At 36.6% G+C, this 139,389-nt stretch overlaps 2 protein-coding genes across 2 annotated transcripts in view; both read left to right on the top strand.

Annotated features, from left to right (window-relative positions):
* RAB32 (RAB32, member RAS oncogene family) overlaps positions 1-15,320 on the top strand; it is a 21,982-nt gene extending 6,662 nt beyond the window's left edge. Inside the window, exons 2-3 of the mRNA XM_071549371.1 lie at positions 11,145-11,422; positions 13,772-15,320. Coding sequence (XP_071405472.1) covers positions 11,145-11,422; positions 13,772-13,921 — 428 coding nt within the window. The 3' untranslated portion in view covers positions 13,922-15,320. The remainder of the gene's footprint in view (positions 1-11,144; positions 11,423-13,771) is intronic.
* A 9,305-nt stretch (positions 15,321-24,625) lies between these two features.
* Positions 24,626-132,074, top strand: ADGB (androglobin). Its single transcript, XM_071580896.1, has 33 exons — positions 24,626-24,702; positions 41,315-41,444; positions 42,609-42,701; positions 44,980-45,051; positions 46,298-46,486; positions 49,047-49,186; positions 50,451-50,537; positions 51,251-51,462; positions 59,875-59,969; positions 62,305-62,479; positions 63,187-63,277; positions 66,782-66,923; positions 74,291-74,336; positions 80,826-80,988; positions 83,372-83,435; positions 85,074-85,176; positions 85,985-86,126; positions 88,207-88,321; positions 89,807-89,974; positions 91,957-92,095; positions 97,407-97,538; positions 100,058-100,151; positions 101,646-101,780; positions 102,560-102,713; positions 107,354-107,541; positions 109,102-109,286; positions 114,611-114,810; positions 115,971-116,082; positions 122,422-122,510; positions 126,807-126,915; positions 128,937-129,024; positions 130,002-130,185; positions 131,815-132,074. The coding sequence occupies exons 1-33, from the start codon at positions 24,626-24,628 to the stop codon at positions 131,986-131,988; spliced, it is 4,287 nt and encodes a 1,428-aa protein (XP_071436997.1). The 3' UTR covers positions 131,989-132,074.
* Positions 132,075-139,389: the final 7,315 nt, after the last annotated feature.

Below are 139,389 nucleotides of genomic sequence, written 5' to 3'. Positions count from 1 at the left end.
CAACCTTATTTTCAAACAGATATGGTTCATGTCATAGAAAGCACTAAGCTTCTCAGCAACTCCTACAAGATCACAATAACAATAGTACTCTGATAATAGTACTGTGATACAGACAATAAAGGATGGATGGGTGCACATCAAATGGGCAGGCTACCTTAAAGGTAAAAAAATACCCAAATTCTTATGTGCAATACGAGAGTCAGAAGGGAGAATAGTATATATCACACAACCTAACTAATTTTTGTATTAGATTATAAAACAAACTAGAAAGCTTTGCAGAAGTAATTATCTTATGTGAATCATAAGCTTTTCTGAGGCAAGTAAGTATTAGCTAAATTCTCACCTTTCATGTAATACTGACTCAAGTAGTCAGAAATTAAGCTGGTTTGACAAGTCAGGCGCATTACCCTTCAGAGACAAACTGGTATATACAATGTTGAATATACACTTTTTTCTTAATGCATAGAGTTTACATGAATGTAAATCAAGCTTTATCAACTCTTCTTGCATCAGTATTGCACCACCAGAGTCTTGGTGCTTCACCTTATTTACATCTTCACTTTGCCTCTTACCAGTTTGGTTTTCTTTGTAAGCACACTGGGACAGGGTGTTACTGAAGTGCATGTCCACAAGTACAGTGAATTGGCAAGTGCTCTAAAGAGGCAGTTCTCAACTGATTACCTGTCTTATGAAATACAGGAATGAAAATAATGTTAGCTGCCTAGTTCCAGAAAAGGCTCCAGCATGCTGTAAAAAAGAAGATTCTTCTCTTCAGCCACTGAGATTAATTCTCAAGGTGTCAGAGAGACCTTCCATGAACTTCAGTGGTAACCATTGCCAGCTGCAAACAGTTCCCTCCAAATACTTGCTTCAGAAGTTCAGAGGTGTGATATGCCATGTTAGAAGGAAGTGATTTGCAGTAAGGGAATTTCTCTTTATATTTTTGCATGAAAGTATCGGAATAGCTCTTGTGAAATTCTTGCAGGTGTTCAAGCTTGCATGATGAGCAGTAAGCAGTGACTACAAAGCATAGCATGCTCCTCAAGAGGCCTTCAGTAGAATGTTTGACATTCAAAGATCTCTTCTGGCAATGGAAACACAGGAAAAGGATAAATGGGTTGATGAGATTATACTTTGAAAAATGATGGGATTTCAGGGATTTATAGAGCTTGTTTAGAAACAAAGGTCTGAACTCTGTCTAGAGAAGGCTGGCAAACTTTCAGTAGCACTGTATTCTATATTAGCAGGTAACAAACCCTAGTATTCCTTATTGTATGGATTTTAGCAGTTTTTCAAATAATAGATTAAAAAGCAGCCTCTGAATGTCCCTGCAAATGGTTTGTTCTTTAAATGCTCCCACACTAGAGTGCTGGGCGGAGCAAAATAGCAGCTATTTGATACAAAATTCCAATCACACACAATGTGCCATGACACATTAAACATTTTAGAGATTAACATTTTTTCAATCTGGTGATAAAGTTGTTCTTGAGACACACCGCCTTTAGAATTGTTCTCCTGTGTGCTGTGAAATGCTGTAGTGCCATGCAGCATCACTGTTAAGTACGCAGTGCAGCTCTGGCTGCATGACAGTGCACCAAAGGTTATGGATTAGAGAGTGGCAGGCAGGAAATAGCTCAACACTGGTAGATGACTTGTTTGGGTAAGTCTTGTTAATGCAACATAGGATGTACCAATTCATGCTGCTGCTGGCACTAATTGGACTATGTCAACTTTTTTGATATTAATGCATGGAGCATTGTTCCATACATGCTGCATTTGACAGCTAGTTAGAAATCATTTATCTTGGTTGAATTCTACTTTTCTGGGGTTGGAGATCTTATGCTGAAACAAGGACATTCTTGTACAAACATGACTAGCATACTGCTGTACATTATATGCTTGATTTTGGACAAACCCTGTTGAACTGCAAGTGCAGGGTATTGCCTCTAAACTTTTTAAAGACAAGATAGTAAGTAGCTACGGTTGGTTTGGACAATTAACTCATTACATTTGCTTAAGGCTTTAGGAAGTGATGAAAAGTTTATCAGTCTTGCTGTAAAATTCTCTGAGAGCTGTGCAAGTGTTTGAGGAAGACTTTCTTTGTGAGAGAGAATGGTATACTTTTTCTGTTAGGATGATAAATGTGTTCAGAGTGGAAATCAGGTGTCTAATGTCTGAGCACTTGCCATCTCAGTGCTCTTGCTGTTTCACCAGTAGTGAACAGGACTGTCCTATGTTAAAGTATAATGAGAGCAAACAGTGAATGGAAAGACTAGTCATTTTAAAAATTCAGGTAGCTAACAAATTATTAGGTTAGAAACTGGCTGTGTTGTGCAATGGAATTTTAAAGAAAGCTTCCTACCATTTCATAATGAAATTGTGACTTCTGTGAACATTTGTGATATGATTTAAACAATCAAAATATTGCTGCACTTGAACTGATATTCTTCAGTGACTTTGCAGTGAATACAGGGTCTCTCATATATACTGTGTATTTGTAGTATATTGCGAATGTCATGTCTGACTGAATCATTCAACAGAACTGCTTCAACTGCACCCGCAACTTTCCAATATAGATATAACCAGAAGATCAAAGATTGTCTCTGAAAGTGGGAGACAATTGAACAGGGATTAACTGACTTTTCCTCTGAAGACCATTCTGAAGTGTTTGGGAAAGGGTCAGTGTTGGGAAGATGTCCATCCAGTGATCAATTAACTTACCTACAGCACCCTTAGTAAGAAAGGACACTAGCAGTTTACTTGTAAGCACCTGAGGCAGCTTTTGCTTGTTAGAAACTGTAAGAACTGCAGCGAGTGAAACTTGACTACTGTCTAGTACAGGAAGACTTAATATTCTAGTAGTTCTCATTTTTTAACCCTGTGGAGTTTGTGGTTCTGGTGACTAACACCAAATATTTCATAGTGGTGGAAAATAAAAGTCAAGCTAGATGTACCTCTCCTCTTACAGGTTTCTAATATCTGCTAGAGTTGCTAGTGTCACAGAATCTTAGAGTGGCTTGGGTTGGATGGAGCCTTACAGTTCATCCAGTTTGAACTCTGCCTGTCATGAAACTGGACTAGGTTGCCCTGAGCCTCATTCAGCCTGGCTTTTGAACACTTCCAGGGATGGGACATCCACAACTTCTCTGGGCAACCTGTTCTGGTGCCTTACCACTCTCACAGTAAAGAATTTCTTCCTGATACCTAATCAAAACCTACTCTCAGTTTAAAACAATTCTCCCTTGTCCTGTTACTACATGCTCTTGTAAGTAATCCTCCTCTATTTTTTGTGTAGGCTCCCTTTATGTACTGGATGGCCTCAATTAGGTCCCCGTAAAGCCTTCTCTTCAAGCTGAACAATCCTGATTCTCTTAGCCTTTCTTCATAGGAGATGTGCTCCATCCCTCAAATAATCTTGGTGGCCCTTCTCTGGACTTGCTCCAACAGGTCCACATCTTTGCACTGGGGAACCCAGACCTGGATACAGTACTCCATGGGAGGTCTCACTGGGGCATAGCAAAGGGGCAGAGTCACCTCCCTTGACCTGCTGCCCACCCTGCTTTTGATGCAGCCCAGGACACAGTAGGCTTGTGGGCTGCAAGTGCACATTGCTGGCTCATTGTCCAGCCTCTCATCCACCAGCACCCCAAGTCTTTCTTGTCAGGGCTGCTCTTGATCTGTTCATCCCCCAGCCTGGATTAATACTGGCGCTTGCCCTGACCTAAGTGCAACACCTTGTGCTTGCCCTTGTTGAATTTCATGAGGTTCCTATGGCCCCACTTCTCAAGCTTGTCTGGGTTCCTCTGCATGGCATCCTGTCCTTAAGGTGTATCAACAGCATCACTCAGCTTGGTGCCATTTGCACTTTTACTGAGGGTGCTCTCAATCCCTTTGTCTGTGCCATTAAATAAATGTATTGTTCAACACCTCTGTGGTTTTAACACATGGCAACTTTGCACCAATAGCTTAGGTGGGTGAGAGGGAGGAGTGCAGAGCCATCTAGTACTCACAGTCTTGGAGTCTGCCTACTCTCTGTCTGTGGCTGCTATATATGAGAAAAAGCAGGTGGACACACTTGGACATGACCAGTAATATTGATAGTGGTTTAGTTAACTTCTTGAAGAATAACAGATCCAATCTAATTAGGTAAGACAGTTTGGGGAGATGAGGGAAGGCTGTCAGCAATGGTAACTTCCCAGTAATGTGTTTATATATCCCTCTAAAAAGAAACCTCAGTCAGCTCACACCTGCCCCTTGTAATGCTCAAATGTACATTATATGTCTGGAGAACTGAGAGATGCATCCTCTGGTATTTGTTGTATTGTGCCAAACATCCAGCTGTCATCCAAACTGTGGGCTGTTTCTGCCAGTGACTCCTAAATGACTTAGGTGAGTTTTGAAAGTGACAACGGTTCTAACTCTGAGAGGATTGGACTAAGTGCCCAGCCATTTTGAATGGTGCTTTAGCTAAAATTGATTGCACTGAATGACATTATTTCAGACTTGGAATTGTAAATAAGGAACTGCCACTCAGGTGTTCCTGGAAAAAAGAAAAGGAATTTGATTATTGTTCAATTGTACTATTTTTACTGTCTAGGTTGAATAAAAGCCCAAATGTCTCATGGTCCTGGAAATTGACTGAAACAACTAACTTGTGGAATTTGATACTGAAGCCCAAATACTGGCACTGTGCTTGCATGCTGTGTGGCCTAAAAGGTCAGAATAACTGATAGCAAGGACCTAAGAGCCATGGTTTTAGCAGTCAAATTAGTTAGTCTGGCTGTCTCTAATGACCTTTCTTGAATTTTGATATGCGAGACTATTAGAGGTCATGGTAAATAATTGATCTGATAATCTCTCACACAATGGAAAGAGAACATTCAAGTATTTCTAGACTAAAAATGGTTTATTGCAACCAGTCACTATAGCTTAATAAGCATCCTGTGTTCACTGCAGTTCATAGTAACTGCTGATAAAAAACCAGAACAAGTAAAATGCACTAGCAGGATGCCTCTTCTATGCATTTTAGTTGAACTAAATTTGGTTTACTAGATCTCCTGATTATTTTCTTTACTTACTGCAGTATTGCTGGATAGTTTGGGGGGGGGGGAAAGGGGTTTGGCTTGGTTTTATAGATCAGACTTCCTGTGTGGCAGATTCTTTCCTTCTTCCTTGAACTTAAACTGCCTTTTCAACTATTTGAGTTCTCATTTTCAGTGTTCTGAAGGACAAAATTGGTGAGAGCTGTGCAACTTAAATGGTGAAAAGTCCTCAGTTTATTATCAGACTTTTAGCAACTCTGTATTATTGGGTCCAGAAAAAAAGACTGCAAAACTTCATTGCAGTGGTCTTTCAGCTGGCAGCAAACAGCTTTGGAGCAAAACATTGACTTTTGGGGGACCACAGTCTAGACCACACATCTACAGTTTAAGGTTATTTGACGTGGAACTGCCAAACTTGTTAAAATCATATTTTGAGCTCTGGCTGCCCATTAAGCTGATTAGCCTGTTAGAGTTGACTTGAACTAATGTTACTTCAATGAAAGAAACTGTTTGTTCCCTCATTTTTCTAGTTTTCAGGGGTTTATAACCCTTGGTCATCTTTTTCTTCCTTATTAATGGCACAGCTTATGGAGGATTCCAAAACTAGTAGGCTCCCCTGAAAGAAAAAAAACCTTTGAAGAACTTTGTCCAGTTGTCCATCAGTGTTTCTGATGAGATATTTGGGGTTTAAATGCAACTACCACAATTCTGTTTTCATTTGTATGGCTTCAGAGAAGTCTTAAGCTTCAACCTTTACAGGATAGGAGAACTCTTGCTATACTGAACGTATTGACAGAGGTAAACCAAGAGTAACCTTCATAACAAAAAAGAATATCTGGGGAAGCTTCTAGATAGGCCCTTTTACTCCCTTTGAGTAAGTTCTGTTCGTTTATATAAACTACATATTAAGACTTACAGATATAGTAAGTAGTTTGGGAGAAGGGACCCTGACAAACTCAGTATTGTGCATATTCAGCAGTCATTTGTACATTTAAATTGTTTTTACTAGCCCAAATTCCTATCATGTAGGAAGAGTTAAGAGCATAAATAATGATAGGATTGGAGGGTATCTTTTGTGAACTCTAGGCCCCAGCTGCCCCAATAAGTCACACTGCTGTAGTAAACAGGATAGTATTGTTTCTCCCTTGCACTGGGAAGGATTGCTATAGGAACTCTTTAAAATGTACTTCAAGGCAAGGTTGGCATTGTTTGGATTTTACAGTGATAACTTACCTTTTGTAGTGAATTAAGGGACAAAGATAAAGCTTCAGACATGGCTATACTTTTTTCATGTAATTTTAACTTACAGTTCATCCCCATTACAATGTAAACTGGGAGTAAGAATAGGTCCCAAGTTCTGATACAGTTTTAAACTCAGCTTTGTTCCTGTAGTGCTGCTGTAGAGAACTGTATTAGTTCCTGATGCATGTCATTGTGTAAGTATTTCACTTAAAGTTGTTGCAATTACTGGAAAATGTGGTGATCATATGTGCAGAACCATTTGGATGTGAAAACTTTGTGGTTGGAGAATGCAGAACTTTGCATTGCATGCAGTCACTTCCATATCCCCAAATAAAACCTCTGATCCTTGTGACTGTCCTGTAGTTTAGCTCTTTATTTATACCCGAAGCCCTAAAACACAAAGTATATCTTCATGGTACCCATCAGGTTTATGTGACAGCACTAGACCTACCAGAATGATTAATCTTGTGATGGCCTGTCTATACTGTTGAAGTACGTGAGTAGTTTTCTTTCTGCCCTCTTCTTTCCAAGGTTATACACACTAGAGATTTTAAGGCTAGTTTGATCACTTTTAACCTTTCTCTCCTCAGGGGGTATGATCCACTTTCTTCATTGCTCAACACTGTCACCACACATGGTGAAATAACTACAGCATATATCCTGCTGGACATAGGAAGAGGCATGACAAATCTCTGAATTGTGCATGGCAAAAATTGAGACATTTATTGTCAAGAACAAAGGGAATGATGATCAGACTGGGGACTTTGGAGGATGTTCTACAGTTTCCTCTTTCTGTGTGAGTTATTTCTGCAAGCAGAAAAGCACATGCAAAATCTCTGCCTGAAAGTCCTGCTAAGTTTTCAGAAGGCTGTCTTGAATGTTCTTCATCTCCCTGCAAGAAGCTTAGCATATGCATAATGACAGGATTGTAAAGAAATTCCACTCAGTCTACATAGTATTCTCTTCCTGCCTCATGCTGTATACCTTTTACCAAACAAAACTCGTAGCTCTTGGGTAGACCATGTGTTATTGCTTCTGTCTTCTTGGTTTATCCATCCTCTCTAGGCTTCCAGACAGGATGGAAGAGCAGTTGTAAGCTAGTACTGAGGTCAGGTTTCTTGTTAGTGGATGAATTCTAGAGTTCAAAATAGCTCTTTAATAAACTGGTTTGGAGTTTGGGTTACTTTGAAAATGGCAGCACTCATATTGGGCTGTATTTGACCTATTAAAAGGCATTAATCTTTAAAAATAGAATGATACTGAGCTTGTGTGTGCTTAAGATACACCAAATCCTCCTAATGTAAAGCTTAAATCTAGTGAGATAGAAGCTTTCATACTGCTATGCACCTAAGTTGTCTACTTTTACCCAAATTAAAGTAGTGGAAAATATGTATTAATGTTCTTCTAAATCGAAAACTTGAACTATAAGAGAAAGTTTTGACTTCTATCAATCAAAGACTAATACTTAAATCATTGTTCTGGACAGCTAAAGCCCAAGGTTTCTAAAGTGGCTGCTATAGAGTACAAAGTAACGTACAGTACCATGCAGGCTTTCATTTCTAACAAAACTGCTGTCTTGCATGATGTGAAAAGCCACTGTACAAGACTAACCGTGGCATCTTCATCATTCTAGAACTACTGAGCCTTCAAGCTGGCATCAAACCCCCATTTACAGTGGCCTCTCCTGGTGAGGAGATTCAGCTGGTGTGAATCAGTAATTCTGCAGCAAAACTACCTTTCTGATACAGCGTATCTGGCAGACAATTGCAGAATGTTCAAGCTTCACATAGGCTGGGAGATCCTGGGGCATGAGGAGTCACCAGTGTCAAGGAACCACCTGCCAGGCCACCTTGGTTAGTTACCAGCCAGTGCAGCTCTCCAGCTCATTCTGTGTCAAGGCATTGGGCCAGGTGGGTGAGGAATATAGGCTATGGTAAAGTGTTGGGACTTCCCTTGGAAACGGAATGGAACAACTTACCTGCATAATGGCAAAGGCTAGGTCCCTGGTATTTCTCTAGGAAAAGCTATTTGGTGGTGGTTAGGACTTGTCAGGTTTGGTTATGAGCTATGCTTTGTAACTTAGTTTCTTTTCTTTGGAAGCTATATTTAATGCTGTGCTAGTTTGACCTCTTTTGTACACCTTAAATATACTGTTGTGTATGTTTCAGCAAGAGTTATTGCTGGAGGAGTCTAGTATGGCCACCTTCCTCTTTTTCTTTGAAGGTTTTCTGGATGAGAGGGCAGTAGGCAGGAAGGGATTCAGTCGGTAGTAATGTCCTTCACTGTGGTAACTGATTGCATCCATGTTCACCTACAGCATGCACAGCTACCTGAGAAAGGGTAACTATCTGATAACCTTTTCTGCAATTCCTAAGTAACTTATTTTTCATATGTAGTTACTGTGCTGTGTTTACACCTTGCTTGTAACAGTCTAGCACCCCTTTCTGCAACTAATCAATACCATTTAATTATCTTATGTAAATTTTCATCAAGGTTTTGGAACCTTACAGCTTTAATAAAAACTCAAAGCCCCCCAGCTTTCCGTTAGGGAGAACTAATGGGACTGTTTCCCTTGCTACTTCAGATTCATGTTCAGTCTCATTTAAATAACAGCAAGTGGTGTTCATTTCTAGATCATTTCAGGGGTGAACTGAAGAACTCTTTCTGTAGAAGACTGAGGTTGGCATAGAGCATTTCAGACTTCAACATTACACTTGTTTTGTGGGCCTGTCCTATGATGTGAAAGGATAAACTGCCTGAATTAGACACAGGACTTGACCCTTTAGCATAGTCTGAGGTGTTCCCATGTGGTGGGAATTGGTGGTTAGACTGACAGCTAAACAAATGAGGAAGCTGAGAAAGAGCTTCTCATAGCTTGTGTGGTACCCTATGCAATGATTGGCTTAATATAATTAAATTTGAGTTTAAAACTCTATTAAAAAAACAACCAAACCAAAAACAACACAAAACCCCCAAACCCCACAGTCACACAATCTAAAGGTAAAACTTCTTTAAAAGTGACACAGTTGACTGCAGAAGTAGTAAAAGCCTTCTGGCCTCTTTCCTAATGGTATTTGATTTGTGAAAATAGTAGTCACATGGTACAACAATTTGTAGTAAGGTTTTACTAAAAATGCCTTTTAGGCGTAAGAGTCCAGCCTGGAAAGATCTAGGGAGACAATGTCAGTTACTTGTGTACAGTCTTTAGGAAACTTGTATTAGTAATGTGAATCTTCAGTGGCATAATCACAGAGATGCAGGCTTTGTGTCTGGCCTTAGACTTGATGGCTTCAAAACTTGAGCCTTGAATATGGAGAAAAGAGCTTTCATCTTGAATGCTGCTGGTTCTCACATGGTAATCAGCTGGTACTGAAGAAATTCATGTGTCATTTTCATTCTGAAGGATATGCTGGATCGTTTGTTATGCTATTTTATGCATCATCATACTTTAAAGGGAACTGTCAGAAATCAAGTCAGCTTCTTCATAGTTCTCTGGCAATTTACTGTGGCTGCTGCTGCTTTCAGGCAATTCTAACGGCTGCTTAGGCAACCTTTTTGAAAATGTCTGTAGAGAATGAGCTAAGCTAAGCATACACTGAAGTACTGACATTAAAACGAGACAATTGAGCTAGAAGAGCATGCTGCTGAACAGAATATCTTGTCAAATTCATTCATCTATTGAATTTCTGACTCTTTATGAGAAGAATATAATGCCAAGTTCTCCTTGTATCTGTTTATCCTTGCTAATCGAAGGTGGGCTTGAATGTTTATAAACAGGAGGACAACTAGGTTTCCAAAGAAAATTCCTACTTTTTCCATGTATTGTAAAACTTCATGCACTAACTGATTAAAAACTGAATCATGAAATGCAGGGACTAGTTTTCCCAATGAAGACTTCCAAACAAGCAGGATGCTATTTTAAAAGCCTAAACTTCCCAAATAATGTGGTAGGACTTGACACTGCTATATGCACTCAAGTACAAACATATCATGATGGTCTGACCTTCCAAATGGAATAGTAACTGGACTGGCACACTCTAATTCTATCTTCCATATATACTGACTATGGTAATTGTACTTGATAAAAAAAAAAAGGCTTTTTTCATTTACACTGCTTGTTGTCATTTTGGGGGGTGGGAGGGTGTTGTTTGGTTGATTTGGGGTTTTTTTTGGGGGGGGAGTGTTTTTAGTTTTTATTTTTTATTTGGCTTTTTGTTATGAATAACTACTTTAACGATTCTAATAATCTTGTTTGAAATCCTGGGATTGCTGTCGAACTTCAATAGTTGGAAATTGATCCAGAGAAAATCTTTGACTTAAAAGATGAAGTCAAAGATAACAGGTTTAGTTAGAACTGCTAACCTAGCTCCTTTTGAACTTAAGGAAAAATCTGTAATATAGGTGATTTCTTCAGAATATGCTTTGAAGGCTGTTAGCCTTGAAGCTCACAGAAACCCTTGTTGCTCACCCTTCAGCAAAAGGCTGTTTGCTTAAATCTGTAGTTGAATTAACTAAATTTACATGTAAACCTTGGTATTTTTTGATGAATGAATCATTTGTGTATAGCTGTGCTGGTAGTGGTTTTAGGCACTACTTCTCAAAGAACACTGCTCAACAAATAAGTTTTAAAAAAATTCAAATTAATAATTGGGATTGCAAACTACTTTTAGTATCTGTTTGTCATGTGTAATAAACAGTGACTGTTACAATGAGCTTACATAGAGGCAATGTTTTATTAACTAGGTGTGACTAGACTCAAATGCCAAACTTCTATGAACTAAGCTGGTACAGTAATCCATTTTCATTGACTACATTTCAAGCTTCAATATAAATATTTTCTGTTGCTGTCTTCTCTTTCAGGCCAGGAGCGCTTTGGAAATATGACCAGAGTATATTACAAAGAGGCAGTTGGTGCTTTTGTGGTCTTTGATGTCACAAGAGGCTCCACTTTTGAGGCTGTTTCAAAATGGAAGCATGATTTGGACAGTAAAGTACTACTTCCCAACGGCAGCCCCATTCCTGCTGTTCTTCTTGCAAACAAGTGTGACCAGAAGAAAGATGGCAGCCAGAATCCATCTCAAATGGACCAGTTCTGCAGAGAAGGTGGCTTTGTTGGATGGTTTGAAACATCTGCCAAGGTGAGCATAATAGAAACATGGTTTTAGTCTCTTGAGTATTGGCATAAGAATGGATTAATATAACCATGTAGGAAATAAAATTGTCAAGTGTAGGAAGTGACAGTCAAATTTCCAGTGTTCAGCAAACATTTGAAGTGGTGTGCAGGCTAGCTTTGCTCCTAAGGAAGGTGAAGCATATTTGGTTTAGATTAGAAATGCATCTTAAATTCAGAGAACCTTAAAACTATCTGGAGACCTTGATTATCTGAGTTCGATATCTTTTTTTCATCTTGCATGCATGAGGATCAGAGTTTATTCTTTAGATGTTAATCCTACTGAATGCTGATCAAACTATATAAAAGATACAGGTAATCTTTAGGTGCAGGTTTCTAAATTCTAACTTCTGTCTTCACTGTTGTATGTAGGAAATGACAAGAATTGAAGTGAACATGCTATTTGCTTATTTATTACTACCTACCCAAGATGTTTCTAAAGCACTTTTCTATTTAATCAGGCAATGTCAGGACTGAAGTGGATGCAAAACCAATTGTTTTGTATAGTAATTTAAGTTAAGAAAGACAGCTGCTTTGTTCAAACAGTTAAATCTGAGTAATTTCATATACTGTACAGTTTGAGTCTACAGGCTTTGTCAATGCAGAGAGAAACTTGTGGCAGCTTAATTGGGAATGAAATCCAGCATTTCCTTAAACATAACTGATCCTTAAAGTGAAAGATTTCTCTAGATGAAGACAATGTGGCTGACAGACCAAATTACTGATCTGGCTGATACTCTTTTATAAAGTAAGCTAAGCCTCAAGGTCCAACTTTTTTCTTGGCTTGCCTACTTCCTGTAGCTGCTGAACTGTCACACAATGATGCTTTGGCAACTCTTGAAAAGAAAAAAAATCTGTTAGAAGAATATAAGAAACCAAATAACAAATTGCTTCTTGATCACTTTAAAACAAAGAAGGATACACAGTGAAAAGAATTACTTAAATTTGCTAAGAATTTGTTTGCATTGGAAGAAATATTCCAAAATTCACTCATTTGTTACTAAAAATGCATATTAAAAATCAAAAAGAATACCAAAGCTCTGCTTTGGGTTGCATTTTCCCTGATGCCTTATCTGCCCATAACACTTCATCATGGGGTGAAAATAAATGCAAGTGACATTGGAAGAAAACCTAATGTGAAAGTGTAGTGACAGCTTGCATTTTAGGTGGCATTTAAGACATAATGATACAAACCAAGGTTCTTGGTGCAGAGAAAAATCCAGACAATAACAGTCCTAGCTCAGTTATTAATTAAGACTCTGCAGAGGTGCAGAGCTTAGCAAAAATCTTTTCTAAGCATACCAAATCAGTTTATGGTTTTAAGTCCTGCCCACTTGAATATTTTGTTAATTTGCTTTTGCCTTTCTGCTATAACTGATACTTGAATCTTCAGTAATACGGGTCTCACTATTTGTAGGGAGAATATTAAAAGTGAAAGAGCTGCAGACAGTATAAGTATTCATAGAAATATCTTACGGACTAAAATGAAGAGAATCTTTCTCTGCTCTGGGCAGGAAATGTGCCTGTTCTGTAAAGTGCCAAAAGCAGTCTGTGGCTGACAATCACAAGCTAGTGAAGTGCAGCAGTGATGGGTCAAATGTTCTTATGGTCTAACCTTTGCTCATGTAGAGTTTAGATCTACAATTACAGAGGCAGAAGAGTGTACTGGCCTGGTATTTCCTTTGGAACCAAAGATGAGTGATTCCAAACATGGCATCCCTGTGGTGAGGTAATAGGTGGCCCAGCCAGGTCAAACCTGTGGCCAAAGACTCCTTGGTACTAGAGCCAACCACTAGCTGGGCTATCCTGACAAAGGACATCACTAGGTATCCTGCATACACATTGTCTTTAGAGTGTATGTGAAGGTACTTTTCAGAGTGTGCACAAGAACACAAGATGAGGCATTTGGAAATACTTGTGGGCTTGAGGCTCATAGAAAAGGTCTTTTTATATAACTAAGTGCATCCAAACTGCAGCAGAAACAGAAAAAGGCCTCCGGATGCCTTAAATACTATGGACAGTGTGATTACCAGTGATCTTGAAATAGACTTTAGCATTTATGAGTCTTCCAGAGGCAGGTGATGTTTATACCCCTGACTGCCTACTAGATAAGACTCACAGTATTCATTTTGTAATAGCGGGTAATAGTTTTGTCTCAAACCTTTCTGGTAACTGTCGAAAGAAAAAGTGTGTGATGCATCTAAACTGTGTCCTGCTGATGAGACTGAAAAGGTTTTCTTTTAGGGCAGGCAGCTTTTTAACACGAATGTCTGACATTTCAAAAAATCACTGACTTCTTTGCTTTTAACATTTTTAGGACAACATCAACATAGACGAAGCTGCTCGATTCTTGGTGGAAAACATTCTTGCCAACTACAAAACCTTTCCTAATGAAGAGAATGATGTGGGGAAACCAAAACTGGACCTAGACCCATTGAAAGCAGAGAGTAAATCACAGTGCTGCTAATGCTACCACTGTTAAGTAAATGTACCGGAAGAGCAGCAAGACTGTTCCTTAAATCAAAATGCTGCTATGGTGCTCTGTTGTGACAATCCATATGGGATGTCTGGTACTCTCTGAATTGGTGACTCGTTTGGGTGTTTACATATTCTTGTTTAGCATGAAACTGAGTATCTTGTGAGTTATCATTCCACTTGCTTAAGTGTCTGCATCTAAGCCTGATTAGTGCCTTTTTACTTGAGAACATAAGGTAGTGTTTACACTCCTGAAAAGGAACAAAGAAAACATTAAGTGTTTAGTTTGCTTCTAGGACATATGCTACATTCCAAATAGGACTCACTTGTCAAGGTTTTAGCTGAATAGACACTTGCACCTTTGAAGTAAACTTTGGCACCAGTAATGTCCCACTTCAGCCTTCTCACCTGCACAATTGTCCCTATTTATTATCCCCCACCATGAGGATCTATCTCATTGCTAGTTCTCCTGGATCGAGACATCCCAAAAATCTTGAAGGGGCCAATGATAAATGAGAGGTATCTTTCCTAATGTGATCATGAGGACTGAGTGAGTAGATGGCTTTTACCACTAAGTAAAACTAAGATGGTTAAATTACTGTATTTAACAAGGGAAAGATGTGGTTACAGAGATACTAATAAAAATGATTCTCCAGCCATTTAAGACAGAATATTTTCAGCTAATACTTTACATATGAAACACATTAATGCTACAATTGTACTGCTGGCACATGGTTATGGTAACCTCACCTGAATGCACATCCAGAAATAAACATCCAGTAACTTTTTCATGCACTAACACTGAAAACTTTACCAAGAGTGCAAAAAGTAGATAGCTTACCGTCCTGTGATAATGAGCTTGCTTCTTTTTTTCTTCTGTCTTGAGATGGTTCTGAATACCATGAGGAAGGAGAGAGGTCTAGAAGGAAATAGCTTAACTGGTTCATGCTAGCTTGTCAACTCCCCTGCCCCAAGCTCTATCTTTTTTCAGTTTTAGAACAGTGCTATACTCTTTGGCCTACTTTGAACTGATGAACTGGCTTGTTTCTTTGTTACAACACTCATATGTATTTTTGGCAGCAAATGAAGATCAAAAGGATTAGAGAGATTTCATGGTTCTTGAATACATTCTGGAACTCTGGCTCTGCCTGGCTCAAAGGCTTTGAAGCTTCTCTTTATATTAAGGGTTTCTTCTGTCCTGGTACCTCATTGCTACTGACTTCAGAAGTCTTACCTAGCTTGGTTTGATGGGACTGATGTTTAAGTAAACATCAGAATCAAGCATGTGCAGGATTTGACATACTTTAATCTGTATTGAGATGTCTTAGTCTTTTTTTTTCTAAAGAGTAACATACTTTTTAAGAGATAAATAAATATATTTGGGCATCTTATGTATGTTGTTGGTGTATGCTTTTGAGAACACAAATCTTCACATATGTTCCACACTATACTCAAATGCTTTCATTGACATTTGAAAACAACTTTATTTTCTAGTACCTGCTATGTTAAAGGTTTATTTAAAATTATTACAGTAAGGCTTTACTTAAGCTAGAATTGTATTTAATTAGCTAATATCCTAAGATAATTCAGATAAAAAGTTCTTAGTATGTCTTCTAAGCCAACATCTTTCTCCAAGCAAGGTTGTAGCAGGGTGCTTAGTTGTTTGTGTTGTTTGGTCTTAAACAATGGAGAATGTATGGCCCTGGGAAAGTTGTTTCAGTGCCTGACTGTCCCCTGAGAGTTTAACTGGTCTGAATGTTTGTAACTTTCATTTATGTCCATGGTCTTGTCTCTTCCTACTCTGCACCACTGTAAAAAATGTGTCCGTTAGATTTGTGCAGATTTATTGTACATGTAAAGCTTGACTGGTGTTTTTTTTTTCTTTGAAAGTCTGTAGCACTTTAGAAAGGAAGTTGCACCCCATCCTTGTTCCCTGTTTGCTGGCTTGTCTGAGTAAACCTTTCTAGCTAATCTGAAACTACCATAATCTTCTATTCAGTAACTTGGAAAACTCCATTTAGACTGTAAACTCACTCTTGATAAGGTGTTTAATCTCCCATATACTGTCTTTTTCTAAACTTTAATTAAAGCTGCACAAATGTAAAAGCCACCTTTACTGGGGAAACAGCCAATGGGAGGTAGTCTTTTTTTTTCCCAAACAGCTGTAGTGCTCTTTCTTGGTTTTGGTGTTTAGATTCAAGAGCAGAATGGAGACCAAACTTCAGAGCATTGGGACTGTACCTGAATGCATGCATCTCCCTTGGGTCCTGTCAGTGACAATGTAATCCAATGCAGGTTAGTTTCAAGAGTGTCTCAATTGCTGCTTGATGAGTTTTTGCTGCTATATTAAAGCACTTTACTTGCTCTGTATGTAACTTCTAAACCTCTGCATGAAGAGGGAATAGTTTCAGTTCTTCTTGGAGACACAGTGCCCGAATAATCATTTGATATATGGTGATACAAAGAAATACTAGAAAAGAAATATTTGCAGTAAAACCATGGCATTGAATGGTGAAACGTTTTGTCTTAAACTGCTGCTTCCCTATCTTAGTATTAACATCTTGCTATTGATCTTGATTCCAACCAGAACAATTTATTTGCTATGGAAACACAGTTCTCTAAGTGTGTTTATGCCTTCAACCTTCATATGGTGAATTGCTAAAGGATTGAAGAAACGGGGTTAGCAGTATACTGGGGTAAAAATCGTATTAACAAAATCCTAGAGAGATGCTAATGACTCTGAATGGAAATATATCATTTACTTGGCAGTATGCAAAAGGTCACTTGAGAGTTCTTTGTCCTGTAGCAAAACAATATTGAATATTAGGAATATACTAGATTCGGATCTAACTATATAGTGAAGACTTTTTGGAAGTTGTGCCTGTATTGTACATGATCATGATGACACTGTGTTGGTAGCTCATTTCTGTTTCAATTTGTGTGTAAAGAGGAAAAGTGTTCGGTGTATTTTTAAATACATGATTATGGCCTCTTTTATCACCACCTAATATAGCATTCATTCTGTGAAGACTTGTTGCTTAGACATCCTATGTGACTTTCATACTCATATGAAGAAGTTTTACTAGATAAGCTATTGATCTGTGCAAATACAAAATACTTTCTGCCCCAAATAAACTAAGAAAAATTCCTTGTTTAGGTAGAGATAGTGTTTCAGATAGCTTTACCTTGATAAGTGTACAAGTAGAGGGCCAGCATCTCTGTTGGTTCGTTCATTCTTTTGCCAAGATATGTGAAACCACCACAATTTATAGATAGAGTTAACAGACTGTCGATGCTGTGTCTGAACTCCCCTGCCTTTTACTGGTTTGTATCGAAGTGGTATGTGGTATCCATCCAGAATAATGGACTTTCAGTCTCTTGCATTCAGATGGGTATAGTTTTTTGACTTCTGTATTTCAAAAGTGTCCTGTAGACTGTGGTATTGGAGTAGTGTAGTGTTTGGGCCACGTTATCAATTTCCATTGTTCATAATATGTTGAAGCATCTTTGGTTATAATGACTGAATTTTTATTGACAGTAGTATCCCAGCATTGATTTAGCAAAAAGTACCCCATCAAGATATATTCAGTATTTACTAGAAATCATCATGTCTTAAAGATGACTTTATACTCAGTACTTATGCAGTACAGTAAAACATGGAAATAGCTGTATTGTGCCCAAGGATTGCTTGTAGCCTCTTTCCTGGACAGCATCTGCCTGGTTGTGTTAATGTTTCTGTGGTTTTATGTACAGGCTGTATTGGGTGTGTGTGGCAGGGTTTTGGTATTAAGGGGAACTACAAGAGTGGCTTCTGTCAAAAGCTGCTATAAGCTTCCTCTGTGTCTGACAGATCCAAGGCCAAGCTCATCGACAATAGTGGCACCTCTGAGATAACAGATTTAAATAGGGAAAAATAAAGCAAAAACCAGCAACTTCAGCTGATGAGAATACATGAAAGGAGCAGCTCTACAGACACCCAGGTCATTGAAGGATGGGGAGGAGGTGCTCCAGGCACTGAAGCAGAGATTCCCCTAAAGACCATGGTGGGGCAGGATGTGTCCCTGCAGCCCATGAAGTTCCACGGTGGAGCAGAAATCTACTTGCAGCCCATGGATGTCCTGACCCCAGAGCAGGTAGGTGTCTGAAGGAGACTGTGACCATGTGGTAAGCCCATGCTGAAACAGGTTTTCTGACAGGACTTTGGACCCTGTGGAGGATCCACACCAGTGCTTTCTGTTCCTCAAGGACTGCACCCCCAAAAAGGGACCTACACTGGAGCAGTTCATGAAGCCCATGGGGAGAACTCACACTGAAGTTTGTGGAGGACTGTCTGCCAAGAGAGGGGCCCCATGCTGGAGTGGCAGAAATGTGAGGAGTCTGTCCTGTGAGAAGGAAGGAGCAGCAGAGACTGTACTAAATGTGATAAAATGGCTGCAATCCTTGTTCCCCACCCCTCTGTGCCACTGGGTGGAGGAAGCAGAGAAAATTGTGAGTAAAGTTAAGCTCAAGAAGAAGGGAGGGGTGGGGGAAGTTGTCTTTAATATTTGGTTTGTATTTCTCATTATCCTACTCCAATTTGATTGTTAATAAACTAAACTAATTTCTCCAAGTCAAGTCTGTTTACCCATGACAGAAACTGGTGAGTGATCTCTGTCTGTATCTTGAACCATGAGCCTTTTGTTGTATTTTCTCTCCTCTGTCAAGCTGGGACGGGGATTGATAGTGGCTTTGATGTGCACCCAGTGTCCAGCTTGAGTCAACCCTCCACAAAGGCAAACTACTTTGCTTGAAAATTAGAGGATTTCTGTTTTCAACTGTACTTTGCCTCAAGATACCCCAAAATCACTGCCTTTCAGTATTTAGTAGTTTAAGGAGCAAGGACTTCATCAGATGGTCCATTGGGATGCTATTTTTTTGATTGGGTTATTGTTTTAAGCACAATTAGATGAGACTTAACTGTAGCTCAAATGGTTATGATGGAACTTGTTTATATGTATAATGGCATAAGTGTTGCAATAACTTATGTAATTTTTGTGTTTCAGAAGGTAGAGAATGTAAACTGCATTGCAGTGGTGGTTTTTTATTTAGAGAAGAAAATGTATTTTTGCTTGGTAGGCTTAGTAAACAAGTTTGAAGATATCTTACAGACATACCAGCTTATGGTCTTATTCATGAATGTTCATGAAGAATGTTAATCACAAATTTTTTTGGTAAAAAATATGTATCTAGCAATCATACATATCGTGTTTTTAAAATAGCACAACTTTCTGCTTTTAACCAGTAACCTCACTTAAAAATACACTGAAGTTAATCACTGTTAAAAAGGATTTGCAATGATCTGCAGCATGCCTTTACTTAGAACAAGACTTAACTTTGTAAATCTGGAAAAAATGTTACATTCTTAATCGTAAAAAACAAAATACTAGAGTAAAACAGTGTACTATGGGGTTTAATAGGCTCTACAGCAAAAAGGTCACACTACATTAACATAATGTATTAATTTTAATAATTTGCTTCTGTCCTTCAGGCTAGAATCAGAATTTAATTGTATCCTTTTGACAATATTTAGAATACTACTACTTCTGTCTGTATCCCCATTTTCTAACAGTTCCAATAGCTATAGTACCACAGTTGCCTCTAACTCCAAACTTCAGATAGGGTTTTCACGCAGTATCAAACCCAGGAAGCCATTCCTATTGACATAGAAAGATATTCGTGTTATGAATCATCAAACATAGAATTAACAAAAGAATTGGCAACGCTTCTGCACAGTTCTCTGAGCTACTTAAATTTTCCTCTGCTGCCTGCTCTTGGGAGCTATGCTCTGTTCCACCCAATATTTAAGTGGGGAGAGGATCAAAGTTGTGGCAGTCCCTAATTCATGGAACACCAGCCAAAAGTTAAGTGTGTGCCCTGAGCAGTCTCATGGGACTTGATGTTACTGTGATACTTAAATGGGACTTGAAGAGCTGCTTGATATCTTACTGAATATTTTGGGTCTGTGTTTCTCCAAAATGAGACTGTGGTACAAGAATGTGATTTAAAAAAAGGTAAGTGGAGATAATAATACAGCTAGGGTTCATCAGAGTCCTTTCTAGCACCATGTCAAATGGAGAGGAGGCTGGAATACTAGAAAAACAATGTCCCTGACAAGATCAGACGAGAGATGGTACTATAGGATATTTTTGAAAAGTCAGTGGGCAGAAAGTCCTATGCTTAGGCAAAGACTATTTTCTGTAATGCAATTGTCTTCCCCTACACCTTGTTTGTATTCTATCAGTTTATCTAAAAAAAATCTCTCACAGTCAATTTCCCCACTTTGCTCCCTAACATCAGGCTTAAGAGTTAACAGAATATAGCTGCTTGTGTGTAGTTTTAGTCCATCTGTTTGTGAGGATGGTTTTGCTCAAATTCAGTTCCCTGGCTGTGGTAGTTGAGGCCTTAATTTTGGTAGGCCTCAGTTTAGCAGGCCCAGATAGTCTTACATAGATTAGAAGGGACAAGCATCACCTGACATAGGCAACCAAAGACATATAACATCTGACATCACAGCAAGCATAAAAACAGGTGTAGGAGGGGCTTTGGTCAGTGCCCTTCATGGCTAACGCTGAGTGAACATGTTATCACCATGCCAGTAGTGTTAGGCCTTGCCACCACTTCACAGCTGTTTGGTTAAGGAAGTAAACATTTTTTGTCGTTGGTTTTTTAATCCTCTCTTGCTGCGTGTCCTTTGAGGGGAGTCTTTGGGGTGTTTTTGTGGGCTGAGGTAGTGGAGGTCGGTGTTTGTTGGGCAACTCGTGTAGAGTTTACATTTGTATATATGTGTTATATTGTAGTTTGGTTTTGGTTTTCTCTCTTCTGTATAAATATAAAAGCCTTGCCATTTAAAGTTCTACTTCTAGGGTTTTTTCCCCTCCCTTTCCCTTGGAGCTGAAGGGGCCTCTGACTCTCTGTGTTGGGTACTTGGCATTTTGCCAGTACAACCTAACACACTGGCTTATGTCACCTTAGCGTCTGACTGTTCATAATTGTGCACAGACTGCTCCTCCCAAGCTTATCACGTACTGCAAGGTTTTCATTTTCTCAGGCATTGTCATTCTCCGGTCACAATTGCCCTTTTTTTCCTCACCCTTCACTCTTTTTACGATCCTTCACAGTTTGCTATTCCTTAAATGCCAATACACTGCTGTCTTCCCTCTGTTCACTGTTTTCCCAATGGCCTTGTACCTTCCTTATATCAGTCCCACCTACTCTTTCAGTAAAGATAGAAGAGAATAGTGGAAGTAAGAATGCCCCTTTTTTTTGTTAAATGAATTAATTTCAGAATCTAAATCTTTCTAATATTGGATAAAAGAAATTAAAAAGTCTCCAAAACACACAAAATCAAAATCCATTTTATTTTCATCTCTTAACTTTGTTGCAACCTTTGTTGCTTAAAGATGCAGCATCTGTCCTTACAGAAGCCTCTGGTCTAATTTTGACCTAACTCTTTTTTTCATGGAAAACTTCCCAGAATGACAGAATGGATAATGTTGAAAGTGGCCTTTGAAGGTCATGTAGTCTTACATCCATGCTCCGAGCTTGGGCAGGTTGCTCATGGTCATATTCAGTTTGATGAAAACTCCACAGTCTTGTTGGAAAAGCTGTTCCAGTATTGGACCACCTTCACTGTAATTTAAAAATATTATTAAATCTTATTTTAAAGAGGAGTTTTCCATATTTAAGTTTTCACATTGATTCTAGTCCTCCACTTGGCACCTCCAAGAAGAATCTGATTGTTTTTAGCCTACTCATCATCTATTTCTAACTGGTTTGCCACCCTACCACACTCCCAGACCCACCTCTTAAGGTCTTCCTGTCTTGTTCTGAAATCCTTGTGCCTTCTGTAAAATCTGAGGAGAGTTAATTCTGAACTGCAAGATTCCTGAGAGGGGTTTTGGTTCCTGTTCAGAGTTAACTCTCTGTTCTCTCCAACAAGTACTGGTAGCTATAAAAACCTGCAAAATATTTAAGAGTAAAAGGATATTTTACTGCAAGTCACTTGCATGTGCTACAGCAGTTGATGTGATGCTTTAAGGAAAAACAAAAAAGCTGATGTTTTGAATTATGTCTTGGAATAATAATGACCAGAATGCCACTTAACTATTGCTATTCAGTGCATGTTACCTTAGTATTTGTTTAGTGACATCTCATTGGGTTCCTAACAGACAATGCTAATTATATTGCCTTGTGTATTTATTCCATATTTTCTAATGCCAGCTGCATTACAATTTTCTCCCTTCAGGGGTGTCTGTCAGATATAGTTCATGGCTGGAGACACTGGGCCAGTGAAACAGCTGATGTGACCTTGCAGACTCTTTGCCAGTTAGGAAACTAGCTTTTTTGAAATGCAGATTATTTTCTTTCCACACAAGCTGTCTTTGTCATTGCTCTTAGGTTATGGAATTCTAAATTAAATTCTTGCAAAAATAAAAAGATGGAACTTGAAGAGTGAAAAACTTGAGATCCTTTTTTTCCCTCACAAAGCATTGAGATACATGTTTTTAATGCCATCCCTCTTGCAAACAAATTTATTTTAGGATTTTATGGTAAAAGATGCATTTTGAATGTCATATGTAGCAACTACCATTAAAGAGAACAAAGAATGAATGAAAGCTCTGTAGCTTATATATTCTTCTGATTTCTGTCTTTCTTCCTTTACCACCCAAAAATGTTTACATTATAATTGCAGTCAAGTTTCAGTTACTTTTATGTTGTCTTTCACATAACTGTATTACAGGAGTTATATTTGTTGGGATGCTGCAAACCTGCAGTGGGATCAGAAAGGAAGTTTTCCTGCTAGAAAAACTTTCACAGGTGCCTCTTGCACCAATGTTTTATAGATACTTTTCCACAGTATTTTCTCTGCCCAGTAAGTATAGGAAAGGAAAAGTGATTCAGAGGAAGAGATGGAAATCCCAGATGATCTGAAGTGCTTTATCTGCATTCTGCATCACAAACTCAGTCCTGTCAATTCCAGCCCAGTCTCCAAGTTGGCATCAGCAGCCAGATGTTTGAACTTACTTCTGTCTCCACTATTTTTTGTCTGTATGCCCTAATCAATATTTGATATAATAATTGTATGAAGAGAAGACCAGCTGTTCAGTTTGAAAAGAAATAAATAAACTTGAAATGTTTACTTGGCTTCCAAGTGAGAAGTGTCCCAAAGTATCTTATTTAAAATGTATGCTGTTGGACATAATGCTGAAGGAAATGCCAAGATATGAAAGAATTCTCCACTTTAAAATTTATTAGTATGTATCTGGCCGCCTGTCATCTTCATATAAATCAAGATCTGACATTTGTCTAAAATAAGCCTCTAGATGTAGCAACAACGGCATATTTTTTCCTCTTATTTTTTTATCTACTCATGCCCTCTGCAATCTGATAAACAGATTTTCATCGATTTTTTTTATATATTTAAAAAATAGATTAAGTAATGAAGTATATTCAGTTTTATCAATAATTTTTCATCATTCAGTAAACAGTGAGGAACTGCAAATAGATTAAGAGTTAGAAATAGGAGCTGTTGATAATAATGTAGTCTGTGGACTGTATCTGAAAAAGTCTGTGTATAAACAAAGGTGAAGTCAGCTATCTGCTGAATTCAAAACCAGCAAATTAATGTTAGTTTCACCTGACCCTAGTGGAACTCTTTTCACTTTGGTAGTCACATGCTTCATATCAGGAATTAATTAGTTGTATCAGTTGAAAATAGAAAACAAGAATTTGTGCAATCTAGCTCTAAATCTAGGCGGCCTGGGCACTGCTGACTCATATTCCACTTGCCATCAACCAAGACCCCCATGCTGCTTTCCGCAGCTTTGCTTTCCAGCGTCTCCTTCCTGTCTGTACGAACATCCATGGTTGCCCCATCCCAGGTGCAAAATGCAGTTCTTGTCGTTGTTCAGCTTCCTATGGCTGGTCATTGCCCATCTCTCCCATATGTCGAGGTGTCTGTGCAGGTCCTCCCCTGCCGAGTCAGGAGCTCCTCCTAATTTAGTATCACTGGCAAACAAACTACTTTCTTTGAGAAGATCCTTCAAGCTGCTCAGAGGCTCAGAAAGCATTATCATAGAATCAATAGGGTTGGAAAAGACCTCTGCGATGATCAAGTCCAACCCTTGGTCCAACTCCAGTCCTCTTACCAGATCATGGCACTCAGGTGCCAAGTCCAATCTCAGTTTAAAAACCTCCAGGGATGGTGAATCCACCACCCCTCTGGGCAGCCCGTTCCAATGCCTGATTACTCTCTCTGGAAAGAATTTTTTTCTGATATCCAACTTATATTTCCCCGGGCAGAGCTTGAGCCCGTGCCCCCTTGTCCTATTGCTGAGTGCCTGGGAGAAGAGACCAGCCCCCACCTGGCTAGAACTTCCCTTCAGGTAGTTAGTGTCAGTGATGAGGTCACCTCTGAGCCTCCTCCAGGCTAAACAACTCCACCTCGAAGCCAAACCTTTGGCCACAAAGGCACTTCACACCCTATTTTTGTCTCCTTTAAGTGCAGCGGGCGGCGCTGATCGTGTCCGAGCTCCCGCACCCTTGGCCGGCCCCGAGGGCCCATCCGGAGCTCCCCGCGGGCCCGGGTTGAGCAGCGGGGGCGGTGCTGGTGGGTCTCCCGGCAACGAGGGGGACGCGGCGGGCCCGACCCGCGGCCATGGCCTCCAAGGGCAGCAAGAAGAAGGACCTCGCCAGCCGCACCAGCGCCGGGCAGTCGGGCGCCTCCGTCAAAGCGTGAGAGCCCCAGAGGGGCGGGCGGGCACGGGAGCAGGGCTGTCCCCGCCGGCCGGACACGGGGCTGCCGGGAAACACACTGCGATTCCCGCTCGGGGCGACTGTGGGCGCCCCTTTGGCCGGCTGGAAACTTTCCGCCCGGGCTTCCTTTCCTCGGGGCCGGGAGTCCGCTGATATGGGCCGGACCGGGCGGCTTCGTTCGTCCTCATGTCTGCGTGGCGGCCTTGTTGCCACGGCAGCGGCAACACAGGTGCGCGCCCTTAGCCCTGTGCGGTGCCTGTGAGAAAGTCTACTTGCTCATGGGGCTGCTTAATTAAAAGTGGTTTCAGACGGCAGGGTGCGGTTGGTTGTCCTTGGGTTTCGTTTTAGTTTGATTGCTTGTTCAGCTGGAGGCCTTGCTCAGGTTCAGGCTGTGCTCCCTGCGACCCGCCGAGCCGGTGGGGTGCGTGTCTTGCAGCATACCTGGTCGGGCAGCCAGGGAACCTCGCACCTCGAGCACTGCAGGGCAAATGAAGCTTTCAGCAGGTGGTCAGGAGCCATCAGTAGTTAAATGATCGCTGAAATAGTTTTAGGTTTAAAAGAACCTCGACTCAGGACAGTAATGCAGACCCACCACGTTTCCATCAGGTAGAGGAACTAAACTAGCTGAAGGTTTTGGAGCAAAATGATTAATGACTCCTATGGCACATCAGTTCCACTTACAGAAGGGTAACTCCTTGTGCCTGGAATATTTGCTTTATGTCGTAATTAATCTGAGGAAAGTAAGTATATTTTAAAAAAGCATTCTTCCTATTAATTTCTTAATTACTTCTCTGGAAGTAGCATCTCTTGAGTTATTTTTAATTGATTCGCTGATTGCAGGGTCTTTAGTGTGAATTTGTATATTTCTTCCTGCAAAGACAAATAAATAAATACAAAGCATTGACTTTCTTTCACCATTGCTATTTTGGCTTGTGAGTTCTATTTCTGTATTTTAAGCAGCTTTCTCATCCTAAATTATGTAAGCCTGAATGCATGGTGTTGTCAGGATTCAAATGATAAAGGTATCTGATGTATCATGCCCTTCTTTTCTTCTGCCTTATGTGAAGGGTTCAGTTGTACAACTTAACTTCTCTCTTGAAATCAATCCCAAATGCCCCTTTGTTAATATTTTGTTTCTAGGTACCCAGCCTTTGCTACACAGTAGTTTCTTGTTTCATATTTTCATATTTCTGTTTTGTATTTCATGCTTTGATTCCCATTTTGATAACTTTTCTGTTGTTGCAGACTGCCAGTATCGATTCCACCCTTCTCCCCACTGCACCCTTTGCTTAGTAACTTTGTTGTTGTTTTGGCCACAGCCGTGCAGCTCCTCATATTTATTGGTTCAGACAGTTTATCAAATTTTTTCTGGTGATGTCTAAGCTATTGGGAACACTTTTATTTTTTAGCACTTTTGGAGAAAAAGAAGGAAATTTATTTTACATATGGTGGAGTAGCTTGAAGATATCCTAGTGGTGGCTTAGTGACTTTGTTTGTTCTGTAGTCTAATAACATGTTACAGTAAACTGATTGTAATGCAGAACTGTCATAACACAGAATAAATAGCTTATATTTATGGGGCTTTTTTATTAGTCTTATAAATTCAATTTTAACTGTAGTGTATCGTTTCAGTTTATCTTGTGATAAACCGTTGTGATACAGAGTGCCCCTGTTGTAAACTCTCAGCAGTAAACATCTACATATTTTGGTGCTGCATGCGTTTCCATATGAATTCTTATTGTCCTGAACCATATTCAGGCATGTGGAGAGATAAAATTTATTTTTTTAAAATAATCTTATAATTTTCTTATTTTATGGAACAGCTCTTAAGGTACAGAACTACCTCTGTTTGTATTTGAATCAATTAATATTTATATTATCAGAAACGCTTGTAGTGTGAAAGGGGAAAACAGGAAGGCTATGATGCCAAAGAAAAAAAAAATCTAAAGTTACAGCAACTCTGATACTAACTTCCTGACTAACCTATCCCTACTTGTTTTTTGTCATTCTGCAATTACTAAGTCCCTTTGGATGAATGGATGAAATTGGTGTAAGTCAATACATGGCTTTTCAAGTTCAGCAACTGACCTGATAAACCTTGATTAAGTTGTCAGGAAAGATTTTCCTTTCACATCTTTTGAGCTGTAGATAATTAATTTAAGTCAATGAACTTACTGAACTTTTGTGCATTTAATTTTTTGTCTTGGAACAAAAATTTTACAGAAATAGGAGCCACATTTTCTCATGAAACATAGAGAATGGTGCTATAAATGTTTGAAAATTTGGTTTCAGCTTTTGCTATGCTTTTATGTTGTTTTACACTGTAAATTGTGCTTTCTGAGTAGATTAAAGGCTCTATTATACTACAGTACTTAGTCTCAGTAAGAACTTCAGCCTGCTGAAAACCCACATGAATCTTAATACTCCCTAGTCAAAAATCTCTGTGAAAATCTGGTGTTTCTGAAAACAGTGAAATTTTTTGATAGTTGGGAACTGAACACAGTGGGACTAAAAGTTTGCCCTTAAGAACACTTCTAACACCTTGAATAGCCTTTCATCTTTCTTGCCCTTGTTTCTTACATGGATGGAAATTTATAAACAAACCCTGTATCAGAAAGATACTTTAGCATTCTTTGTCTCTCTGAAATGCCTGAAGCTTTGAAACTTTTTTTTTTCAGTTGTGCCAATGGTCTCCAAACCTTTTTGATTGTGCAATCCAATTAGTAAAAGGATTTTGAGTGCAGCCTTCCAATATATGTTTACTTATTCCTTTATCAGTTATATAAACACGCTATTCAAGTTCTAATATATTTTTTCCTTGTGCTGCTTTGGAGACCTCTGCTATAATCTACGGAATTTCTGCGAAAAGAACAAGCCACTAGGCAGTTTGAAGTTTTGAACTACACTCTGCTAAAGTTTATACTGACCTTTTTCTTTGAATTAGGCTTGTGGTCAAAATTTAAAACTACAGACAGTTATTTTTGCAAAATGGAGACTGTATTTGATTTTTCAGTTTTCCACATTGCTTCTAAACTGCTTTCCCCTTTGTCATAGGATTTGTGTTGTCATAATGATGGCAATGCAATTGGTAGCAGACAGATCAAGACGTCATTTCTTTGTTTGGAAATGGAAAGATGCTGGATAATGAGGAATATCTGTATTACAGTAAAGTTATTCTGTGTTTGCAGGTCTACGAGAACAAGATACAAATGTCATTTATATACTCAAAAGTACAGTTCTAGCCCCAAATGCAGAGAACATTCAGTTGTATGATTTATGGCTAGATCTGTGTCAATTTATCAAGAAAAATTAGAAGAGTACTGAGTTGGTTCTATAGGAGTCTGCCCTGGGACAAAATGAATAGTACTTATGCTCTTGTTTATAATTGTTGAGAAAAAGTGCTGAGCGTGATGATAACACCATCATTCTTTGTAACTTCGTGTTTCAGTCCTCATTTTGTTTGGTAATCCCTGAGTCAGACGCACCTGTTTCATCAGGTAATGATTTTCTCCTAATATTAGGAAATATTGTTTGTAATGATTGTAAATGTTTCATCAAAGGCAATTTGCCAAGTCTTTTTTTAGTGGGTTGTGGAAATTAGAAATAAATCTTACACTCACACTGTAAGATTGCAGCTGTGTTCAGTGGATACATATCAATTGCTTCTTAGATATCTGGATTTCAGTAAAGCTTTTGATACCATCTCTCACAGGATCCTTCTGAACAAAAATGTCCAACAGCACAGCTGATGAGCAACACATCATATGATGAGCAATTGGCTCATGGGTTGAGCACAGAGGGTGATTGTGAATGGGGTGACATCAGACTGTTGGCCTGTCACTCGTGGGCTTCCTCAGGGCTCCATCTTACGCCCTGTGCTCTTCAACATCTTCATAAATGACTTGGACACAGGACTTGAAGAAATACTAAGTTTGCAGATGATGCAAAATTGGGAGAAGATACTGACTCCCTTGAAGGCAGAGAGGCCTTGTACAGAGACCTTGACAAATTAGAGGGCTAGTCAATCACCAACCATGTGAAGTTTAACAAAGACAAGTCCTGGATTGTGCACCTGGGACAGGACAACCCTGGATGTGTGTACCTTGATATCCATTTGTGTCCATTCTGTTACCAAGTTTATTCAGAACGTTTGTAAGACAAACAATTACTGTGCAAATTTTGTGTAAATCTGTGAGAACCTGGGCAATGTTACTATCCCTGTATTTGAAAGAGGAATGGATGCTTGCAAGCTGCCTGGGAAAATGTCTTGTCAGTTTAGTATTCTGATGCAATTGCAAGATAGGTATTCCATGTTATATTTTAGAACAAAAGTTGCAGTTGCAGTGATAAAAATGTTAAAAATACTTTGTCTTCTGACTAATATTATTTTTCTGATGGTAAGTGCTACTTGTTTTATATGCCACTAATGATCAAAATCCTGAATAGAAATATCAGTAATATTAAAAAACTAATTTTTAAAAAAATAATTTGTAAAAAAAATCCCAAAGCAATCAGTGCATGCAAAAAAACCCACAAACAAAACAACTTCAGTGTTACAATTTCAACTTCTGTGGATAAAGGTAATGTAGAAGCACTCTGAAAGTAATATGTACAAATATCTGGGCAATGTATTTTGATCACCTTAAAATCACCTTTTTAAATTTTAGTGAGATCAGGCTTCTTTTTTTCCCCCCCCATAAGTCCTTAGAACAGTCAGCGCAGTACATCTGCACTGTGGAAAATCAATCAGGATTGTTGGTGGATATATTGCATTGCTGGAATGGGACCTCAGAAGCATATGGAGGAGGCAGGAAAATTGCTTTGGACTTGTCTAGGTGGACTTCCTGTGAGTCTCTGCTGGATGCTCCAGTGGGTCTCTCTTATTATTGCTTTCTAATTAGGTACCAATTCCCTTCAGGAGCTAGGCAGTTGCTAGAGATGACAGACTGAAGAACTGAAAAGAACTGCTGCCTTTATAGCTTTTCTTAATTGCACCATTAGAGGCTACTGAGAATCTGATCTTTCCCAGGTTTCAACAGCTGTGGTGAATAGGAATTGATGTCTTTGTCGGCAGTGAAAGAGAGTCTGGCTAGTAAGAATGGATAATGAATTAAATGCTTTTTAAATTAATTTGATGAAGCTCTATGCCATCAAGCCCAATTTTCTGAATTAAATTTGAGCCATCAGCATCTATCTCAATTAGGGTTTGGACTATTAGGGGAAAAAAAGTAAGGAGTTGACGGTCAGTGCCAAGAGAGGCAAGTGATTTAGGGGTAATTGTGGCACAGGCAGAGGTCATCAATATATAAAAGGGAAGGTCAGAGTAGTGCTGAAGTACTTTTTAGGGAGCACAGAGGTCGATGGCAAGTTGAACATGAGTCAGCAGTGCCTTGGCAGCCAGGAGGGCCATCCGTGTCCTGGGGGGCATCAGGCAAAACATCGCCAGCCAGTCAAGGGAGGGGATTGTCCTGCTTTGCTCTGCACTGGGGCAGCCTCATGTGGGTATTGTGCACAGTTTTGGGCACCACAATGTAAGAAAGATATTAAGCTCTTGGAGAGTATCCAAAGGAGAGCAATGAAGATGGTGAAGGGCCTTGAGGGGAAGCCGAATGAGAAGTGTCTGAGAGCACTTGGTCTGTTCAGCCTGGAGACGAGGAGGCTGAGGGGATACTTCATCACAGTCTACAACTTCCTTGTGAAGGGAAGAGGAGAACTGGCACTGATCTGTTCTCTGGAGTGACCAGTGACAGGATGTGAGGGAATGGCCTGAAATTGTGTCAGGGGAGGTTTAGGTTGGGTATTAGAAAAAGTTGCTTCCCCCAGAGGGTGGTTGGGCACTGTAACAGGCTCCCCAGGGAATTGGTCACAGCACCAAGCCTGGCAGAGTTGAAGAAGCATTTGAATGATACTCTTAGGCACATGGTGTGTCTCTTGGGGATGGTCCTGTGCAAGGCTCAGTGTTGGACTCAATGATCCTTGTGGGTCCTTTCCAACTCAGGATATTATGTGATTCTGTGAAGAGCAGTATTTACTGCTGTTGTATCCTTAGGCACCAGCAGAGACAGGCTGAAGTGTGGACTGGCTGGAAGAAGTGTTTTAAGTGTAGCTGTGTGCCTGGTTGATTGCAATGAGTAGCAGCTTGCTGCATTCCTGTTATACAGTGGGGTGCTGCACCAAAGCCTAGGGTTACCTAATGTTTGTTAGTAAGATTAAAGGCTAGGACAGGAAGAACAGGAAAAAAAATAGTGATACTGTTAGTTCATACTTCAGTTCCTCTGTACCTAGGGTAAGGTGTCAGCCAAGGCTTGTGATTGAGGTTTTATGCACTGCCAGTGTATGATCTTTAGGTAAGTATACTTATGTTTAGACTACAGCAGTGGTTTAGAAAATATAGACTGAACACATTAATTTTTTGATGTTTGGGGAATTGGGCTGAACTTTGTGAATTGCAAGAACTAATGACTTGGAGATAAGAGGGTGGTGGTTCAACTTGAGCTGCTTTTAATGGTGTGCTAGACTTTTCATGTTGGTTAACATAAGTTTTAATAGGCACTAAAATTTACATGGATACATGGTACAAATCTGCAGAAAAGAAATCCACTGAAGATTCTATAAATACCTGGCAACCACATCCAGCTCGGGAAGTGCTTGAACTAAAAATGATTAGAGACTGTCAAAAGTATTTGCCAAATATACTACATATGCCTTTGTGTTTTTTGTAGGCTTTCAATTACAAGTTTTGTTTGGGACAAGATGTTGTGCTGCAGTTCACCCGTGCTCTCATTCAGTACTCCTGTTCTCTTGTTTGTGGTCCAAGAGGGTAGCCCAGTGGTACATCTTTGTCTTGCAAGATATATTTTATTTGAGAGAAGGAGTTGCTGTATTATTTACTGTAAAAGCTAGTTAGATTTGTTTGTAGATGCTTATGCTTTTTTTGATAGCATGAGCTACAGTCAGAGATGAGTATGGCTCAGTGGTTATAATGAAGTTCTGCTAGAGACTTGGAACAGGGTTAACATTTTGGACAAAAGATATTGAGGATACTAGTCCTGATGTTTGCAATTTTTGGGTTAGGTGTATCCATTTTATGGTTAATTCCGCCCCCATTATTTTAGAATTGGGGCTGTCTAAAAAAGCAAGTGGCTTCAAGTGCTGTGTTTTAACCCCTTCTGGCAGCTCTGTTCCACACATCCCTGCACTTACTCATCCCCAGCAGGATGGGGGTCATAATCCAAGTAAAAATACAGAAACTTGTGGGTTCAGATAAAGACAGTTTAATAGGTAAAAAGGAAAGCAAAACAAGGAATTCATTCACTACCTCCCATGGGCAGGCAGGTGTTCAGCTACCCCCAGAAAAGCAGGGCTCCTTCATGGGAAGACAAATGTCATCACTCGAAACATCTCTCCTTTCCTTCTTCTTCCCCCAGCTGTTGCTGAGTGTGACACCGTATGGTAAAGAGTGTCTGTTTGATCAGTTGGGGTCATGTATCTGGGCTGTGTCCCCTCTGGTGCCTTCTTTTGCCCCTCCAGCCCTTGCTGGCAGAGCAGTGCAAGAAGCAGAAAAGGCCCTGGCTCTGTGTAATTGCTGCTCAGCAATATCTGAAACATCCCTGTGTTATCAACACTGTTTTCATCACAAATCTATAATATATCCCCCCTGTACAAGCTGCTGTGAAGAAATTACCTCAGTCCTAGCCAAACCCAGTACAGCTGCTCTCTGGACTTTGCAAGGAAAAGAAGATTTATATGAAAAATTTTAAACCTGCACTGCATTTATAAGCTGCTTTACAATTGTAACTGGTAACATATTACAAGATTTTTATACTCTTACTACAAAGCTGATTTTTTATAACTCAGGAGGCTCTTCTCTCTCAAATATCTCAGTCCAGATCCTTTCTAACCAAAGCAGTTAAGGCTTCACAAGACTGGCAGCGAGCTGTAGTGTGTCTTGAGTAACAGTAGTTGTTAATTTTCAGTTCGCACCTACTGTCTTGATTAAGTAAGAATGTTTTGAGATCACAGTCTGATTTAGCAATCTTTCAGTTGCAGTATTTCCAAAGATAAACAGAATTATATTCATTTGAATGGCAGTCCAAGGCCTTTTTGAAGGGTTTATTGGCTGTTTGCATTATCTATATTGGCAAGGTATTTCCTGTTCTCCCAAATAATTCAGAAGCAACATAAATTCATAATGGCCCAGGATTTCAGGACATGCAGCTGCAGAACTAAAGAGATGAACACTGAGCAAATGCACATACATGCTTTCCACAGACATGGTAATGTTAGTGAATAAATGTGTCATGATCTTAGGTTCAATTTGGGTGAAACTCTTTGGTTAATAATTGTTCTTCAAAAGTTATTTATTGCATCACTCTCCATCTGCAAGCTCTACTACTGTACTATTGTGCTAATACCTAAACTCTAACTAAAGCAAGAGACATTCTTGAAGAGTTTGCATTGTTCTTCCTCAGTATAAAAGATCTGCTTTTCATTTATTGTTTATTGCCTGTTTTGTAAGTAATTTGAATTTCCAAGGGCAGTAATGTTGTTAGTCTCAAAAATAGAATTTTTAGTGCTAGCATATTCTGGCCAGAAAGATGAAGATCTTCCTTTCAGCACCTGTGCTTCATTCATTGAAATTTTTCAGTGTGTAAACACAGTATAACTTTAATTAACATAGTCAATCTGTTGGTACTTTTTTTCCTCTTTTGGTCTACCTTCCACTTCCTTTTTTAATTTCATGCTTTGTGATGAGACAGTGGTGTTTTTTTCCCCAAGAAAATATGATAAAAATATTTAAATAGCATATAAGCCAATCAGTAAGTTTTAAATTTTTTAATAACAAGATTACATGTTAATTAGAAAATTATATATTCAAATTAATTTTTCTAGTTAATTCTAATTAAAACAAAGAACCCCTGAGAGCTCAACCTACTTGTTCTGTAGATTTCAAACTTCACGGACTCATGGGCATGAAAACATTAAGTAATATGCTAGTGACAGTATCACACTAAAGGCTGTACTCTCCACTGGTCTTAGTTTTAGGTGTTTCTTTCCATGAAGTTCAAAGCACTGCCAAAGGATCCTGCAGGCAAACACTCCATGAGCCATTGGTTGGAGACTGTACAATCAGACTGTGCAAGAGAAGTCTAGACTTTTATGGCAATGTGTAATGAACAGCATAATAGAGAAAAGCAGCTTTCAGCAGAACTACAAAGCAAAAGATGTGCTGTCAAAAGAAAAGTGCTAATAATTGTGCTTTGAAACTAGAGAGCATTCTTAGAATATCACATTAGAGACTCTGTTTGCCTTGAGTTATTCGTCTACTTAAGCAGAATGGTCCTTATATTCTTCCATGATCTCTATAATCACCACTGAAGAAATGGGATTTCCTGATTTTCATAACAGTGCATGCAAAGTGCTTTTGAAATGAGTTGTCCTAAGTCCACAGAAGTGCTGGCATGCTCTGCCATGCAGACATTTTTATTTCTTAGCTAATTGCTCAGGTGCCATACAGAAGGGACAAAGGCTTTTCCATAAGCCAACAAGGAAGCGATGCCAAAGAAAGGAAAAAAGCATGTTCTATATACTTGAGTATCAAACTTTAGTGTCAAAAGAGGTGCTGCAGTCTTCTCAGTGTTCTTATAGCTGAATCCAAGTTCAGCTCAGTTAGTTTAGTAGGAAACCCTGAGAGAAACAAACTCACAGAAGTTACTGGTTCCATAACTTTTAGGGTGCTGTGCAGTTACAGGGGGAAACACGACTACAGGTTCCCTCTTTAAATCGAATGATTTGGAAAGAGATCTTCATCTTCTCTGGAGGACAACCAGAACAAGTGAATGCTCTATGACATTACTGTTAGTGGGTTCTCACACAGAGCTGAGAGAAACAAACTCACAGAAGTTACTGGTTCCATAACTTTTAGGGTGCTGTGCAGTTACAGGGGGAAACACGACTACAGGTTCCCTCTTTAAATCAAATGATTTGGAAAGAGATCTTCATCTTCTCTGGAGGACAACCAGAACAAGTGGATGCTCTATGACATTACTGTTAGTGGGTTCTCACACAGAGCTTGGTGGAGTGGAATTAAGGTCTCTCAGGTTCCTTTTCCTTTTTTTTTTTTTTGTCCAAAACTTGACAGAGTTATGTGCTACTTGAGACAGGCTAATTCAAAAGCTATGGAGCATTATTCTCATCTGAGTCATGTCTGATGTCAAAGAGTTCTGATGGCTAATTATGTGCTGAGCAGTCCAGTGTTTTATTTTTTTAAAAAATTTACTCTGGTTTATGTTACATGCATTGTTTTTCTCGCATCATGAGAACAGATAAATAATCACTCTTATCTATGCTGCTCATTATTCTGTACATTTGCTCTTTGTTATTCCTCCATCCTCTAAACTGTTGCCTGTTGCTGATTTTTTTTTCCCCAAGTTATTTTTACATTGCCAGAGTAACAGAACTAAATATACTGTTTCATCTAAAGCACATAAAATTGATTGTGCTGAGTGGCATTGTACTAATTTCTTGTATTGGACACCCTGTTTTTAATGTGTCATAGTGTTTCATTTGTTTTCCTTGACTGTACTTGAACAGAGTTCATGATTGATCTGTCACAGTAACAGAAAGCACCAGATCTTGAAGTGTTATCATTAACTGAGAACAATATAACCCCTGGTCATTTTCTGCTAGTTGGAAGAACAGTACATTGATCAAACAGAAATTTGGTCTGCAAATTAGATGTAGACATTGCTTGCTTTCAAATCTATGACTGCAAGATGCAGTTCCAATCCCATGTTTTCTGTGGTAGTCTGTTCACTTGGTCTGTCATTACCACCTTTTGAAACCAGTTAAAAGATTTGGGCCAGCTCACAGCAGTCTGACCTGGAGCACTCAATTTTAGCTGGAATTCTTAATTATAAAGACCAAAAATCAGGCAATATTTATAGGGCAACAAATGGAATCAGGATGAGAACAGGGAGGATAAAAAGCTTTAAAACCCACAATGCTTCTAGAACACTATTTTCCATCAGTTTCTCTTTGAAGTATTGTTCAAGTCACACCACTGTGTACAATTTGCACAACATGTAGGGATTTTCTCCCTGCTCCTAGATCCTGGAAAGCAAACCAAGAGGGAACAACTCACTTTTAATTAATGTGGTGACAAATAAAAATAGGAAAATGCATGGACTTCTAGCTGGCAATGCTAAATGTGAGGTTAGGTGACCATTGCTCTTTGCAAATGTGTGTGTGTTTGCAATAGGCTCATTCATGACAGGTTACTGAGGTCTGTTAGTAGTCCATGAGACACCTACAGGGATGTCAGCTATGCTTAGAAATGAGAATATTACACTTGAAAGTAGTGATCTAAATTACTGACCCTTTTAAACATAACATCCCTATAAAGATTAATCAGTTGGTGGTCATCATTCCTTCTGTCCTCACTTTAATTTCCCACAGTTTGACCTTGCTTCACAGAGAAAGCACTCTATGCTTTTTGAGGAAGAGTGTCTACTCCAGTACACAAAAGTGAAATGGCAATAAAATCTGTTGTTGTAGGCTCTACAAGAAACTATCATTACAACATAGATGCTTTACAATGATTCATTCTGCTCATCATACCTAAATTGGATCCATGGCTTGGGAGTCCCCAAACATGAGGGCTCTGAGCATTTAGATTAACGTATTTTTCTTCTGCAGAGAATTCTTAAAGTTTTGGCTCCAGAGTCCAAGATAAGACTAATTGTAAGTCACTATAAAGAGCACATTCTTTTTTTTAGTTTTGTTTTGTAATTCCTGCTGACTATTCTAATAAGAAAAACTGTATTGCCATAGTTCCTTATTAGATAGTCTGATTGTGACTCATTCTGTTCACTCCTCTTCTGAAGAATGGCACAAGGTATGAAGAAAAAGAACAAATCATTTTGCCACAGAGTTAGTGATACTTGACCAAACTTTCTCATATCCTTTCCCAATTCTTATGAATTTCAGTGTTACCATGGTTTCCACTGTTGGTTTCTAAGATAGTCAGGTGCTACTTTTTAGAAATCATTTCAGTGATTGGAGTTTAAAAGAACTTTCTGCTATAAAGAGGATCTCCAAAGCAGGCTTTTGTCTTTGAGTTCTGAAGGGACTACGGAAAAACTTAAATAACTTCTCTACAGGGCACATTTGGAGGAAACCTTGAACCATCTGTTTGTTCTTTGCCCTTTTTTGTAATATAAAAGCCTTTACTGAGACCAAAAATTGCTTCTTATGACTGCTCAAACAATCCAAGGGAATGGACACTTTTTTCTTTTTACACTGCCTTTCTGAATTCTAGAAAAACTGCATAGTGTCACAAAATGGTGATCCAGAGTGAGTTGAATACTGGGAAAGAAAAGTGGAGTAACCATGCCGTTCTGAAACGAAATACCAACCCTTCTGTAATTCTCTCAAGAAAACTCCTTTCAGTGTTGCTGCATTCCCTCAGTAAGGAGTGATCATAGATAATTTGCAGGTGGATTTACCTGTTTTAGGAAGACTGCTCCCTAGACTCCATTTACCACGTTGGCACGATCTTGCTTACAGAGTGGCGTAGTGTACATGTCCACAGGCTAAATGACTATGTTTAACAAGAGAGAGCACACTTGCCATACCTTGTGGGCTTGTTTCCTGTGACTATTAAATCTGAAGTCTGGGAAAAAGTTGAGTTACAATCTGTCTCCAATTTTTTCCCTGTTGTGTTTGTGTATCCTGCCATCCCCCATTTCCCGTGTTGGCACTACATCAAATATACCAGTATTCTTGGAGGAGCTGCTTAAAGGGTCAGAGGTGAATTAGTGGCAACTTCATGATGTTTCTCTCATTTGGCATTTTATTCTTCCTTTTTCTTCTTTAGGATTTAGCACAGGATTAAAAAAAAGCCTGGCAGTAAGTTGGTTTTTAAAATACTATTCCACAATGAAGCCATCCAGCCTGAGCATAAAATACCAGTAATTTGCATTGGCCTTGTGTCTTACAGTTTGTTTCAAAGAATTCTCAGGAAGTTATATTATTCAATTCCTAGAATAAAGGAACTTCTTAATAGCCTTACTCCAAATACAGTATTTTAATAAATTCTGCTGTCTTTTTTCATTTATTATTTATACTTGGAGACCAATTAAATTGCAGTTGTTTATGAATTTTTTCAAAGTCTTTTTGAATCATTCATCTAGAGAGGCAGTAGCATTGTGCTTCCCCAATTTAGTGTAGGTATCTCAGTCACAGGTCACATTGTTTCCATGTCTTCTGCATTGTTAGTGTTGAGGGTATTCTGTTATGTCAAAGTGTGGTGGAAAGTAATTTTCTGTCTCTTAGTGTGGTAGTAAGTAAGGAAAGTCCGTATCTCGTTGCTTTTTAATTTTTACTTTTTTTTTTAATTCCAGTACTGTCCCAAAGCATTCAGAAATCTCATAGCAGGAAATGAGGAAGGGCTCTGAGTAACCTAGTCTAGTGGAAGATAATCTTTAATGTCCCTTCCAACCCAAATCATTCTCTGATTCTATGAATTATTGCAATTATGATTTAATTTTCTTTGGGAATGGCTTTGAAGCATCTTTATCATTATAATAAGTGAAAATTCCATGCTTGTCTATAAATATTTAAAAGAGCAAATGCAGACTCAGAGGTAGAAAAAAGATGCAAAAAATCAGAAGTAGTCCTTGAATATTTAAATTCACTACATAGGCCATTCATATTTCATCTGAAGTAACATAAAAGTACAAAAAATGATAATTTTAGCTTACATTTTTTTACTATGTGTAAGAAGCTGTCAGGAGTTGCATTTAAATCATTGTTAAAAGGGAATAGGTTTACAAATATCACAAGGGTTGAACCTGTTGATACAGCTACAGTTTCATTCTTTATTGGTCTTTATGCATGAGATTAGTGCAGGTACAACAGATTCTTTGAAACAACTGGAACTGATAGAAACATTCCTAGTAATCCAAAGAAACTGAAAAACACTTCAGGGTTTTCAATTGCTTGGTAAATATTATGGAATATAGAATGAAGCCTCATTTGAGTCTTTGAGAAAACCCTGGAGAAAGAATTATACTATTGATGAAAGATCAAACATAATAGACTCAATTTACAGATGACTGAAGTGACAGAGATAAGAAAGTAACACAAGGTTTCACTCTATAGAATACATCTTCCTTCCAGTTAGAGAGGTACAAGGTGTTTGGGTATTTTTTACGTAGCAAAAGGCACAGATGGTACTGAATTTTCACAACTGCATTTCATTCAGAGTCACTGGTAGTGTGGATAAATGTAGCTAATGTCTAGACAGTGAGAAATCTTTATTTTTACCCATGTCCTTGTCCTTAATGTTGCTAACAACAAAACTATTATGGAATCACAGAAAATGTTAATTGAATGATGCCTCTGGGAGCCATCTAGTCAAACTCCTTACTCAGGCAGGGCCAGTTTACATCAGGTTCTTTAGGTCCTTGTCCATTTGAGTTTAAATTGTTTCCAAGCACTGATATTCTCAAGATCCAAATCCCAGATTTTAAGATGAGCATTGCCTTTTTCCAATCATCAGAAACGTCTCTCAGTTGCTGTGATATTTTGAATATGATTGACAGGAGCCTTGGAGTGCTCTCCACTCCAGTCAGCTCTCTTTATACCTTTGCTCACATCCCAGCTAGCACTGTGGAGCTCTGTTGTGTCCAGTTGTCTTAAATGCTGTCTAGCTGCCTTCCTCTGCCATAGTTAATGCTTTGCTCCCACAGACTGTATAAGTAGACTCTTGGACTGGAAGGCCTGAGAGCCAAATTTTCCAACAAAACCCAAGGCACAAAAAGGCATTGAGTATCTTGGCCTTTCTCATGTTCTTTGTCGCTAAGTTGCCCACCCCACTGAGCAGCAGACATGCACTTCCCTTGCTTAGACTTCCTTTTGCTGCCAATGTGCTTATAGAAGCTTTTCCCCTTGCCCTTAACATCCTTTGGTGATTTCTACTCCAGCAGAGCTTTTGCTTTTGTAATTTCCTTGCCCTACACTTGAGCAATGTCTCTGTTCCCCCAAATGGCTTGTCCCTGCTTCCACCTTCTGGCAGATCCGGCTTAATGGTATTTTCAGATGTCACTTGCTACGCACCATTTTCGCTTGTCGGGCTACTCATTTGCGTAGTCTGTGTGACTTCAGAATGTAGTCATAGACTCTGTTGCACTTATATAGGAACAACAACTGAAGAAGAGGATATGTGTATTATGACACTGAGATAATTTTGTCTGAAATGCCAAATGTTTTGTGCAATAAGATTGATGCTGTAAATCATAACCTGGGTTCGTTTTTTTTTTCATGGAGTAACCAAAATTTCAAGAGAAAGCAATAATTCTAAAATTTAAATTGTGAGTATGGTTTTATATGACGTGACTGGTGGTGTGCGTATAAATATCCACATGATATGACATGCAGTATATATCCAGGATGTAAAAAACTCTTGTTCTCAAACATTAAAAAAAAATTTGAATCTTTTCCTTTGAAATCCCCAGAGGATATCAGTTTATGAAGAAATTAAGCTTTAATATTTAAAAGAAGTTGTGAAGTTAGTTCTTCAGCTGTGGTCCAAAACACTGTTATCTTCCTACTCTCCAGGACATATTTGTAGGAAAATTCTGACCTTATTCTGTTTTTCCAGTGAGTCCAAGTCAGTAAGTTTTTCCCTGTAATGTTTTGTTTAAACCCTTTTGCTCACTTTCTTGGTGCCAGGCTGCTTCTTGAGTCACTTCAGCTTCTTCCCTTTGTTCTTTTAAGTGGACAACATGTAGTTTATTTTCAGTGGGTTTTGGAGAATATAATTAAGATGTGACCTGCATGTACTTTGTCTGCCTCGGGATTTGGTGGTTAAGGAGGAAGGAGCTGCTGTATTCTCATTCTCACTAACTCAGATTTCAGCCTGTTGTATGCACTGAAAGAATGATGTGCAGAGGTGCTACTAGTGCTAGTTGGTGGCTCTGAACACACTGTGTGTTACTCTTCTGAAAATTCCTGCAGTCTCCACAAACTTTTTGCCCGAGTTCTGAAACCCAAGAAGGTGGTAGTCAGAGTGCTGGTAGTGCAAGAGGCCCTGAGAATGAAACTACCTGGAGACAGAACTGGCTGGTCTAGCAGCAGATGCCAAGAAGTGAGTCTTTTTCCCCGGAATATCTATTATCCCTGACAAGCTTCTTTTGGTTGGTTAAAGAAAATAAATCAGAAATAAAGAAAGCCTTCAGATTGGGCAAGTGAGTTGAACTGGATTGTTAATGCTACGACTGACACAGGAGGGGAAGGAAAACCATGTGTCTTGAAGCAGGGGAAAAGGAAGAGAGAGAAAACTGTCCTCGGACTGTGCTTTTGTACTTCAGCTATCCCTTTTACTTCAGCAGGATTCTTCAAATAATTGCTTTTAAATATTTTACTAATTTATACCTAATAACACCATCTGTCACTTCTATAGGTTAGTGACAAAAAGTTATCTTAGTTACAAACACTAAACCCAGAATATTTTGTATGATAAAAATCTTCCTGCTACCATTGTCTAATATACTGTTTGTTTTTATTCATGCCACTGTGTGTTTCCCAGGGCACCTACATCTTCCCAGGTAGGTGCCTCAAATGAGAAGGGGAGGTTTCCTATTTGGCCAGAATGGAACGATGCAGATATCAATGCAGAAAAATGGGATGCTGGAAAAGCTGGAAAAGGTCAAAGTGCAGTAAGTTGTGTGACACATGTTATTTAGAAGAGTATTTATCGCAACTGCAAAATAATGTGTTACTGATAAATATATTAATTTTCAATCATATCTTTTCAGTATGTTTAAGTAGTCCCTATTAAACTGCAGTGTAATAAACTAGAAGTATTTATTTATTACTTTGTAAATGAATTGCTAACATACATGTGTGCACTAATGTGTGCACATTAATGGTTTAAAAAAAGCTTGTTGCAGATATGTTGGAGGAACTTACACAATGAAACAAATAAGAAAAAAATGTGAGAAAATATTATTTGGGAGTCTTTGGGTTTTGTTTGTTTTTTTTTCTTCTGGAATGTGTTTTCTTTTGCCTTCATTTGATCAGTAAGTACTCAAAGTGATGCAGATTTTCCTTCCCAGCAGCTCTTCCTCGTGCTTGATTTGTAGAAGATAGAGTACATTGTGGACTGTGAAACACACACGAATGTATAATATGCCAAAAAGCTATTTAAAATCCAGGCACAAATAAAAGGCATTAACCATGTAACTGATTAGTTTCTCAGTCAACATGACCTGAATCAGAGGCATATTCTCATCCTACATTGTGCTATTAAGTAAACAGATATCATGTATCATGATGCCTTCTGTGCACATGGAGGATGAGTATCACTTTAGAAATGCAGGTTTGAAATTCATAAATTTAATGGGCTAATTCATGATGCTGTATAATTATAGTTCTCTTTGATTTCTATAGCAGTGTTAAGTGCAGCAAACATGCTTTGTGTCTAAACACCACTTCAGATATTTACTTGCAGTATTCAATTGAGAAAGCTATAAAAATACATGAGTTAGAAAAATTACATAGAAACCACTTGGTAGAAGAGTACCTAACTTAAAAGCTTAAACTTTTATTTGGAGAGCTTTCTAACAGGTGGAAAAATAAAAAAATCACTTCACATAGACCTATTTAGACAGTGCAGGACAATATAAGTGGCTTTTGTACTGAATCTTCATTTGGGCTTTGGGCTCTTTTACTTCAGTTGTAGTTACTATTACTTCCTTTTTATGCTATTTTGCTCCTTAAATGAATTATCATGTGAACAATTTATTATTTTAAATCTCATGGAAATCCAATACTGTAATTAAAAAAAAAGTTCCATTTTTGTTCTTGCTTCTTTTATGTAGCAATTCTTTGATGATCCTGAAGGGAAAATAAAGTTACCAGCATCCTTAAAGGTACATTCATGGAAACGTCCACAAGAGTTTTTAGCAAAACAGGTAAGAAACAAGCAAGATCATGATAAAAAAATGCTACTCCTCTAGCTTATCAAAAATAGAGGGAAATCAGTAGAGGAAATGAGTTCAACAGGTAAAACCCGCTTGACCACACATGGTCATTCTGTCCAGGAGACCATTGTAAAGCAAGGAGCCAGTGAACTGTGTAATTGCTAACCTGTGCTGTACACACAGCGTGGCCTTCAGGCTGGTGTGGCGCTGGTTGCAAGCTCTGGGCACTGGAAAACTCGGACAGCTCATGGGCATGGAGCAGTGTGCAGGTAGCTCCTCCTTGCTACTGGCAATTACACCACCTGCATCTCCTTTCCCTTATGTACCCACAGCAGCAACTTCTTATGTCAACATCCTTTCTGTTTTATAGGAGAAATGATGAATGGAAATTTTTTTTCTTGTCATAGCTCAAATCTTAGCATAGCTCATCATACCAAAATGAGGTACCCTTCCTATGGATGGGATCGGCCTAGAATGCTGCACAGATGGATCACAGGCCTGCTTAATGCCACACAACTTGGGTTTCCAGTGTCTAAAAGGACAGAATATTACACATACTAACCCCTCTTTATAGTTAGCTCTAATAATTGCATTTTCAGTGATACTATACAGAACCTCAGTGCCTTTCGTAATGGCATAAGATCACCATGAAAGAGCACCTGCTGGCTGGAAACACCATGATGGTGTATCCTCCCACATCTGCTTTGCTTTTTGACTCCATGGTCACTTAGAAGACAACTGTCCTTTCTATTTTATTTTGTGTTTTTCTTTTCTCACCTAAAAATCAGTGTCAGGGCAGAAAAGTTTGTTTGTTCCAACTAATGCTGCCCTTGAGCAGGTATCTGAATCAAATATCTTTCAGGAAAACATGAACCCACTTTACCAGAATGATACTACTTTTTTTCACTGCAGCTTCTTATATTTCTCTGGGCTCCATAAAGTATGTGTCCATGTCTTTGACTGTATTTGTCTGGAAGGTAACAATAACATTTTTAAATTACACATAGCTTTTATTCAGTTTGTTTTTCAAATTATTTGCAAAGAAAATAAACAATTTACCATTTCAAACTTTAGTGTCCTCTAATGCTGTTACCAATCTTAAGCTTTAAAGTATTTTGCTTCAGGAGAAACAGTGATGTTTTAAAGCACTTGGACCATCCTTCCAACATTTTCAGGCTTGTCAGTTTTCCTTTTGTCAGCTTGTCAGTTCCATTTTTTATTAAATAGACACTAAAGAGGCCCAAGTTTAATTTTTAATGGAGGAGGGAGAAGGGGGAGGTCAGAGAAGTAAGTGACAAGACCGAAAGATTGGATAGGAAACACTGCCAAAATGCATAGAGTGCAGGTATCTGAAGGATGAGTGCAAGAGAGCTGGCAGCCCAGAAAGCCATGGAAACATGGAACTATATTAAAGTAGCTTTTAAAATCTGTCTTTGGAGCACTATGAAGAAAGTATTTGTTTTCTTTAAGACCTGATTAAAATGTTGATGCTTCTTTTGGTCCAATTAGTGTTTTGAATCAAGAAGCAATGATTACGAGAAATTTAATATTGTTGTTAAAAATTAATTTAAATGTCAGATGATGAAAGGGTATTAAGAATGATACATGTTGCTACCTAATCAGTTAGTAACTATAAACGAAAGTGTAAACAAGTCTATGTAGTGTGGTAAGCAAAGAATCAAGCAATGATCGCAATATGTGATGAGAGACACAGATACATTTAGTTCAATAAACTACAATCCCAGTAACTTATTTCTAAACGGCTTAAAAAAAGGAAGTGGGTTGTATAAGCAGGTAATATTCATCAAAACTATGTTACAAAGTCAAAGTCACTGTTTATACTGACAATACCCCTATGTAACTGACCATGAGGAAATAAATCCATTTGAACCCTGGTGGGTAACTAAGGAAATCTCACTTTGAGACAGTGTTACGCTCATGATTGAAATGCAAACCTTCAAAGATTCTTAATAAAATGAGGGAATCTCAATTTATTTAAGTGATTATTTCATTTGATGCTCTTTAAATCTCCTAGTAAAAATAATAATTATTTTTTAAGAATTCTGAACATTTACATTTTAAGAAACTTTTATTAAGAAATACCAAAACACCTACAAGATTTGTGAAATTATGGCCTTTAGTTTGCAAATACGTAATGAATGTTTGCCAAATGTCTAACATTTGCATGTCACTACAGTTAAATATTAATGCTCATTTAATTTTTTTCCGGTAATTTCGCTATAGACTTAACTAATTTACTTTCTCCTAGGTTCCTGTGATTGTCCAAAATGAAACCTCCTTTGACCTTATTTCAGCAAATGAGCATATATTTTGTAGTGAGGTAGGTAGAAATACATTACTGTCCCTTTAAAAGAAAAATTAATTCATTCTTCTTATCTCTCTTTAACTTTTTGAATTTCACTCCAAATTTCTACCATAAAGACATGTTGTTGCAAATATTTTTAAGTGGAAAAAGAATGATGGGAAAAAAGGACAAGAAGTAATCTAGATTTTTATAATTAGTGTTTGCCTTCTTTAGAATTTGCAAAATTAAATTGATGATAACATATTTTCCAAAGTTTTTTTCTTTAAATATCTGTATAGTCTATGAGCTACAGTAATTGATACTGGATAGTATTGTCTAAAGGAGAAAGCAAATACAGACTGTATTAGAGAGGATTCATATTTTTCATTCAAACTTTCCTAAGTCTTAATGTCCCTGCATGTAAGTGCAGATGTCTGTCACTTAGCCAGTCTATTCCATCTCTCTAGAGCTGAATAAATATTTACTGAATTTCTTCAGATCATGGGAAAATATAAAGCAGGTAAAAACAAGGCATCTGAGTGCCTTACTAAGTGTAATATTACTTCATCATTTCTATTTCCTTCAATGCAAATTCAAAAGTCTGCACCAGAGATATATGAGAGGAAGCTGCCAGAAAACAGGTGACGTACATTTTGAAGTCCACAGAAACACTAATTACTTTTATGGCAAGTTTCTTGTTGTAAAAGTTTATTTTCATTCTAGTTTGTACAAATCACTGTAACAGTTTGGTAATACTTGTGAAAGTATGGCATACATCAGAAATCTGCATGTTATAAGGACACATGCACTAAAGCATGATTAGTTAAAGCTTCTATTTTAAGATTTAAAAATTATTAAATACTTTTAATAATTTCAGAATTGTATTACTGAGTATAAATAATGAGCATGAAAGCCAATACTGATTTTTAGCAGCTGTCTTGCAATAAGCAATTAAACAAGTCAGTTCACAAGTCCTGCAACATAAATTTAAAATCACATTTCCTCATTTGTCATTGTTAAATGATGAATAGCATAATTTCTACTTTACCTTTACTTAGTTTCATGAAGTTTTATGTTATCGTAGACGTATATTGTAGTGATTTTAAGAGAAGTTGCACCACTGAAATTAATTTTTCCATTAAGACATATTTATACTTTTATGTCAATCCCTTATTTACAACAGGATCTCTTTTATTCTTTGATCATTATGATAAAACTTGACTTTTTTTTTTTTCCGAAAGACATCACTTAAAAAATTTTTTCTATTTTTCTCTGTTTTTAGCTGATGAGATGGATTGTAAGTGAAATTTACGCTGTCTGGAGGATATATAATGAAAAATCCTTAACTAGTGAAATACCCACACTTTTTTGGAAACCATGGGAACACATTTATGCCTTATGTAAAGCTACCAGTGAACACATGCCACTGTACAATAAGTATGGAAAATATGTATTGAAACTTTATTGGATGGTGAGTAGTTTCCTCCAACACTACATAAATATGATGCAGTGAGCATAGGAAATTTTAATTGTTAGTATATGGATATTTTATTTTTGAAAATATACAGTGTTGACAAATTATTGATGTTTGTTAGTAAAAATGCCATCTTATAGTTCATGTGGTTTTTGTACAACTTAGAACTTGGTAAAACAGAGTTAACACTTGAAAAGGTACTATTCTATTTTTGTAGTTTTGTAGGTTTGATGCAAGTGTTCAGTAAAATCACACGTGGACCACCTCTGGTGCATTAGGACTAAGAATGTTTTTTTATTATTGAAGTAACACAGTGTGCTGACTTTACAGAGCTATTTGCATCTGGGTGTATCTAAAGGTGATAAAGACTTCCAATGTGAGGACCATTTATTGAAGATATATTGGTAAAACTAAAACATCCCATGAGTTTCTAAAGATAACAGACAAAAACATCTTAAAACATTTTGCAGTCAACAGAGAACACTTAATTTCATATTGAACTTCATTTTCAGAAAAAAATAATCAGTGACACAGAAGTTGTCTATGTTGTTAGGGTTATTCTGGTTACATTTGTCTTTTTCAAATAGAGTATATGACAAACACTAAGACCTATAACTGACCCTATTAAAATTCCAGTTGCTCAAACTTGAAAATATTTTTGATGCAGTCCATTTGAAACAGAAAGTTGGAAGTGACCTTCCCTACAAGGGGAAGCACTTACCTGATTTACATTTCTGTGGTTTCCTCATCTCTTGCCACTGCCTCCACATATGAAATAAATTACATTCACATACGGAGTAAGAGTTGCATGAGTTTGAGAAGGTATAAATTCTGTTGCCCAAATTCCAAAGGAATTCCAGAGGACATTATTCTGTGTGTGAATTTAATGCTGCAGATGTTGTGTATTCATGTGGTAAAAGACTGCATTTTAAATCATGTACAAGAGTTACCAGGGTGTTTTCTTTTCTTTGCCACTTTTGTGTTTGTTTTGGTTTGGGCCTTTATGTTTATTTAATTTCTTTTCCTCTGGTTGTACAACTGTATTTCATAGAAAGAAAAGCAGGAAAAAACAGGGTCAGATGTTGGAAGATTAAAGAAAATGTGCACATGAGGAAAGACAAATATCAGTTGAGATAAAGGAGAAACAGATTTAACAGGAGAAAGTGGAAAATTAATTGGAAAGGGGGAGAAAGGTGGAAGAATAATGAACTGGATTCACTAAAATGCCGTATTGAGTCCTGAGGGAATTGTTGTCCATGAGATCAAACCTGTGGATAATAATTTTTCATATAATTGGTGCAATATGTGTATTCTACCCCACATCCTACTTTCTCTTTGTGTTCCTGAGGTTTATTGAATGTGTTTCTGTAGTTACTCTTTTCTTGTCTTTTTCTATCCACAGACCTGCCCCAAATATTTTTTTTATTATTTCTCTGGTGTCTTTTCTTGTGCTTATCAGCTTGCAGTGTTGTCCATATTAAACTTCAGCAATTACTGAATGAGTAGATGAATATGTATTCATTTCACTTACTAAGTCCTTTTCAAACTTGGGAAATCTTAAATATTTTGTTTTGGTTGTCACAAAATAGTACTTATCCTCAAGGCATTAGCCACTTCCATGGTTTTTGGTTATCTTTCCCCTATGGTCTAAATGTGTTTTCTTCTGAGAGTTACAGAACTCTTAATCAGTTGTCATTTCAGCTTGAATCCATAGCTGACTTACAAGCAGAGGACAGTAATTTTGCCCTCTCATAAAACACTGTGAACAATTTAGTGATTTGGTCATTCTTCATCATTTGTGGGTGAGTTTGCAGAAGTATTTGCTATTGCCCCATTAATTGGCTTGGTATGTCATCATCACCTAGGACAGAGACTTGTTTTTGGAGAATAGTAGACAAGATTATTTTGTGGAATACTAGCTAACTAACTAAATACTTGGTATTGGATATACTTCAGTACTTTGTCTTACCTGTTTGTTTCTTATCCTGGAAGTAGAGATTTAATTTTTATTTTTTTTTTAGAATTTGATTATTTTGTGCTGTTTCATTTGGTGTTTTATCATATACTAAATTAATGCTTTCCAGGACACTAACTACTGCAGCCAACATTCTCAGGTAGTTTTTGGGAAGCAAGAGGAACTGCTTATATGACAAGTATTTTCCAGTCTGAAACCTTAAAGAGGCATTTACAAAGCTGGTATCTTAGTTAAGCCTTCTTTTAATAATTACTGTTTCTCAATCATCTGTTACAGCAGATGAAGAAATAGCAATGAATGCATACACATAATGGACTACACATATGAGATGAAATATATTTGGAAATAGCTGCAATTAGGTCAATCTCTGAAATAAGTCAGAGCAGTAATAAAACGCTATGAATACTGTTTTCATGTTCCTCTATATTATATGAGAACTTCTTTTAAAGCATCTGTAATGTAGATAAAATTACAGTAGAACTGGGTTCTTGAGAAAACATTAAAAGTTCTCTTATCTGCATGTTCATTTTCCAGCTCTTAAACTCAGGTTTTTGTCCTTTTTCCCCCACCCCCACATCATAGGGTTGTTGGAGAAAGATCATTGTGGATGACGCTATGCCTTTCAGTGAAGAGGAGAATTTGTTATTACCAGCTACCGCCTGTCAAAATGAACTTTGGCCAATGTTGCTGTCCAAAGCTCTCATTAAGGTAGCAAATACTAGGTATGTTTACTCATCTCATTTTCAGTTTGTTTTATGAAGTCATGTGGAATTTGCAATAAGCTGTTTTAGTAAACATGGGAAATATATTTTGCTAAAAATTTTGTAATGACAGTTAGACATTTCCAAAGGCTGACACTGTAAATCAGTAAAACAAAATCATCTGTAGCTAGAGAAGGTGCAGTGTTTCCTATATAGATGTGTTTGTAAATTTACATATAGAAAACTTGCCGGAGAAACTGGAGTACTCTCCTTATTTCCTTTATCTGTTTGACATTATTCCTAAAAGATTCACATGTTGTTTTCAGCAAAATGGAAATGTCCATGAAGTCTTAATGAAGTCTTAATCGTTAGCCTTAATCAGTGTTGACTCAGCCAGTGTTGAAAATCGGGTATTGTAAGCTACTTTTGATGCCTTTGCTGCAGTTCCGCTGTTATAGGCTGTACGGTGACCCACTGCCCTAGAACTGACCTGAAAAGTAGGAGGGTGCCTATGATGCAGCAATTGACAATGATGGCCACAGGTTCCTGTGAGATAAGCAATGATCATCAAGTATTTAAATGACTAAGCTTGAGAAAATAATTTAAAACACTGATCTGAGTAGTCAGGCTTTCCCATTCTGGTCATATCAAGTTATGTTTATCAGAAGAGTCATCTCAAGTTTATCTGCAGAGGCTAGGGAGTTGCTGGGAGCTGCCTGTTAGGATGAAAGTCTGTTTGCAGGAATGTGATTGAAATACTTCACCTGTCTAGAGGACAAGGATTAGTCATAAAAGTGCTGGCATCTTTAGCTTTGAAGCTCTCAGGGAATCAGCAGGCAACTGCATCGGTTTGAGAGTGTGGCATGGTAGAGTGAAAATAGAGCCAACTTGTGCAGAATAACCTGGTAGTTAGAGAAGCTGCTTAGGAAATGAAAGTTGTAAAATCATAGCCCCATTCTAGCACAAGGGATTTCAAACCAACAACTCCAACCCTGCAAAAGGAGGTTTTACTGTGTGCAAGTATACATAGTATGCTTGCTAGCAATTTTGAAAATGCCATTTTGAAAAAATGCCATTGTACCAGAGGAAATGCTAAAATAGGCAAAGACATTGACTTTGTGGGCTAGTAACAGTGGTTTGGTAAACTAAAATTGCAAGTAATGACTTGTTTTTCATGAAGGTATTCTGTGTATGATCTTATTCCTATATAAAGAAATGTAGACTATAGAGTTTACTGTATTTGGCTTCATTATATTTCTGTAAAATGTCTGCTTTTGTCTTATAGTATACATGAAACTGGAAAAAGAGAGCTGGAGGAATTTACAGTTCTGCATACACTGACTGGATGGATACCAGAAGTTATTCCTCTTCAGTTAGTTCTTCTATTAAACAATTTACATGATAGTTGTTTAATATTTAATTCTGTAAAGCATTATGAAGAATAAAGCTGAGCCCTAAAAGTCCTTCACCATCAATTTTAGCAAGTTTATTTTTTTAATTCCGGTAGTTGAGAAAGGTACTTTTGATGAATGCAGTTTTGTTGAGCTTCTCTTTGTAGGTCATACAAAGTTGCTTGCAAGGCTGTTTACCATGATAAGCTGATGCCTACTCTTTATAAAATGTTTTAAATAATACTAAACACTGTGATGAACACAAGGTTAGAGAAATCTAAGTTTCATTTAGTATGCGGTTACAAAATGTCTTCCAGTAATGGTAACTTTATATCTGAATGTACCATAGAGAGTGTATGTCATGAATTTGGAGGTAACCAATGTCAGCTGGAATGGTGTTTCCACCTTTTAAATTGGAACAGTTGATAGACTTTTGTTTTTAACTGAAAACAGTATTTCCTACCTACAATAACGTTTTTCTGTTTTCCTATCTGTTTTATGTCTTGTTTATAATTTTAAAGAACAGTCATTCTAATTTGCCAGCTTGACAGACCTTTTACTAAATAAGTGACATGGATAACTTTTTGAAGAGTTGGACTATCAGTTGTGATATAGGGCTGGCTAAATGAAAATCCAACTTTCTTATTGCAAATGTAATTATCATTGGCATATACATGTGTGTTTTCTTTTAAAGGCCTGAATATTTGGACAAAGTTTGGGACTTTTTGAAAGAAATTGTGCCAGAATTCAAGTTGCCAGAGGAGAAGACTCCAGAACTTGATATTGCTCAGTCAGACACAAAACCTGAAGAGACGAAAGACCCAAAGTTAACAAATGAAGTCTTACCTGAGAATAAGCAGCCAGAATCACCTGGGAGAGTAGAGTCACCTGATAACATTGGCAAAGGTCTGTAATTTTAGGTAATGTTATCTTTGTAGGCCAAGCATCAATAAGATTAGCACTATCTCTGGCTTTGAATTTGTGTATCTTTGATGTGCTGCCACATGCAACTTTGTGGGTTTATTGGTTTCACTGAACATGTTGCAATAATGTAAATTCAAAATACTTTTGTTTTAGCTATAGATCTCATTAGAAGCAGCACTAGTCTTTTATGTAAATCGCTTCCCTTTATGGCAGAGATTTTTTCAGATCCATGTCACAGCCATTTCTCTAAAGGTTGGTTCCTTGCAGAGAGATAACAATGAGAGAGGTTATAGTTTCTCCAAAAGCAATACTGCTCTGACCATCACTAAATTATACATTTCATAATGGGTGTTGCAAAGTATGATTACCTACAGAGTTCTGACAAGTATGTTCTAATGTCTACCTGCATTTTTATTTATAGCAACTTTTCTGTTCAGGCTACTAGGTATAGATAATAATTTTCTTCAAGAGCTGCTAATCCCATTTACATTTAAATGAAAAAACTTAGATTTAGAAACTTATTTGTTCCAGTATATTATTCTTTGATGTTTATATTTGAGACTGAGTTTACTTTGTTGCTGATTTTAACTTGAAGGCATAGGTGCAATTTCATAATACTTCTTATGTGCTTGGAAGGTGCAAATCATATGCTTAAATTTCTATTTTTTCCTAAATTTTCAGAAAAATCCTTGACTTCCTTCCTTCAAATCCCAAATACTATGTCTTAACATCAAAAGTGTTGTAAAAATGGTAGAAGTTTGCTGGCTGTGGTTATATTCTCTCTTCTTAGGAGATTTTGTCATCAATTTACCCCACCCATCAATGTGGTAGATATTTCAGAGTTTGGAATTGATGTTCCCAAAGGATGCAGACACTGTGGAGAAGTTCAACAAGGCCAAGTGCCGGGTCCTGCACTTTGGCCACAACAACCCCCTGCAGCACCACAGACTGGGACCAGAGTGGCTGGAGAGCAGCCAGGCAGAAAGGGACCTGGGGGTTTGGATTGACAGGAGGCTGAACATGAGCCAGCAGTTTGCCCAGGTGGCCAAGAAGGCCAGTGGGATCCTGGCCTGTGTCAGGAATAGTGTGACCAGCAGGACCAGGGAGGTGATCCCCTGTACTCAGCACCGGTGAGGCCACACCTTGAGTATTTTGTTCAGTTCTGGGCCCCTCAGTTCAGGAAAAGCAACAAGTCTGGTGAAGGGACTTGAGCACACGTCCTATGAGGAGAGGCTGAGAGACCTTGGGTTGTTTAATCTGGAAAAGAGAAGGCTCAGGGGTGACCTCATCACTCTCTACAACTACTTGAAAGGATTTTGTAACCAGGTGGGCTGGTGGGGATTGGTGTCTTCTCTCAGGCAACCAGCAGTTAGAACAAGAGGGCATGGGCTTAAGCACTGCCAGGAGGGGTTTAGGTTGGATATTAGAATGAAATTTTTTACAGAGAGTAATCAAGCATTGGAATGGCCTGCCCAGAGAGGTGTTGGATTCACCGTCCCTGGAGGTTTTTAAACTGAGATTGGATGTGGCACTGAGTGCCATGATCTAGTAATCACAGTGGTGTTGGATCAATCTTTCAACCCAGTTTGACTTGAAGGATCTGGTGAATGAGAGGGTGGGCATGAGCCAACAGTTTGTGTTTGCAGCCCAGAAAGCCAACCACATCCTGGACTACATCAAAAGCGGTGTGGCCAGCAGGTTGAAGGAGATGGTTCTACCCTTCTGCTTTGCCCTTGTGTGACCCCACATGGAGTACTGCATCAGTTCTGAGATTCTAGCATAAGAAAGATGTGGACCTGTTGGAATGAGTCCAGAAGAGGGCCACTGAGATGATCAGTGGATTGGAGAGCCTTTCCTATGAAGGCCGGCTGAGATAGTGGGAGTTGTTCAGCCTGGAGAAGAGAATGCTCCAGCGTCACCTTTGATCATCCTCCAGTACCTGAAGGGGGCTTACAAGAGAGCTGAAGAGGAACTTTATACAAGGGCATGTAGTGATTGGACAAGGAGGAATGGCTTTAAAAGGTTTAGATTGAATATTGGAGAGAATTTCTTTACTGGGACGGTGGTGAGGCACTGAACAGGTTGCCTGGAGAAGTTGTGGGTGTCCCATTCCTGGAAGTATTCCTGTCCAGGTTCGATGGGACTTTGAGCAACTTGTTCTAGTGGAAGGTGTCCCTTCCCGTGGCAGGGAGTTGGAACTGGATGATCTTTAAGGTCCCTTTCAACCCAAACCATTCTATAATTCTGTGATTTTTTTTTCATTAGAGAACATTTTTCTGTAGTCTAAAATTTTATGACTTGAAAGAATATTTTGAATGTGAGAGACTTTCCTCTTCCATGTCCATTGGGAATCTATGCCTCATCTATGTTAGATTTTTTGGAAATTGCCGATGCATGAGACCAAGGACATGAAAAAAGTATTTGGCACAGAGTCAGAAATTCAGAATTTCTAACACTGTAGTAAGGACATAAAAGTTGTGCATTAACTGAAAGATAGGGACAAAGCCTTCCTGGCTCCTTCTCAGTAAATCTGCATTTGCATCTTATTTTTATTTAATCTTTTGGTTTTTTAAAATTAAGTAACATTAATTCTTTATTGTATCTCAACTCTTAAGACCTGGAAGAGTTTGTGGTTGATTGTTTTTAAAATTTATCTAAAATATTATTAAAGCATTTACACATCTGAGACGTTTTGACTGAAAGTTTGTATCTGAAAAAGAAAAATACATAATCTTTATTTTGCTTGATAGAAAAAGCAGAGCAGAGAAAACTAGGAAAGAGAAAAAGCAGAGCAGAGAAAGAAAAAAGCAAGGTAGCACATCAGTCTTCACAAATGGAAAAAGCCCCAGTCCTTCAGGCTTTGAGTGAAAGTAAGTCCTATTGTTTTGAAGCTAAAAGTACGGATAGGAGATATATGTAAAGCAAAGGGTTTGCTTTAATTTTGTTTTGAACATAATTGAGGGTAGGTTATATATACCCTTTTTTTTTATAAATTGTAGTTCTTTGATTGTCATACTACCAACTGAAGTCGCTTAAACCTATTGAAGTGTATAACTTATATGAAGAATAGTATTAAAGGCATTAGAATGTGGTGCTAATAATGCCAAGGTCACGGGTTCAGGCCCCGTAGAGGCCATTCACTTAAGAGTTGGACTCAATGATCCTTGTGGATCGTGTTCTGTGACTCTGTGACTGCATGCTTTGTTCAAGTGGTAAGCTGTCCTATAGTTTTTCTGTATTTTTTATAATAAATCTTCCTCTTTAATAATGTATTTATTCACTTTTGGCTTTATACAGTGAATTGCAACAGGAAAAAGCAGGAATTCTTTGTCAAAGGGTAGGGGAGCAGAAATATTCATTAGAATTTGCTCCATGCTGGAGCATGTGTTTTGGTTTGGTTTTTTTTTTTTACTTTGTCCAGGAAATATATCTTTATTAGTTCAATTATTGTATTGATACATTCATAATAGCTTAAAAATTGAGTAAATTCTTGGTTTGTGCATTTATATTTATTTTATTTATAAAACTTAATAAAATACATTTTAAACAATCCACAATTAAATACTAATTGGCCAACTAATCAGTCAATAAAGTAATTGGTCAGCTAATCAGTCAATGAAGGTGTATTTACTCATATAAAACATAGAAAATCTTCACAAGTGTACATTAGGCTGATTTGCTTTTGGCATGGCTCATATTTACATACATGTGGCACTTCCATGTGACTAGTGGCAAAATACATTTATTAACTGGAATAATTTGTACTTGCAAATCAATAAGGTAGAATATCTTTCTTTGGGGAGTAACTACAAAGGAAAAATGTAAAGCAAGAATGAAACTTAATACATAAATTGGATTCCTTGTTCTTGTTGTGAATCCTGATTAAAATTGGTGATTTAAATGATTTTAAATTATAGCAAATCAGTATTGTTGTTTCTCATCAGCAAACATTTATTTGAATTCCTACCTTATGCCACTAAATGAGTTAAACAGCAGTAATTTTTAAAATGTATTGCAGGTATGTAGTTTGTTTTAGTTGTAGTTGGTATGGAATAGAAAATGATGTGTTTCATATCACTATAAGGAACATGACTAACTAGTACTCCAGCACATCATGTGGAAAAGAAAGCAAAGGTGGAACAGAAGGTTCCAAACGATGTATTCTAGATGTTGTACAAAATTAGTGATAGAGCATTAAAAACTGTTGGGCAGTGTTTCCATATGAAAAATGACATGATATTTAGATCTTTGTTCTGCCACTTAAAGCACAGTTTATGCTCTTTTCTGAAAGATTGTTAGTGCCCTGTGAAGATGTTATTTACGAAAATTATTAATTCAGGACTCAAGTACGGTGGTCAGAGACTTTTATTCTTAAGTTTGAACCAGAAAAGCCTCTTGGAAAAGAGTAAGAGGTAGGTATCTCTCTAATAACAAAGCAAATTTAAGATTATGAGACTGCAAGGAAAAAAAAACCTGCGATTAAAAATACTACTGAATTACAATGCATTTTTGTTGTGAGATTGTAGCCAAAAGAAAAAAATCTTACAGGCTTTATGAGACACATGGTCTGCAGAGTGGCCCAGGACAGTAGAACCATTGTTGTGCATAAAATAACATCTGAAACTAGGTCTTGGTTCAGTGTCAGACTCCAGAGGCAGTAGTTGTAAAAAGCTCCTGAATTGTTCTTGGGAATTTTGTAACAGTAACTTAATGCAGTAACATGTTTTTTTCCTTGGAATTGACTTGAGAAGTATTTCATTTCCCAGCATGATAGAAGTGTTTATTTCCCTGCTGCAAGCTTTCGCTCTCCCTGTTGGGTGGGAGGACTTCAAGGGAATTTTTCTTCTTTGTGATAAATATGAACTACTTCTAAAAAGATATTTAACTACTCATGATATTGTTTATATTTTACTTTTAAAATGAAAAACCTTCTGTATTCATTGCATTGTATATTCTTTACCTTATTCAGTTTCATACACATTGACATACCATTTACTTCTAAGTACGGAAACTTCTTTTGATTTTGAGTGTGTTATAATGTTGTGATGGGTTGGCACTGGCAGCTAAGCCCCAACACAGCCACCTGCTCACTCCCTATAGTGGGATGGGAGAGACAATTAGGACTGAACCTCTTGCCGACTCCCAGTGTACTCACTGGGGTAGTGGAGTGAGAAACAGAAGATTTATCACTATGTGAGCTCTGCTTAGCCATAGCTGACATATTGGTGTGTTGTCAATAGTGTTTTGATGGCAGATCTAGAACAGAGCACCATGTGGGCTGTTCTGATGAAAGTTAGCTCAGTCCCAGCCAGATCCAAAGCAGACACACAGTTCTGATTCACTTGCACACCCAGACCAATGCCTGCTGCACCCCACAAATGCAGTATGAGTTGCAGGATCCTTGAAGTATTGAACTTGTTTCTCTATTCATTCGTGTGGATCCAGCAGAAGAACAAGCCCTTCATATGATCAGTCAGGATTCTTCCTGAGAGCAAACAGCTCTTTGGTTTATCAGTCAGGCACTCGTTCGGAAGTTTGCACAGACTATTCCTGTGTGCCTCCTACTGACCCGTTTTAGCGCACAGTCTGCACTTTTCCACTCATCAGCTTTTTCTTTTCAGTGACTAACCTTTCATACTTAGGGAGTCCCCTTGTTTCATAAACAGTTTTTATGATTATATGATGTGATATGCGCTTAGTCCCCTTGTTCCTATAAACAGTCACCACTTTGCTTTCTATTTAGGTTTCTAAACTATTGACTTTCCTAATAGTTTCTGATCTGCTGGAAAGGGAATATTATTCTACTTGAGAGGGCAATATCTAGGCATCTGGGAATTTGTTCTACAAACCAACTATGTAGTGCCTTGATACCAGTTTTGTAATTAGAGATACTAGTATTTTCTATGTCACAGAAGTGTTGAGACATTATTATTATTGTGCTTAAAAATTTTTGAAATCATAAAGGTAGATCTGTAATGTTAATCATTAGAGTCAGTGAGATACATATCACATAAGTGTAAAGTTCTTATAATTTTTCTTTTACCTATTCAGAAGAGTTTTCTCTTACAAGAGGGGTTGAAGCCTAATATTCTCTTTTGGTTTTTTTCAAATGCGTATTATCATTTTGCAATATTTATGTCAATTCTGGAGAGCACATTGGTTGTTTTTCTGAAGACTAAAAATATACCTTGCAATAGGCAAAAGTAATCCATAACTAATACAACAGCAGAAGTCAACAGGATTCATATTTTTTTAACAAAGCACCACAGAATTCTTATATTCATGCTGATGGATATAAATAATAGGCTTTGCTTAATCTACCTGTTTTGTTGTACTGTATATTATAACAGTTTGCATCTAATAATACAATTTTTTTCAAGGCTATCAGTCTTCACTAGTTTCCCTAGATTCACACTTATCAGCAGTACACAAATAGTTTGCACACATCCTTTGCAATTTTTGTGTGGCAAAAAAGGATCAAATAATATGTAATTTTTTTAGCTACTGACATAATGTACAAAATATTTCTAGTATTGTAATAGTATTATAAAAGTGGACACGATGTGCCTGGTTAATAATTTGCATCCTCTAATAATTTGTTCATTGCTGGTTATTGTCTGCTCTCCATCTGGACTGAGTATGACAGCTTTAGATTTCACCTGGTATTTGATTAAATACTTTTATTTGGGAAATGCTTCTCATAAACAATGAGAACGGTATGCCTTGTGGCACATACTGTTCTGTAATGTGTAGCATCATAGCTGCTATTGCTGTGTTTGTAACAGATCAGATATGTCAGTAGGGAGTGAAATTGAAGCTAAATTATAGTCTTGCTTTTGACTAATTTGAAACTTATAACTAACACAAGAGCTCTCCCCTCGCCCCTCTCCCCTCGCCCCCTTCCCCCTCCCCTTTCCCCTCTCCCCTCTCCCGTTTATCCCTTCCCAAACCTTTGCTTTCTTTTCTTTATATGCAGATAGCTGTGTTTTATTTCATTTCACAGAAGATACCTATTCTTAGAGCAACTTCCAGTTGAATAGTTACTAAACATAGGAAGCAATTATCCTATATTCGAGGTGAAGCTGAAGGGAACAATGACAGACCCAAATCATTTTACTGGAGTGTTAAATGAGGATAGGCTCATAGAATTGTTCAGTTTGGAAAAGACCTGTAAGATCCCTGAGTGCAGCTGTTAACTTGTACTGCCAAACCCACCAGTAAACCATGTCCCATAGTGACCATCTACACACCTTTTAAATACACCTTCAAGGAGAGTGGCTAAACCCAATGATTAACAGCACCTTCTGTGAAGAAAATTTTTTTCTAAAAACAAATTCTTATGAAAAACAGGTGTCACAATGTGTATACTGAAACCCTGTCTTCACCTGTTTGCTTAGATGACTAAGGAAAAATATAGAGAGATTAATATCCTTATTTTTTTTGGTTTTGGTTTTGTGTTTTTTTTAATTGTCTTTCTGCTCAAACCAGAGATGTATATTTCAGGTATTATATGTTGTAAACTTTTAATTTCACTTGAGCGTAAATAAACTGACCTCCAGGCAACCTTGGCTTCTCTTCATCATTCAGTTATTCATGATGGCTTCTTTCACAGGGGGCATGAGATGATTGTGTGGTTGCCCAGTGCAACAGATTTCTAGGGGTAACAAAATAAATGTGCCTCTCCTTGTATGCCTTGCCTATAGCAGAATTACAGGAAAACAAGCTTCTGTAAGGCGTGTGGGATAAGGGTATGGGGTCACTCCCTTGCACTTTCTAAACCAGCCATCATTATCACCATATTTTCATGTCCTTGACAGAAGCAAGAGCAGGAGCCCTGGTTTACAGGCACTCTGTTTCTCAAACTACTAACCTCAATCTTCATATCCATTGGCAGGAGTGGCCAGAGCTCTGGCTTTGGATCCTTTTATTGGCAAGGTCAAATTTTGCCTTCACTGATGAGAAGCCTTTAAAAAATACTGACCAATCAGGATGTTTTTACTTGCTCTACCCAGATGACGTGTATTGTTGTTTTTGTGCTAGTATCTGCTGGTTTTAAAATTCAAAGAAAAACAAAAGACCAGCATTGAAAGCTACCTCTGACCTGTATTTCTAAGTTGTATTTTCTGTTGTTCATTTATATAAAATAAATAAAATATGCAAAGGTTGTTGATGATTTAAATAAATAAGGATTAAAATGAGGTGTTTTTCACATACATAGCTTCTTTTCCTTTCCCAGTACTTTACAATGAGACCTCTTCTTTTGAATGAAGTGAGAGAGTCAGAAAAAGAAAAAAAATTAAGGCAGAGAAAACAGAATAACATAGGGTGAGCTACAAGTACTTTTATTTACTGTTTATCTTATTCTAAAGCATTTTAATGTTTTTTGTGTAGAAGAATCTCCTGTGCCAACCCATCCAGAAATGGTCGTGTATGCTGGCTGTATACCACTGCATTTGTTTGAAGAAGATATTTTTTCATTAAAGCAAATGGTAAGATTATGTGTTCTTAGAACAGGAAAGCGTTGCTTATTTTATTATGAGAGTATTTCATTTTGTGTCAACTATGTTGTAACAAAAAGAATACAGTTAGCACAGTGAAACAGTCGCTAGGTGATGACTGTCAGTTAAATTTATATTTTGGTACTTCTGTATTCTAAATATGCGTTTTTCTGCCAAAGTCTGCTCATTTTTTCCTGTTTTCCTCCACTTTGCTCTGAATCCCAGAAGCTGAAATCTCCTAGGAGGGACTAGATTTGGACTAGTAAATGCAACATGATGAGTTACTTCTGAATGGAAAGTCTTAATTATTTCAAGGGATACTTATAAAACATGAATTTTAACTTTATTTTTTAAGACTCCAAAAGTAATGACTTCTGTGATGTACATTTTCCAATATGATGATTGTTGTTTATAAGAAATATCATGTTTTCATCTATTTCTATCATTACCGTTGTAGCTGGTGAAAGCAGCTGGAGAAAGCACAACACTTCATGCAGCTGGAGTAAAAACAACACTTAAATTTCTACTCAGTCACTCACACTCCTCAGAAGGCTATTTATAATGCCAGAGCAGGCTTTCTTGAGTTGATTATTAATTAGGTTTCTTTTGTTTTTGACATTTAAATTGTATTTATCATAATTAGATCATTAAAATTTGAGCTGCCATGTCAGGAAATTAGTAGGCTTCACAGAATAAGAAATTTCCAGAAATGGTTTGCAAGTGTTATGCTTTACTGCTCTTAATTCTTGAACTACTTTCTTTTAAAAAATTGTGCTATGTTTTATGCTATTTCAAAATTAGATTTTTATCTGTGATTTTATTTTAACTTGAGGTCTCAGTCAATACTACCTCTTTGCTAAAAATAAGTAAAACTAGTCATCAAAAAGCAAAGTGGAAACGGTGACATAGGGTTATATCTTTCCTGCCACCTAACACCTTGAGTATCATTTTGACTACAGTCTGTTGGGATATAGAGATTACTGAAAAAGGGGCATGGCAGACCAAATAGCATGAGGCAGATGCATCTATATATCTAAACCAGTATTTTAATAAGGACTGATAAAAATGGAAGTTGTCAGAAATTAAATATAGAAGTGTAGTGGATTTCTTAGGGATAACAAAAAGGCCATTTCCAACCTTTATTTGATGGTTGAGACATACTACACTGATAGAAATAGAGTTTGGAAGAGTGGATTCAGAGTTGCTCCCTGAATTTGGAGAAAATTTTATCATTGACTGCAGCTGTGCCGGAATATCCCTCCAGAATTTTTGCAGTACCCCTTTTAACTTTGCTTTCTAATGTGGGTGTCCTTGGATTGTTGTGTTTGAATTTGTCTTAAATTGCTCAAACAAAATGAAAAAAAAAACCCAATAATTGAGTCATACAAGTCTGTCATGTACTCAGGAGCTAAGAAGTTCTCTTTTATAGCACCTAACTGGTCTTCTTCAAAATCCTTTCTAATCTTGGATATTTTAACTGGCATTTTTAGTTTAATTCATTCCCTACTCTTCAAATAACTCTTCTGACAATCACAACTGCATTCTCCTCTCCAGAGTTTATAAATACAGAACATGAGGAACATTTGACAATGAGTAGAAGCAGAGACTTGCTGATGAACATGTTAAAGAAATAAGTTACTGGTGATTTATTTTGTGTGTAAAAGAAAGTGTGTTTTTAAAATAAAAAGTATGTACAAATCTTGTAACAGAACTTTCAGTTGTTACGAATCTTAAATACTGGACCATTATTATTTTAATAGTAAGAGCACCACTCCATGTCCACATTTAGAACTGCTCCTAGGTCTGTTACTAAGGGCTTTGGTATGCAGGTCAACTGGATTGTCCTTAATGTGTTTTATAAATGAGCCAACAGATAAAAAGCTTAACTTTAATGATATGTTGGTTCAAAAAAATACTACATTATGGAATTTTCACAAGTTATCAAAAAGGACCACTTGATTTTAGAATTCTGCCACTTTATAAATTCAGCATCAACTTTTTCTCTCAGATAAAGTATTCTTTAAATGTTTATTTAAAGAAAAATGTTGTCCCTGTTGCTTTTGTACATATTCATTCTCTTCACTTGTATGTTTTCTATAGCAACTAAAAAATCCATTATGAAAAGTAAAATATGTGTAAGCACTTCTAAGTATACTTCTTCTACTGAATATCAAATTCTAATTAGAATGTTTTTGGATAGTCTGATCATTTCATTTGTTTTTCAGGGTGTTGAATGCTTCTGTGTGCATACTGTTCTTTTTATTTAGGCAGATATGATGAAAAAGAAGATCTGACCCCAGGCAGATTATCTTTCCATGTTTCATAGGCTGATTCTTCAGAGAAGATGAGACAATATGGCCTTTCTCATATACACAGCCATCCTGTCCTCATCACCAGGACTAGGTCCTGTCCTCTGGTAGCACCACCGCAACCACCACCAGTTCCTTGTTGGAAGCTTATCCGTCCGAAAAAGAAAACTGTGGTGACATCTGAACCCCAAGGTTTGTCTAATAAAGCCTCCAAAATAAATTTGTAATTGAAATTACATTTTATTATTTAAGTTTATGATTATTATTTAGGTTTTGCCAATTTTGTATTATTTCTTCTTAAAAATATTTCTTAAATGCTTTGATAAGGGTCTTAATTTATGTCAAAAAAAGTCTAATGGAGAAAATGAAGAGGGAGTGTTATCAAAGCAACACAGAAGCTCTCTGATGCAGAGCCACAAAGGGTTCTGAACACCTTTAAAAAATTTAAAGTACATGAAGCCCTGCTGCATCAACTCACAGTTTTAGAGTAATTTTTTTTGCTAGGGTTTGTCTATACTGCGTAATGGAATTAAATGCATGATATGTGGTGAAAGTGTTACAGGCATGCTAGTAAGAAACAGAGGAAATTAGCAAAGGGGAAAACTTCCATAGTTGTTCTGAGCTACCCTGGATGACTTTATATATAGGTTAGGCACATGTTTTAATACCTTGCAGGCTAAGGATCAGAGTGTTAAGCATTTATTTTTTTCACGGTCTGTCACCTAGAGCCACACTTGGTTCTTTTGTTCTACTCAAGTGAAAAATTATCATCCTCATCCTCCTCATCCTCATCATTATTTCATAGTTAATAATATATAATAATAGATGATAATGTTATATAAAAAGAATTTATATAATATTTCTTGTTAATATATATTTAACAAGTTGCTTTTTTCCAGAGCCTGAGCTAAAAAAACCTGAAGAACATATTGAGATTGCTAGCCTATTTTTGAATTACAAATTGAATGTTATCAGAATACCAACAGACATGTAAGTATTTAATGTAGTTTTTGCATTATCTTTGTATTGTTAGTCCATTTCACTGTGAAAGTTCAGTGGCTGATCTTAACTTGTGTCACAGCTCTAAACTGCTCAGATCATGTCTGAAGCACGTCAGGACAGAGCACTCTATTGCTGTCATGTGATTAATCAGCTATCAGTGAATTGTACATTTAGGATCAATATCAGCAGTAAAGCAGATGAATTAGTATACTAGATGCTTACAAAATGTTAATAAACTCCTACAAACTTCTGAATACCTTTCTGTAGCTAATCCCAAGAATTTTCTAATTCGGCACACACAGGGCGTATATATGCAATTATGTGCACCCTCCTGGCATGAGGGTTACAAGCACACCTTCTGTTTTGGGAGGCCTCCTTTTGGAGATGCAAATTGGAGAGCTCTAAGCTTTAACAGCTGCTCCCTTCAATCTGCTAAGACACAGACTGGTGAGAAAAATGCAGGAGGTGGACATGCACACCTAATGGGTGGGTCTGCACTTGTACAGTCAGTCCCCTAGGTAGATGCACACTTCTCAGGGCTTCTGATATTGAAGGACAGGGAGCACTGTCAGGCAAAGGCACTTTGCCAGATTCTCTGCTTAGTGAGCCTGAAGATGTAGGCCAGTCTGTACTTTCATGGTACCCCATGTTTGTCATGGAACAGTTAATGTTTATAAAAGAGACTGTTCTCTATGCATTATAGTTGTTACAAGAAGCCTGACAGTGCAGGTGAGAAATTCATGCTCAAAACACAACTTTGTATAAATGCCTCATGTTAAAGACTGTTTTGAAGTCCTATAAACCCTTGAAAATGAGAGTCCTTATAAAGGGTGTCTTAAAGAATTTTCAGAAATCTGTGTATATATGGCTTCTAATCAATTTTCAGTATTCAACATAATACTTGCTCCCTGACAAGAAAAGAAAGATTACCATTATGTGTATCAGGGCCCTTTTTTTTTCTTTATCTATGACCCACTACATAATACATTTCTGTCAGGCTTCAGCTTACAATGTGAACATTCAGTAGACAAGTTCTAGAATTATTAATCCCATCTCTTTTATTCTGACTGAGCTCCTGTCATGAAGCATTGAATGAGTGAATAGAGTGACATCAGACTGGCGACCTGTCACTAGTGAGGTTCAGAGGGCTCTGTCTTGGGCCCTGTTCTCACATAAAACTGGGAGGAGCTGTTGTCTCTCTCAGTGGCAGAGAGGCCCTGCAGAGAGACCTTGACAGGTTAGAGAACTGGCTAATCGCCAACCATATGGAGTTCAACAACGGAAAGTGCTGGATTCTGCTCCTGGGAAGGGGCAACCTTGGCTGTTCATATAGACTGGGGAATGAGGTGCTGGAAAGCAGTGCCATGAAAAGGGACCTGGGGGTCCTGGTCGATGGCAAGTTGAATATGAGTCAGCAGTGCCCTGGCAGCCAGGAGGGCCAACCATGTCCTGGGGGTCATCAGGCAAAGCATTGCCAGCCAGTCAAGGAAGGGTATTGTCCTGCTCTGCTCTGCACTGGGGTGGCCTAAGCTTGAATATTGTGTGCAGTTATGGGCACCACAATATATAAAAGATATTAAGCTCTTGGAGAGAGTCCAAAGGAGGGCAACAAAAAATGGCGAAGGGCCTTGAGTGGAAGCCGTATGAGGAGCAGCTGAGGTCACATGTTCTGTTCAGCCTGGAGAAGAGGAGACTGAAGGGAGACCTCATTGCAGTTACAATTTCCTTGTGAGGGGAAGAGGAAGGGCAGGCACTGATCTCTTCTCTGAAGTGACCTGTGACAGGACCAAGGGAATGGCCTGAAGTTGTGTCAGGAGAGGTTTAGGTTGGATATTAGAAGGAGGTTCTTCACCCACACAGTAGTTGAGTGCTGGACCTATGGCAGTGGTCACAGCACCAAGCCTGACAGTGTTGAAGAAGAGTTTGGATGATACTCACAGGTACACCTATGCAGGGCTCAGTGTTGGACTCAAGGATCCTTGTGGTTCCCTTCCAACTTAGCAATTCTGTGATTTTGGATCATATACAAAGTGCGCACCGAAATGTTTATGTCATTTTGGAGGATATTTATTTTCTTGAGGCTGAGTCCAAAAAGAGGTTGTAAATTTTTGGAGGTGTGTTTATTTTTTAGGGTTAAGTACATCTCTAAATAAACTCACTAAATTTTATACATCACAGGTTCTGCATTTTGATCACCATAATTGGGTGGAATGATAATGAACTAGTTAGATTTTAAATTTTTTTTTGAACAGCAGCATTTGCCCATGAAAGAAGTGAACTTGGAACATTTTGGGAACATAATTGTTTTGCTGATGTAGTTGCCTTTTATTAGTTAGAAATACTTAAATTATGTACTGTTTGTTTTCAAAGAGTAGGACTAAAAATACATAATAATACTCTAAGCAATATCCATTCATAAGCTATCAGTAGATTGAGAGATTAATAATTAACATATTGAAGTATTTATATGTTAACATATTTTATATTGTTTTTTCATATTTGATAAATTCCTTCATGGTCAAATTACCCCATTTTGTGAAGGACAATTTATTTAATGTGCTAAGTTTCCATGACAATCAGCTACTGTAATCTTTTGTGATTTAATTAACAGGTAGTAGCTAAAATATATATAGCAGGTATTAGCATGTCATTAAAGTAATATAGCTGTATAAACAAGATAAGGGACTTAAATACACAATTGGGACTGAAAGTTTTTAATCTCTTCCTTTTATTCTAACATAGTATTTTTAAACACTTCAAGGCAAGATAATTGTGACTGTTGGTGCAAAAGATCTTGATATTTCATTATCTCAGTCCTTAAGGGGGCTAGATAACACATGCTCAGATTTCAATTTTCTTTTTATTTTTGTAATGTCACAGTTACACATTTAAGTCTAATTTGCATGTGTGCCGCATGGTTTTGGTCTTATTCTCTTAGTTCACTTTACAAGCAAGGAGTTATTTCTATTTCCATCAGTTTTTAATTTCACCTTCAGTGAAGTCAGCAACAGACCTTTCTTTTACTATAACCAGAATAGGCCTGCACAGGTTTCCTTGGTTATCATGTGTCTCAGCTGTCTGGTGGCTATGGAGACACATTTTGAGGTAGTATTGTGACACAAAGTATTTGTTGGGTTTTTTCTTTTTTTTTTTTTTTTTTGGCTATACTCCAAGTAGTAGTGTTTTCTTGTCTAGGGGCCATAGTAATTTATTCACTTCTGTCATTATCATCTTGTTTTTCCTGAACTGACTCATCTTTTGCTTTTTTCAGGATTAGTTAAGAGGTCTTTCCAGTGTAGATATGTGTGTAGTGCCCAAGCCAAGGACAAGGAATGTATAAATATATAGATTCTGTGTAGCCCTGTGAAGCTCTCAAAATAAATGAGTCCCAAATTATTTTGACAAAATTCTGTTAAGACTAGAAGTTATGAAAACTTTAGTTTGAAAGAAAATATATGGATTAAAGTGTCTGAGTTTTCTTTTATTATTTAGCCACTTTCCAAAGTCTACCATCACAAAAGGATTTCATTCTGTATCCTGTCTCGCCTCTATTACTGAAAGTGATGAAAATGGAAGTGACAGTAATCTGGATATGAATCAAAATGAGAAACACTCAAATGCCATTTGTTCTCAGGTAATAATATTCCTATTTTTTTTAATTTGACCTGGTTTTATATTCTAAAGAATAGTAAAAGAAAAAATAGAAAATACTTAATACAAAAATACAGGTTGGTAAAAATATTTCAGTAAGCTTTTTTTCTTTGTTATTTAAGTAACTTCCTTACCCTTTCCACTTTAGAGTTACATTGATGTGTATTGGATGCTAAATATTTCTTAATTCTTTTTGCTTTAATATTTTATTTTTTTATGATTTATTTTTCAGATTCTGAAAGTTCTGTAGCTAACACTATCAAATATTTTGATTTTGCTCTTTAAAATCCTTTTGATGGGAGTATCTTAAAAATTAGTCAGGAGTCTTTTTAAATAAATGTTAGTTTATGGATAAATGTCATGATTAGCTTATTTCAGCTACAGTGAGAGATATACCTAGGCATATGACTAGAAAAATGTAAACTTTATAAACACATGCCTTAAAATGGCATCCTTACTTGAAACTTAATGGAAACATTTCTGGCTGGATCTAGAAAAAGGCTTCAATGCTGCTAAATTTCAGAAGCTCCTGCTTTCTAAAGGAATCCTTGGCCATGATTTAGAGCCTCAGACTTCCTGAGCAACAATTTGAGAGAATGACATTCCTCCACAGAGGTTCACTAGATGCCACAGTGACCACAAGTTTGCTCAAACTACCCAGGCAAACGCTAGTTACTAGGTAGAAGTCTCCACTGTAATTTTCCAAGATAGATAAGATGAAACTTACCTTATTTCAGTAAAACATGGCTAGGATGACTTTGGGAAGTTGTAATTACTGTGATTTTTTTGTTGTTTCTGGTTTTGTTTTTAAATTGGAATGTGCATGTGCTACCAAATTGTGCTTTTAGGTAAAGCTGTAACAAAACATTCCTTCTAATATTCGAATCTTATATGCTTAACTGAGAAAAGATTTTACTTTCAGAGTCTCTGGACAATACTCTATTTCATGAAAATTATTTCATATGGGGAAATAATTTGCAACACAAAGAAACAGAGACTTAAATATTCAAACAAACAAACAGAGTTCCACTGAAGTTATTTTATTTGCTCAACACCTAAAAATCAATGTGGCATTACCAGAATTTCTCCAATTTCATACTTACTGCAGCAAACACTGCTCAGAAGAACATTTGATAGTTTCTCTTTTTGACTTTAAGAAAACTCAAGGAAAAAGCAGTCTAGCCAACATATAAGTGCTTTAAGTGATGTTATACTCAAAATGCAGACCTGACTCAATAATCCAATTATATTTTTGGGAAGGTGATCTTTCATTTTGTGAAGTTTGCTGCAGTTCTTCCCTTTGTATTTATTTTCCCTCCCAAGTAAAGAGTGAGTACTTCTTTTGTATATGTTAAATTCAATGTCATTTCAATATAGAAATATTACAGTATAGAAAATAACCTATAAAATATATTCATCCATAGTGCTGTGTAAAAGAAAAACAGGAGCCACACAGTGCAGCAGTAAAGATGAGCTAATTGTTTTAAAGTCTCTACTGTCAATTTTTGGGACAAATGGATTAATATACTTGGGGATAACATTTGTGCTATCTAGTTGATGTATAGTGACTGTCTGCAGGGTTACAAAATGTGTTTGAAGACCAAAGACTAACTATTCAGGATAGTGTGTCATGAGATACCTTTGTGAACAAAGAAGACGAAATTACATTTGGTAAATTTTGAAATAAATGGGAAATAATTTGCTATATAACTTTTATAGTGCCTGTTTGTATGTTTCCTCTGTAAAGTGCACTTTTACCTCATTTTTATATTTCAGATCTATATCTATATTTTGTGTCTGGAAAATGTACATGTGTGCATATTGTTACTAGATATTAATGATTTTAAAATGAGGCACTTCTGTAGTGAAGGAAAATACTTAGCAATAGAATATATATTTAGCTGTTCAGTATTTTGAGTGCATTTAAAAAGAAATAGCTTCCTTAGTACTTCAGTAGTACTTCACCTTTAAAAGTCTTTTTTAATAGCGGCAGCTTGGAAAAAAGCAGGAAGGTGAAAAGGAGCTGTAAGTAGCATCTTATATAATAATTATTGCTTTCATTACTTCAGCCTCTAAGTATTCAAATCTAGATTTGTTTAGTTATGAATTAATAGACATTTGTGTGCTGGAAGCATAGAAGCAGTTTGGAATGTCACTTGGATTCCCCACGTAGTCCAAGAGTGATGTAGAAAGCTGATCTATCATGGTAGGACATGCAGTCAAGGAGAGACAAGGGCAAGTAAGAAATTACAAGAAAGACATTGATAAAACTGGAATGGTTGGAAGAAGACATGAATGTGATGTAGGCTGAGGGCAATCTGATTCAAGCACGCAGTGTAAGAAGTCATGAGCAGCTAATTGACTTAAACTTGAACTTTACTTTTGCCTCAATTTAAATCTCAGCTGAAAAATGCTATGCCTATTAATAGCTGAAGTATGCAAGTAGAACTTCATCTGTAAAGACTGGAAAAGAAATAGGTTTTAACTTTTAGAACAGTCTTCTTTATTTCACGTATTAAATCTTTTCAGCAATAAAATTATGTGGATACCTCGAGTTGATGCATAACAGGAGAGCTTTCTTTCTGTAATTATAAAACTTGAAAACAATATACATGTATACTTTTCTAAAAAGAAGTTAGTGATTAAAAAAAGAGAGAGACACTTGATATCCCCAACTTACTGGATTATTGCTAATTTTTAGATTTTGTATTGTAGTGTACTGAGTGTGAATGAATTTGTCTCCATTTTAAACTGTGTAATTGCTATTCCAGAGACATCTGCTTCAAAACCTTTGATACAGATTTGGTAAATCTTTGGGATGCAGCATTTTCATGCTTTAAACTGACTGAAATTCAGTCAGCTGCTGTGCCAGATGCTCAGCAAGTTTAAATTGGCATATTTCAATTCATTCCAATGTAAACAGTGTGAAGTAACATTGCTGAATATCTGATTCACTGTTCCTGAGGTTGTCACAGAAATGACTAGGGATGAATGAAAGATAAAATTTTAGAAGCTGGATGTACTTTCTTTGAAGAATATAAAGTTGAAAGACATGACATTATCCCTTATGTTCCCAAAGTACTCATGCCAAAAAATAGCAATGCTTTATTATTGATTTTTACAAACTCTATTTTCCCCTCATGAATTTCCTATTTGTTCTGATTTTACAGTTATGAAATATTTTTACATTTGAATTCAGAAAAAAAATCTTCTTAAATACTTGGGATTGACAGTTAAATTGATCTTGAATCACTGTTTGTAAGAAAATACATTTTGTTAAGTTTTTGTTTAAAAACTCCACAATATAGGACCAAATCATTTAATGGAGTGGTTCTCTTTTATTCTTGTTCAATAGGAAGCTAAGTAATTTGTATGTGTTGAATGCTTTGAAATACATGTGGAAGTATTTTGTGGCCGAAAAAACCCAAACCGTCATCATATGTAAATTACACAGTGTCTTGCAGTTCTGTGCAACGGTAATTTTGTCAAATGCTTCTGAGAAATACGTTATGCTGGAGTAGTGTTTTCTTGTAAATCTGCCATTCAAAAGCCTACTTGAATGTTGTTCATTGTGATGAATTCTTCAATAGAAGTTATTCCAGTTCCATTGAGAAGAAAGATCTATGTGTTCTGTTTGAGGAAATGTTGAACAGTAACTAAGCAAGAAAATCTAATCCAAATACATTTACCATTAGTATGTGCAATGGCTATTAGATATTTTAATAGGCTGAGCTTATTTCTGTAGTCATAAGTCTTAAGCAGAACACTTTGACTTCTCTTTTTGTCTTCTTGAGTGTCAACCTCTTCTAGAGCAAAAGTGTTACTCTCAACTCTCTCCCAGTGGCCATGGTTGTTCTTCAAAGTTCATATTTACATCATTTTTCTTCCTTCAGTCCATCCTTTTATACATTCAAAATCAGTCTTACCTTCTGCTTTACTGCTGATACCAGTGTATTTAGTTTGCATGAACATTAGTTCCCCATGATCATTACAGACTTATTGTGTCATAAGAAGCTTTTTCTTTTTCTTTTTCTCATTCTGATCCTTCTTTTTCTCATTCTGATCCTTCTTATCTTATATGCCCAGCGAATTGGTATTGAGTCAACAGGAGTTACAGGTAGAAAATAAAAAAAAATCTATTTTCTTTACAAATTTTATGGTTCTGAAAATTACATCAGCCTGCATAAAAATGAAAATTCCATTTATTATTTTCAAGGGAAAAGTATACATGAGATGCGAAGCTCATTAATTAAAAGAGAGACTTGAGAAGAGGGATACAAATTTAGACATTTGTGATACAGAGAGACTCTTTGACAGGCCCACAATTACCTACTTGCATATACATATTGGGCAGGAGGCTGAAAAACACAAACAGGTCTTTGAAAGTAAAAAGATAGCTATAAATGTATGGATTATCTTTATTTTTACAATTATTCATTAAGGATTATACAACATGGTAGATGTTAACTTAGATTTTTAAGTTAGCCATATAATTTTTCTCAGAATTTCCATTCAGATTTTCCATTCATTGAAGAAGAACAATAAGTAATTCATTCAGAATCTGTGTGCATCCTGCCATATTTCGCAGCTGTATCACAGTCTTTTTAAATTTCTTTCTTTTTCAGATACTGTGGCAGCAAGTCTGATCTTTCAGGCAATGTGTGTTCATTAAGGAGGAAATGCCTTTATTTTCTCTTTCAGTGCCAATGTCGTAGTCACTGTAGATGAGTCAATAGTACATCAGAATAAGAAGTTTCTTGACACTCCAGTTGTCTCCAAATCAGTGAGGTTTAGGTAGACAAACACATCCTGAATCATTAGTAAATGAGTAAATGAGCCTACAGGAGTCTCTACACAGCTGTGGTTAGATTGCTTTCACAGCTCAGATTGGCTCAAGGAATGTTACCAAGCATCCAGATTTCCCAGGGTACGTTCTCCTTCTTTACTAGAAATTCTGTTGATGCAGTTTTTGAAGCTTTCCTACTGCCAGCTCTTAATACCCACAAGGTAGCTGTATATTAAGCTACCACATGTCCCTGTTAGAAGCATGAATCATGTATACTGTCCATGAACAGCATGTGGGGTGGAAAGCACTAGACTTGTGCCAGTGTTGGAGTCTCCAAGGCTTATACAGTAGATATCACATTTTTTATACTTTGGGCATTCCCAGAATTTCTGAGAAGAAACATGATAAATTTCACAGCTGACATATATCTTTGGTTAAATCCTGTGACTCCTACAAGAAATTTGGCAGTATTAGACTCTTGCAAGTTGTAGGCTTACATGCAGTAATATGACAGCTCTGTGCATGTGTACTTCTGAAGTCACAGTTTAAAGAGAAGATAGGCCATGTGTTACTGGAGATGTTTGAGACCCATATATTGAGGCATGACTGTTGATGTGACATTACATGTGATCACAGCTTGACTTGTTTGGAAAAATTCTATTTCCAGAATTCTGGAAATGGGAGCTGAATTACATGGGCATTTGCAAGATTCTATAGTGTCCTTTTCAGGTCTAGAAAAATAAGAAATTAACCTAAAAAGGAACATGTGAAACATAATATATTTTAATCACTAAATTCTTAATCCAGCTGGTAACAATTTCAGCAATATCTGTGTTTTTCTCTTCTTTGCTCTTTATATTAGATCTGTCCCCAGCTTTGACTCATGAACATTCTTTAAAAAGCCTATAACAGATTTGGAATAGAATTTCCAATTCATGCTGGTGCTGTAGAAAAATGGGCCTTCCCAATCCTCTCAATAAAAAATATTGCAGTTAAGTTGTATGTATTAAATTATTTGGTACGTCCTATTTTGGCTTAAAGACTCCTAAATTTGTATTTTATTTCCTCACCTTGTTCCTTTAGTTAATTGAGAGGATATCAATCACCTAAAATTTTGATGGTGGTGAGATTCCTGAGCCTGTTTTGTGCCCGTGGAGATACTGTAAAATGCTGCAGGAAGACTTTTACTGCAGCTAGAAATTAAAGTAGAAAGCCGTACTCCAAGGAAGCATTCACAGTTCACTTCATATTATGTATGCAGGGTAGTCCGGTACAGGAGGGTTGAGGCAGACCTGGATTTACAGCACAATGACCTTGCGGAAGATATAGGTACTGTTGTGACCTGCCATGCAGTCTAACTCAAACTCTAAATTATGTCAGTCTGCCCCTCAAAATGTATTTTTAGATTGTGGTGAGAAAGCATAAAAGTAGCTCCAAGTCAGCACAGCTCCCACAACTCCTCTTTGAAATACAGAACACAAAGTCACTGTGTGTACCCAGCTGTTGGCCAGCTCAATGCTACCAGTTTCAGCACTAGCGCCTTTGACACATGTAAAGATGTGGGGTGAAGGCTGACAAATCTAGTTATAGGGAGACCTGGGATGGAAAGCAGCTTGCAGATTTGTTTGCAATAGCCTTTTTAGGCTTTAATATGTGTCTTTGCAAGGGCAAAGCTAGTCCAGCTAATCCATTAATAGTGCTATATTCAAATAGGAAATAAACTGGAGACTGTGAAATCTCTTTTTCTTGCTTTACCTCATTAGAAAAAAAAAGGTGGAAGTGACTCTTTTTCAGTGTATGTCATATTGCAGGCTAGAGGGCAGTCAGAAGGAATGCATTTTTAGATCAGATATGTTAATCTCTCAAATAAAGGGACTCAATCTTTGCACACTTAGGGAGTAGACTTTCTGAAAAGCTGGATAACTTGATTTCAGCTATAAGTATCAGCTGCTATTGCAGTCATATTAGTTCAGCAGCTCCACCTTGGAGGGAGGATTGACCAGGATAAAGTTGTTTGTCAAAAACATTAAAAAATAGCAGGCTACTTTTATTTATGCAGTAATAGGAATCAAAAGATGCTATTGTAATCAAGCATGCTGTCACTAATAGCAGACACTTGCACAGCAAGAAATGGTTGGTGGAAAAGGAGCCCTCCATATACTTTTCAAGAATGGAAACATAGGAAAAAACAGAATTGGTTGTATAATAGGAGTCATTGGCTTTTAGAATAGAGCTTGTTTTATTGTCAAAACCCAGTAATATGAAAGAACAGTTTTGAATAGCAAAGTAGCAGCTTTTATCTCTGCCTGAAGACCACATGTACTTCTTCAGAAAAACATCAATCTGTCTAATGGTGATATATATGTAGGTATTATGGTGAAATTTAACATTTTAATTTTTTGTTAAAAACCCAAGCCATAATGATAACTTGCTAGTTTGTTCCTCTATTTCTGGAATGACTGCCCAAAATCAAGTATTTTCTTTAACAAAATAGTGCAGTCACCATTTTTGCTTTTTTCTTTTATTTTTTTCCTTATTTTTTTCTTCTTGTTTTCACCATATAGGAGACCAGTCCCTTTTGCCAGAAAAATGCAGCAATACCCAGTAAAGGTAAGTGTGTCTCTGTAGTTTATAGTCAAACTTCTGCCATTCTCATAGTGTTTGGCCTCCATGTTAATCTCATGTACATTTATCAGCAGTCTTATTTATGAGTGTTGGTTTTCTGGGAATAGACCTCAAATTGCTGGTAATAGGATGTATAATTACACAGAATTGAATCTTCATTTTGATATTAAAAAAACAACCCTAATTTACAGGAATATTTTTTAAAAAACCCACTTCCCATAAGCTACTTTGCAGTAAGATATACTGGATTTTGCTCACCAAGCTCTTTTTCAATCACCCTGATTTATACTTTTTTTTGCAAAAACCACCGAACAACTTTCATTTTAATAAACATTTTCTTTGAAATGTGTTTGAGATCAGTATTGGAAGAGAATTCAAAATTTTCTCCAAATGAATATCTCTTTGTTTAAGTGAATCTTTGAAGGATTTGATCAGGAGAAGTTAAAAAATAAGACCATTCTTTTTTAAAAAAGTAAGCAAAGAAGTAATCAGATTTGTTGGGTGCACAATTTTTTTGGGTCCTAAAACTGACTGCTAGGAAATATCTTTCCTTTTCACTTTCTGCAAGTGAATCTCAGAGCAGAAGAAAATGTGAAATATGTGACTAGTACTCATGTATCATTTACATCATGATTCTTACATGCGACACTCACCTTGGTTTTGATTTTCAAGTGTTCAATCCACATAGAAGCCTATGCAGTGCACCTTTGCTTTTTAAGCATTTTAAAATGTTGATTCTCATGGATGGAAAAGGATTAAATACCATTTTTAGAAACTTCTTTTATTTTTATTTTATTCTCTGTAAAATATCTATGATCCTCGCTTCCAGTAATTGAGAAGTACAGATAATACCCTCTCAATTAAAGCAGGTGCACAACTTCATAACTTCTACATTAAATGAACCTGGTAACTTCACCCAACAAATTTAGGTATTTTCATAGATTGCAACATTGTCTTCATTCTGGAAAAATGTGCAACCATCAGCTATCTCTGGTAACCCCCCAAAAGGGTGTTACAAGATAAGATTATTATGGGGGGAGGGAACAACCAAAAACCTGGATCATACTGCAAATATAATGAAGAATGAGGGTTTCTTTGTGATATTTAAATATCTTGAATCAAATGTCAATCATACTTCTTCCAAACCTATACTAATAAATTTTCATAATTTTAAGACTTATAGTGATTTCAGCTACTGTTTTGCTTCCATATTTTTTCTTATGAATTCTTATTTTTATGGATATCATCCTGGTAAAAAAGAATCAAACCAGAAGAATCTCATTGTTTCAGTTAATGAGCTGGAAATATAACTTTGGTTATTCTCTCACAGCTCAATGCCAAAAGCTAATAGAAACATGGTAGTTTGCAGTAGGTGGCTCTTCAGGCCTGCCATGAGTATGTTGGGAAGTTTGAGTATTTTTGTAGCTGTCACAATTAAATCTTAATAGCCAGATTGCCACCTTTTCCGCTCACTCCAAACTGTGCACAAGAAATGTCCATTGAACAAAAATCCCACAACACAACCAAGGAAAAGGATGAAATGGACATATTTCCGTCCTTTGGCCTAGAATACTAATAATTCACATTGCTACTATAGCAAAATCTTTTGTTCTCAGGTTGTCTTCATAATCTCCAGACCAGCTCAATCCGTGTGTTGTCATTTCTCTATGCAAAATCCCTTTATTCCAGCTTCAGTTAGGTTATGAGTGCAACTTTGTTTTAGTTCAAAATGATTCATTATGAGTCTTTAAACTCCACAGAATATATGATAGAAATCATGAACCAAAACTGAGATGAACAGATAAATCTTTTAAAAAATGTTCTTTATGATTATGGGGGCTTTATACACTTTGAAACATGGCTAAAAATTGCTCAAATTTTCCAAAATAGGGGCATGAGTATTCAGTAATTTAATCTCTTCAAAGTTTGGTTTAAGTCATTAGGCAGTCAAAAATATGAGTAGTCTGTCAGAAAGGTTCTTGTGTTCACCTGAAGTGAATTTGAAATATATTCCTGTTGGGGACAATATTTTACAAGTATACTCACACATATAAATATAACCTTTCCTGCATAAGTGGTTGCTTTTCAATATGTCAAGCTTTTGGTTTAGGATTCTCTGTCCTTTTTATATTGGTGCTTTTGTTTGGGTTTGGTTTTGTGTTTTTTTTTAAAGTTAAAAAAATTCTCATTAATCTATTTTGGCTGCTGAAGTCCATTGAAATTTTGTGCTATTGAGGTTCACAAAGTGCAATGACATGTTGTTGTAAAAATATAGGGCATCACTCTTCCTCTGCTCCTCTTCAGACTAGGAAATCATGGGTTTGCAAATCTATCAGAACAAGAAATTTGTCCTAAAACATATAATTTCACTTAACTGTGCTTTGTTGAAGATGAAAACTCGTACAGTTGCACTTATTCTGTCTCTGTTGTTACTACTACATTGAAGTAGTTATTTTCTTTAGATGAAGTGCTTTTCTGTGATTTCCAATTGCTTTTGGTGCAGATACTGAATCTGTTGAAAGTTGTTTGTAGTATCACATTATTGTCATGATTATCTGCTATCTCATAGAAATCTTGCTCTTCCAGTATCTGTGCAGAGACATAATCAAACTAAACTACAGGTTAAAAATGGCAAAACCAGTAAGTGAAATTTCAAATAAGCATGCTGGAATTAGCTACGACATTACTGCACAGTGTATACAGGATATATTGAAGTTGTACACAGTAAGGTGGAAAATTTCTTTGATCATGTGGACAATACTTATATTTTCCATGAAAGTAGGTAGAATTTTACATTCTCTTCACGGGGACCTGAAGTTGATAGGTTGATTTTCTTCTGTTTTGCAGTGGTATGTAGCACTCTTTTCATAATGAAAATGAATTTGGATTGAGGCAGAACATCTAGGATTCTACCTGGCTAAAATTATTTTGCCTTTCAACTATCCATTTGCCTGATTTTGAATTTTTTTTTATTTGCGTTGGGCTAAATAATCTGTAGTTGGTTAGATCACTTTTTGCATTTTCTTTGAAACACTGGCTAATCTTTCAAACTCATTGTAGAAAAATCTACATTTAAATATTATCTAAAGTACCATTTTGTGGATTAGAGATTTCCTGTGCCATTATCTCTGTGCTCTATTATGGAAATTAGCTACAATCTTCATATTTGGTTTGCTGTGATAAGTTCTTGCAATTTCTGCTGTAAGTGTAGAAGTTCTGGTTTTATACCTTTGTTGCAATAAACCAGTCAGTCAGTTTCTTCTAACTGAAACCTGAGACAGGGGACTTATTTCAATTTTGAACATGTTCTTTACAAGGTAGTATTTTCTTGTGTTTTTCGTTTACTTGACTAGCAACCTTTTTGATTTGCTTGCTACTGCTTTATTCTAAAGAGATGACTCATGATTGCAAGGGCTGGATACAAAATGTTTATATACTTAATAAATATAAGACCCAAAATCTGCAGTCAGATTGATGAGGGGCTTCATTTCCATTTAAACATCTCAGTAAAGAGTCAGTGTTTGAAAAATGATGAGCACGTACCAAAAGCAACTACAATGTTTCATGCTACACTGTCTAAAAAAGTGTTTTCTCAACTTTTTTAAGGCCATTATTGTTTGAAAAAATTTTGATGGTTTCAAGCACTACAGTATTTTCTTACCATATGATTAGGACAGTTAAATGCCTCCCTGACATCCGATCCCGTCAGATCTCGGAAGCTAAGCAGGGTCAGCCCCAGATTAGTACTTGGATGGGAGACCTCCTGGGAAATGCCGGGTGCTGTAGGTTCTAGTCCCGAGGACTTCACTGGCACCGTCCAAGCTCGCTCGGCCGTGGCAGATGAACCTCAGGACTTAAACGGTGGGGCCAGTTCTGCGCACGCTGAGCCTCACCTAAAATCCACTGCGCAGGCTGGAAGGGCACACCCATGTGGGGACAGCCCTTCCCAAATCTTCGTTCGCGAAGTTTGGCCATACATACATACATACATACATACATACATACATATGTGATAAACTCTGCTAATCTGTGTTTGTTTGCTACTCTTTTATTATTTCCATTTTTAGATTGATTATTCTAGTTTGTATGATTCTGTGCTCTTAGTTATTGATCTGGTTTTATTTGTCTTATACTTTTTGTTACAGTGCATGTTTTGCTCTTATTTCTGTGCTTGGTTTATCCTTAGTTATCAAGTTCCTTGTTTTCTCTTAGACTTGATTGTAACATTTAACTTTGTTGCTTGAATTCTAAATAGCATAACATTTTTGAATTCAAATGTGCTCTTCCCTTTCTGAAGCTTTCTACAGTCTTTAACTTCGTAATAATCTCATATTATATCCTGTGTATTTGATTAGTATTTGCATTTGTTCGGGGAATTAATTATGGGATAATTTCAGACAATTATTTCCATTTGTCAGTATTAAAATAATATTTTATAATGAACATTTCTTAAAATTGGCTTCAAATTTATTATTTTACTCCATTAATCATATCTTCATAATATCACCCAATACTTGCATTTTCTTATAGGTTGAAATGGCAGTACTTGCATAAAAGATAAAAAATAGCAGGTTGATTTGCTTTTTTCTTATATCAGGAAGCTCTGAACAGCACTGTCTTTGGACTGCATGGATCAAAAAGGATAAAATATGCTTTTGGATGACATTCCCACAAGATTTTCATTACTTCTTCAATGAGGAGGGGGGGAAACTTCAGCCATTTTGTTGACACTGTTCTTGCTTTCCTTTGGCTTCACTGGAAGAGCTGTTTTCCCTCTGGCCCCACTCTGCATGCATAATCAACAGAAAGGTTCATCTGCTGGCTTTAATAGTGTGAGGTATATTTTATTTGCAGTCTGCAGAGATCTACTGACTTATTGATCCTGAAGGAAGACTTTTGATAGTAGTCTAGTAGTCATGTCCAGTATAAAGAGAAGTGACATTGAGCCACCGGGAGATGGCACTGGGCACAGTCCTGCTCTGCTGGACCCTTTATCATCCTTTCTGCGTTACATACATTTGTAAGCCAAGCACTGTGGTTATTTTGCTGGAAGCCTAACCCACATATGTAACACCCCAGTTTCAAAGCCTCATGCTTAACTGGGAATATTACTTATATTTAAGACTTAAGTTTGCCCACCTTTTGAACTTTTGAAAAAACTTTAGTTCATTATTACCTTGAATTCACATTCAGAGAAAATGGTGCCACACTTTCTCTAGGAGAATTTCTTTTGATTCAGTGAGAACACAAACATTTTGACAAAAGGTTCTACAAGAATAACATATAGCCCAAGAAAACCATTACACAAGAACCAGCACACACCAACTTCATACAACTTAGTGAAATACCATTTATTAGTTTTAAGTTACCTGCAAGAGAAAGAAAAGAGTAAAGGAAGAAAAGATATTAAAAGAGTCTCTCACACCATGTTAACTTAAATTAAAGAAAAAACCTAGGTATTACAGCTTGCAGGTAGTTTTTCCATAGTTTAAGGAAGAGAGAAAAGCCTTTGGTGCCTTTCCTTATACTACATTTCTATCAGTTTTTGAAAAATAGTTGGAAAATTATTTAAAGGGACACATTAGCCACACATTAGTTCTATGTGTCTTGGTGATAATGAAATATTAAAAAGCACATTTAAGTATAAATTATGTATCTATCTTACAGCTTTCTCTTTTTTTATACCTTATCTGTTTAAATATTACCTCATCTCCTCAGCAGGTATTCTGAGTTGGTTGCTCTGAGCTATTCTCAAAATTTCTTTTGGGGCCAGGTCAAACATTGTCCATAACTATTTGTGTGAATTTCACAGCGTAAATGCAGAGAAAATGACATTAAAATGCAACTTAAGAAGTTATTGAGTGACTACAAAATGTGTCTACATAACATTTCTGTGTTTGTATTTTGGTATGAATCTGACTTTAGCTCTGATTTTCCTACCATAAAGTTCATGTAATGTAGTTCAAATCTGTTTATGTTTAAAAGTAGTTAGACTGATTTGTGTGAATAGCATCACTGGGGGTACTAAGTACCAGAGGCAGGATAGGTCTTTGTGTCCTTCACATTTCTGTGTATTTTTTATTTTCTGTGGATTGTAACAATTTTATGATACTGCCATATCAGCCTTTCACTGAATAAGAGCTTTGAACAAGGGCATGTATTTTTCCTTACATAGATGACTCTAGGTTTGCAGAATTCATACATATGTGTACCTCAGAAGCTCATATGAAAGGTGATCATTTATTGAAGCAGACTACTTAAGCACTTGCAGGTGTAAATTCTGAATTTCAGTGTAGAGTTGTTTCAGTCACCATTTGGACTTTTCAGACTAGTGGGATAGTTTTTATTTTTGAACTCTGAGATATATGGACAATTTCCTTGTAATTTTAGGAGTATTTTTCAGTATAAGAATGATACTTCCTTAATGTGCATATTTTCACTGCATTGGCTCTGTGTGTCTTTTTATCTTTGCAGAATTACCTGAGAATAGCAGGTTTGATGCAAAAAAAGTGTCAGAAACAGCTCACACTGATATGGAGAACCTGAGAGGGGATAAAGTAAAAGAAACAGAGTCAGAAAAGACTTCTGTTTCCAGGGAAACCTGGATTAGCTTTGAAGACTTCTGTGTTTGTTTCCAGTAAGGAATACAGGATTTCTGTTTTATTCCATAAATTATACAGTATAACAATGGTAAAATTTGTGACAACACTATATAAAAAATTCTGTCTTCTGAACAGGTCTTGGGTGTATCCTCCAGAGTACAATGGAGAACACAACCACCAGCTCCATAAAGCACATGTCAGACTGCAGTGGTGTGGAAGATTGTAGGTCATGGAGTGTGCAGACATTGGGTGCTTCCATACTCAATCCAGCAGCCACTGGGCAGACACAGTCTGCATCAGAACAACACAATTCTAAACTAAAAATGTTCTTGAACTCTATTCCCCCTGCATAGCTTAGCTTGTTCAACTAGGTGCTTTCTTTCACTCCCTTTTCAACATTATAATTCCAAGGCATTTATACCTCTGCAAACATAAAGGTTGATGTACTTGTAGCGTAATATTTTTAGTTTCTGTCTTTCAGATTTAAGAAGTCCGGTACTATATATATATATTTTTTTTTTTTTTACACTTTAGAGAATCTAAGCATGCTCAGGGGAGTAATTTTATCACAGAAAATTCACCCAGTTTTTTTTCATTTGAATTTGTAACTGAGATTTTTTTGTGAAGCTTTTCTTTACATAAATGGGAGTTTTCTTGAGCAGGTAGTAGAGTCTGCTCCCTCTCTAAAGGAGAGGAGAATGTGTAACTTTTATACTAGTCAGCAGTACAGGAACATTAGGAGTTAAAGATCATAGATCACTTTAGGCCTTGCTAAGGTTTGTCTGTTACTTTTAGGTAGTCCCAGGTTCAGAAGATTGGGCCTTCAGAAAAAAAGCATTACAAGCAATGTTATTTCTTTTCAAAGGCTTGCTCACAGTGTTATACAGACAGAATGTGAAATAAGAACTTTCTATCTTGTTAGCCGAATATTAAAGTACTGTTGACCTTTTATAGACCAGTATTAGTATTAATTAGGGTACAAAACATTTGTCAGTTTCTGGTTCTTATCTTTAAAAAGGTGAAAGCTTGTTTATTTTCATAGTGAACTGAGAAAGTAGCTGTTAACAAAACATCTTGATTTATCTTTGAAGAATTTATCCCTTGGAAGAAATCAGGCACCTAAGATTTTCACTTTATCAGTCAGTTGAAAGTATTTTCTTGTCTGACTGTCTTGGTTTGAGATAAGCAACTGCCAACCCCCACCAAGCACAGAGAGAAAAGCCTCCCTCCTAACACCAGGGAACGGGAGGAAAAGAGAGGGGAAAGGAAAAAACCACTTCAAATGGCATTTATACTAAAACTACATATATTTTTCACAGAAAGAAAGAGACAATTAGAAGAGAGTACAAATATACAATCACACAAGTCTGCAACAACAAGTTCCCCACCTCAACTTCTTAACGAACACACAAATTCTACTGTCTTAACTACACATTACTTAAGAAAATACTTATTCCCCAGGGAGACAAACTCAAGCAGAAAGGAGAGACCCAGAACAACACAGTTTACTTTCCTGAGATAACCTGTGAGCCAGTGGTGGGCCTGGTCCTCTCCATCCCCCCTGGGGCAGCATCGTGCGTCCTCCCAAGAGGAGGGCTGAGAAGCAACAGCCTTAACCACTCCCACACTGGTTCCTACTTCCCTGGAGATGATGTCATAATGTGGTATGGAATACAAAGTTACTGGCTAGAAGAGGTCAGCTGCTAGCTCAGCCCAGCTCAAGTCAGCTGACAGCTTCGGCCTAATCCAAACTTCAGAGCCCAAATCTAGGCCCACCTAGGTGAACCCATAACACTGACATGCCTACATCTGAGATACCATGAAAACAAGATGAATTCTCATAATTCATATTGACTTTGAGAAACGAGAAAAATTTTAGTCATTGTAGGAATTGATACATCAGCAATGGATCAGGATTCCTGTGATGTTTCTGAGTAATCAAAACATTGGAGTTCATATCATGATTCTATTCTCAATTAAAGTCCTTGGTGAAATCGAGGTCAGCAAAAATTGTTGTCAGGAACTATGTATCTTTCTGGTGTGCAAACAGCACTGAACTGAAAAAGCACATTAATAAATGATGTAAAATATTCCTTACAGTTATACTTTATTACAGTAATTTTCAAATGATCATGGAAATTTTAGAGTGATATTAGCATGTTACCATTTATAGATTCAAATTGAACAAATTAGTGCCCTAACCTCCAATGAAAACTGTAGAAATGCAGCAAAGATAGAAATTAATGTCACTACTTTCTCTGGAGATGAATTGTATTCACCTTTTATGAAACTGAAACGTATCAAACCATATTTGAGAAATGCACGGGAGTCTGATTTATGAAGGTAAAATTAATATGCTGAAATATACAATTTATGCTGGTTATTTCCCTACATAATTCTATTTTATATTCTCCCTAGGAACCTGTATGTTTTCCACAAGCCACATACATATGCTTATAATTATCAGAAGACAGATTTTAAGGTATATGACTATATTGTTGGTTTTTTAAATCTTTGTCAAAGACTTATGTAAATAGGAAATACATATATCCTAAATTATATTGGTAGATCACATAGAACTTCTCTTAATGAAAAATAGTAATGCATTAAGTTTACTGTAGTCAATACACATACATGTTTGCTAGCAAATATCCAGAAGTATTTCACTGTGTTTAAGGCAAGGAAAAAATGTGAAATACTAACGTACAAAAGCAAAAAAATGGAGTATGTAAATAATAAAAGTTTATAGTGAATCAGATCTCCCTCCTCTCTTTATTTTGATTTAAGTCTATCTTATAACAATTTAGTGTCTAACTTGAATTTAGTCATGATTCAGCTGCAGAACCTGCCCATTCATTTTCCTTTATCCCCCTAACCCCCTTCACACAAAGCCCAAATCATGAGTCTGTTTAGCATAGTCCTCCATTTTCTCTTTAAATGCTAAGGTCTTTAACTATTTACAGCATCCTGTTGCAGGGATTAAAAATACCCTTTAGTTACATTGAAATTACAAAATTTCTCTAAACCTGCCATTAGTTCTTATTATCAGAATGTTATTCAACATGTTTGAATATCCTGTTGCTGCTCGAATTTTATAATGTATCTGAAGGGCAATGGTAGAGTACTGAAATGTAAACTTCTGATGTGGACTTTCTGTAATAATCTGTACTGAGAAGGTTAACTACATGGATTATGCTTCATAATTGTACTATACCACAATTTCCCACCTCTCCATAATCACATCACAAGAAATTTTCCTAATGACTGCACAATATACTTTCACAAGCCATAATCAGCATTAAGACTATGTGCTGTTATGCCAAAAAAAACTAACCCTTTACTTTAAAACCATTCTAATTTTTTACATTGATAGAGATGAGGTGTTTACACCATTAGGTAAATTCTGTGTCATGCTTTTAAAACATTTTCATGTTATGATAGGAAGGTAATAGTGCTAGCATTTCAGGATCAAATACAAAAAAAAAATGGATTAATATGACTCTGGAAAATCCAGGAAGACATATATTTCAACAGTTCTGAAAGAAAGAAGCTCATTCACCTTCAGATTTTGAAGAATTTCTAGGAACAGTAGAATCATTCTATAGTTTCTAAATTGGCATAGGAATTATGTAGTAAAGTTGAGAGTGAAAAATACTGCCTCTGTACAGTTTTCCAGAAAAAAAAACATTATCAGAGAGAATCACTCATGTCACTCATTAAAAGGGTACTTATTTCTTTCAAGCTCACTGTAATTAGTTTGAATCAGAAAATTGCGGCAGAAAACAAAATTTTTGATCTTCCAATGAATGTTGTTTGGCAAGTAGAACTACTAAACTGAGGTACTTAGGAAGAATATAATATACAAGTAGATACATTCTCATTCAAGAAACTGTTCTGTTTCTTTTTTATCTCTTAACTGAACATTATTGTACATGCAGCATTAGACTCTGGGTCCAAATGACATATCTGAAATTTGGAAGAAGTAGTGACAATTAACTGCCTACTCCCCATTCCATAGTAAGGTCACCATATCTGAAATCTTAGTCATACCTTGTATAAAGACAGTCAAACAGCATTCAGTGAAAATGAAAGATGAACAAGTGTCTGTCTTTCTACGCAGTTTACTGATGACCAAGTGATCTATTATTTGCTTGTGGACAGTCTGATGCCTATTGAAATCTTGGTTAGCTTTTCTGCATTAGTGCACTGCGATGACACTGGAGGTAAGGCCAGCACAGAAATGTGCGCGTTAATGTTGTGTTTTCCCATTCTTAAATATGTCTGTGCTGTTGTCTTTGGCTGTTGTGTAGTTGGGCACAACTTGAGAGTTAGCATTAAGTAGTCAAATTTATTCTAAGAAATGCACTAATATTCAAGCAATACTTCATCATTATTTTATTCTGATGATGCATATTTTGGTGAAAGGATCTCTCCTTTCACTGTTTATTACAATTTTCTGCAAGCAAACTGGTACATAGTAAGCTCTTAAATACATTTAAAATTGCCTTCTTTCAAGATCCAACTTGGAAAATTTAAATAAAAACCACCTGTATTTCATGAAAAATATAGAATGACATTCAGGAAACTAAGTCATGCTATGATGGTTTAGGATAACCAGATGTTTAAACACTAGATATGGATGTAATTTTAGTGCATCCAGAGTGGAGCAGAGGGAACCAAAAGAAGGCTTAAAAAAGCATCCAAACTGACTATTCTGTTAAAATAGTTAAACTGTAGGCTATAAATATAAATAAATATAAGCTTTTTATGATTGCTTCCTGTGCATGTGGACAGAATGGATTTTTATGGAGTTTTACAGCAGCCTGAAATGACTTTGAAGTTATCTGATGTACACATTCTTCTAAGATGTTCTTTTAAAAATTATTTTATAACTAATGGTACAAATAAGTCATATTCTGTACCACCTATGCATTTTAAGTGACTGGCTTTCTGTGTGTTTCTCTTAATTTTATAGTTGTGGGGGTTGTGTTTTGGTTTGGTTGTTTTGTTGGGTTTTTTTTCTTGCTTTAGGTACTAAAGAAGAATGTTCTAGTATTTCAAATGGTGTGCTGACAGCTGAACGTTTCTGTTGGAAATCTGTGGTTCCTGGAGAAGTTGTGTTAAAGATGCATACAGCTGCAACTAAAGCTACTATGTTAAATCTTCCTGTTGGGTTTGTATGAGGCTTTGTTTCTGTCCTGACACTTTCATCTTAAGGCTTGAGATGATAATTTCCTTTACACAGTAAGAGTTTCTTTTCTAAAACATAAGTTTTTGGAATATCAAACTGGTTGATAGCTAAGATTTTGTAAGACTTCCAAATTGCTATGAATATACCAAAACCTTTATAAAGATTTTGAGTTCTTTACTCTTATTTAAGAGCATTTAATAAGAAAAATCACAGAGACACACTAAGAAATAAATTCCTACAAATTCCTACTTAAAAATGTTTCTAACTAGAATAATTTTGAAATGTTCCCTTGAGTAGAAAGAAAAATGTAAGAATTAGCATTTTTTAGTGGAACTGTAAAAGGATGATGATACCATAGGAGGTTTCAATGCTTTTCTTGAAACAAGATTTATGAAAGGAGAAATTCTAAGGTTTTCCATGAAGCCTTGCATATCTTACTTCCCATTCACATAGTGCTTAATATGATTTTCTTCCCCTTGCATGTAACTCTAAATATTCAGTGTAGAACATTTGTTGATTGTTTAAATAAAGAAATAGATTAAAAGTAAGAGCCCTTGTTTCTAAAAATGCTTCCAGGGAAACCAGGAAGATGACCTCTTCACACCTTATCATAAGCATAAAGTTGCTGATTAATTCATTGAGGCCTTCTACTTTTCATAGAGAATCACCAGTTCTATCTCAGAGATGAGACAAAATATATTTTTAAAATGTTGAGTAAGATTTCAAATAAATAGGCACAGAAGGAAAATACTACAATATTAATAGCATACTGAAATTAAATCAAAGATCTTTAATAGTGCTCTTTATTTGTTTCGAGTCAATAAAATTGGAATATTTATGTTTATAGGCTAATTCTGCCTCCACATAGGTTTTCCTAGTGTAGTTTTCAAAACGTGTCTCTGTCCTGTAGGGAAGCCCAAAAATGTATATCCTTTTGCACCTGCAAATTTCAGAGCTAACAGAGATACACAAGCGGCTCAAATTTACAAGCTTCCCATCTTTGATTCTCTCTGTTCCAGGCAGAGCCAGGAGGCTTTTAGTCAGATTTAATTTACAACAGGTGTGGGAGACAAATGGACTTATAGATCCCTTCCATATTTCATTTCAATTGAGAAATGACTTGCTAAGCCAGGAAGGTGCTCTCTTCCCACTGTCTGTTAGTGGCCAGGGGCGTTTACATGTCACTTGAAAGGAGATGCAATTAAAAAAATGCGCGCGCGCGCGTGTGTGTGCGTGTGTGTGAATAAGTCTCCTTTCTTTCTCTCACTGCTGGATTCCTGGCTAACACTTTGAAACTATGGCCTGGGTGAGCTTCTCCAGCTAAGTGCAGTTCTGGCAAAGACCTGAGACCATGGCACTGTGGTATCAGCCACATCCTCTAATATTTCAGTGGGACTGCAAGACAGTGTTGACTGGAGAGAAAACCATGAAGCCCTTGTTCTCTATAACTTAGCTAGGAATTATTTCTTTTATGAGTGGAATACATTACAGGATACAACTGGGCAAACAAGAATGAGCTGAGTGTATCACAGTAAGTCATAACTAAATTTCTGTTGTTAACCTCAGGAGGGTATGTTTAGGTGGCTTGGCCTGCAGTTGCTCCATGTAGTACTCACTTCATAGTGTTCATCAAGCCTGACACAATTATGCTTTAGTTTTTCCTTGTTTTGGCAATACAAACATGGGAATTATGATCTAAGTCATGTGTGATCAGAGCACTTGATGACTTCTCCAAGCTTTCTAGAGCAGATATATTTTAAGTGAAGTTAAATATAATTGTGATGAAAAAGTTTTGGTTTATAGTAATATGAAATAGTGAGTCTACCTATTTTGCATAAGAAAAACAAAATAAAACCTATCCAAATAAAAATAAAATAATAGTTACTTCTATGATTTCACCTACTTCCTACATTTGGAGGTTCTTGAAAAGAAAGGAGTTAAGGAATGTATGATTTTTAAGGACAAGGAAATCTAGAAAAGGATTTCAGTATTACCAAATGCAGAAAAGATTAAGAATTGCTGTAATTAAAAAAAAGATAATTTATTTTTTTCTTGAATTTAGGCGACACATACTGCTCTTCACAGTAAGCTCTCCCGTAGGACACCATATTCATCTGTGTACCATGGTGCCATGTGTCTTTGGAGAAGAGGATGCTGTGATGCCAGCTCTTAAGAATGTATGCTTCATAAAAACCAGTCAAATATTGTGATAACAGTATTTCACAAATTAGTTTTAAAGTGAAGTAATATTGGTTTTTCATTTAGATTTATTATATTTCATGGTATTTCATGGTATTATAATTATTATTATTATTTTTTATTGTTGTTGGTGTTGTTATATTTAATGATATTTAATTTCAATATTAAATGGATAAGGGCATAAAGTAGATGTGTTTTACAGCACAAGAGGCACTGACATGGATATTACAAAAATGTCTTACGTGTAAGTTAGCATTGGTTAGTATTGTGGTTTATATGGAACAGCAGCATGAAATGTTAAAAATACTCTCGTTGAAATGCATGTGTCTGAGGTATCATATACCTCCCTTTTTGGGGCATGTAATAAAAAACATGTACAGATATTAATGAATATTCAAAAATACCTACCTATTAAAATAAATTGTCACATCAGTGAATTTAGTTTTGTCCCATGAGATCGTATATTACGCATTGGGTCCCAGAGCAGCTTTTATACCTAAAATGAGCAATTTAATCAAACAACTTTTCATAGCTAAGAGGCCCAGGGAAGCAATTACTACAGCTTTTTTTCTTCATTGTCTACAACCAGACACAGATTACTGTCATCAGAATTTTCAAGATTTCTTTGGCAAGCAGTAAACCCATATATTTTTCATGGGCACTAAGGGGAGGGAATATAGTTTGTAGCAAACAGTTTTGCAAAAATGTTTTAAAAGGTGAGTGTAACAACAAGTTTACATAGCAGTGTAGATTCAGGGTCCAAATAATAGGGCATTGAAGCAGCTTGTGCAAATTCGTTATATTTATTGTAGCAAAGAAGTGTAAGAAGTTGGGCCATTCAAAGTATCTTGTGGCTCTACTATTCCCTTGCCTTCAATTTGTGGATGAAAAGCTATTTGTTACTAAGAAAATAAAGCAGTGTTTTATTCTTGGATCTTCTCTGCACTTCTTTTTGAAGACAGCAATTTCTCTGCAGAGTGTAGTTTGCAGGAAAGTGTCCATATTCTTACACAGAAATTCTGATAAAGATTAAAGATGCTTTAGGCAACATCAAATACTAATTTGTTCTTTTATAAAAGGAGATGCTGAGCATTTCAACTAACAAAGTTTTATTATCACTGCAGTAGAAAGTCTCTATATGCATCTTATTTTTAATTAAATTTCTTAAGACTACTGATACAAGAAAAATAAAAAAATAGGTATATGTTATAGTGGCTGTTATAGTGTTGTAACATTTTTATTTCAGTAGCTAAAATCAGTGAAAATTTTCTATGCTTTTGAATGCCAGAGACCTAACTGATTTTACAGTTTATAATATTAGTACCAATTGCTTGAATTCAGAAAAGTTTTGTACTTCATCGCGGGGAAAAAAGCGTGTATGCTGTAAACAGCCTAGAAAGAAAACAAAAGAAAATCTTAAAGCATTCCTTCTAACAATTGTTGGGTTTTTTCTCTCTCCACAGGAGAGCTGTCGGTTTATAGAACTGGCTACAGCTATCCTGAAAGCTGTTGGAAATGTCATAAATAATTTCAGCAGTAAGGATGAGCTTTCTAAAGCCTTGGAGGAATTGGAACTAGCTATCTGTCCTCCTGGCATCCATGGCACTGGAATGGCTCAAGAACACTACAAGGTGAACAAACAGTTTTAATGAACTCATATCTAAAAGCTACAGAAGCTGGATAACAGCTTAACAGTGTCATTATCCTCTTCAAAACAATGTCTGTGCATTTAAAAAGGACCTCCTGCATGCTCTGATTGTGGCATTTGTTATAAAGTGTAAGCCCAAATAACATAACTTCTTTTAATAAGAACAAATTTCAATATGTACAGAGTAGCACATTCTAAATTGATTTTTTCAATGTAATTTACCATACTTTGGGGCAGAAAGCATGAGCGTTTTATGTTATGACTTTATTTTGGATTTAAAAGACACTACCTGAAATGCAGAAAAGCCAGAATGATTTTCTGTGCCTAGTGTTGGTGGAACAGGAAAACACTATTTCAGTTTATATTCCTGAAGGCAGTAATGAGATTTTCACTCATAGTAATTTTTAGTTGTTTTTCTTTCATTTTTGAAACTGCAGCATTCTTATTTAACTTTTCTAGTCTGTATATATGATAAATTAAAGGGTCTTTAGATATAAGATGAAAATGTTACACTTCTCTGTAGGTCTCTATACTGTGGCTTTTCAATATTGCCAAAAGACTGCAACAAAAAAGTTTTATAAAAGATACACTAATTTTAATGTGTATACAAATGTTAATAATACTGCTATTACTTGATCATTCTACAGTCAGTACTTGATATATTTCAGATTCATGTACTTAAAGTACAAGAAAGCTCATGCAGTTTAGACTGTGTATTTTAGAAGATTGAATAGGAGTTTAATATTTTTATAATCAATTATATTAAAAAATAAAACACCTACGCCAGTTCTTTTATACATGGGCTTCACACTATCATAGAATCATAAAATCATAGAATCAATTGGATTGGAAAAGACCTCTGAGATCATCAAGTCCAACCCTTAACACTATGCTCAAACTCAGCAAAACAACAGCATTAAGAAAGATTCCAGGTGCACCACTCCTGAAAGAGGTCATTTTCCTGCCAAGTCCACCAGAAAAAAAATTTGGTTTGAACTCTCTGGATTGGAAAATACAAATTTTCAATGCATATGCTCATATTAAATTTGTGTAAAACTTAGAGACCTTAACAAAAATTCAGTAGTCATGAATGCACATCTCTCTTCTTCTTTCTCTCACCCTCTAATAAGACCAATGTATAGCTGAAAAAGAATAAAAGCCAAAAACTGGACAAATGGCAGGCACTGAGCTGACAGTGATTTGAGACTGAAAATATGGAGATTATCTATCTTTAATACAAACAATGAAAAATTACTCTGAATGTAAGAATGAATATAGTAGATTCTTTCTTCAACAGCCTTAAATATTAAAAATAAGGGATGAGTTTATTAGTAATAAAATTTGTAAAATGTTTCCAGAAAGCAGAAAAAGCTGAAATTAACAACAGTGAAAAAGAGAAATTATGTCTTTTTCAGGACGTTATAACTATGTTCTTCAACTCAGATTATGAAACAAGTTCTGAAAAACACACTTAAAATTTTTCATCTATTAGGAGAAAAAAGATACTGAATTTTTGCTCTTTAAAGATCATCAATATGTTGAGAATAAAAATAGAGCCAAATCTTTCTCTGTGATGCCACCTCCTATGTAGTAATCATGCCCATTTACTTACCAGTGTCTGTTCTGAAACTGTGAGTTCAGAATGCCAGTTGTCATGATAGCAATAATGTGTTCTTCTGTCCTCTGGTATGAGGCCATCAACTCCCTACACATAAACCACTAAGATATTTTGGATGATATACACTTAGACTGTACAATAAGTCTTATTTTATTAAGCCAGGCGTGAAAGAGGTTTTCTCTTGATTGTTGACTGGAAGCTTTATTTTTTTAGAGGAAGTTTAAGACTTCATTTTTACATGGTAGAAGAAAAGAGCTAAATAGTTTTTTTTAAAAATAATGAGAAACAATATGTCAGCTTTTAAAAATTATTCATTCTTTGAATACTTTTCCTCATTTTGATTTTAGGTTTTCAATAAAGCATTTTGGTATTTGTTCAAATATGTAGTAGATAAGAAGACTCCTTACAGATATAGACTTGCCTTCAGGTCTTTTACTTTGGATTTTGAAGACATTAAGATTTCTGGAGATGACCCTGTATTTTCAGGTATTGTATTGGTATTGCTAATTGCTTCAAATATGTCTGCCCATTATTTTTTATCTTCTTATATTTTATATTCTATTTTATATTTTATATTCTTTATATTTTATATTTTCTTATTTTCAAGGAAGCCAACTCTTTACTAATCTTGTTTTTTCTTGCCTAATTAGGCACAGTTCATTTTTAAGCCCAAGACTTTAATTGTTGACAGCCCATCTGAGATGTCTCAGAATAGAAATGATCCTTTTCTTTATTCCAGAAAGTCTGGGTAGCTTTCGTTAATTTGTAAAATTGCCCTTTGTCTTCCCTGGCTTGTGTTTGCCAGTATTGACAAACATTAGCAAACACCTACAGGTGCATTTTTTCCTGACTACTGCAGATCATCACTTTTGTTCAAATTACCAGACGAAAAGATCTAAAATGTATATATTGTTCATGAAATGAGAATGAATGAAAGACTCAAATTAGTACTTTCATTGACAGTTCAACTGTTTCTTAGTGATGAATTGAGGATTTTTTGTTTGTTTCTTTTGGGCAAAGGGGTATTTTGATTTGTTGGCTTGCTTGCTTACTTGTTTCTTAAGCTTATTATTTGGGAAATTACTGTGTTTGCTGGCTGGTGAGCTGGCTGGTCACACATATGCAGTGTGGAACTGGCTACAGCACCATCCTCCTCTTCTCCAGCCTGTGAATGGGCTATGCTGTGTACCCAAACCTACTGTGAGAGGAGCCATGGGAAGGCCAACTTATTTTTTGCAAGCAGGGATAATTCTCTTCCTGCAGGCTTTTTGCTTCATTTTGTGTGCAGGCTGGAGGCATTGTGCATTAAATTTGCCTGGCAACCAAATCTATGGCTCTTTTCCATTTTAAGACTTATTTCTCAGTCTGTAACTTTTTAATCTATTGATGTTAACATTTAATAATAAAAGCTTTATGTGTATGGTTTCATGCTGCAACAGAAAAAGGATTTACCTGAAAAATTGGCAGGAAAATACATGATCACCATTTGAAGGCCGTTCAGGGGGACATAGATTCTCCTTCTTCTCTCATAAACTTACAGAACAAAGTGTTTCTACTTGCTCAATCAAAATGATACTAACTTTCTTTTGATTATTCCATTTTATTCTAGAAAATCAGTATAAAAGATGACATAAAAATTTACACAAAATATTTACTGACTCTTATCCTTTCAAGAAACCACATATACTTGTCTCTCTTTACTCCAAATCTACTTGCTTCTGAAAGTTTTTTTCTGGAGACGTCAGGTATTTTTAAGAGAATTACACCCCATGGCAAGTTATAAGGGTCAGCATATTGACATTTGTCACACCACTTGAAGTCAACAACACCTGTCACATTGTTTCAAGATGACTGTGCTACTGATTTTTATATTCCCAAAAAAACCCCTTAAACACTTGTCAGCAATAGAAGACATTTTTTAAATAGTTTTGAATAATTAGCACACTTGACAGGTTGTAGCAAAGACCTCATATGTATTACTAAAATATGAGATCCATTGTGACAGAATATTTTTTAGGATTTGGGCAAGGAATCAAAAAAGTAGAACAGATATGTGGAGGAAGAAACTTTCGTTTTAGTTTTGTTTCCTCCAGTGTCCAATATATCCTTTTAAATTATTTCCTTTTACTGAATTAAATTACAAAAGATTCCTATTGGACTGTAAACTTAATTGTTTCCCTTTGGTTTTATTGACATTGGACATTTTTTGACCTTTATTAGCATTTTCCCCTGCTTAATCAAGGTTGCATTAGTGTAAATGCATGCTTTTGTTCAGAACTCTAAAGAAATAAAACATAAATCAAGCGAAATGTCAAGGAAACATAAGTAGATAGCGGGGAAAAACAGGTAAGGAAAGCATTGTAGGAAAGCCTAGAAGGATTGGCATCATCTGATTTTCCTGGCCCACATTAGCACTGCTTTGTTGTCAGGTTAGTTGCTCATATCTTGTAAGATTTGAATTTTAACCCTTTGGAACTTAACAGACATCAGTGTAAAGTGCCATAACAGATGAATGAAATACTTTTGTTGTCTATGTCTGAGAGTATATCAGGCCAAATCTGAGAATTTTTTTTTTAAAATGTCACATCCATTTTATATTCATGTATTCATTTTGCACTGTGTGCTGAATTAATCTCAAGATTTACCAAGGGTGAGGATATTATGATGTACTGCAGTTAATGTTCATGTCTGGTAAGGCTTCTGAGAAGCCATCCTGAAAATGATCTGCTGACATTTATTATATCATTCCCATGGAGCAATTAGCACGGGAGCCACAAGAAGCTAACGGAAGACTGTGGCATGTGAACAGACCAAAAATATGGAAATTTCTGAAGCCGAGTGCTTCTCCATGGCATGGCTCTTCTATGGTCTTCTGGAGGAGAGTGGATAAAGAGGCCCTGGTTTTGTTGGGCCCAATAGTAAACAAGTCAGTTCAGCCACTCACTGGATGTCTGTGGCACTGATTTTGAAGTCTCGGACACCTTACAGTCATTGAGGCACATTTCAAAGGCACATTTCTTTCTCATGGAGAAAATCCAGCTTTAAAGTTGGAAGTGGAATAGTCTGTGTACAGTTCTGTGAAAACCTTCTGATCTGAAATGTTACCTGTAAATCAACCTGTTCACTATAAGCATATCTTAACTGTGTAACCTGTATTTGAGAAGTCCTGTTCCTCCTCAGTTCTTTTCCAGAACAAGGTTCTATTTCTTCCATCAGGTAAGATCATACAGTTGTTACTGGGTGACTGAAGAGAGAATTCTGAACATTTGTTTCTTCCTGCATTTTGGATTTGACCTTGAGTTCCAATAAGGTGTGGGGGAAAGTTCGAAATTACTTGGTTGAAATGTAAAGTGCCTCCTGAGTACATGCAAAACACATCTTAAAAAAAATTGGCATACAGAAAACTGCAGCTGCTTTTATGGTGAAGAAATTCTTGCAAGTCTGCTTTGAAAACTTCAGTTTTATTATTATTTGCAGGGTGTCTTCTGATTGACAGCTAAGGCATGTCAGAAATTTTTGACATATCAGTTTTCAATCATAATGTCAAATATGAAGCATTCACTAGTTAGTATTGGCTGATTTAAAGCATTTCACAGTAACACATTTCTCTGCTTACAAGACAAAATATTAAAAAATAAAAGATGAGAACACTTAACTTAGACCTCATTACTTTGACTTGAATGTTACAAAGAAAAAATTTTTATTCTTATGATGTTGTATTAAAAGAACAAGAAAGACACTTCTTAGGAATATATACTTTCAAAAGACATTCACCATTCTCATTTTTTGGCCTGTCTAGAGTAACTTTTGACAGTTTCTATGAATAGAATTCGTTTCTGTGTGACACTTTATCCAACTTTTTTGTATGTGTGTATTCAGAAATAGTTCAACATTTAACTGGCTGCATAACCATATATTCTTAAGCCTCACAAATGAAATGTTTTATTTCTAGATATGTACATATTTATTTCTAGTGATGAAGTCCACTTGACATCCTCAGTTGATAAACGTACACGCTTGTTCACATGGCAACACCAGACCAATATTTCACGTGTGTACTTTTATATGTTATTGATTCATGTTCCATGTTAGGATCTCCTTACTTACTAAGTAAGGTTAATCTGTGTATATGTGTGTTGATATAAAACTTATGCAACTTCTCCTTTATAGTGTATTGTTTTGCCTTATATGGGGAATGTAGGCTCTGCAGCAGAGGTCATTCTCCTGAGCTAAAACACGTGCCGAAAATTGAAGTCTATTTTCTTTCCATGAAAACAGTGATTAGTGGGTTCAAAAGCTGTTTGCCACTGGGTGTTTTAATTATAAAATAGAGAAGCTTGCAGATGAAACAAATTCATTTTGAAATGCATTACCTTGATGAATAAATGGGAAGCGGTAAGAACCAAAACCTTTACAGAGATGCACACACAGGACACATCTTAGAACATGTTAAACTCCAGCTGAATATTAGGAAAATAGTTTTCAAAAATCAAAGAGAATGCCTAGCAAAATTATGGACACTCTGTGGTTATGGCAGTATTAAAAAATGGACCAGACATTTACTCAAGGACACGAGCAACCTATTCTAAATTGATCCTGGTTTGGATGTGGGGTTGGACCAGATGTCCTTTAGTGGCCCGCTCCAGTCTCTGTTATTATGTGATTATATGTTTCTGTTTTATAAAGGCGATTGTGCCATTCATACTGTTGACATCTGATCTGTTTTCTGTTCAAGTGGGGTTGTGTAATCTTTAAGCCAAGTATTAAAGAGGCTTTCTGGAGTTTGGAAAGGCAACATTGATGAGAAATGGTGGTTGGGAACACTGCCAGATTTAACAATATTCAATAAAAGAGATTAGATTGAAATGTGTGATCTGGCTGATGAAAGCAGTATCTTTTCTTAAGCTGACTGACTTGTCTGCAATGTTGTCTACATTTTTCAAGTAGATTCCTCTCTTGTCATTTTTGTTTGTTGGTACTTCTTTTTGCAGCACTGTTTCCTTCCTATTGCTGTGTCTTGCTCTCCTTATTCCATATCTGTGCAGTTCCAAACTGGTCCCCTGGCACTAGCACCTTGCAGTGTTGCTCCCCACACCCTCCCCCTGTGCCCTGGCACTGGTGGCTGTCAGGATGCTAATTCTAGGCAAGGAGCTGTCAAAGAGCTCATTACTAACCTGTCAGAACCTACAAATTTCTATTCCCCTTCTAAACTCCTTGGTAACAGAAAGTCAGATAGGGAACTTCTTTTATCATAGATCTTACCCCTTAATCTGTGTCTCCTTACAAAAGGCTGTAAAAGATGTTTTAACAACACTGGTGTTTAAATTATTGCTTAATAAAATGATCAGATTGAAAGATAAAAGAACTTAAAATCTTGTAAAGCTCTTTGAAGCTGTGTTTAGAGTCAGACTATAATGTATCAAATCCTCTTAATTCATATTTGGAAGAATATTTTGAAATTATACTAGGAGGCTTCACTTTTAAAAATGCACTGCAATAGCTGTCAATAAGTAGAAGAATTAAATGATTTGGTATTTGGAATTAGCGTAGTCATTGCATTTTGACTTTTTGTGATTATACTTTATATTTTCCCTAATTTTATCATGATAATACCAAAATTTGAAGAGTGGTATTTTTGTCATAAAAGTTTTCTTCTGAAACCACACTGTTTCTGAGTTACAGCTCCCTTGTCCCTTTGTTTTGTTGTTGGGATTCTTTTATTTTATTTTTAACTTCATTACAAGTAGCTGCAGAACTTCCAGTTTTGTTGACATTGTCCACTCTCCCCTTCTTTCAGAGTGCAGTGGGGAGAATCTCAGTAGCTGGCAGAACCAAACTCCCACATCTGAAGAACTAGCAGCAGCTGTCAAAATTCAAGCCTTCTGGAAAGGGTCCTATGTTAGGACAGTATTAAAGAGCAGAAAACCAGGTGTGTCCTTTAAAAATGCCTTAAAAATGTTTCATACTTTATGGTATTCAAATCACAGAATCACGGAATATGCCAAGTCAGAAGGGATCCAGAAGGATCAAGTCCAACTCTTGGCCATGCAATGGATCTCCCCCAGGCATCACACCAAGTGCCTGCAAGTATTGCCTAAACACTTCTGGAACTCTGCCAGTCTTGGTGCTGTGACCACTTCCCTGGGGAGCCTGTTCCAGTGCCCAACCACCCTCTGGGGGAAAAACCTTTCTCTAATATCCAACCTAAGTCACGCCTGACACAACTTTCCATTCCCTGAGGTCCTGTCACCACAGAGATGAGATCAGTCATGTAAAGATCTTTTGACTAATTAATATCTAGTTAACTGAAATGCAGTAGAACATTTTAGTTCTATTAAGTATACCTAAGCACTCATTTAACACAGATGATACTAAAAAGGAGAGGAAAGATACATACACCCCCTAAATAATGCATATATATTAAACCAGAATTTACGTTGATGTAGATTTAGCTCAGAGCTGGGCTAAATGTTGGGGGCTTTTTTTCTGGAAATGTAAAGGAAGTCTTACAAGAACCTAAGACTCATAATCGATAATAAGTAGAACACACAATATCAAGGGCTGATACAGTGTTCTAAAGATACTGTACTGATACTATCTTTTCTTACGTATATAGGTAGAGGAATCTTAAAAAGCAGTTCAAGACTTGTAGTATATTTCCTATTCAGCAATTCTATTATCTAAGCTGGAATAGTGTGTCCAAGTGCAGTGTCCCCAGTCCAAGAGGAGAGAAAGATAACAACTGCAGAATTCAGAGTGGAATTGTTAAGATCAGGATTAAAGAGGAGTCTTGTAATTCCAGGCTGTTAGTTTGTAATTTCAGAAAGAGAAGATATAGAAAGACTTCACTATAATCTTTTAGCACCCATATGAGAAAAGGAATTTGATAGCAATAAAGTCTTCAGCCTGAGATCCAAAGGGTTAGCAAGAAGGTCTTTTGTCTCAGATTCTAAGATTGCGAGTTGAATCCAGAAACATTCAAGTCAGAAGAAATGTTGTTTGGGGTTTTTTTTAAGGGTAAAGTATTTATTGGAATAAACCAAGATTTGTGTTGTGCTACTAAAAACTTTAAAGTCAGACAGATGCTCATGAAATTCAAAAGGGTTTAATCAATTATTTATGACATAAATATGTTAGCAGCACTGTTACACAAAGGGTTGGATCATAGTGATTTCTTTTAGCCTCACAGCATGGGAATGTCTGATTATCATGACTAAGAAAATGGCTCCATTGTAAGATATACTTTACCTCTGTAGTAAGTCACTGCCATTCTGCTGGAAGCTCCTCCTTGAGTAACCATATTTGCTGGTGTTCTTTCACCTATACCTGATGGTCTGTTGTATCTTTTGTACCTTCATCTCCTCATCAGGGAGAGGAATACCAGAGGCTGTAGACTCTTGTCCTGAGGACTTCACTGTCACTGTCCAAGCTCACTTGGCCATGGCAGATGAACCTTAGGAGTTAAAGGGTGAGGCCAGTTTTGTGCACGCTGTGCCTCACCTAAAAAATCCACTGCGCAGGCTGGAAGTGTAGAGCCCTTTGTTGGTGAAGCCTAGCTATGATGATATTTGTTTCCGAACTGCTGTTTTAATTAGGAATGTCCTTAAACTTTCTCTAGTATTATTAACCCCTACAAATCATAGAGCCCAGAAAGTGTTCTTCTGAAGTTTAGATTTTAGATTTTTGTCATTTGAGCACTATATAAGTATCCCAACTCTTTTCCTCACTTGTCTATAATATCTTTCTTAAATTCTTCTGATTTATTACTTTAATTCGGATATTGTATTTACAGCCCTATACTGTGGGTTTTTTTCAGTCATACTGTATTTCTCCTAGCTCCATTATCTATAATTTTTTCTCTTATTTGTCATTACAGTTGTGTTACTATTCTCAGGAGAATTTCACCTGACTTTAGTCTTGAAAAGTTAGACAAGTCCAAGTTGGCTAGTCTTGATCGTGTTCTGTAGATAGAAGTAGACACCTTGAGATGACAGCACATCCTGTCATCTGGTAGATATCCAGCATGGGTGGGATTAATTACCTACTGGAGCTGCCCAATTCTTTTCTTTTTAGTCTAGGTACATCACTTTCTGCTATTTGCAAATGAAAGCTGCTGGGAATTAAAGACCTTGTCCTCTGAGGACAGATGCCACATATTACTACAACATATTACAGTGAAAAACCTATAAATTGAAGAAAATATTGATCACATCATTTTTGCAATTGTAGAAGTGCTAAAAGTAAAAGATGATGATCAGTGGAATATCCTCTTTCAAAGGAGAAAGCAGTTTCCAGTTCAGTGAGACTTATAAGTCCAAATAAAAACTAATGATTCATAAAGCAATTTACTTGTATGAGAGGCATTTTTCAAAAGTATTTGTCAGTTGTAAATTTAGAACAATACAGAAGTTGGATGTTATATTTTCTGACTTACTTTATTCTTTCTAGGTACTAAAGAAAACACTACTGTTGAAGAAACCTTGAAAAAATTGTGGACCGTGATTGAGTTAAATTTTGAACAGTCTGCTGTAATGTTGTTAAGGTAATCATGCAGTAAATAAAGCTATTTCATTGCAGACAGTAACACAGAATTTTCATAAATTGCTGTTTCAGAAAATAAACATGGTAAGAGCATTATTAGTTTTAAAATTACAAAACCCTGTTGGAAGGGATGAGGTGTTTTGAGTAAAGATATGCTATGCCTTATTCTCTGTAATCTACATGAGTAAAATACAATTTTGAGATATGTGTTACAGATTTTTTTCTACAGCTTGAGCTAGAATTTTGCTTTTCCTGTGTTTAATGATTTTATTATCCTGTAGGCTGTTTCCTAAGTATAGATCTGATACTGATTACTTAATTAAGCAGTTAACCTGTTGATTTAAAGAAATGTTTTGATTCATTCTATCTGCTAAGGGACCCCGGTTCACATAAGAATGAAAATAGCTATAATATTTAATTGTGCCACAGTGTATTATATCGTCAGAGGACTTTTTGTTGCACTTGCTTGAAGGAAAGTAGCTGTATTTCTAGGTAGATGCTTTCCCTGATATTTCATTACAGCTTTTGCAAAGACAGCTATTCTAATTTCAGCAGTGTTCATTAAGTCTTTGGCAAACATGACACTTTTTGGGAATGACATATTTCCATTAAGCCTTTCAAAAATCTCTCTTCTAGTGTTCACACAACTGATCTAGCAGTAGATCAATTCTTCCAGGGGTGAGGAATGTGAACTAGCAATAATTACTGCCCTTGAGTATAAATACTCACTCCCTGTAATCAGCAATTTGAGCAGAATTTATATGAGTATAATTTCATTTCACTTTTTAGTATTTCTAATCCTGTAAAACCTTTGTACATTGATGGCATCAGGACTTTATTACCGCAGTGTTCTTACAAATATTAGACCTCCATTTTAGATTTGCAGCCTCTCTAAATCAGCAAAGATCAGATGCAGTTTTTAATCTCCCTTCAGACTTAAAATTTATGGGGCTGGTTCATAGGCATTGTCCCAGGGGATACATTTGAGTCTTAAAATCATGATAATGTGCTTGTGCTTAACCTTAACAGAATTGCATTTAATGTAAAAAGCTTGGCTACTAAGTTTTCCTTTTATCCCTTTCTTGTTCAAAAAAGATTTAAAATTAAATAAAGGAGTTTTTAATGTCCTAATGATACACAGCTTTAAGATGACAGCTTAATATAAAGAAAGTTATGCTAACTGATATTTATTTAAAAAAAAAAAAAAAGGTAAAGTTTTGTAGAAGCCATAACATTTTGGGCTATTAGAAGCAGTTATCATGGATAGACTGGTGGAGCAAAATATGTGTAAGTATTTACTATCTGCTCTGAAAGAGCTGATCCCTATGTGAGTTTTAGGTTTGGGTTTTTTTGAGAGAACATCTACTGGAGAAACATTAGTAACACATATTGTTTTGCATTCATGCACAAAGCACTTATTCATTATTAGAATAAGTAAAAGTCAGGATATATGTGGCCTCCGGATTTAATATTTATCTTGTTTTCTGCTTTCTAGAGAAATGTTTAAAGGGAACTGCAAGTCAATTGAAAAGTTTCCTTGTTATGAAGATGAATGGTGTAAAATGTCTTTCGCTGACTATGCTGTGACGTATGGTGATCACCCAGCAAATGTGTGGTTTGTGATTTTTAGGTGAGTTTCATACAGCCCTGTATAACTCTTATGGGGAAGTAATATTGATACTCTGTGTTTTTCACTAACCTACTTAAAAAACTTACCTGCTTTCCTTAAATTCTGATGTGTACTTGTCCTGGTTTCGGCAGAGTTCATTTTCTTGTTCATTCTCTATTTTCTTCCTAGTAGCTGGTACAGTGGGGCGTGTTTGGATTTAGTATGGGAATAATGTTGGTAACATGTTGATGTTGTGATTGTTGATGAGTAGTGCTTACCCCAAGTCAAGAACTTTTTGGTGTCTCACACTCTGCCAGTGAGAAAGTGCACAAAAATCTGGGAGGGAGCACGGCCAGGACAGCTGTCCTGAACTGGCCAAAGGGATATCCCATGCCACAGAATGGCATGCTCAGTTTGAAAACTGGGGGGAATTACCTGAAAGGGGGACTACCAGTGCTTGGGAATAGGCTGGGCATCAGTCAGTGGGTGTGTATCGGTGAGTGGGTGAATGTCACTTGTTTTCTTGGTTTCTTTTATTCTCTCTCCCTCTCCTTAACATTGAAGTTATTACTATTATTGGCATATTTATTTATTCTATTTTGTTTCAATGATTAAATTGTTCCTAACTCGTGTGGTTTACTTTTCCTTTCTGATTCTCCTCCCCTAGGCTGATTGAGGTGGGGAAGTGTATTACTTAATTGTTGGCTAGAGTTAAACCATGAAAATGCTTTAGCTCTGTGTTACACAGATCCTTTTATTTGTGAAAATAATTTTGATATAATTTGAATATTGTTTTTTAGAGAAATATTTATGGTTCCAGAAGACATGGTTATAGTGACAAAGGTGTATACCACTATCCCTTCCTGTAGACTTCATGTTGTTGATAATGACACACTGGAGGAAATGCCACATGTCTTTTTCAAAGTGGCACCTCATGTTTATCCCCAAAATAAGGTAAATGCTAAGAGTTGTTGTGAAAAGTAAAGTTTTAAAAGTTGTAAGCGCCGAAATTCTGTAGACATTTTTAGCTATGTCACAGTGTTTTACTTAAAAGTATACCCTTATTTATTAGCAAGTTTGAACAGAGATTATCATTGATTTTCTTCTATGCTAAAACTTTTGTAGTGAAGGAAAGCCTTAATTTTCTTTTACCTTTTTTGCTGTTGGTAAATAGGGAAATATCATCTATATTTTCTGTGCTGTGCTATTCTGTGGCAATGTGGTTGCTGATGATGCTGTACATCTGACAGAACAACCTTCAACCTTAAAGAGTCAATGGTCAAGCTAAAAATCAAGTTTGAATAGCCTTTTATAAATCTTGCTTAACAATGATTCAATTAGGATGCCTCTCCAGGTGTTAATGATAATTACAGCACTGATGCTCATTGCAGCTTTAGACATGCTCCCCTCCAAGTCCTGCATGTTATTTCAGAAGCATTATATCTTTAAATAGTTACCGTTTCCTCTCCCCCTGCCTTTTGACCTTTGGGCTAAAGCGGACACTCTACTCAGTCTTATGTTCTACATGTTCTACACTCTTCATTACTTTCTTCTCTGGACTCTTTCCAACTGCTGTTGGGTTTTGGGTTTTTTCCTTGTTTATCATGTGTAACACTGAGTACAGTAAACTTTGCTCCGGTGTTTAACTTGTGGTCATACAAATGGTGATTAAGTTTACATCCTGTAGGCTTTACTTTTGCTTATATATCCAACTGTGATGCTTGCCCTATTTTGTAGTGCCATTGCTGCTTCATGGAATTATGCAACGTTAGGTGCTTTCCTGAAGAACTGAATTCTGTAATTTATTATTCTTGAGTAGAAATCATGTATTTCACTACTGACTTTAATGCTATTTTTTCAGGCCATTTCCCTTGTTTAAAATAATCTTTAATTTTAACTTTCTCTTCCTCTAAAGTTATCATAATTCCTAGTTTGTGGTATCAACTGATAAAGCATATATATATTCTCCATTCCACCATCTAAATAAGTATTGTATGGAATCAGGCTCAGGTTAGATCTTTGACATGTGACTGGCTGCATCCTATTTTTTCCTAAAGGAGCCATGAGTATGTACTTCTGGATGTGATTATCGAACAGCGGCCTTAGTTTCGTCATTATGACAGCATTTCCTTAGGCTTAGAAGAACAATCAAAGAGCCAGTGTCAGGTGTCTCCTTCTTTCCCATAATGTGCTTTCCTAAAAATGGAATCTTGATGGCTTGACACAACTTATTCTTTACAGTGTTTTTGCTATGTTGAGGAGATTGCAAGGAGTTCATATGACTAGTTATTTCATGATGCTTTCAGCTTTTGGAGTTATGCTGAGTGATAATTTTCTAGACATCTAGGTCCATCTTAAAAAAAACCCAACAACATGGCAGGCCTGTAGTTTTCCAGTACCTTAGCATCCTCCATCAGTTATCAAAGATAAGGTAAAAGTTTAGTGGTTGTTTTAGTCTGTTATTATTTCTTCAGACAGTTTAAAAGTTCATCAGACCTAACTAATCCAAACTCTTAATTAATCTATATTATTATTTACTACTTAATTTCTTATTCTGGCCTGCCTCTTAACTCTTTAATATTACGTCATTATTAACTATTCCCGTCACATGTTCACTGCTGACCTTTTAGTGAAGGTTCTATTCACATTTTAGTCTTCTCAATCTCATCTGTCAATAAGAAGGAATTGATTTCATTTACAGTCTAACACTGTAGGAGCAGATTTCTTATCTTTTTTTTTGTAACTTCCAATTTCATTAGACTTTTTTTTCTTCTCTACAATGAACTTGCCTTATCTAACGCTTATAGTGAATATTAGCTGAATGTGACAGATAAGGACTGCTACTGCTGGAGGACTATGCTTTAAAAAGAGGAGTTGCGGACAAGCTCTTCAAGCTCTCAAAACTAATTGGAATCCTCAGAAATGGAGTGTGGATTCCACCAGATAGGAAAATTTGTGTTGAAATCTGACAGTGGCAAGTGGCAGGATGCAAAAGGAAATCTCAGTGGTGAACATTACTTACTGCTTTTCAGGAAAGTGACAGGTTGTGGAAAGAACAATCACAACTTCAGATTTATTTTAGATCCTTAGCAAAACACAATTGCCTAGTTCTGCCCTGCAAGGCAGGTTTTTTTATTCCCCTTATTTCACTAATTCTTTCTCAAACTTTCTTCCATTTAACCTATCTTTCTTGAAAAATGGTGTCCAAAAATCATATGTAATATTCCAAACAAGATCTTACCAACACTCTTTGCAGTACAGTGGTTTTCGTATTGGAAATGCTCAGGGTTTTATGAGCTACCCAACTAGGTACATTCGGTAATAGTTTTTTTTTCCCATGGGTGCAGTACAATACTCTCCATGATTCTGCCAACAACTAATGAAAATGGCCCTTTTTATTTTATCCCTGTGCTTCCCTATTGAAGAAGTCCCATCTTAAAGGAGACATTTCTCATATTATTTGCTGAACTACTGGCTTACATTTTGTAATATTAATGTGACACTCCTAGAATACATTAAAGTTCATTTCAGAATGATTAACAATAAAGATAAAATCTGCACACTAGCAATAAAGTCTTCATTTTGCAGACATTACAGTCTACATAGAAACTGGCTACTTGTTTTGCGTTATTTGGATTTTTTGGTTTTGCATTAAATTTTCCCTTTCTGTGTTATTTTTTTTTGTCATGGGAGATAGAGTTTTGTGGGATTTTTCGTTCTTTTGTTTTGTTTTTAAATTCTGCTCTCTTTGTTATTCACAATTCCTTGGAACAGATTGTAGAAAAGGACAGAGATAAGAATTCAAGCCTCAGCTGACCTGCATAGATAAGAGTTTAAGAAATCGCCACTACCAACATGTTTAGTCTAGAAAATAGAAGCCTATTTGAGGAAGGACATTGCTCAGTTGTCTTGAGTAGTCATAGAAAACTAAGAGAATCATCTTACCTTACCAAAAAGTTAGGTTAGGTGGTACATTGGAAAACAATCCTTTCTGATTCTATAGACAGTGAATTGTAACAAGATATCTAAGTAAGTAATGAAACTTCTCAAAGGTTTTTTAAGAAAGAGACATATATCTGATGGGATTGTCTAGATCTATTTGCTTATTTCTCAGTATTGACTGATGATTACTTGGTGTTCCTGCCAGCTGCAAAATTGCGTTACTGTACTTTCTAATTGCTCAGAGTATTCAGAAAGGGCTCACTCAAGCAATTTTTTGGGCTTAAGTCTAAATTTTCTTCGTATTTATAGTAAAGGTTAAGATTGTATAACCTTATCTTTATAAAGAGGCATTCAGGAAATAGCATTTTTCTCCTGGACCCCTTGCTGTCTGAAAGCACTTGAATATCTGGCTAAACCCCTCTCAGTTTCCAAATGTACTTGTTAAGAACAGGACAGCCTGTAACTATATGCTTAACTAGATATTTAAATAAGTGAGTTCTCCTGAATCATAACTTTGAGAGGTTGCTATTACTTTGTGGTGATTAAAGGTTGTAAAGTGCCTTACAGTTACAATGGCACAAATTGGAATCATGAATAATTTATTTTACTTTCATTCTAAAAAGTCCTGAAGTCCTGAGTCACATAAATCCTTGCATTATTGGGTAGTTCTGAAATCAAAACCCATTTATTAGAAGGATTTTTCAACGAAGATGTTTTTGCTGCTAAATACTGGTTTATTTAAACTGATATTTAGCAGAGAACTGAAAGAGATAAAACCTTTCAAAGAATTTTCATTTGGACTGTTTCTTGGGAGGAACATGAAGTTTTAATGTTTGAAAAAGAGAGTTAGTAGAGCTAGCTTAGAGAATATGAAGAAGGGACTTAATCTTGGGTTCACCTGTAGCATTACAACTGGTCATTGCACTACTTATATCCTTTTTTCCTGCCCCTGCCTTTTAGTTAATCACATTCATATGGTCTTTTTTACAAATAAAACTTAAATTTTGAAACTTTTTAAGATATATTCTGGTTCTTCATATTCTTAATATCAGGCTTCATAAAGGGCATATAAATCTGCACCAGGCTTATTAATTGTGTGTTGTGGGTTTTATTAATTTTACTTGAATTTTCTAATACTAGAAATATATTTTCTTAAGTCAACATTTTCGTAAAAGTAAGATTAATACCTTGGAATTTCATGCTGTACATGCAATGTTATTATTAAAAGTAGGGACAGTATTAATTTAACCTCAAGTTTGAAGACAGAAGGAATTTGATCTCTAAATTTCCATGCAGCAGACTCATCCACCTGTTCTTTCACACTGCTTAAAGCATATAGGAGCATTCTAAATCATCAAATATTGGTTGGAAAAGAAAGGGGCTTCAGGACTTTGGCTGTACCTGCCCCTAAAAGTACCTGCAAGCTTTGAAGTCAGATGAAATTGAATTTGACATACTATGTAACTTTTTTCCAAAAATAAATTGCTATGGGAGATGCTTCCTAAGTTAGAATAGAATTATAAGATTCTTGCTTACGAAGTGCATCTTCTTCTGTTAATAAGTGTAACATGGTCAAAAAGTGTGACGTAGTCATAGAATGTGTTTTAAGTAGTGTTATTGCCAAGTAAAAATGACTTGTTTTCTCTTTTCAGAAAGGATACACTTTTATGGCTGCAGCACACACTGGTGACCTACCTGTGGCAGCAGGAAAATGGAAGCTCCGCCTCATCAGTTCTCATCATCCGCTTCCAGTGCTCTCTCGTGAGGCTGTAAAAAATGCCTATTCTACCAGACTATATAAAGGGCATTACATACCCAATAAAGAGAATGTACTGTTTAGGTAAATGTTGAGAGGAGAATGGTTAGTTTCTGGTTTTGACATGGGTCATCTCTGACAGAAAAGTATGTTCTTTCCTGTTTCTTAGAAGGGGAGAGTATTGAGGCAAATATCTATATTTTATGGAATATCAAATGTAACAGTTTGTAAAAGTGTTATTTTTTTGAAATATTCCCACTGCTTAATGAAGAACAGCTGTGAAGTGCAAAGAACATGATTTTAAAATAATAGCAATATTTGGCATTTCCATAAGGTCAGTCTTACCATATGCCAATCATTGGAATTCCATAGTACTTTTGGGAATTAAATATCTATTAAAGGTGAGATTTTGCAGGTGGAGAGGAAATACAAAGTTTGATACATTTTTTTTTCAACTATTCAGATAAAGCTTTAAGTAATACCCTTTCTTTCCTGATGTATCAGACCAGTTCCTGTCTTTCAGGGTTGGTGGAAAAATGTATATGCATTTTAGTTTAGCATGCTGATTCTTTTAGAAGAATATAGTTAATAAAATGTGATTTAGTATTTATTAATCTTTTTAATTGATTAGAGTTTATTAAAATAAGTTCTGTTTGAGTGAGTTCAGAATTTACCCCTACTAAATCACTATACTGAATTTTTTACGCGAAGGACTACACATTGCACAAGAGTACAACCTCTGCTTAGAGCTGATTAAATGTGTATGTTTTGAAGGTTGATTCTACAACATTTTACCTTGATTCCTGAAAGTTAGTTTCAATATTTCAATCCAATGGATTATTCTTGGGATAGATGCCTATTCAACAGGAGTCAGTTTCAATATAAATGATAAAAGCATGTAATGGAAACATAACAAATGGACTCAAGTTTTGTAAACTCTCTCTTTCTTGATTTTTTTTTCTTCTTTCCCCTCTGATGTTACCAATCTTTAAAAAAAATTATTTTCAGGTAGTTATCTATTTTTGGCTCCAAATGTGCTGAAGTTAGGGTGATGGAGTTTTTGTGTGTTGTCATTTCTTTGCTTGTCTTCTGAGATTAGCCTAACAATGTGAATTTAAGGACAAAAAGCAAATAATGTATAAAATAGTGAGTCACAACAAAAGTTATTTACATTTGTCCTCAGACTATAATTCTAGAGTCTTCTAATGCCACAGCCTTTTAAGTTGACCAGAGTAGCAGCTGCTGTCAAAGGAGATATCCTTACCCTTTTGAAAGCAAATGCTGCTTTTTTTAATCTCAGGTACTTTTTAAATTATACTGTTCCTTAATCTGACTACACATGTTATTCAACAAATACTAGTACAGCAGGAGGTAAAAAGTCTATTTGGGCTTTTGAAAAGGCAGTGAAAAAATAAATGCCTAGACCACCCCTTTTTTACAGAAGCAGCACACGCTTTGTACATGGATTCACTGCACTACACTTCACTGGCGGAAGCTTTGCCCACCAGATTCCAGAACAGTTGACTACAAACTCAATTTTAAATGTTTGCTTCTAGTTTGGCACAACAGTTATGTTCTCTCCTATAAAAAGAATGATCAGATACAGTTGGTTATATTGCTATAATGTTTTTCTTCCTCTTCTAGGTATTCAGTAAAAGTCAAAGCTCCACATACTGTTACAGTGCAGGTACAAACCTTTAAGTCAGATGTGTTAATTAAACTACAAATCCTAGATAATGAGGAAGAAATTAAAAGTGTCACTGGAAAGGGCCATGCAGTCATCCCTGTTTTTAATTTCCTGAATAATGAATCACCTTTGAGCTCCCACTGTAAGTATTGCATCTATATTTGATAATTTTATTTACTGAGGAATATACATTCTTACAGTAACTTTAGGTAATCACTACTTTAGGTAAAGAACTACTTTTTCCTATTATTTTAATAAATACCTAATTGCTTTGTGATTGAGTGAAATCACCTACATTTTTGAGCAATAAACAGAAGTCCTTGGCCCTCAACAATGAGGAAAGTTACTGAAAGAACTGATTGAAATAAGGTGTCCAGCCTTATTTTCTTCCTCTGCCTTTTGGTCTTGTATTTTAACTGAGTAAAAAGTTTTGTGAATAGTGAAGTAGCTTCTCAGTTCTGAGAATTTTTATGCATGTACTTGCTTTGCCCTTGAGAATTGAAATAAATTTTATTTTAAAGATCTTGCCATTATTTGTTTGATCTTAAAGTTCAAAAATGTTGGCTGTTAGGAAACTATGGGACATGGTAAAAAATTCACAAATTACATTGGGCCATGTGGTTTAAATGCAGTAACCTAAGCATCAATTCTTGTAGCAGAAGCAAATGTTTCATTGGTTTCTTATCCATCATATGAGCCCCAGAGTACAAGGCAAAAGACTCTTGAATAAATAATGTAATACTTATCCTTAAGAAAAACTCCATTTTTTACTCTGCCTCTGATACAGCTTCACCATGATACTCATGGAAGTAGAAGATACTGAAGAAAGAGCTACTTGTTCCAGACTTGCAGAGTTGCAATAAAAAGCATAAATGTCCATTATGCTATTGTGAATTCTTTATCATAGCAACTTAAATACTGAGATAAAGAATACTTGAATTTAACCAAACGTTCACTTGTAACAAATCTATTTGAAAGCTATAGTAAATGTTTTACATACTTTTGGCTGGACAGTTGAATCTGAGAACTTTCTTTACTCAAAGTTGGGGTTTTTTTCTTGTTTTTCTTTTAAATTTTATTGCCATTCATTACATTGCAGTCTTTTCAGCTCAGTTCTTGTTAAAGGTGAGAACCAGTGTGTGTTCAAAGGTGCTAAAATGCATGCATTTTCTCTAAGTACTTTGAAACTAGTGATTGTACTTAACAAAAATCCAACTGTCATCAGTTAAAAGTGACTTTCTGTAGTTCACAAAACTGACATTCTGAATCTACTGCATTCCGAAGTCTAGTAGCAAATAAATACCGGGGAGAAGTGGCAAGGAAGTGAAGAAAATGAAGCCAAACTCTTTTCAGTGGTGCTCAGTGACAAGAGGAGAAAATACAATAGAAGCATTTTTTTGTATTTGTTTCATTTTTTCTCTCAGGGTGTGAAATATTACAACAGGTCGCCCACAGAGCTTTTGGAGTTTTCATCCTTGGACATAATTAAAACCCAACTGGCTATGGCTGTGAGCAACCAACCCTAACTTACCCTGCTTTTTGCAGTTGGATTGAACTGAATGATCTCCAGAGGTGTCTGGAGCCTCCGCCAAGTCCACTCAACCTACACTGATCTTGTGATATGAGTTAGTAGTTAAGGCTAATGTTTTGTGGAGTTTTTTTCTTAATGGTAGCCAGATAGTCCAGTTTCCTCAGATATGCTTTGCCCCTAAGAAAGTACTGATTTACAAGTGGACATAATAGAGCCTTTGACTGGAGATTCAGCAATACTCTGCTGCCATCCCCCTCTGATACAGTGATAAAACTTCAGGTCTACTCCAGAGGACAGACTTAAATTTTCCAGGCATCCTCTTTCATGCTTTATTTCCAGACTTTCGGAAGTTAGAGCTCTGCCAGACTCAGTACTCAAAGAGCTACCAGACACTATTAGCCATTTGCTACTGGCATTTTTGTTGTTTGATAAAATTAAGGATGGGCCGCTAAAAAAGCTAAAACAAAACTGAAATGAAAATGTTTTCATCTGAAAGTACTCTCTGCCAGTTGATTGACATTCGAAGTGCTGTTTAACTTTACTGTTCAAAGCCAATAAATACAGTTAAATGAGGTACATAATTCTTAAGACTAATTTGCAACTATTGTCCCTGTAGTGCTCAGGTAATTTTAAACAAAAATTAAGTACCATCTACCTGCCTCCATTCCACTTCTTGTATGTAATGGGTTTTAGAGACTACTGCCATGCCATCTTGCATAATCTTGATTTGTTTTCCTATTTTCTATACACCTCACTTCTTAATCAAAATATTTCCATCTTACTTGTATACTATTTTGAATTATTCATTATATTTATGTTTCATTTTGAAAATTATTTCTCCATAAGAATTACAAGCTTGCTTAAATAAAACAAATCTTTTTAGCCTAACAAGTCTGTACTCTCCATTGAGACCACTATACAGAAGATATGTAAGATATTGAAGTCTTCAGTGCTTTTTTGAAGATTTTATAAAAATAAATCTTCCTTAAATCTGAGTTTCTGCCTATTTGAGCATATTGAGAACCTGGGGCAAAGACAAATTGTTCAAATACTGGATCATTACTTTGCTGAAGCCCCCAAAGAACAATATATTTCTTGTGCTGACCTCCACTATTTTGAACTCTAGTTTGCAATCATGATCATTTAGAACAATGTTCTATGAAATTTCAATGAATCTGAAAAATAATATAAAACATGCTATGAATTTAGACTATATGTGAAATGAATATTCTGATGCCTTTTAAGCATGTGTGGGAATATAGAGAGTTGCCATTTGTAAGGAATGACTGTGAAGCTGTCACTGTTTGTTGGGGGTTTTTACTATTACTAATGTTTTTACACTGTGGGGTAATTTTTTTACAATGAGTTGTGGCCCTGACACTGAAATTCTTTTCCTAGAAATTTACATCCTGTCTATCAGAAAGAAGATATTTTGCGTAAAATCTTTCAAAGTAACCAAGCTAAATGAAAATACTATGAAACGTACTCATTATAGCCAATCCTGCTGATTGTGTATAGGTTTAGTAGTGCTTCAGCTTATGGCACTGTAAAAGCATGTTTCTTTGCTATTGTCAAAAGTATTATTATGGCCTGTACAATACCAATATAAGAACACTCAGAAATACTGATGCCAAGTTCAGATGGAGAGTTGAACAACCGACACTCAATACGAGATTCATAGTGTCAGTGTCATCTTGTCCTCTGAAACATTGTGTTTTATCAGAATAGGAATAATTAGAAAACACTGCTATATCATCATCACCAAATTTGTTAGTTAAGGCAGACACAATCCTTAAATTCAAAACTTGTTCACTACTGCACATGTTCTGCCTCTCATAGATTTGATTGCTGTGTTGCTAGAAGTACTAAGTGACATTATTGTGCAAGTATCACCAATAAAACATCTCCCTTGCCCACCCACAACCTGTTAGTACATCTCCAATCACAACTGTTCTATAAATGTCTTTTATAGCTCAAGAACTGCATAAAACCAAATGATTTTGAATATATTTACCTCTTCTGAGATGTAGCAGGTGACTTGGACCTGGAATATTTGCTTGCTAATAAAGGAGTTACATATTCACACACACAAGCATAATTCATGTTGTTGATACAGACACAGCAGTTCTGTAAGCACAGATGGGCAAGTGAATGCTCATAATCCTTTTATTTTCTGCAGTAACAGTCTGATTCAATCCTGTTGAAAAGTATTGAAATATCTTTCAGATATTTGTTTGAATCTGGAGGCAAGGTAGGTAGTAGGAGTTCCTTCTAGTCAAGAGCTTTGCTTGGGAAAACGAAGACAGAATATTTTTGTTTGTAGTAAGAAAAGTAATTTGATGTCACAGCACCACCTGGTGACCATTGCTAAAACTATTTGGTGTGTAGGTATTTTTTGGAGCTTTTCCAAGTCATCTTTCTAGCAAGAAAAGCAGAATGGGGGATTTCACCATTCCGAACTGAATTATTTTCATGGCAGGATCATCCTCTGGGCAAGCCATTATAGAATTTTTCTATACTCAAGCTCTTCAGGTTTAGGAGAGAGAGAAGCAGAGGATAGTGAGGCGTTCCTAAAAGCCAGTTGTATCCTAAGGGACCACAAGCTCCCTTGAAATGCACCTACCTTGATAGGCATCAGGTGATTAGTAGCTTGAGACCTCTTAAAGACAGTAACTGTGCAAGGTCTTGTTTTCATTTCCTAACTTCTACTGATTTTCTTAGGAGCAAGGAAACACTGACTTACACAGGGGAAAGATGCAATAAAAGTAATCCATGGCATTTGACATAAGAAATAATATTTCCTGACTCCCAATTGAGTTTCTAGTGGCACATTTAACCTTTTATTTGGCATTTATACACTGTCAAATGACCAGTAAATTTTGTTGAGTCTGATCTAATAGTCCTGTCACTTCCTCTGAATTTCTCTGGATGTTTTGTCAAAACACATGACAGTGTGGGCTTCTCTTTCAAAGTGTTGCAATCATGAAGCATCATACTTTGTTTCTAATATAAGTCTTGCAAAGAGTAAAGCTTTTTGTCCTTAGTGAAGTCAAAATATAACTCTTTCCAAGTTTATGGTCCAGCTATTGTTAGTGTAACACAAGTGAAGCTGCTTCCCCAGAGCTGTTTTATTTTTGCCCTTATTAAATGAGATGTTCAGCTTTGGACTTCTCTTTCCTTTCTCTGTTGACACGCAGGCTAGAGGGTATCACAAATTTCAGTGGCATTAGAAATGCAAACAAATTTATGGTTTATGGATTAATACTTCTGTTACAGACCTTCTTTAGAGCATTCCTTGTTTCACAGTTTTTCCACATGGATATGTTCCTTAGATGACAATGATACAACTTCATAAGTGATAGACCGCAAATAATTTTATAGCTCCTTTCAAGGTTTTTTCTTTTCCTAAACTTAAGTCAGCTGCAGTCTTCGTGTCAGGTTGACCCAAAGAGACTTGACAAGAGATTTCTGCAAGATTAGAAATTGCCAGAACTGTGGCCAATGTACCTCTCCATTTCATCCACAGTTGTCCACAGGTTTTTAAATTAGGTTATCCTGAGACCAAATCATACAGAGTACAAGGCTATATATATTCTGCAACGTATGGCATGGTGCTGCGATAGTGCAGGAAAGGAGTGTGGGGTTTGAGAGGAAAAAAAGATATGCTTTATAAACAGTTACAATAGTTACATATACAGTGTCTTTCAAATTTCTCATTATTGACTTTGAAGAGATGTGTGATTTGCATGCAAAATGAAATCAGTGTAGCATTTGGTATAAGTGTGATTTTAATTGGAACCTTGTGCGTATAATACAGCATGAGAAAATGGACTATGTTAATTCTTGCACTTTATGGTGGCACCTGTTTACTTCATACCAATAATTCATAGAATTTCTGGATTTTTTTTACCACTTTTTCTTTTGTCATCTTGCAGCAAGAAAAACACAGGCTATTCAAAGCAGTACAAATAAGGACTCAGAACCTGTACAATTAAGAAAAACAACTCGTAATTCATTTTCAAAGGACAGCAAAACTTCTTCCAAGCTAGGACTTGTACCAGAAGATCCACCTATGTTAAGAGATGATTCTTTTCCCTTGGAAAGCTTTGAAAATAATGTTAAAAGTCCACAACAAGTAAGAGATTACAAATCATTAGTATTTGGGAAAAAAAATAAAGCACAAGAGCAAACATGATGAAGGGGTATTGCTAATTCTTTTGGGACATGTGGAGATCTTATATTGTGAGGCAAGAACAAGGAATCCAAAATTAAGATTCTTGGTAGCTTTTGAATGAGGTGATGAAGGAAGGATAATGTACATGTAGGAATTATTATAGAAGAAGAGCGTTTCATATCAATGGGATATATTCTGTCTTTAAATGTTCTTCATTAACAAATCCAATATTCAAATATATTATAACTTTCAGTAAAGGACCAAAATCTGCCAGAAATTATGTTACACTTTAGATGTTTCAATGTGAACTTTCTTTGAGATATTAGGTAAGAGAAGTCATCTTTAGTAGTTTTATAGAGAAACATCTATTTTCAGTCAGCTGAAAGCTCTAGTAAGAGACAAATAATATCTGCTACTCAAGCCAAGTTTCTCAGAGAGTAATGTCAAAACCATGGATTTTTCTTGATGTCACCTAGTATTAGTTTAGAAAATTAGTATATATTTTCTAAAGCGATTCTTGTTTCTCTGTCTCCCAAGTGTTTCTCTATTGCAATTTTTCTTGAGTTCAATTGCAACAAAATATTCCAAGAAAACAAGAATTATTGAGATATAACCTCCAGGGTTGTTCCTTTGACTCAGAACTGGCTTTAGAATTTGGAAACCAATTTTTAAATATAGTCATTTCCTGTTCAATTTAGACAATGTTTAAAACAACCCATGGGCCCTGTCACCTCTTCCTCAAATTAAGGCATCACTGAGTGCTAGTATTAGGGTTCAAAGCCCTGTAGTAGGCTTAAAATCAAAAAAGTCTTTTTTTTAGTACATGGCATACATAGGAAAGTTACATTGAAATCTTAAAGGAATGTAGTTCCTTATTGTATAACCCAGTTTAGTTTCACTTGATAAACACGAGTAATTGTTTGATTTCACAGGAATTAAAATAAAATCTGTGGAATTAACACTAACTTTTTAATCTTCTCACAAATGCTGTTATAGGCAAGCTTGTAAATTAATTATATGTTTTATTTGCTGAATTCAATAGCTGGCAGTTTACTAACCTACAGGACTTCAGTGGTTGCTGTAATTGTTATATCTTCAGTATGTTGCATTTTCTTTCACAGCCTCATAGGTATATGATTCAGGGCCTGGTGTTATATGATAGTTCGCTGCCTACTGAGGCTCAGTCTCTGTTTGTTCTGGAACTGAGAGAAGAGGAGAAGGATGAACGCGAAGGTAGATCGATCTAAGTCCGTGTTTATTCAAATGCATCATGTTATTGATTTTTTATTCACTGCTTGAGTGAAATAATTAGGCAACCAAGCTGTTCTGTAGGTCTTAGAAATGAAGTTTTATTGAACATTTACAGTTTACAAATTGTAAAGAAATCAGAGAATACACTGCAAAGCTCACCTGAGCTTCTTAGGGCTCATCTTTAGGTAGAGATCTGGAGCTGTTGTAGAAGTATGGCTGTTTTTACAGTCAGAGAGACTAATGAAGTGTAATGTAAAGTCCCAGTGCCCTGACAAAGTATATGCAAACCTAGAAATTTCTACTAAAACTATAGAAGCATGCCTGCTGGTAATTTAAGAAAATGCACTGACAAGAGGGGGAAAAAAGGCCTGGTTTGGGATATGTATTGCTTCTGGACTGCCAAGAGAAGAATTTAGCAGGAAGAAAGACTAGGAGAGGTCCCAAATATGGTCTGTATATTCAAGCTGGAAAAAGGACAGAGAAATTAAGAAAGCTTTTTTAATCTTTTTTCCCCCAGATTCTGTTAGCATTTCTTCTTAAAGGACAGAAAAAAACAAACCCAAGACATATTAAAAATCAGTTAGAATGCTAGTCAGTATCCTATCAATTAGATAAATGTCTCATTTTTTCATTTTTACCACTGGAGTTGACATGAAGTTATTTAGGTCTTAATTATGTTATTGTATGCTGGATCCGACAGTCTGAGAGAGGCAAAGTTGCTCCCACTGCACACCCCCAGGTCCAACCATTAATGAGACTGAAGATGTATTCCCAACAAGCACATGCACATTATGTATCTCTACATCTATCTATCTATCTATCTATCTATCTATCTATCTATCTATCTATCTATCTATCTATCTGTCTATCTATCTGTCTATCTATCTCTCCATCCATCCATGCATCCATCCATCCATTGCCAGCTGCACAGATCACAGATAGCCTGAGCTCTCACACAAACACTAACATAGACAGCACCAACAGCCTCATAACTGCTTTCTCCTCTCTGGCTGGAAAGAATGGAAGTTCACTAGAGAGACTACATATTTATATAGAGGTGAATCCTTCCACCAGCAGGCCTTAGACACCCAGTATGCCCAGTAGCTGGCCCCTGCATCCCTGAGAGCTTTGAGGCTGCAGCTCTACTCCCACTGCTGTGCAGACCATCATGCAACACATGCAAGCATGCAGATCATTGCCCTGTGCTTTTGCCCCTAGGTTTCTACAGAACCTAAAATATTACTTAACACCAATCTGTAAATTTCCTGTATTGTTCCTGTATATTTCAGTTACACAACTCAATTTTTGAAATAAGCAATAAGCCAAAATTGTTTGCATTATCCTTCCTCATATATATGCACTTGCTAATACCCTTAAATGTTCTTAGAGTGATTTCATCTTTATTTATTAGTGGTATATCTCACTTCTTACTCTAATTTCTATTTAAATTTCTGGTCCTTTTTTTCTTTTAATTTCTAGTACCCTGAACTGAAGTTGGATTCATCAGCAGTAATTGCTGAAATACGTGATTTAATTTCTTAGGTTTAGGATGTGTGCAATCTATGAGATTTTTTCAGTCTTTCTTCAGTTACCATTACACAACTTTACAAAGATGTATCTTGTTGATTTACTCTAGTCCATAGCCAGTTTCAAGCATGTTTGAGAAGCTGCGTCATGTAGGCCTGCAGGCCTGTACACAGGTTTTTGAGTGGTGATTTCACCTGCTTATTGTCTGTTGTGTTTTCACAAAATCGTCTTTTATTCCTAGGTGATTCCATTTATTCTCCTAATTTTCCCTTTAATGATAGACTGCTTCTTACAATACACATCTTAGTACATCGGCTTATCCTTCTGAGTTGGCTACATAGAAACAGCTTGCACTTAACACACCAGTCATGCTACTGATGTGTATACTTTTATACAGCTGTCACCATAGTCTGTAAAAATGCAGGTCAGGTCACTTTATGTTTAAGCTTCTTCACTACTTCTCAGCTCATATTCTTGAACTTCGTTAATGTCATTAGTATCCTCATGTATAATATTATGTATCAGTATTTCAGTTCGTAGCTTCTCTTCTCCATGTTAACTGATGCTCATTTTTAGTCAAACCTGCTTAAGCCACAGTCAGTGATAACAAGCACTTTTTCTCTTAGGACTATGTTAAAGTGTAATTTCTGTGTCCTCTCATAATTGCCTTTCAAAGTAACACAAGTCCATTTCACAGTTCTTATTAACTGAGTGTTTCTATTTATATGAGGATAGCAGCAGATTGCCCAGGCCACCAACAGAGTTTAAAAACAAAAAAAAAGTTTTAAAAATAAGTTTATAAACATCAACACTCACTGTATTTACTACTTAGTATTTCTTTGACATATCCCTGTTAATGGTAATACTTATCTGGAGTGCATACTATAGTTAAGTGGTTTGGGGGGAAAAAACAAGCATTTAGTCTTTTTTCTGTTTGTGAACTAGTCTTAAATCATTTTGCAAACTGAGCTTTACCATTTAAATCTGCCAGCACCTGTTGTCAAACACACAATTTGTACAATAGTAATGTTGACATGTAACCAAAAAGGTATCATTTCACCATGTCATTTTTAAGAAAGCTGCAGTGAGCCAGGTGAAAAATTCCTGCAAGAAATTTTCCCTATTTTAAGTATTGGTTTTTCATGTAAGACAACAGTGCCATCTGGAGCTAATTTTGTATTAAAGCTAATTTTTCATGGCAAAAACATATTTCAATTTAGTATTAACATTTATTGTTTTAAACTAGTCTCCCTTTAAATGAAGACCCATGTTATTATAAAATCAATATTCACTGATATTATAAACATTTATTAAGAACAGTTTTTAAGAAAGAAAGTTCTCTGGCATATACATGCTTTGATAATGTTGTATATGTTGATGTTCGTACTTGTAAAAAGAATTGTGTTAGTGAAAGTTACTTTGTGAATAATATTTAGTCATATTTATTATATATGAAATACCATTAAATGTTTTGTAAAAGAGCACATTGCACAAACAAAACATCAAAAAGGCATTGGCAAGGAAAACCTAAGTACACAGAAATTAGAAGTGCCACGTAGTTTGTTATTTATACAGTCTTCATTCTTTTGTCTCTTTTTTCTCTTTTTTTCCCCTTCTACTGGGAATTGTTAATGTAGCAAGTCTTCAATGGAAAAAAAATGAAAAATAAGTAAGATCAGGATCATAATTCTTGTGTAAAAAGGGAACAATTAGCAGGCAATATTGCAACTGCTAGTACCATTTTAAATTGCTTGACTGTATGAACAAAATCATTTGAAGGATTGTTTTGTATATGTGATTTTCGGATATTATCTTTTTGGGGTTCTTTAGTTTTCTTTTTCTTGTAATAAGTTCATAAATTTTATTGTGCAACTGTCCCAACCCCAAGTTGATTCATCATTATGCACTGAATGCTGACTGCAGCACGTGTTTTACATATTGCCTTAAATTAACTCAAAGAGTATAAGCTGTTTTTGAGAGAAGGCTGTCATCCAACTGGGAAAGCAAGGGAAGACAGGGCTCCCAATCCAGGTAATAGAGGTAGGCCTGAAAAGGCAGGACAGGCAATATGCTTTGGAATGTTCCCTTTTATCCTCCAGGTCTAGGAATGTTCCTCCCACAGGTGTTCTTTTCCCATGGGAGAACTTGCTGGCTCATGCCAAGGACAGGATTCCATGAGATGTTTATAAGGATGTTCAGTTCTCTGTCTTTATCTCTCTCCCAGCTTGCCTGTCAGTAGTGATTAATCACTTGCCTGATGTTCAGTGAACAAATAGATCACTGAGGGTACATGATGTGCTTTAGACCCCTAAGCCATGCTGTAATCCCACACTACTACTGCAATCATGCTGTTGATTTGCTTCTTCCTGGTGTATTTTTACTGTAACTGGGTGAGCCCAACTTTGGAAAAATTTTTGACATTGCTGTGTGTTGAGAATCCTTCTGAGGGTCTAGTCAGAGCCAGGAAAAGCAATATCTGAACTTCTCAATCTTTTCTTAACGAAATCTGAAAGTCACTCATGGGGTGACTAACACTCATTAATGCCAACCACTGGGTAATACCACTAAATGCTCAGAACCTATTTCAGACAGCAGAAGCATGATATCTTCTCAAAGAAAGCTTCAACTCAAAATATAGCTCCACTGTATCTTACCTATGAATAAGATAGTTTCTCTCTAATATGAATTTTGTAAATCAGGAGTAGCTCTCTGTCTTGCCTATAAAAAGAGAATTGATGCATCTCAATCTGAAGTTACGAGTTTCAGATAGGAATCATTTGGTGTCATCACTTAGCTTGTCATAGACAGGACATCAGACTGGATGATCACTATGGTTCCTTCTGGCATTAGACTAAATCAATTTCTGAATAAATAATTGAAGAGCAGTAGAGAAACTAATTTTAAGAGTTGCTGTCATCTGTGCATCATCACTGTCTATGTGATGCCCAAGCTTTTCTTGGTGCCATACAGATACAAAAACTGCCACTGAGAGTTGTGATGATTGATGCATAAGGTGTGAGCTGTGAGCCTTTTACTTTCTATATCATCTCCATTTCTTGTCATATCCCATACAAAGCATTTACCTGGCTTTGCCCTTAGAAAAGTCCCAAGGAACTACTTACGTCTTCCTTTGAGTCAGAGCAGAGAGGCTGCATGCTATAATGCCAAACTGCAACCAGTGCCACCTCCAGGTATCTCTGGAGGATGATCCCAAAACCAGGGAGACTGCTCTACTGAGGGATTGGGAAGAGCTGGAAGAGCCAGGGCAGTGCAGCATACTGTCAGCTAGGAGAGCTCAATTGAATCCTGCCTTTACCTGTATACCTGAAGTTAAAGTAGGTTACCTCATTCTAGCCCTGTCATTTCATATGCTTACTTGTCATTTACTGACTTCTCAGGGTACACAGTCAGTTCAGAGCATCAAAATGTTAAAATTCAGAGTGATAAAATATTTATAGAAACCAGACAAAGCCTGTGGTATCCTATGACATAGAAAGTCTTTGTTTGATATAATTTAGCTCACTACACTGAATGTGTTTTGAGTTAGTGTAAACAAATAATTTATCTCTAAAAATTAATAATTCATCTCTAAAAATTAATAATTCCTTGAATAATGCATGTACACCAGCCTGATTTATGATGCTAATATGTTATGATGATGTGGAATTAAATGGAAAGCCATTTATGTAATCATAACTTCAAATAACATAATCACTGTTTGCTTTATAGTTGCATTTCCTCCAGAATTGTTTGAGTATGTTAAATATTTGTGGAAACTACTTTAATTTTTGCTTTAATTCTTTAATATATGACTTTGGTAGCATTGGATCAGTTTAAACTCAGCCTTTTGGTGTCATTGTCCATTTTTTAAGTAGCATGAGGAGATAAGAATAATACTGTTCATGAATAAACACATGCACAATATATGATGTAATACACATATGTGAAGTTATATGTGTATTATAAATATGTTTATATATATTTAATATTTACAATTTTATATATCCATATAACCTCAGCCTAGACATTGCAGATCTGATCCAAAGCTCATTAATCATGCAGCACAGTGATTTGTACTCAGTGGAAAGAAATTAGAAAGTGTAGATTAAGTGAAAGATACCTTATTAGTATCATCAGACTGTGAAACAGGCACTCATATCCACTTTTTTTCTAAGAGAAATCCCCTGGTTTATTGTATTGACTAAATCTAGGTTTTCAGCATTTGTCTCAATGTTTCAAGCAGTATGAAGGTGGAAGGAAATGGAAATTGCAGACTTAGTTTTTTAATCATTCTCATAGTGTTTTGGATTCATTTCTGGTTTTGAGCTTCTTCCCTTCCTGGTGCATAACATTGACAGAGATTGTGTGAGACTATATAAGGAAAGTAAGAGGCTGTGATTCTGTGCACTGTAATCTGACCTATATGCAAGGCAACAATGCAGTGACTGATGGCAGGGACCATGGCAAAGTCACAGTTAAGCCCTGGGTAAAGTGTTGTTTAGGACAGATAAGGCTGTCACACTATATCCACTTTTTAAGTCTGTTTTTACAAGTTGTTTTGTTCTCACATTTTCTTGGTAGTACTTGAAAGTGTCAACTGATTACCTGACTTTGCTTTGTCTGTCTGTATTGCTGCTTTGTGCTCTTATTTCACCTTGAGTATTATATGGAGAAATACATTTATGGATAACAATGATATTCTTTAATTCATCATGCATTAGAACTACATCTGAGTAACACATGGGGGAAAGGATGAGAAGTACAGCTTTCCCCTAATGCTCACTTCTTTTGAAGGACAAGATGTTGCAAATATTCCTAAAGCAAGCAAAAAACAAAAAGCAGGTGAGAAGACAGAGAAGTCCCAAAGATCAGATGAATCTCAGGTGAGAACAAATACAAAAACTGGATTTGTTGAATGTGCCATCACTGTACTGAACATAAAGTTATTCTTGGGTCTGCAGCTCAGTACTGCTAATGCTTCTAGCATATCCCTTGCATTTCTCTGTCTTGCTTTGCCATCTTTTTATATTACAAAGGTGAATGTAAAGGCTGAGAGGCTGAATTACAAATGTTGAACGTAAAAGATGTGTATCCTGGATTTAGAGTTGCAATGTATTCATTTCTTTTTTATTTATAAAAGAACCAGTGGTTGTTCCTTTTGTTGGTACAGTTTCTTTCTCTGTTGATGGCTTATTAAATTCCATGAATTCACCATATTTGTGTCCCATTATTCCCTCATTGTAGTGGTTTTCATAGGTTCCCAGGCAGATGAAATAAGTCTTTCCATTACAATCAGTTGCTGTCTCATATATCACAATTGTCATTAGCTTGCAGTTAGAGTGGCAGAAGAGTTGGTATCTACGTGCTTACTTGGAAATTCTTCTCATCTGTGGTGGGATAAATCTGGGTGTTTTGTGGCTGATCAGTAGGCTATTGCCTGCCTTTGTGCCTTAAAAGAAGTAAATGATGTTATGGATTGCAAGCAAATTAATGGAAGGTAATGAGGATACCTTGTTATATTGTTGTTGCTTTTGCTGAGAGTTTTGCAGCCTCATGGCAGGTAGTTCAAGGGCAGAACAGCTTTATAGAGTTTTTCATGAAGTAATCTCTACTGATTTGGGGTTTTTTTCTGACTAAACCTGCAAACTTTCCTGTGGCTCGTATCAACAACTAATTATATGAAGTTCTAGAGTAGTGCCTTAATCCTTCTGTCAGCAGTCTGAGTGCCTACAGTTGAGCTTTTTGGCAACAGAAATGCAATGAAGCTTCAGGCTGTGACAGATTTCTTCCTTCAACTCCAGTGATGAGTTACTCTCTAGGGGTTCTATGATGATGGTTACTGGGAGTTCTTCAGTCCACCACTGAAACCCTAACCCTAACCATAACCCTAACCTTTTGCCTTAAATAACAGCTTAACTAGTAACTCTACTTCTGAATCTTGGGCTGAAAGTTACTTCAGATGGTACGACTGTAACATACTGTATCAGTTATTATTGGGTCAGAGCCACCTTGTCTGTGAGTGTGTGTGCAGGGAAAGGGGTGAGCCCACAGACACATGGCAAGGCCTGCCAAGAGCATGTGGGCTACAGCCACATGGCCACGGGAGCCACTTGGCTGGGCCATCATCAAAGAAGGCCTGCCTAGTAGTCCACCCACAACACACCCTCTGGAGCCTCTAACTAGCTGTGGCACCTCTCTCTTTGGCTAAGAGGACAGTGAGTGGTCGGTGAACCAAAGGTCCTGCCTGGAGAAAGTGGCCACAGTGACCAGAGCAGATTAGGAGAAAGCATGAGGTCTCCATTGTGTGTCCTCACCTGTTCTCTTCAAAGTTGTCATCATGTGACCTTCTGAGTGGTAACTGTCTTTTCTCCCCTCTTTTACTCTTTCTTCTCTTAATCTCTCTTCCTTTATTCTTTTCTTCCTCTCGTGGGTAACCTAAACACCTATTTTCTATATTTAACTGAAGTTGCAACTACCTCACCTTAAGTAGCATGAAGTTTGTGTTTACTAAGTGTAACAAAGATTCTCTATAGCAATGCTTGCTAATGGTGGTAACTTGTTGTAATGCTTTGTGAAGTTGCATGTTTATTTCTGTAAAACCATTTTTACCAAAATGTCTATATTCTCACCAAGTTAAAAGAAATCTCTTAGAGAGAAAAGTGTAGTTTTTCTCCAGATGTGAATTTAAGGTACCAAAGAATGAAGGGCTTTACAAAGGTTTGTGTAAGCAAAATATCTTGAAACCTGAAATTAAGATGTAACACCTGGTAAAGATAGACTGGACTGTAACAACTTCCAGAAATATATGCAGAACAATATCTTGTTCATTGGTGAAACAGCAGAAGTCTCCTACACTTCAGGCACTACTTACCTGGTTCTGGAGAAGGCAGACGTGTTAAGGTGGTTTAGAGAGTTTGGAAGTTATTGGGGAAAGAACCTTATAAGACAAGGTTTATATCTACACAAAAAGCCTTTTTAAATATAGCAAGACTTCTAGTAAAAAAGCTTCTGGAAGGAAAGAGAGGGAAGGGGAGAAGAGCAGAGCAGAGGAGAGCAGCGCATGTAGATAAAATACTTCAAAGAGCTTCCACACATTGCAAAGTAATCTTTCTTTCCTTTGGCAGCCATTTTTTGGGTTATAATGCATGCAAAATTACCAGAATACAAAACATAACTTCATCCTTAAAGTGGTAATAGACGTATAACAGTGAATACATTTTCTTTATGCTATTTTAAGCAATCAACTTTGAGCAAACCGTACTGGACTTTACGTGTAGTTAGTGAACAAAGAGAGGTAGACATTCTGGAGTTGAAGAGAGACACCCAGCGAGCAGATGAGATCAGAGCCATGAAACAAGCATGGGAGTCTGCAGAGCCAGGAAGAGCTGTCAAGGTAATATCAGAGTACTGTCTTTGCAGTGATGTTTCTTGACAAGTTGCAGGAGCTGTTGAGATGATGGAGAAGTTGCCACAACAGAGGCTTGACTTCACAGGACTCTCCTCTTTACCACTCTGTGGAAACCGGGAAATTTTACACAGTTTAAGAAATTAAAAGTGATTGTGTGCATGAATTCTGGGCAGGAATCTAGATCATCTACTCCTAGCTCCTGTAGATCACTGAAACTTAAGATTCTACTTTACAAAACATAAAAATGTTTCTCTTTAGAAAGTCCATTACATCTTCACAATTGCAAAGCTACTGCTTGTGACTTGTTTAATGTTTAACATGAGCAGATTCTATTGAGAAATACACTGCTACAAACATGCCAAAATTATTTCTCTTGAAGTACTGGCTCCTGATCATATCAACACTCAAACTGACCCCTGAAGCCAGGATTCCCAAATTCCTGCTGGGCTGCAGGTTATCCATGAGCCTATACATGTCTGTGTGAATTCAGTCTTTTGGATAAGGAATGCTAACTCAGTTGTCAGCTTCAGCTGGGTACTTTTGATGTGATAAATCTTATGATGGAAAAATGATACATGTTCTTTCTACCAAAGCAAAAAATTGCACTGCTGATTCAGAATTGGAAGCATCATTTCCAAAAGAAAAGAGAAATAAAAGAACAAAATACAGTCTTTGTCACCACAACTACCATTGCCAATTGAGGGATACTCGGCCAGAACTCCCCAGCTTAGAAGAATTTTGTCTTTTTTATATTATCTTTCAGAAGTGAACCTCAGACGTGGGTCTCCCCACTTACATTTTCAGGTTTTCTCTTTTTTCTTTCTTCAGTATATTCAAAGCTCAGAACTTTTTCTGACAGTACTCTTATAAATTCTGCTCTAAGGAGAGGTGCAGCTCTGCAGCTGATTGGTTGGGCTGAGACTCAAAAAATGCAAGTCCAGCCTCCTAAAGATTAGCTGGAAGTGAATCCCCTTTGATGTATAAAGACTCTCTTCAGAATGCTGGTTCTATCACTGTGTCCTTTTTTGATCAGAAAATCAACTGAATTGCAACTACAGGGTTCCATTTTGAAAGCCCCTTCAGTCTGTGATATTTTTCTAAAACAGCTGTCATTAACAAAATTGCAGCAACACATGGAATATGCTAAAAACAAGGTCTGCTATCCAGCTTAAGTAGCTTTCTTCTTGATTACCCTGCCACAGACCCTCTGACTCTGGGAATTGGGTGCCTGACTCCAGGGTGACCTTTGGCTTCTGTCCATTCTGGCAATCTTAGTCCTTAAGAGAACTCCCAGTGAGCCAAAGTCACCTTCTGAAAAGACAGAAGTGCTGATGTCTGGTTTTGGTATCAAAGGTATCTGAGTCTGCAAAGGTTTTCATCCAAAGGTCCCATTTCTCAGGAGGAAGCCTAAACCAGCAGGCTATAGGAGGCCCCTAAGAGAAAGTGATATTTCCCTAAGGAGCTGCAGTAGCTGTACATTCAGCTATGAGGGAATCTTGCTTTTCACTTTTAGGTTTGTTTGTTTTTTTAATCCAAATATTGTTTTAAACTGCCCAGAGATCAGTGACACATATAGTGTGAGTATTCAGTGTCTCAGGACTGATTCACTGGGACCCTGGCATCTTTTCTGATTCCAGCCTGGCAGAGTTGCATAGTGCACCTTTGTTTTATGTCTTATTGACCACATACAGAATCCTATTTTTTAAAATTCTTTGGGATTTAAGGTATGCAGTAGAAGTTTTCTTATCTGGATTAAAACTTTGATCTCTAGGCTTTTCAGGAACGTTTGCGTTTTATTAATAAGTGTGCTGTGAGAGATTCAGAGGAGCCCATAGCTGGGATTGAGACTGCTGATTTAACACCTAGTTCAGGAGGAAGAGGTAAGGGTATAACTTTCTGTGTCTTCAGTTCATGATGTTCAGACCCTTAGAAAAGACTTCTGCATTAAACACTAGTAGTAAATGGACAAAATAGCCCTGATAAAGCCATCCAAATGTGCAATGGCACCTTACTCTCTATCTTCTCTATTCCCTCTTTCTTTAATTGTTTCATTGCTCTATTTCCAGACACAGATATCCTTAAGCAAACTTCAGGTAGTCCTTCTGTAGTAGAATTCTAACCCTTAATTAACCTGAAATGTTTGGAAGTTTAATGGAAAATGCTTACTTACTCCTTCCAAGTTGGGTACTAGAGTTCATTAGTGTAGAAATGCTAAGTGTTTACCAGCTGAAATAGCATGTCAGTAAGAGATTAATACATGTAATGTGCGTTTTCTTTATGTTAATGTTCATGGAAACTGTTCACAGAAGTGAGGTATCAAAAAAGTGCATACTGAGTAGCATCAGCTTTCTGGCAGCTTCCATAAGTGCACTATTTTTATTTAGTGGTTACAACTTCTACGGATCCTTCATATGCGTTCCCTGCCAGCTACTGGACTCTGATGAGAAGTTGAACTGGGTGCAAGGCTGCAAACTGTTTGTTGTTTCTTTTCTTCTCTGAATAATGCTGAGATCAGGCCATGACAAAAAGGAAAGAATAACACCTAATCTGATTTTGACAATATCTGGTCATGGCTCATGTATGAAACTAGAACCTGTGACCAATACATAAGACTAGTATTTCTACATTCAGGTAAGTAATCTTCATGGGAAGGTTTCAGAAATTAAAGCACAAGTAATCCTTACCTAGTGCCTTAAACAAACACAATATTGGTTACTTGAAAAAAATATCTTTTTCTCTAAGTTACTGGGTAAGTACTTCACAAATAATGGTTGTCTACTGAGAGATTTATTCAAAACGAAGCATTTAGAGTCTAATAGAAGGTCTTATGAAGTACAGAGTGACAGCCCAATGACTTTAAGTTGTTATGGTTCAATTCCATAGAGTGCAGCAATTTTTAATAATGTGATGGAACATTTCTGTTATATTCAGTATCTTAAAGAGAATTTTTATATTCTGGAGAATACTTTTCTAAAGGGCAGTGTCTAAGGCACTTCCAAAGATTTAAGTTACCCTTCAAGACCACCAGAGAAGACTTGCATATTTGTGTATAGGCAGTAAATATATAGACAGTAATTTTTTTAATGCTCAGAAACCTCCTTTCTATTTTTGATGAGAAAATTCCAGGAATATTTTTAAAATATTTCAATTGGTTACTGGTATAGGTAGGACAATAAGAGAGTTTTGTGAAAGAAAACTGCTCCAGTTATCATTAAATTTCATCAAATTTCACAAGCATTTTCAGCACATCCAGACAAATTAAAAGAAGGAAGCACTGGAATTATCACAACAAAGCTCAGCCCAATGCTTAATATCAGCTGTATCAATTGAGTTGCAAGAATACTACTCTAAAACATAGCATGATTACTATCCCTGTGGTTAAAAAAAATCCTAAGATTTCAGAATACCAATTTTAGTACATCATGGGACCTTTCTTTTCTTTAGACTGCTATTTCCTAAACTAAATCTCTACCTGAAAGGGCATATAATTTTTTTGAAACTACAGCCAGAACTGGGCAATCAGATTTTTATTGATTTTTTTTAAATAAAAGAATATGATTCCTAGGTAATAATAAGTTGTTCTTATTTTCTTTAGGCACTGCAAACTCAATGTTCTTGTTTAGATTTACAAACTTCCTTGAGTAAAGTGGATTTAGCTATGGATTTAAAATGCATTTATTAGTTTCATTCCAGCATATATGGGCTTCTCCCATCTTTGATTCTGCCATGGGTGTTGGAAATAAAAGGGCAGAATTACTATATCCTTTCCAATCATATTCCCATTTTATAATGTATTTGGCTGAGCCAAAAGAAGAAACACTTATACAAGAATTTAGATGGAGCTCCCAGCATAACCAAATAACCTGGTTAATCCTTTCTGGTTTACACTTTCATACCACAGGAAAGAAAGCACCACAAGCAGCTACTGAGTCAAGATCACAAATGCAGAAAAAGAAGTGGGAGCTTATAGACCTTAATCCTTACATGAGGTAAACTGCCTTTACATAAAAAATGGCAAAGGACTTGAATCACTGCACTGCATGTAATGGGTATGTGACATAAATTTTGGAGAATGCACATTCAGGCAAATATGCTTAATTCAGTGTTCATCTTGAAAGGAGAACATATGAAGTTTGTCAGGATGTTATGCTGGTTTAAAATTATATATTTATCAAATGCAGTTCGGTTAATAATAATGAACAGCTGAAATAACTATATTAATTACATTTCCTAGTCAAAAGAACTATATTCATTATAAGTGTTGGCATGAACTTATTGAGCCAATTTACATGCATCTTCATGCTGCAGCTAGAACCCACTACATACTTAAATCCATTTGTATTCAAATGTGGCATTTTTGCATCTCATTGATTTTCAAAGGCCTTAGAACAGGCTGAAAAAATCCCAGATTCAATTTTAAATTGAAAGGGAAACTGGTGTTATATTGAAGTGAGTAACATTAAAATAGTAGAAAATATAGCAAAATGTCTCCCATGTTGAATCTTGTAAGCATTTAATTTCTCTTAAAGTCCTTGAATTTTACACTAGTTGTTTAAGTCAAAATATAAAAAATATATTGTCCACTTAGGGGCCATTATGCCAAAGGGAAAAAAAAAAACCCAAACCAAAACTTTTGTCTCAACAGAGAATACTAAAAACTTTTGGAAGTATATTTCTTGCAAATTAAAAGTAAGTTACACATACAGGAGTTTTTCATATGCTCAAAGATGAGCATAATTTTACAAATATTTTTAAATAGACATTCAACTATAAGAAGACATCAGAAATGTACTTTTTAATGGGTGTTATAAATAAACAGTGGAAAAGTGACTCCTTAACTATATCTAATCATACAATGATGACATTGCCAGATATAAGCCAAATATATACTCATATGTGTTAAGGAAAATATACAACACCCAGAGTTGTATTTGAAATGAGACAAGTATTTTTGTATTTCCTTCAGAAAAACAAAGTCTGAATCTGTGCTGAGAAATGAGTCTATCATTCAAGAGCAACAGATACGTAAAGAGGAAAAAATCAACCATTTTAGGGAACTTCGAAAGATGGCTTTGGAACAAAGACAAAAAGAAGAAAATGACAGAGCTTTACTGAAGCAAAATATACTTGAAATGTATGAGAATCTGCAGGTAAGTTGTCAAGTCTGCTTTCCAGTAACTCTTACTGTGATGTCCACCATTAGTCTGAACATCCTGATCAATCATTATTGAAACTTTTGTATTCAGTACCAGTGGTTAGGAGCAATGAACAGGCTTGGAATTTTGCTTGAGCAAAAGTTAAAACTAAAAGTTTTAAAGGAAAAAAAATAGTACTACACAACATCCTTAATATGATATTCTTAGTACTTTCTTGATACAGCTCTCTGCAAAAACACTATTTTAAGAATATCACCATAAAAAGATGGTTATATTGAGCATTTGACATACATGACCAGGTGCATATTAGGTAAAGCATCTCCAGTTTTACCTTTTTTTTTTTTTTTGGTTATGGAATTGTATAATTTTTTTGGAAAGTAATTTTAGAAAAAAATATGCAGGGGGGCAAGTTGCTCTTAATGTGTCTTGCAGCAAAGTTAGAGAACACAGTTTTCTTGGGATATGCATGATGCTGGCAAATGAAGAATTTGAATTATGAATCTTAAAAAACCATGTCTATAAATAATAAATTTGGTAGCATTAGGATAGGATCCATTGTGAGGATTAACTCAGCCAATGCATTGCACACGAAAATGATACAAATATCTTACCAAATTGACTTAACTGTTAAGCTTCAACAGGAACAAAATTATTTGTTACACAGCGGTAAAACAATAAACAGTAGCTATAAAATGGTGACTATTCAGAGCTCTTAAAGCTGGATGAGAGACAGTAAAAATAATTTTACGTCACATCAACTTATTTATAGAGATCACTTGAAAACATCTCCTTAGCAAGTTCCCAGACAGCCTGATTTGTATTACTCAACTACATGTCTGCAAGGAGCCACAGTTCTCTAGCAGTGACTGATCCTAGTAAGAATATTTGTCCAGCTTTTCAGATGTTGCTATGATTTTGGATGCCTAACATACCATGTATTAGAAGGGAAATTTTTTCTCAGGAGTAGTTTCTCGAGTCTTTCTAGAAAGTATTTCCATTAAAAATGTTTCAAAATATGAACTTAGAACAAGAGTTACTTGTGAAAACGCACACTGTGCTGATAAGCTGATAAGTTTTTTCATCTGCAGACCACAGAAACATTTAAAGGTATTCAGGTATCCCTATTTTCCAGGATGGAAATGTAAAGGAAAAAGTATTCAGAGGTGTCCAAGTCCTACTTGCCCTAAGTCTCATTGAAGGTCGATGTCATTTTGGCTCCTTTAGTCTCTTAAAAGGCTAGAACTCCAGAGCAATTACAGCATTTCTGACAACTAGTGTTTAATGGACTTAAGACAGCAAAGCAAACCAGTAATGGAAGAGAGACCAGATCCAGATGGGTAACTAGTCTGTTGCCCTATCCTCCTTTCACACAATTAGCTTGTTATGCCAGCAATTTAAAAAGTATTTTCATAAACTTTGTCTTCTTCTTCATGGGGAAAAGATTGACACATACCTGTTTCCCACAAGAAAACAATTAAAATCCAAGTAAAAAGAAAAGGAGAGATGGTCTCCCTCTGCTTATAGAGTCCCAGAGTGAAATAGAACAGGAAGGATGCAGTTGCCTTGTGATGAAATCAAGTTCATGTGTTGAAGGGGGTGGTATTGCTGTTTGTTTTTGGCTAGGCATCCTTAGATGAAACACGGGGCAGAGTTCATAGCATTCGGGAAGCATACAGGAGTAATCTGCTAGAGGCTGAGCGCAGAAAACAAGAAGAACTGGCAGCTCAGGAAGAAGCCCTGAAAGCAGAGAAAAAGAAGAAAAACAAGCCTGGTAAAGGTGAAGGGAAAAAAAAGTAGTTGCTATCACTAGTGAATTGCATTTGCCAGTTTGGGAAAGAAAGTATATATGCAAAGATGAGAATGAATTATTGTTATTTTCCACTATTTTTGGAAACTATATCACATTTTCTCTCTTTGCCTGTTGCTTCTGAAAATTTGATCTAGGATTCTTTTTAAAGTGTTTGTTATTTTGCTTTTGATAAAGCTACTGACTACTATTAAAGTTTGTGTGTCATACTAGAATACCTATGCAATAAAGTTCATATTCCATTCAAACTCTTTTCCCAAATTCATAGTGTCTTTCATCTTTTTTTTCCAGTCAAAACAGAATCAGTCAAGAATGAATCAGAGCTGAAACAGTGACTGTAACCTGTCACTTTTTAAAGTCGTTTGACCTGGCTGCTTAAGTGGATGATGATTTGTGGGGTTTATCATAATTAAATAGTTGCATGCCATGCTTTTCATATGCTGGCACTGTGAGGCTTCCCAAAGCCTGGTTCACTAAGCACTCACAAGCTTTCTGTGTACTGCAATATTTTGGCCTTCCATCATTCTCTTAAGTGGTTTTGAATCTCACAGTAACTCTCTGTAGTGACAAACTCATGGCACAACCTTCCAAGGATTAAGTGCTTTTTAAAACCCTGTTACTCTCTTTGTTTATCTTTCCTAAGCTGTATTTTGCCCATGGTGGCTTTGCTCAAAGTGACTGATCATGATAGACTCTCTACTGGAATTTAAAAATGTTTCTTAGAAGTAGAACTGGCGTATGAATGAAGTGGCAATCACAGGCTTTTTACACAGAGTGAAGTATTTCTTCTAAGCTCTTGCTTCCATTAGCATAGAATTCCTGTATTTGTGGGTTTGTCATGAAACACAAAAAATACATGCATTCATACTCACAAGCTATTGCTCTGTACTCAGAGACAACGTTCAAAACTCTTACAAGGGTGAAAACTCTCTCTAGACCAGACAGAGCTGTTTTAAATGCCTTAAAGAATTTTTTGTGTATGTAGGGACAAGCAGAAGCTTGGGGAGTTAGACTAACCACATATTGTATGCATACAATATGTCCAGGATGTCCAAAGGCACTTAATTATCTAGACAAGATAAGAAACCATGAGACTCATCTATTTAACCCAAATTACAAGAAATTGTATCCTTTGCATTCTGGCTACTGGTATTGGCTAGCCATTGCATTTGAAACTAGCCTTTCTTCTGCATCTTAATGACACACCAGATGTTCAGCCTCTGCTGGATTTGCTCACCTGTTTTATCAGCACCTCACTGTTCGTTTTGTACTCGACTCACTCCTCTTTCAGTTCTGTGATGTCTGTACTTCATACATCATCCCACCTACACACCTGCTGTGATGCTGATGCCTCCATTCAGCCTCCTTCCTCCTGTACATCATAAACTAAACTAACTAGCCTGAGTGCTCGTGTTTGAAAATGAAGAATTGAAACCAGTGTCCTAAAACTGCACTGATGATTATTTCAAAGAGCAGGAGCTAAGTTTTACTTTGACCCATACATGCTGCAAATAGAAAGCCTGTTGGTCTTTTGCTATAATTGCTCTTTGTCCTCTCTATTTTGGAATATGGGATATAATGCTTCATAATATTCCATCTTGTTTCCATGGCAATAGCACGTGTTGGTTGTCTTCTCATGTGAATCTCTAATGAGCTTCTGTAGAGGAAGATCAAGCTGAAGTTCTGTTCTTTATGTCACTGTAAGTGCTATAATGACATTCTGTTGTAAAAATCAATCCAAAAGCGGCATCATCGACATCCAAATGTCAAAAATTCAGCTGATAACCTGCATGAGCACAGCCCATCCCCACATGTAATCAGCTATCAACTCATTTAGACACAGTGTACTCTGATCTACATTATCAAATCTTGTTCTGATGCTAAACACAGTTCTAAGTTTCATAATTTTCTCATTTGGAAGAGTAATGTGGCATTGTTGAAATCTTCTGTGTGGTTTGTGAATGTCTCTTTTGGCTCGTTTGTCATTTCAACAGTGATGAGGGAATGAATTACTGTCACACTGTTTAATTGCATGTACTTTGGAGTATGTAATGTTTTAAGAGAAGCACAGTAACAGTTTTACTAAATCTCTATGCATATTCCAGAAGAACAAAATATTCCCTTACCTCATAATGGAGCCTGAGAGAGGAAAGGCTTTGTTTGGATTGCGACAGAGAATTTGTACACACAGGACCCAGAAACTGACAACTTACGAAATTTCCTATGCATCAGTTCTACACCAACATGACAGCTTTTTATTGGTGAGCTAAGTTAGTGGGGAAAGATGTACAAAAACTGCAACTAAGTGCAACTGTATTTCAAAACAGCCATTCCATCATGTTTAGCACCATAAGAAAAACAAGAAAAACTGTATGCTGTGTTGTAATTGATAGGATTGTTGCCTTCAGTTTGTAAACCGAGTTGCCCAACAGTCAAATTATGTGTCCACATGGATAAAACGTTGTTGGGGGTTTTTTTCCCTCCTGGACTAAAACACTTTTTAAGCACCATAATTTTACAGAATTTAACCTACCTTTACGTCAAAGAAATTTACTGTAATAAAAGTTCTGGAATTTGGATAGCCATTAGTCCTGCTTATACTTAGCTTGGCCATACAGGGCCAGATTCAGCAGGGGCATAAGGACACATTTTAAATTATATACTTTCTTACCCGGTGAAGAACTTCAGCAAAGGACTCAGACATGGGGTCAAGCACTTCACAGAACAGAATAGGTATGGAAAGCTTTTCTAAAGACATGATTGCTCAATCTTTTAGGATGATAGTGTTTTTGGAGGTGCCATGTTTGCATCAAAGCATACTATACCAGGTATCTAGTGGCATCACATCACAGAAGAGATGGTTTGGGGGAGCAGGAGCAGAGGTTGAGCAGTTGCCTTCTAACATTTCTTATAGAAAGTCATCCCTGAGAAAGTTTGCACAATTTGTCACTTACATAGCCTCTCTTTTTTTTCATGCAAGAACTCTGTATGAGAAACAATACATACTACTATGTTGCCCTCAAAATGTTGCAGTTTAGTTGTCTTGTGATTTAGACGGCTGCATATTTCTCCCCAAAATTCCAAGTCCAGCTTCTGAAGAGCATGATAAGAGCCATTTCTACACATAGATAAAGACAATGGGATATCCGGAGTTCAGAAATCCTGATCTGTCTCTGTGTGCTTGTTACAGAGCCAGTTTCCAATGTTGTGGTAAGATTTTATGTTTGTATGATTCTCCCACATCTTAAGTACCTCCAACTCATGAACAAAATACAAAGCTAATTCCAATCTCTGTATTTGAAACAGTGTTTAACAGTCTGTTAGTATCAAATCGTTGCTGAGGATTTGCACAAAAAGAAGCCGTTTCAGGAACTAACACAGTGTTATGTGAGAGGCAAACCTGGCTTTCCTCCTGTGGACCAGCTGTGCAGTTTGAGAAACTTGGTGAGCTCAGAGTTTAAGGCAAGACTGGAAATATGTTATAATAATTATACTTGGTGATTGACTGGAATTTGGAATATTGATTTAGAGATTATTTAAAGTTGAGTTGCATTTTTTTCTAGTGGTAAAACAAAAAGAATTTGTTTATTGTGCTCTTTCCTGTTATTAATTCCTTTTTCAATTGAAGTATAGCCAGTTATACATAAAAGTTTGGATGGACACTGCAAGTGTCACTGAAGAATGAAAACATGTTGAATTGCATGGTGAATAATCCCTTAAGAATTTCTAAGAGTTCAATTATTTACTTCTACATTTTAGGAAACATTGTGCATTCACAGTATGATGCAGGTACCTGAGAAAGAAAATAAGTCTGTGACCTGATAATTCAGTTTAATAGGGATTAACTCTGTAAAGAGTTAATCACTGGTAATAATTCTTTGTAGGTGTGTTCTACTAAGCTTTAGCAGTTTTCACTTCTTGATCCTTTTCTTTTGACCAGCTATTCTGAATTAGAAAGGATCTCTTTCATTAAAAATATATCTATAGTTACTTTTTAATGCAAGTAACTTCATTAATCTTCAAATTACTTGTCCCATCTGCTTTGCTTTAATTTGGCTGGCATTTACACAATGAATTACAGACCAAAAACCAGACCAAGACCGTTGCAGGTTGCCTCGCTGCTAAGACAAGCAATGTGCTGTGAAACCAGGCTTGGTTTAGAGCTGCCAGTCTGCTCACCCCGGCAGTGTGCAATTTACCCACTCTTTAAGGGCTCATTTGAATTCAAGGAAGACACAGTATTTATGCACATGCACAGTATTTCCCCTCCAAAAGGCAAGAAAACTGTCTACATATTTTGTCTGGCAAAAAACATAAGAGAACAGCTTTGCATAATTACATGGCATTTTGCAGAATGAAGAAATGTCTCTCACAGAGACTTTTTTCCTCTCATTAATTTCTTGAATCATTCCTAATAGATTCACAGTCCAGGTAATGTTTAAATTATTTAAATATTCTTGTTTGTTGAAAAACAAGGTGGTGTTTTCCTCCATCTCAAAGGAAGAAAAAGACAGGAGAGAATTAGAAAGCCAGGGAAGGGAAGGAAACAATTTTCATCATATGAAGTGAGACAACAGCACAAAAGGAAGGTGCAGTGAAGACGTTACTAGCCAAAATAAGAGAAAATATTAGAGAAGGTGGGATGGCCATGTAAGACTCAGGACCTTTGATTTCTGTGGCAACAAGAATGTGGCTAGGGACTGTGGTTCAGGGACTGGCAGGCTATTCTAGGAATGAGATAATGCACAAATTCAAGTGTAGCCAGGACATGTCCCTTCATGTCAAATCTGGATGGACACTCCCCTCTGAAACCTGAGCTACTCCTCCTAATACCCGACTTTCTCCCTAAGGGCAAGCACCAAAATGCTTGCTCTTCCATGGACACATGAGAAGTGTTTGCCTTGCACATGGTGGCCCAGTGGATGCAACACAATCAATGGAATGCCATATCAAGGCTTCTCTTCTCTCAGCCTGAGAAAGCTGGATTCCATGGGGGCATGCTCACAGGCAGGACATTGCATATATCTTTCCCAGATGTCATCCAATGTTCATGAGACCAAGTATAGGGCAAGAGAGATCCTGACTCTGTGTACAATCTAACTCACTGCAAAGCTGGAAATATAAGGAGGGATACAGCAGCTGCATGTTCATGGACCTTGGTAAGGTTTAACTTGCTAATAAGTAATGTAAATTAAGTGTCTTGCTAAAAAGAGATGGCTGCTTTGCAACCTGTAGTGTGCTAGATTTAATTTCCATCCCATGACTGGACTTAGACATGGCAGAAAAAAGCAGACATCAGATGCAGACTGGTACAGAGATAGTCAAAGCACCCAGCTGTGTCAGGGCTATGAGCAACCAGAACTGCTTCAGACATACAGAAAGCAGAAAGTGCCTAAAGGGACACAAAGGGGCAGTGAAAAAAAAATCCATCCTTTCTCTACTCCACTCCTTCCACTTTAAGGTCATAATTATGATGGGGCTGTGCTATTTTTTTTACAAACCTTGAGTTGGCTCTGGAGACAATTGTTGGCAAAGGCTAGAATAATAGATCCAGAAATGCAGAAAAGACTAAAGCTACTCCACTCCATGTCCATTGCAGTAGACAAAGGAATGAAAGCCTTTCTATCACAGGACGTTACATATCCCATAAAGATTTGACTCTTGGGAACTGGAGAAAGATAAAGAACTAAAAATTAGGCACAGGTGCCTAAAGCAATGCTTATACTCCCCTTTTACACCACAAAAATGTGGCATGAGGGCATGCAAGGTTCAGCTAATGAAGGAATGAGAAACTTCCACTTACTTTGTCCTTACTCTTGATAGAATGTGTTTCGCAGCACTTCCCAGTCACTATCAAAAGCATTAGGAAAAGCAAGGGAATTCTTTTCTATTGTTCCAGTGCAAAAGGTGAGTTTCCTGAAAGCACATTTCTCAGACTTGCTTAAGTGGCTTTCACCTGAACTATTCAGTGTTATGACTTTGAAAGACTTCAGTGGTAACTTAGTTTTTTTCAGGTTTTTTTTTCTTCCATATATATTACTGACTTAACACATTGCAGCTGTGATCTTGCAGATGGAAACTGTTTTGATAATTGATGCTCTGAAATAACATCTATGCATAGACTGAGATATTTAAGTTCTGTTTAGTGTGTTTGTCTATGTCCGTATCTGCTTTCTCTTAAAGACTCTAATTTATTTACCACAAAGCAACAACAAAAAATCTGGAAACTTGGCTAAGATGAAAAGAATATGCATCCCTTTCATACCATTTTCAAACTTGATGCAGATAAAATCATGTCCAAATGACGTATTACTCTATTTTCAATCTTCTTACTAAATTTAGCATGAACTAGAGTGCTATTATTTTCCCCCACCTATCTATCAGCATATGTATGCTGAGTATATCATTGCTATAATTTAACACACAGACATCAGTGGTACAACAGTGCTAGTGTGCAGTGCAGAACAATTACAAATCAAGTGCAAGACATTTTATAAGCTCAAATCCCTGCTCAGTGACATTCAGCTGCAGTTTTGCTGGAGGCCAGAAGTTCACTAGTGGGATGCATGGAGCAGGACATTGTGAAACAGCACTCTTGACAGTTAAGTAGTTTGCTTTCAGGATGCACACTACAACTACAGGATGCAAAATCTCCTTATTCCATCCTTTTTTACAGGTTCCACTGTATTCATTGCTGTTTTCGTACTGTCACCCTGGTAGCAGTGTGGCTGTATGAGGAAGTAATATGGATAGAATGAAAATGAATTTAAATAGAAACCTACAGAAAGGTTGTGCCACGGTTTTGTTTTTTTGGGTTTTTTTTGTTTGTTTGGTTTTTTTTAATCAAAGATAGCACAGATAGTGTAGAGGGGATGCATAACTCTAGCCAATTAAATCTGGAGGGTGAGTCATTCAGTCACTTTTAAAAATTCATAATGACTGTTGCCTGGAGGAATTTTTAAACCGAGATATGAATCGTGTCGGTGTGAACAGGTAATACACACAGTGAATAAGGTAATTAAGAGGGTATTTAGCTTACTAAACCGCTTGTAATTTCCTGTGTGTGCGTGATGCTGCTGTTTCCCCGCCGGCGGCGCTTCCCGGCAGTGCTCGCTAGAGGGCGGTGTTTCCGTGCCCACGCGGGTCGGCAGTGCCGCGGGGATGCTGTGCCGCCCCTCTGCGCCCGTGGGCTGTTCCATCCCTGCCCAGCCATCCCTCCTGCGCCTGTGGGCCACTTCCAAGCGGCCCAGCCACCCCTGCTGCGCCCGTGGGCTGCTTCCAGCCCTGCCCAGTCACCCCGCTGCATGTTCGGGACGGGCACACACCCAGGGGAGCCCAGGGGGTTCCCGCTCCGAGCTGTGCCCTGGCTCGGCGCGACCGAACGCGGTCTC

Source organism: Pithys albifrons, chromosome 2 (assembly GCF_047495875.1).
Source record: "Pithys albifrons albifrons isolate INPA30051 chromosome 2, PitAlb_v1, whole genome shotgun sequence".
NCBI lineage: Eukaryota > Metazoa > Chordata > Aves > Passeriformes > Thamnophilidae > Pithys > Pithys albifrons.
This window is presented reverse-complemented; position numbering and strand designations above follow the sequence as displayed.

Coding starts and splice junctions, on each gene's coding strand:
- ADGB (XM_071580896.1), top strand. CDS start 24,626: ATGGCCTCCAAGGGCAGCAAGAAGAAGGACCTCGCCAGCCGCACCAGC. Junction 80,989..83,371: donor GACTTCTGTGTTTGTTTCCA/GTAAGGAATACA, acceptor TATTCTCCCTAG/GAACCTGTATGTTTTCCACA. Junction 83,436..85,073: donor ATCAGAAGACAGATTTTAAG/GTATATGACTAT, acceptor CTTTCTACGCAG/TTTACTGATGACCAAGTGAT.